The 144,179-nt window shown below is 35.1% G+C and overlaps 1 protein-coding gene across 1 annotated transcript; it reads right to left on the bottom strand.

Annotated features, from left to right (window-relative positions):
- Positions 1-34,914: 34,914 nt before the first annotated feature.
- LOC141673518 (uncharacterized) lies at positions 34,915-35,805 on the bottom strand. Its single transcript, XM_074480268.1, has one exon. It carries the CDS (start codon positions 35,803-35,805, stop codon positions 34,915-34,917), a length of 891 nt encoding a protein of 296 aa, XP_074336369.1.
- Positions 35,806-144,179: the final 108,374 nt, after the last annotated feature.

Raw genomic sequence — 144,179 nt, 5'->3', positions numbered from 1 at the left:
AAAGCATACCTCAAGTGTTCAGGTAATGGTTTGAGCTCCAAGGTAGGTGCTTCCTCTATTGATGGTTTGAGTTTCCCTTCAGCATTCTTAAGGTCAGAAGTACCAAGAGATTCAAATGGTATGTCGAGCTTTCGCTTCCATGGAGAAGCGTTCAGATATTGTAATTGCTCGTTGCTATCTTCATCATCGCTGTCAAAATCCCCCACTAAGGCCTTTTCCAATGTATCAGACATTAGCATGTGATCGAGTTCCGAAGTAACCGCAGAATCAATCACATCTACTTTTAAGCACTCCTCATCTTCTGTAGGGAATTTCATTGCCTTGAATACGTTGAAGGTCACATCCTGATCTTGGACCCGCATAGTAAGTTCCCCTTTTTGCACATCTATCAAGGTACGGCCAGTAGCCAAGAAAGGCCTCCCCAAGATTATGGGAATCTTCTTATCTTCCTCAAAATCCAGAATAACAAAATCTGCAGGAAAGAATAGCTTATCCACCTTGACGAGCACATCCTCAACTATGCCCCTTGGGTAAGTAATGGAACGGTCCGCCAATTGTAGCGACATGTATGTGGGTTTTGGATCAGGCAGATCCAGCTTTTTAAAGATCGACAACGGCATCAGATTAATGCTTGCTCCCAAATCACAAAGGCACTTGTCAAAAGTTAGATTGCCAATGGTACAAGGAATGGTGAAGCTTCCTGGATCTTTCAGTTTTGGTGGTAACTTTTGTTGCAGAACCGCGCTGCATTCTTCCGTGAGAGCAACGGTTTCAAGGTCATCCATTTTCACCTTCCTTGAAAGAATAGTCTTCATAAACTTCGCATAACTAGGCATTTGTTCCAGCGCCTCAGCGAAAGGTATATTGATGTGAAGTTTCTTGAACACCTCCAGAAACTTCCCGAACTGTCTATCCAGCTTTTGTTGCTGCAATCTCTTAGGAAAAGGTGGTGGAGGATAGAGCTGTTTCTCCCCTGTATTAGCCTCAGGCAGAGTGTGTTCAACAGTAGTCTTCTTTGGTTCCGCCGCTTTCTCTTTTTGCTTAGATTCTTCATCTCTAACTTCAGCTTCGACTTCTTTTGCCTTTTCAGCATCAGCTACTTTTCCAGACCTTAAGGTAATAGCCTTGACTTGCTCTTTAGCTTCCTTCCTGCCTGGTACTTCCGTGTCACTGGGAAGAGTGCCAGGTTGACGATTGAGCACTGCATTGGCTAATTGACCGATTTGATTTTCCAAGGTCTTGATAGAAACCGCCTGACTCTTGCACAACAGCTTAAGTTCCTCAAAATCAGCACTAGTAGGTGCAGCTGCACTTCCCTGTTGAGGATATGATTGCCTTGTAGCATACTGCTGTGGTTGCTGGAATCCAGGTGGGTTAAACTGTTTACTTACTCCTTGCTGATATGCTGGCTGAATAGCATTCTGATTATTCCCCCAGCTGAAATTTGGATGATTTCTGTTGTTAGGATGATAGGTCGCTGGCACAGGCTGCTGTTGTCGCTGATAATTATTCACATACTGAACAGATTCGTTGACAAGAGAACACTGATCCGTAGCATGAGAACCTGCACAAAGCTCACAAACCATAGCTATTTGATTAACTCCATACGTAGCCAAAGAATCAACCTTCATTGATAGCGCTTGGAGCTGGGCTGCAATAGCGGTGGCTGCATCAACTTCCAGAATACCTGCTACCTTGCCTGACATCATCCTCTGAGTTGGGTTTTGATGCTCATTTGCAGCCATCGTCTCGATAAGATTATACGCCTCAGTATAGCTTTTAGCCCATAAGGCGCCTCCAGCTGCTGCATCGAGCATGGGCCGAGATTGGGCCCCCAAACCATTATAAAAACCAGTGATTACCATCCAATGCGGCATTCCATGATGTGGACATTTTCTCAACATTTCCTTGTAGCGTTCCCAAGCCTCGCACATAGATTCTGTAGGTTGCTGCGCAACTGAGTAAGAGCACTCCTCATAGCAGCAGTCTTTGCCATTGGATAAAACTTCACCAGAAACTTTTGCGCAAGATCTTGCCACGTAGTGATGGACCCAGCTGGTTCAGAATGTAACCAGTCTTTAGCCTTATCCCTCAGTGAGAATGGGAAAAGCCTCAACTTGATAGCCTCATCAGTCACGCCATTATACTTAAAAGTGCTGCAGATCTCGACAAAATTCTTTATGTGCATGTTGGGGTCTTCAGTTGCCGCTCCTCCAAAAGAAACAGAATTCTGCACCATCTGAATAGTGCCCGGCTTGATTTCAAAGGTGTTAGCTTGAATAGCCGGATGAAGGATGCTTGACTGAATGTCATCAATTTTAGGCCGAGAAAAATCCATAAGAGCTGGATCAGCTTGAACAATACGATCTCCCATGTTTACTAGTTCTTTCTGCTCAGTTCCTGAATCCGAATCCTCAAAATCTAACTTCTCCGGAGTATCAAGAACTTCGTCTTTCTCCTCAGCTGTATCTAAGGTCCTCTTGCGAGCACGAGAACGAGTTTGCATAAACGCTTGCTAAAGTACCTGAAACACAACCGAAAAGAGTAATTAACTACTACGTCCTAATCACTGAGTCCTAATGACCAATGATGGTAAGTACATAAACTAAACAAATACGCCGAGTCCCCGGCAGCGGCGCCAAAAACTTATTAGAGTGAAAACATGCACTAATATTTACGCAAGTATACGCGTTCGCAAGTAATATAGAATACTTTCTAGTTCGTTCCCTCAGAGACTCAGACTAAGTTATTGTCTAATTAAACTCACTCACCAATGTATGATTACTTCTCAATGTTAAGATAACACTTAAAATTGTTGATTAAATATTAACTATAATTAACTACTTAACTAACCACTTAACTAACACTTCAATTTATCAATAATAAAACACTCATGAGATCACAACTTCATTATTACTTCCTTCTATAGCCATTGTTATTACCTTTAGCATGTGACAATGATGATATTAATCGAATAACACGAAACTGATAAAAGCCAACTTTTATTGTACTAATACCATTCTACCAAGCATCCACAATTAAGATAGAAGTTGAATAGTCATCAATTATGTTGAGTTCCTATATGTCTACAGAAATTGACAACACAACGATTTAAGCACAAGTTATCCCTTTTGATTACATAGGGCAAATAAAACTGTTAGAATTACCCACTAATCATGCACAACGTACATGAACCTATGCTAGCATGGCAAGTTCTAAATCTCAAGATCCACCGTCGCTTCACAAGAGATTAACACTCTATCTTATATGTTCGCGACGCACATAAGACGAATACGCACAACCAATACTAGATATCATGCAATCATCACACACTAAATTATTAAACAATTAACTAAAGAATTCCATAATAAATCCGTTGCAACCCCATGATCACGATTAGCCCATAATAGAACTTATCGCCATCATGGGTTCATATGAAATCATGATAAACAACACAAGAAAATAATAACTAAACTAATTATATTAAAACAGAGTACGTCACAAGAGTAAATAAGTCAAAGCAAGAAAACTAGCATCCAACGTTACAACGAAACAAGAATCACAAGAATATATGCTTCCTCATCGCTGCAGTGTGCTAAATCGGTCTTCTTCCTTATCTCCTTCGCTTCTTGCGCAAAACACAATCTAAAACATAATCTCCTTCATATTCTCTATGAAAACGTCTCAAATCTACTTATATAATAGTCCCATAAAACTCAGATTACATAGAAGTTGGAAGCCAAACAGAAGTAGAAGTCTAAAATAATTCAGCTTTTTCCCCGACCCTGCGCGGCCGCTCAGCATTTCTGCACGGGCGCGCAAGGCTGCTGCGCGGCCGCTCAGCATTGCTGCGCGGGCGCGCAGGACCCTTCTGGAAAAATTCCAGGTTTGCTCCGTTTCTTCGCCGTAATCTGCCCGTTATTTTCCTCTCGCAATGGTGAACACATGCCAAGGCTTATTCTTGATGATTCCTCCTCCGAAATGCAACTAATACCCTGAAATACCTAAACACTAGAAAAACGCATCAAATACATAAAATACTTGATTTCAAGACACCAATTTAAGCCATTTTAAGACGTTCTAAGTGGTATAAAATGCCACTTATCAGAGCTTCTAATGTCATTCCTAAATTTTGTCAGATGAAGCTTTACGGTAGAAACCATTGACTTCACCTTTCCTGAGATTTCAGTCTAGCCACGAGGATATCCTTTCCTTACTCTTAATCAGAGCAAGCTTCTCAACCTTCCTGCTTTAGATGGGACACTAATCCTTCTTTGAATTGACATTTTGTCCTTTGATGCAGAACTATCTGATAAGAGGATTTGTGCCTTGATTCTTCAGCAAGAAGTTGCTTCAAATTGTTATCAATGACTCCAATGATTAATTGTTATCAGTGATAGCAATTGTTGAATCCATAATGACATCCCTTTTCTGTATAGCATGTCCCGTAATGAAAGCCTTTGTTGTCATCTCCAAAGATTATTGACGGAATAGCTTTTGTCAATCACATTTGATTGTGAGGCTCTTTCTTTGATCATATGCCTTGAGTATGAATTACCAAGAATACATATGAATCAATTAACCTGTTATGTCCTGCACTCACAAATGGATTAACAGTTTTTGGTACCCAACTTATTAGTTTGGGTCCAGATGGATTAGAGATATTATTATAAATAGAGATAAAAATAGCTGCAACCTTATCATGCTAATTCTTGTCTTTGACTGGCCATTTTCTCCATTTTAATACCCTTGACAGATTTGTCTTAGGTTAGGGGATAAATGGTTTCCACCTTACATAAGGAGGACTAGCAGTTTTTGCCCTACTGTAATCCTAAACATGTTTTACTATTATTAAGCAAGCAATGTATCAAGAATACATTGCATTCATTCAGAAATATTACGCATAAGAATTAAGCAAGACAGGCATAAAATGGAACAAACAGAATTAACAAATAAATCACTAATTCTATCTAGTCCAATCATGTTGAAGAATCTCATCTAGCTATCTTAATCTAATTCTAAACTAATACATCTTAACAAATAATTCAGGTCAAATGAATAATTGACAATGTAATAGGATACAGGAGATAAGCATAAGCAAAGGTCTTAAGTGCTGGAAAACATATATCTCACTAAAGCAATTAATCATGTTCCACAAATATTCAAACAATTATTTAAGATCATCTAATGTAACATGCACAAGTTAAACATCAATCCTAGTTACCAGAAAATAATCTAGTGAACTAGTTCAACATTATCTATGTGTGATGCTATCATGCTTGTGCAAGTGTTAAACATTTAAACACTATGATCTTATCATGCTTAATTGTTGAAAACAAAATATTGCAGTGGTTCAATAATTTGAAACCTGAGATATGTGAGTTGGACCATCTTCAGAGGTTGCTATGAAAGCTAGATATTCATTATTCTCGTCATCTGATCTATCCCAACTCTTTCCCGTGCACTATAAGTTTTGACTGGCTGCTTCCCTAAGAAAATATTCCACCTTTGTCTCAACTCTTCAACTGAATCCCTACTCATCCTTGTTTGTCAAACTTCTTGTTCTGCTGTAGCAAAACCCCTGATAGTTACTTGACACATTTGTCTTGTCATAACTGTAGCTATCAAATCTTGTATCTGTCCCATTCTCAGTCTTGTAATCACCCCTTGAACTGAATCTGTAAGAATTTCTGCTTCGGAATAGATAGGCTTGATCCTTGGATGTAGCTTATGTATTCCTTATGAATCTGATACGACTAAACTTTCCTGACAAGTGAAACACTCCCTTGACATCCAATCTCTCAAGTACTTCTACCTGAGTTTCCTCTGATTCAGCTATCAGTAACTCTTATATTTTTCCCCGAGGTTCCAACCTTAATGCATGTAACTGAGATATTTATCTGTTCTCACTATTCTCTTTGCCATCCACAATACCTGCCTGTATGATCTCATTGATTCCCAGATAAATATAGTATTGGTACAAACCACTGTGTGACTGTATAATCTGGAATCATAGAGTTGTCTTAAAATCTTCGAGAAAAATTGTACCCGTAGAAATTTTATTCAATTCCTGCATCTGAAAAACTAGTGGTATCCTATGGAGTAAGCCTTTGAGGAAGATCCACAATTTTCGTCTGTAGGTCTTGAAATCGGTTCCATTGGAGTAAGAAAACCATTAACTTCAATTTCCGTATTCGAGAATTTTCCGTCTGCATAGCACATGGTCTTCGTTTTCTTCGAAAGATTAAAATCCACTTTAAAAGCCCGGAGGAATCCTGAGTCTACCAATACCTTGAGTACCCTTAATTTAATATTTAAGAAAAATTTAATATCCAGTATTTTTAATTTTCTTAGAAAATAAATTATTCAAAAATAAATATTTACATAAAATTTAATTTTCAAGAATTTGGAATTTTCTTAAAAATTAAATAAAATGTAAATTATTTTTTAAGAAAATTTAAATTTAAGAATTTTAAATTTTATGGAAAATTAAATACATCAAAAATAATAAATTAATGGGGTTACAAAAGAAATTTAAGTGACCCAGTTTTCTACAGGGGAGTACAGATCGCAATAAAATTTATGTGGCGATCAATACAAAAGCAATACACATCGCCTTAGACCCATGTTATGGCGATTAGGAAATCTCTGTTGCGATCAACCAATAAAACAGGTCGCAACTCGTAAACAAAACTGCCATTTTTATGCCGTCTTTACCTGTATGGCGACTACTGACTTCAAGTGCGCCGTTTTTCTTTTTATTCTCTGTGGCGATCGATAATTGTACGGCGACTACATTTTCTCGCATGTAATTGGTTTTTCTGTGGCGACCTCTGTTATCCCGCGCATGCACTAGAAGAAACAGTAAACCCATCCGTGTAGCAGGCGCGTGTAATACAGATCTCCCGCGAAACGCACTCCAGCTGCGCGTGTAGCAAGGCGTGGCGACCTTTTTGTGTTAGCGTGAATTTTGTTTTAGCCTGAAGCTGCCAAAACTTGCCAGATAATTACCAATTGTATATCTTGTTTGCGGAGGTGCCATACTACACTAGATTAACAAAATGGCAGGTGGTACCAAATTGAACTCCAGGAAATTGCACCTAAATTACTGAGAAAATGGCAGCTGCAAAAGCAAGAATGGGGAGAAATAAATTTAAATTAAAAATTTATATTTACTAAAATGTAAGTAAAAAATAATTTAATCAAATTTATAAAAAAAATATTTAAATTAAATTCATACAATAAATTATTTAAATTAAATTTATAAAATAAATTTGCTAAACCAATTTTACAAAATAAATTTATGTAAATGCAAATTAATAAAATAAATTCATTTTAAGGATCCTGATTTGTATATCGATCAGTCAGCTCTGATACCAATTGTTAGGTCCCGAATTATCGTAGAAGGGGGGTTGAATACGATAATCACTAAATTAAAAATTCTTTTGAATCTTTAGCGGATATAATATTTAGTGCTCGGTTAGTGGTTTCGTGTTCTTGAGAGGAATAGTGTTTGGAACGATAAAAACAAGGAACACAAGATATTCGGGGAAATATATATCCGTATATAAATCCTCAAGGGTGTTGTTACACTCCGATAAATAAATTAACCGGTTACAATCTAAAAACAATAAAGTTCCTAGCTACTACAAAGATTTACAAATCAAATCATATACAATGATCTAGCTTTTGTTTGTCTAAGGATTTAATTATCGGGTAACGATTATAATGCCCCTATGAATATACAAGAGTTAAATCGGGCATTATAACATTACTCCGGTGAGAAGTTAAACGGATAAATAAGAAGCTTGAACTTCTCTGTAAATCATTGCTGCCATTTTCACTACTCTCTTGGGAGAGAAGATGAACAGAAAAATTAATCCCAAAATGAATGGCTCTCTTTCTTCTGCTGCAAAGTGTAGACTTTTATCCAATAAAATATGTGGCTGAGGAGAGGCACTTCTGTGGCGACCAACTATAACTATTCTGTGGTGACTTTAAGCTCTATGGCGACATGAAGCTCTGTGACGACAGGGGGACGAGGAAAACCTGTGTGGCGACTAGTTATTCACTAGTAGATGAATGTACTTAAACTAAACTTTAACAATAACATAAACTAACTACACACTCCTGTGATGACTAGAAATGTCACCCCTTTTAGCCTTTTCTTTTCCCTTTTTTTTATTTTCTTTTTTTGTTTTGTTTTCTATTTTCTTTTTCTTTTGTTTTGTTTTCTTTTTCTATTTCTTTTCTTTTTTTTCCTTTTATATTTTCTTTTTCTTTTTAAGTTTAAATTGTAACTAAATTAATTTATAAAATAAACTTAAATATAACTTATATAAATATACTAATTTAGATTTATAAAATAAACTTGTTTAAAGTTTATAAGATAAATCATTTTAAATTTATCAAATAAATTATATTAAAGTCCACTAAATAAATTTATTTAATTTAACAATTAAACTTTGAGCTTCGCCAGTCCCTTGAGTTGTTTAGCTGTATACCCCGCGCACCTATTCTCGTACTTTAACATATAAATGTTCAATCCAAGTACGTTCCTCAACTTAACAATTCTTCTATAAATAATACCCAGATTCCTTTCACGAGTTGTTGACGCCTAGTGCAACTGGTCTGGTTCACATACGACTAACCCCGATTCAGGGCTTCGTATTATAGCCTTGATTAAATTGTTAAGCTTGCCTCAACTTTATTGCTTCGTACACTGACTGTCAATAAACAATTGTACTTTCACTGGAATTCTTTCTGGTACTCTAGACAACGTCTTCATTAACCTCTGTCTATACCCTGTCTTCAATTCTTCAGATTCCTATGCTTCGAACACTGTCTATCTTCAATCAATGCCAATACACTGAAATCTTCTGGTAGCACTTGTATACTGAATCTTCAACATTTCTGAAACCCTGAAAGTCTTTAACCTTTGTTCTTCACTGAGGCATGATCATATTAATGAACTTCTTTCAGTGACCTGTAGACAGATTTCAGGACTTCTTCTAATCTTCTGATTCTTTGTATTTGCCTTGTCTTCATTCTTCCTGATTTCTTGTGTAGACGTAGTATTATTAACCTGTCATGTTCTAGTGTTGTTATCGTGTTACATCAACTTCATTTTCATCAAGACATTCCAAGCCTGGACACTTGTCATCATCAAAAGTCACAAATGTGTTTTCCATGATCTTTTTTTGATCAATCACATAGACCTTGTAGGCAGTTCTCTCCAATGAATATCCCACAAAAATTGCTTCAAAAACTTTTGAGTCAATTTTTTCCACATATTCAGAGTTGTCTTTCAAGATGTAACACTTGCTTCTAAACACATGAAGATGCTTTACAGTAGGCTTTCTCCTAGATATGATTGAGTAAGGTGATTTGCCATGAGCCTTGTTGATGAGATATCTGTTTTGAGTATAGCATGCAGTGTTAACAGCCTCTTCCCAAAAACTTGTTGGCAACTTGGCATCTTATAACATTGTTCTAGCAGTTTCAACTAATGTTCTGTTATTTCTTTCAACTACTCCATTTCGTTGATGTGTTCTAGCAGCTGAGAATTATTGAACAATGCCTTTGCTTTTGCAGAATTCACTCAATATTGCATTCCTGAATTCTGTTCCATCATCACTTCTCAATCTTTTTACACAATTATGATCTTCAGCCTGTTTCTCTATCTTCTTGATGTGCTCAATTATGATGTATGGAGTCTCATCTTTAGAGTGGATAAATTCTACCCATTTGTATTTTGAGAAATCGTCCACCATCACAAGTGCATATTTGTTTCTTGATGACATTTACTGGTCCAAACAAATCCATGTGAATTAGTTGCAATGGTGCACTTATAGAATTCACAGTTTTTGACTTGTGACTTGATCTTTTCATTTTTCCTTTCTATCAAGCTTCACAAACTTCAACTTCAGCAAACTCCAGATTATGCATGTCTCTTACTAACTCCTTTTTGACCAAAGTGTTAATTGCCTTGAAATTCAAGTGAGACAACTTTTTATGTCATAACTTGCTTTGTTCTTCTAATGCCTTGGTGTAGAAGCAACAAATACCATCCTTATTTCTTAAGTCCAAGTCTACAACAAATAAGCTTCCTTTTCTTGCTCCTTTTAGAGCAACTTCACCAGTTTTCTTGCTGATAAAAGAGCATTCTTCTTTGTTGAATAAAACTTCAAAACCTTTGTCTGTAAATTCACTAACACTGAGAAGATTCACTTCAAGACCAGCTACCAGTGCTACGTCATCAATGACAATATTTCCAGAAATAATCTTGCCATATCCCATTATGAATCCTTTGTTGTTGTCTCCAAAGGTCACCAAAGGGTCAGCCTTCTCCTCAAACTGTGATAGCATGGCCTTATCACCTATCATATGTCTGGAACACTCATTGTCTATGATTCATATGACCTTCTTCATTTTGTCATGCACACAATGAGTTTTAATTGTGTATAGCAACCCAAGCAGTGTTGGGTACTTTCTTCTTATTAACTGATTTAGCAAAAGTAGGATGAGTAGTTTCAGATAAAATAGAATTCATTGAATGTTGTGCATTTTTCCTATTTGATGTAGACCCAATTTTTGTTTTTTTAAGGTATACTCTCAGTTTGTGGCAAATTTTCATCACCTTTAAGTTGCAAGGGATGGAATCAAACTTGTCACGAAATGAGTAGGGATCTTTTGCATATGCTTCATTATATTTGCAGGCTCCTTCAATTGGCTTGATAACAACATTTTTATAAAGGTGAATTAGATGATTCACAGATCCACATTTTTCACATTTCTTTCTTGGAGGATCTGCAATATAAACTAAAGGGTTTTTAGCACATAAACACAGCGAAAACGTAAATTTAAATCTTAAAAAAACCGAAACCCTCCGCAGGATCCATGCGAAAAATAATATTTAATTCGTAGTTCAGTATGTTTACCTTAAGAAGTTTTACGTTAATGGAAAGATGGAGGTCTTTAATGGTGATCCAAAAACGATGGACGGAGATCCTTAGCAGCTACTCCTCAAGTGTGAAGCACTCCACCGGTATCCACCAAGAAAACGATGTAATGAAGGAGGAGGAGATGGAGAGAATTAGGGTTTTGTAAATCTTTTTGGTTGAGGCAAAAATAGGGTTTATAATAGTATATTTATAGGCAAAATTTTCAGCCGAAAATTTTCCCATAAAATATTATTATTATTAACCCTTTATTATTCTCACTAATAAATAAAACACCTTTTAATTATTAATCCTTTTTCTAAACTCTTTAGAAATAATTCTCTCACTTGATTTAATTTCCAAAAATAAATTCTTAATTAATAATATTAAGAACCTTTTCTTAATTAATTTATAATCAATTAAATCTCATTTAATCAATTATTAAATTTTCCAATTAATTATTTATTTCATAAATAAATAATTATCAGCCATTATTAATTAATTCCTCCACCATTAAATCATTCTCTTTTATGGTCTGACCCAGTAGGTTCAATATTAAGCCGGTAGTAGAAATAAATAATAATAAAACTATTTTATCATTATTTATATAAATTCTCTAATTCATTAAATATGATTAATTAATTAATCATATTTATTCTACATCGTGAGGGATACTTCTCAGCATATCGCGACTATCCGGATAATACGAATTCACTGCTTAGAATACCAAGAACCTATTCAGTGAGTAGTTACCGTACAATTAATTCCTTCTACCCTGCAATGTCATGATTAAATATAAGGCATGGAACTTGTGTCAAACCTATCTTATTTAATCAATTGCTTTCCCATTCACTATGCTTAGTTCTATTTAATGTAAATTAGAAACTCCTTTTTAATTTCATTCACTCTGGCCAGAGATTCCTGAACTAGCATAAGTGGATCAACATTGAACATTCTCTTCCTTCACTGGAAGGGGTAGATCCTTTATTGATCATACACTATCTTCTTGTACAAATTCCTATACCCAGTAGAGCCCTTATAATTGTCCCTTGAGACTAAGAACTAAACCAAAGCATAGTTCAGTGTACACAAGATGACTATGATGACCTCAAGTCTAAGGATACTTGTACAACTATCACTATGTGAACAACTGCTGACACATGAGTGAACTCCATCAGTTGTTCAGCTCTATGAGTCATGTTCAGTGAACTTATTCTATAATAAGCACCTACATACTAGCTATAGTGTCACCACACAAATGTCTATGAGAACAGACATCCTTCATAATGAAGCAAGCATAGTATGTACCGATCTTTGCGGATTATTAATTACCAGTTAGTAATCCTACGACCAGGAACTATTTAAGTTTAGAGTTATCATCTTTTAGGTCTCATTATTATGATCTCATCACAATCCATAAAAAGCTTTACTCTAAACTGTGGTATATCTTATTTAAACATTTAAATAGATAGAGCCCGCAATAAAAACAAAACAAGTCTTTTATTAATATCAATGAAATCAAAACAGATTACATAGAAGTTATTCCTAAATCCTCATACATGATTGGACTTAGGACATATCTCTTTCAATCTCCCACTTGTACTAAAGCCAATCACTCTGGTATCTAATACCCATCTTGTCTTTATGACGATCAAAGTGACTCTGAGAAAGTGGCTTTGTGAGTGTGTCAACTCTCTCGACATTGACATCTCCTCTTTCAACAATCTGAATTGCACCACCATTCAGAGTAAACACGTACCCTGACATGGATTTGCTATCACTTTCTGATTGAAAACTAGAGTCAGTATAACCCTCTATTTTCAACTCAGATTCACCACCAAAAACAAGAAAAATGTCCTGAGTCATTCGCAAGTACTTAAGGATGTTTTTCACTGCTTTTCAGTGGTCTTCACCTGGATTGGACTGATATCTGCTCGTCACACTAATTAAATAAGCAACATCAGGCCTTGTACACAACATCGCGTACATGATAGATCTTATTGCTGAAGCATAAGGAATCTTACTCATACGCTCTCTTTCCTCAGGTGTCTTAGGAGACATTTTTTCAGAAAGGAACACTCCATGGCTCATCGGTATGAGACCTCTTTTGGAGTTTTCCATGCTAAACCTTTTAAGAACTTTCTGGATGTATGTATCCTGGGTAAGACCTATCATTCTTCTAGATCTATCTCTATAGATCTTCATACCGAGAATGTAGGATGCTTCTCCCAAGTCCTTCATGGTGAAGTTCTTTGATAGCCATACTTTGACTGATTGTAGCATCGGTATATCATTTCCTATGAGAAGTATGTCATCCACATACAATAAAAGAAATATTACCGCGCTCCCACTAACCTTCTTGTAGACACATGATTCATCTATATTTTTGATAAAACCAAACTTTTTGGTTGTCTCATCAAAACGGATGTTCCATCTACGAGAAGCTTGCCTTAAACCATATATGGTTCGCAGCAGCTTACACACTAGGTGTTCATTTCCCTTGGAAAGTAAACCCTCTGGCTGTGTCATATACACTTTCTCCTCAAGTTCCCCATTGAGAAAGGCCGTTTTCACGTCCATTTGCCAGATCTCATAGTCGTAGTAAGCAACAATCGCAAGCAAAATCCGAATTGATTTTAACAGGGCTACAGGCAAAAAAGTTTCATCAAAGTCAATCCCTTGCCTTTGTTTGAATCCTTTTGCCACAAGCCTGGCCTTATAGGTCTCCACCTGGCCATCTGCTCCAATCTTTCTTTTGTATACCCACTTGCACCCAATAGGCTTAACACCTTCAGGCGCCTCAACCAGAGTCCATACTTGGTTGGTATACATAGATTCCATTTCGGATTTCATGGCATTATACCATTTCTCTGAGTCAACACTACTCATAGCCTCATTATAGGTCACAGGGTCGTCATCATCAATGATTGACAACTCATTGTCATTCTCAATGAAAAGGCCATAATACCTCTCAGGTTGGCGAGACACTCTCCCTGTCCTACGAATGGAATATTCCACAGAAGGTTGTTCAGTCTGAACAGGTGTTTCCACTTGATCCGTAGTAGTTTGTGCTTCTTGAACTTCATCAAGTTCAATTTTGCTCCCACTGTTTCCTTCAAGGATAAACTCCTTTTCCAAGAAGGTAGCATGTCTGGAGACAAACACCCGATGATCGGTGTAAAAGTAATACCCCAAAGTCTCTTTAGGATATCCCACAAAATTACATTTTACGGATCGAGATTCCAGCTTATCTGGGTCAATTTTCTTGACATAAGCTGGACATCCCCAAATCTTAACGTGTTTAAGACTCGGTTTCCTTTCTTTCCATATCTCATATGGTATTTGAGGAACAGATTTGGAAGGCACCTTATTCTATAAATATGCTGAGGTTTCCGATGCATAACCCCATTGGAATACTGGAAGATTCACATAGCTCATCATGGACCGAACCATGTCTAACAAAGTTCAATTTCTCCTTTCAGATACCCCATTTAACTGTGGAGTATATGGAGGAGTCCACTGGGAGACTATACCATTTTCTTTGAGATAATCTAGAAACTCTCCATTCAAGTATTCACCACCTCGATCTGATCGAAGAGTTATAATACTGTGTTTGGTTTGTTTCTCCACTTCATGTTTATATTCTTTGAACTTTTCAAAGGCTCCAGACTTGTGTTTAATCAAATACACATATCCGAATCTAAATCTATCATCTATGAAAGTAATGAAGTACGAAAATTCACCCATGGCTTGCGTAGACATTGGTCCACATACATCTGTGTGTACCAATCCTAGCAAATCTGCAGCCCTCTCTCCATGTCCATTAAATGGAGATTTGGTCATTTTACCCAATAGACAAGACTCGCATGTAGGATATGATTCAAAATCAAAGGGGTCAAGTAACCCTTCCTTATGCAATGTCCGCAGTCTATTTTCACTAATATGACCTAGCCTACAGTGCCATAAATAGGTCAGATTTTCATCATCTCATTTTCTTTTATTAGTTTGTTCAATCTGAAGTAAATCATGCTCTACGTCACATACATACAGACCATTATTTAAAATGTCACATCCAAAAAGAACATTATCTCTAAGAATAGAACATTCATTATTCTTAATAATAAATGAAAAACCATCCACATCCAACATAGGAATAGAAATAATATTCCTCACAATAGAGGGAACGTAATAACAATTATTCAAAATAATAGTCTTGCTCGTAGGTATATGTAAACTAAATGATCCTACAGATATGGCCGCAACCCTTGCTCCATTGCCCATACGTAGAATCACCTCATCTTTTTCAAGAGTCCTACTTCCCTTTAGTCCTTGCAACGAATTGCAAATATGAGAACCACAGGCGGTATCTAATACCCAAGTAGAAATTTGACCTAGTGACATATTAACTTCGATCATGAACATGCCTGAATCAGAAACGGTAGTCTCACTACCCTTCTTCTTCAATTCTGCAAGGTAAACCTTGCAGTTCCTCTTCCAGTGCCCCAACTTGTTACAGTGAAAACAAACAGCTAAATTAGGACCAGTCAACTTGTGAGCATCTAGTATGCTCCGGAGTGATAGTGCAGAAGACATGACGAATATAGTAAATCTGTAAATGATAACACATAACAACACTTAGCAAATATTCAATTTCATTTCAAAACACTATATGAATCGGGTCTTTATTCATAAGTGTCTCCCCCTAGTTTATCTAATTTTTTCAACCCCCTAAGTGAAAATTAAGCATTCATAATGCTAGTGGGAATAGGGATCCTATATTCCATCACACAACCTTGGCTGTGGCACGAAACGTCATGTGATGTTCAATAGGCAGACAACTCTTGTCAATTACATCTTATGTTATTCCCTAATATAAGTTTAGCCTCTTGAATAATTGAGTCACGGCTGTGGCACGACAAACTCAATATTCTAAGTCAAGTCTAACCCAACATTTCGTACAATTGAATCAGTCTCCAACGACCCACGGCTGTAGCACGTACCGACCTTTAGATTCTAATTCAATGTACACATCTCTATGTAATAGACAAGTATTTCTTATTTCGAAATCAAAGCCCTCGGATGTAGCACGAAACGACAATGATTTAAAAATAAGAACCATTTTCTACCATGTTGGAAGGCTATGATCGACACAAGCCCGTTGTGTCATTGGCCAATTACTACTTGATATTATTTAATTTTAGAGGGATTATATTACGTTACAATCATAATCATATTTAAGAGATTCTTCCTTTTAAATTAAATATTTCAAATCAATAATCGATAATCAGATGATTCCCAGATCGGGTGGAGCATTGTCAAGAGGCGTCACTTAATAACCTTTCTTACAGATAGAAATCTGTTGTTGACAGAATCATCCTTTCTCTCAATATTGAAAATTCATATTCAATTACGTGTTTCATAAACACAAGAATCTCATGATCGTATTCATAATATTTATTGTTAAGGCAAGAAACGATTCCTATTCTAGATTTTCTAGAGCACGCCTTATATTGATTTAAGTTCACCTAAATCTATCATTGCATGGTAAACATAGGCATATATCTCATAAAATTAAATAAACAAGTAAATGTAAAGTGCAATAAAGTAAATGTGTTTGGTTATGGCCCCATCCTATGTGATCTTTATCAAGCTCATGATAAAGATCAAGGTCAATCTAATATGGTGATGGAAATAAATACAACTACTTATTACATAAGTCTTCTTCTTTGTTTAGACTTCTTATATGCCTCGTCTTCTTCTTTGTATCACCTCCATTGGATAGCCTTCTTGAGTCTTCAATTACATTACATGATTGAAAGTAAAACTAATCTAATGAACTTACAAGAATAACTCGAGTTACATTCGAGATTTATGATTACAAAGATTGACGACATGTAAGTCGTATTTAAAACCAAAACCAAAACCATTACACTAAGGTCGAAAGGCCATAACCATCCACCATGCTCATACAACACATAAAAGCATGTTAAAACACATAATCTGATCTTAACATATCATATTATCCATGATCTAATCATAAAAAGAAAATATGACAAAAATCAGAATCAAATCAAAAAAACAAGAATCACTGTTTACGGGCAGTAAACGACGTTAAACGCCTTATAGATGAGTCGTTGATAGCTTTAGCTATCCGTTTTGTTCAGACGCTCGTTTACCTATAGAATAGGGTATTCGTTTGCGTAAATCGGACACCAGACCCAGATTTCAGCAAATCTGCAGCAGCCAATTCAGAATCTGTATCTAATATGATTCTCATAATTAGAACAAACATAAATCATGTATATATCAGTATATATACAGATTACATAATCATCTTATGATTATACAACTCACATGAATATCATATATTCAAAACCATACATATATAAGCATATTATATCAACATCAAATCATGGCGAATCACATACATGCTCATATATCGAAAACAGTTAAACACATAAACGAATTAAAAACTTTTCGCAAGTAGCTCTGATGCCATTGAAGGGTTTTTAGCACACAAACGCAGCGAAAACGTAAATTTAAATCATAAAAAAAAAACCGAAACCCTCCGCAGGATCCATGCGAAAATAATATTTAATTCGTAGTTCAGTATGTTTACCTTAAGAAGCTTTACGTTAATGGAAAGATGGAGGTCTTTAATGGTGATCCAAAAATGATGAACGGAGATCCTTAGCAGCTGCTCCTCAAGTGTGAAGCACTCCACCGGTATCCACCAAGAAAACGATGTAATGAAGGAGGAGGAGATTGAGAGAATTAGAGTTTTGTAAATCTTTTTGGTTGAGGCAAAAATAGGGTTTATAATAGTATATTTATAGGAAAAAATTTCAGCTGAAATTTTTCCCATAAAATATTATTATTAACCCTTTATTATTCTCACTAATAATTAAAACACCTTTTAATTATTAATCCTTTTTCTAAACTCTTTAGAAATAATTCTCTCACTTGATTTAATTTCCAAAAATTAAATTCTTAATTAATAATATTAAGAACCTTTTCTTAATTAATTAATAATCAATTAAATCTCATTTAATCAATTATTAAATTTTCTAATTAATTATTTATTTCATAAATAAATAATTATCAGTCATTATTAATTAATTCCTCCACCATTAAATCATTCTCTTTTATGGTGTGACCCTGTAGGTTCAATATTAAGCCGGTAGTAGAAATAAATAATAATAAAACTATTTTATCATTATTTATATAAATTCTCTAATTCATTAAATATGATTAATTAATTAATCATATTTATTCTACATCGTGAGGGATACTTCTCAGCATATCGCGACTATCCGGATAATACAAATTCACTGCTTAGAATACCAAGAACCTATTCAGTGAGTAGTTACCGTACAATTAATTCCTTCTACCCTGCAATATCATGATTAAATACAAGGCATGGAACTTGTGTCAAGCCTATCTTATTTAATCATTTGCTTTCCCATTCACTATGCTAAGTTCTATTTAATGTAAACTAGAAATTCCTTTCTAATTCCATTCACTCTGGCCAGAGATTCCTGAACTAGCATAAGTGGATCAACATTGAGCATTCTCTTCCTTCACTGGAAGGGGTAGATCCTTTATAGATCATACACTATCTTTGTGTACAAATTCTTATACCCAGTAGAGCCCTTATAATTGTCCTTTGAGACTAAGAACTAAACCAAAGCATAGTTCAGTGTACACAAGATGACTATGATGACCTCAAGTCTAAGGATACTTGTACAACTATCACTATGTGAACAACTGCTGACACGTGAGTGAACTCCATCAGTTGTTCAGCTGTGTGAGTCATGTTCAGTGAACTTATTCTATAATAAGCACCTACATACTAGCTATAGTATCATCACACAAATGTCTATGAGAACAGACATCCTTCATAATGAAGCAAGTATAGTATGTACCGATCTTTGCGGATTATTAATTACCAGTTAGTAATCCTACGACCAGGAACTATTTAAGTTTAGAGTTATCATCTTTTAGGTCTCATTATTATGATCTCATCACAATCCATAAAAAGCTTTACTCTAAACTGTGGTATATCTTATTTAAACATTTAAATAGATAGAGCCCGCAATAAAAACAAAACAAGTCTTTTATTAATATCAATGAAATCAAAACAGATTACATAAAAGTTATTCCTAAATCCTCATACATGATTGGACTTAGGACATATCTCTTTCATAAACAAAGTTGTTGCTTTTGTTTATCCCAATTTTCCCATTTCTATTTTTCTTCTTCTTTCTTGCATCTTCAGTTTGGGTTTGTTTGACAAGTATCTTGGAACCTTGGCTGTCTATGAGCTTTTCTTCAGTTTTGAAAGATTGAATTGGTTCTACATTTTTCTTCTCATTATCTTCATCAGCAATTTCTTGCTTAATAATCAACCCTTCTTCACTGAAGTTAACTTTACATGCCTTGAACATAGGTGAATCAACCTTTTTCGGGATTGTTAGAACATTTTCATTTTCTATTGCTTTACCTTTGTCACCTGTATTTTTCTTCTTGATGTTCAAGCCATCATAATCAAGACCAATAGCAATATTTGCACATGGCTTGTTTTTCTCATGATATTGTCCAACTAACTCAGATGCATTCTTGAAGGACATGAATTTAACTTCATTATTTTCTAGCTTTTCCCTTAGCACTTCTTCAATTTCACTTGCACACTTGAGCTTGTTCTTCAGATATGCATTTTCTTGTCTTATAGCTTTAAGCTCTACCAACAACAATTCAGCTTCTTATTTTTCACTTTCAAGCTTCTCATTTAGCTTTGTTAGTCTGCTAACTTCATCATTAGCAGCAACCATACTTGTATGAATGTGAAACATTTATGTGCTCATCTTCTCTACAGTTTCCTTATATTGACTCATATTTAAATCAATGGTGTTGAGAGTTGGTACCTGTGATTTTGATGAGGATGATTCTCTTTGCTCCAAGGCCATTAGTGCATAATTTCTAACTTTCTCAACTTCGTCATTATCAGAATCATCCTAACTTTTTCCCTATGCAATATAAGCTTTGCTTTGTTGTTTCTTCAGAAGAGTTTCATACTTTGCTTCTAGTTCAAGATAAGCTTTATCTTTCTTTGTTTTCTTGGGTTTCCTGCATTCTGTAGTAAAATGACCTAATTCATCACACTTAAAGCACCTTATCTTTGATATGTCAACCAATCCAGTTTTGTAGTCATTTTTGCTATCAGATGTGTACTTCCCTTTTTCTTTTCAGATGCTGTCTTTGTTGAATGATTGTCCTTTACCCTTGAAGAATCTAGGCTTCTTTACTCTAATGTTAGAGAACTTTCTTTCCAGATAGGCCATTGACTGATCAAGCTCATCAAGTTCATCTAGGGTGTAGAACTCATCTTTTTCCAATTCCAGAATGACTTGTTCTTGTAAATCATTATTTCTTTGCTCACTTATTGAGGCAACTGGAATCTGAGATCTTGGCTCATCATTAGAGGTTTGGCTTTTATTGACAATTAAATCACTTGAACCACCTACAACATGTCCTTGACCAGTTCTCAATGATTTCCTTTGAATCATTTCCAGTTCATATATTTTGTGAATTCCATATAGAACTTCCAGTGTTATTCTGCTCAAGTCTCTCCCTTATCTGATTGCTGAATTTTTTTTGTTCCAAATGGCCAGGGAGTGTAAGCAAAAACTTCAAGTTCACTTCTTCAGCTTCATAATATTTGTCATGGAGCTGCAAGTCATTTATCAGCTTATTAAACCTTTCAAACACATCAGTGATACTTTCTTTTGGCTTAGCCATGAAACCCTCATACTGTGAAATCATTATCCTTCTTTAATTAGATCTAACTTCCTTAGTTCCCTCACATAATATTTCAATCTTTTCCAGATCTGCTTAGCAGTGTCACAGTTGACAATATTGTTGTACATTACATTGTCAAGTGACTCAATCAAAATCAGCTGCAAGCCACTATCCAGGGAAACTTTTTCTTTCTCAGGCTCAGAGTACTCAGAAGGGTCTTTTGGAGCATAATGAGCTGGAATAACCATATCACCATATGTAGATTCCTCAACTCTAACCATAGGAGTGAAGGGCCCATTTTTTGAGAATCTGAATATAGAGTGAATTGGCCATCTTGATAAACAGCAACATTTTCTTTTTCCAAAGAGTGTAGTTAGATTTGTCAAAGGTAGGAATTTTAATGCTACTGATTTTCTGTGTATTTATTCTTCCAAGATCTTGAATCTGTTTACTTTCAGATTTTGCTCTGATGCCACTTGTTAGGTAATGAATTACACATAGAGGGGGGTGAATGTGTTTTAGTGTTTTTATGCTCTTCTTGAACTATTTTGGTTTTGAACAAAGTAAATCAAATCTTGTAGTAAGATGTGTTATAACAAAAATTAAACATGCAGCTATGAATAACATAAATCTTTCAAAACTAACTTAATTTTATATTTAAAATTAAGTATGTTTTACTACAAAATTTCTAGGCTCTTTGTTGATAAAAAGCTTAGCTTCTACTTGAGAGAAAATATAAGAATTCCTTATCTAATTGTTACTTCTAACAAATGACTAGTGTTAACTTTATATTTTAATTAACTGTTGGTTTATACAGTGTACAATAAGAGATGTTATTCACTTTAGTAACTGTCACTAATCATTTCCATTTTAGGAAAAATATATCTTCCATGTTTGGCTTAGCATATCTTTGCATACTGTGTTAATCTTGATCTTCCTTTATCGGTTAATCTTCACCCTTGATCTTGCACACTCTTCAAGCTGCTTTTTGTAGACTTGTCAATCCAACTGGTTGGATTGTTTGTTGATTGTTAATCTTGGATATTGAACTGGTCTGCAAATTGTACTTTGAGATTTTACCTCGAGATCTCCAGTTAGGCATATAGAGGTCTTGACATCTCGATAAGTATAATGACTTATCGAGATATCTAATACTCCATAGATGATTTAACTTGTAGAGGTCTCTGAGGTCTCTATAAGAGAATTTGACTTATCGAGATCTCTAATCTTCATATCTTCACTTTGACTTATCGATATCTCTAAGTTTTCTAGTGACTTATTGACTTGTCGATAACTCTGAGTTCTCTAGTCAATTTGACTTGTCGATAAGTCTGAGTTCTCTAGTGAAATTTGACTTATAGATATCTCAGAGTTCTCTAATGAATTTTGACTAGTCGATAACTCTTAGTTATCTAGTGAAGAAATGACTTGTCGATATCTCCAATCTTCATGTCTTCAATTTGGCTTGTCGATATCTATGAATTCTCTAGTAGCTTTTCTGAGTTCTCTATAAGTCATTTGGAGTTCTCGAGTGACTTCTCTATAACACTAAATATGTGACTTGTAGAGATCTTGACTTACAATATTTTTCTTAAAACAAATTTATTCAATTCCAAAATTCTTCATAATTCTTTTGAGGCATGATCTTCTTGATCTTCTTCCAGATAGAATTCTTAGGTTGACACTGTTTACAGAAAAAGACTTCAGTATGCTCTTTTGATATTTTTACAGACTTTAAATATTACAAGTACAAAATACAAATTAAGATTACAATACAACTTACTTAGGGTTCTGAATTTGACTTAATCTTGTTGAAGTACAGGCATGTCTTGCACAACAAAATATTAATATCAAATATTAAATTGTTACTTGTAAATAAATGTATAATAAATACATACTATTAAATTATTTAATTAAAATAAAGTGAATAGTTATGAAGTATAGTTCTAGTTCTGCACCTAATTGTTTTAATAGTTCTAGAAATATAACATGTTAGTTTTGTTAGTAATATGAGTTTTGTGAAACCAACTGTATAATTATCTTACAAACCAAACATCTTTGTTATTTTATATAATTTAATATTACTCAAGGGCTATCTTATAAATATCTTTTTTCATATAGTTTATTTAATGAGTGAAGGCCCTAAATAACGATATATTAATAAAAATGACCCAACATACCTAGCAGCATTTTTGTTGGCCGAAACTACCCATCAGATACTTCATTTCGAGTGACGTATTAATTCGATACTCCACTCACAGATGGGTATTCAACCAGACACTGCCCTTTTTCAGTAAAAATAAGAATGATACTCCTTTATCAGTGGAGTATGAGAACTGATACTTGTTTGTTAGAGGAGTATCTAGTGGGATACCCATTTGTTACTGGAATATTATCAAAAAATTAAAATTATTAAATTAATATCCACACTTTAACTAGGGTTCTGGTTTTATAGTTTAGTGCCTCCCTAAAATCTAAATCGAAATATATTATATTATTTTTAAAAAATATTTCTAAAACCCTGATAGGGAATTATTGAACCCTAAACAATTAAAACTTGTAAAATATGGTACATACTTAAAATTTAAAATTATTAATTAAATATTAAATATTTCAAAAAATTTAAAAATTAACTAAGGCACAACTTACATTGGAGTATCAAGGGCATGATACTACACTGGGCATGATACTCCACTGGAAAAGGAGTATCATGCTTAATACTCTACTAACAAAGAAGTATCACCTTGATATTTCAGCGAGAATGACGTATTATCTCTTTACATTAGTGAAAATGGAGTATGTGTTGTATATTTTGGGCCACATATTTTGGAATGTGTATTTCGGAGTATGGACCTTTAAAATGAGGTATTTTGATCATTTTCTCTTATTTAATATTATTAAATTATTGATAAAAAAAATTTCAAATTAAAAGTAAAAAGATGTTACTTTACATAATTTAATATTAATTAATAAAATTTAAATACAACTCATAAATTCATTTACGTTCAAAATATATTTTTAAAATAAAATTATACAGACAATTTGATTAACAAATACAATTGTTAAATTAATGATTTTCGATTTTAAAGTAAATAAATATCAATAAAATTATTTACTATTAATTAATTATTGTTAAAAAAAAGGTCTTCCAATTTGAAGGTAAATCAACACTTGGATGAAGATTAACCGATAGAAAACAAAGTTTATAGAGAGTAGAAGTTATTTCGTGAAACAAAGTCTACACAGAGTAAAAATCAATTTTTGTTAGCAGTTATGATTTAATAATATAATTTTTTTTTTTAAAGTTATATAGTATTTTGGGAGTTTGATACTTTTGTACCTCAATAAAATATGTTTTTACTTTAATAAATTTTATTAATAAACAAAACCCCTTTTTAAATGGTACTATTAATTTTGGTTTCACCAATTTTTGGTTTCACTTTGATTCGTGTATATCTTATAATTCTACTTTTGTATGTCTTTTAATTATAATAACTTTTGATGAAATCTTTTTATTATTGTTATATTTCTACATATATTATGATTCTATTAAATTTGGTTTTATTTTTGGTATCTTATACTTCTACATACTTCTCCATGTATTATGATTCTATTAAATTTTATTTTATTTTTGTTATCTTATACTTCTACATTTCATATTATTCTATTAAGTTTAGTTTTATTTTTGTTTCCTTATATTTCTACCTATTAAGTTTGATTTTATTATTGTTTCACCCTTTTAACTTTAACCTTTTTTATTCTTAATTCTCTTATGTATTGTTAATTCAACATATTATACGTGTTTGGTTTCATCAACTTTTGATTTCACCCGTTTTGAATTTCATTATAACTTTTTATGTATAATTTTTATAATTAATTTTGATTTCACCAATTTTTGGAACCACCAAATTTTGGTTTCACTTATTCATTCATGTATATCTTATAATTCTATTTTTATATGTACATGCTATACTTCTACATTTTTTATAATTCTATTAAGTTTTGTTTTATTTTTATTATCTTATACTTCTACATGTCTTATGTTTCTATTAATTTTATTTTTATTTGTATTTTCTTATACTTCTACATGTGTTATGATTCTATTAAGTTTGGTTTTATTTTTGTTTCACTCTTTTGGCTTTGACATGACTTTTGTGTTCCTAATTCCCTTATGTATTGCTAATTCAATATTACATGATTTCATCAACTTTTGGTTTCACCCTTTTTTGAATTTCACTATAACTCTAAATGTATAATTTTTATTTTTCTTTTACATCTATGTGACTTATAATATTATATATATTATTTTACCCATTTTTTAATTGCAATTCTTATATTAATTTCATAATGTTATTTTCCATATGACTAAATAGTATATTTCAATGAAATAATATTTTTTTTGAAATCGTTTAATAATTATAATTTTTTTATTATAATCATAATAAAAATATCGTACTCAACAGTTTGGGTTGAGTTTTCTCGATAAAAATTAGAAATTTTGACATGCCTCTTATATTATTATGATTTTTAAAAATTATTTAAATAAATTAATTCGGTCCGTGTTTCGCACGGGTTATTAACTAGTATTAATAAAGAGTACATATGACATTCTATTGCTTCATTTATATTCTCTTCGTCTCATTCAATTTTTTACATTTTTCTTTTTTAGATGTCCATCTAAATTATCTATATAAATTTTTCTATGGTGTGCTTAACTGCACACACTAAACACTAAATTTTATAAGTTTAACATAATTTGGTTGAGTCACTCCTTAATAATGGTGAACTCCTTGCATACACAAAATCTTCATCAATCAAAATGAGCCAACTTTATAATTTTCAGTACTTAGCATGTGCCCACGAACACACGCTAAAAAACCGGTAACCATGAGCACACCTTATAAAAATCCATTTTTATAATATAAAAGTCAATTACATTCAATGTGTTTCATTCACTATTTTTATTTTATACATTAAATATTAATTTATTCCATATTTTTCTACTTACATCATTAATTCATATGTTTTCTTAATTTCCCTACCCAAATTAAATATAAAGAATTAGTTAAGATAGGGAGTAATATGTTAATATTTTACCGGGATATGCATAGATTTATAAGGAGACTAACATACATGGAGAGAGATGGCTGAGGAACGTACAATATAATTTGTTTATATGTTTTTTTCCTAGATCATTTATAAAAATTTCAGATACAAAACGTTTGTTTGACGGGGGTGTTGTTAATTGCAGGGAAGTGACTTCATAATAGCCACCTCCTGTAATTGTTGTTGACGAACTACGTTAATGTACAAAATAAACATATATATACTCCCTCCATTCCTACACATTATTTATATTATTTATATTAGGATGGGGGCGTTCTATAAAGTATATAACTATAACTTATTTTAATTTTTTTCAAAACAAAAATATAATATTTAAATTTATATTAAAAAAAGGAAAAAATTAAAAATTGATTATAAGACTAGTCAAGACTTCAAAGTATTATGATTATAAGTAGACCTGAGAAAATGAGTCTGGATTCGAAAAACCGAAACGAAAAACGAAATCTATGGATTCAAAATACGAATTATATAATCCGATAATTATCCGAAAATCAAATTAAACCGATCCAAAAATTACCCGAACCGAAAATGATCCGAAATACTAGATCCGATTATAAATTGAAACCGAACAAAACCGATTCGTATAATATTCGAACCGAATATGATCCAAAATAAGCAAATTTCATACTTAAATGCATCTTATATTGGTGATAATTTAATTATTTAATTATAAATTAATGTAAAATTATATTATATTATATAAAAAGTACTATATTTAATAAAAAGATATTTTTTTAAGCCTTATAAGTTATGATCCGAAATATTCAAACATAATTTAATCCGAACCGAATTTTGTCCAATTTTTATCCGAATTTCATCCGTTTTTTATCCGAATTAGACCCGAACTGAATCACATCCGATCCGATCCGAATGACTTCCAGTTATATCATAATCCGAAAATGGGACCGATCCGAAATAAATCTGATCCGAAACCAATCCGATTATCCGATTTGTCAGGTCAAATTATAAGTACCACTGCATTAAAATAGTTTATTACTGGTCAGTTTTGGATCAGAACAGATACAGCCGTGCTTACGACAAAATTGTGACGATTTGAAGGAACGAGACCACCGTGGATACAAAAATGTGTACATATAGTGTGGGGACGTCAACATGTGACGTTTTACGCTTAGTTAATGATTCTATACTATATTATAATAGCAGAAATATAGCAGGAATATTGCAGGAATGGGGTATAATTTGTAATTTAATTAACCCCTCATTTTGGTTATCCCTTTCCATCACGACCGTTGGATCTTCTTCATCAAATAATCAGAGCCGTTAGATCCAAATACTAAAAAAATACACTCCACAAGTTCTCAGGTTCGAATCTCGTCAACAACAAATATTTATATTATTATTTATAAAGATAAATATAATTTCTCATGTTGGAATCCTGTTAACACCAAATATTTATATTATTTATAAAGATATATATAAGTTTTCAGATTCGAATCTCACGCACTAACAACAAACATTTACATTATTATTTATGAATAAGATCTCATCAATCATATACTATTTATACTATTTGAACCTAACTTGAAATTATAATTATATAATCATTGTTTAGTATTTAATTAATTATATAGAATTTTAATAAAATTATATGAAATATAATTAAAAATATATAATTATTAACTAAGACCCGTGCATCGCACGGGCTGTAAGCTAGTAATCATGAAAAGAAAAGAACACTTGAGGTCATTGTCTTCAGATATTTTTTCACTTATATTAAATCACTCGAATTGAATGGTCCTATTAGATACCGAGTCCCTCGCATTCATTGTTAGAAATTTTCGTAAAAAATGTTTATTTAATTTTAAATATTTAGAATTTATGAAAATGAAAATTTTTTGTAATGTAAAAAATAACCACACCTAAGTTATGGGTCTTTCTGAAGATACTATTTGAATTTTTTTAAACATGGTAAAATTGCCTATATCATACCATATCCTTCCGGGATTCCGCAATAAGTGGGATATAGGGAAGATATTTGATTTAGTTTGATTTTAGCTGCATCTACTTATAATCACTATTTTGCTTTATCTATTTTTTCAATTTTTTCCCTTAAATTACATTTTTTTGTAATTTTGGTGACCAAACCAAACAAACAGCTAAAAATGTGAATAGGAAAGTGGAGAGATGCTGTCCTCATTATAAGAAATAATTATATTATTAGATACGTGCGTGGTCAAGAACAAGGACAAACTTTACGCGGCTTTCCCAAATTCATGTAATAAGTACTCCCTCCGTCCCATTAAACGTTTCCTTTTTTGACTTTTGGTACTGTTCGCGGTAAGTGATTGACTAGATCAAATATAGTCATAAGTAATCTTGTTAGATTCATATTTATGAGTATTTTAATACAGTAAAGTTTTTATATTTAATAATAATACGAAATTAAAGATATTAACAATCAAAAGTGTGCATTGTCAAACGTGTCCAACACAAATATGAAACATTTTTAGGGACGGAGGGAGTATAGTACATATTTGGTTTAAAAAAAAGTACGGTACATATTTTATTTTCTTAATAAGATTTTATATAGTATGTGTCCATAAATACATGCTAACAAAAGATAATTAATAAGTTGTAAAATTTTTATTGGCGGAGAGTTTAAAAGTCTTTATTCATCGACACACATTAAAAAAATCATCTTAATATACACATCCCGAATAATCCCGTAAAATGTCAAAAAGATTGTCAAGGCTTTTGTTTGGTTCTCGTTAAATTGACAGGAGTGTCAATCAAAAACAAAAAGGGAATCTTTGACATCATTGGAGTCCCGACACCTCCCAATATCGAAAAAACACATACATCGTCACTAAAAACTTCTACACTCTATTAAAATAGAATACGCTGATATCATACTTGCTAATGTGTCAACCTCTCATTAAATCGATGACATCATCAAATTTTATGTGTCAAACTCACATTAATTTGATGATGTCATCTTTCACTGACATTTTCTTTAATTAATTTTATTTTCAATCCCCTCTTTCATTAATCCTCCACTCATTCTCTCTCTTATCCATTTTTCTTTTCATTTCCTTTCCTACTTTTAATGGCCTTCAGTTACTCTGAATCAACACGTGAATTGAACGAATCCTGTCGAGATGTGCTTGAACTGGTAGAAGGTAATTCGTAACCGGAACTGAGCTCGTGTGCGTGCCAGGCGGGCCACGGGTTGGCGTGTTAAAGTGCACGCGGGCCACGGGTTGGCGTGTTATAGTGCAGGCGGGCCGGATTGTTTTGCTCGGCTCCTGTTATTTGTTTTGTTATTTGTTTCAAGCCTATTCAACACGCATTCAAATAAAATAATTTAGTAATTACTTCCTGTCACATCACATATCAATATCACCCACTCAACTGAACACTCAACAGATTAAATAGTTTTGATATGTAAATTAATATTTTTGTTATGCTTAAAATTGTAACACTCAGCCTGTTCCATTTTTTTAGCTTCTATTTCTGTTCGTCTATTTCTGTTTGTGATTTATCTTGCTTTGTCTTCGAATTTCGGAGAAATTGCTTTGTCCCTGATTTGCAGAATTGCGAGTGCCAAATTAACAGCAAAATAAAGAGTGTAGAAATTGAGTTTGAGAGAAATTGGAGAAGGAAGTCGGAGAAATTGAGAAGGAAGTCGGAGAAATTGAGATTGAGAGAGACAAAGATTTAGAGTGTAGAGATTGAGAGAGTGTAAAGATTAAAGGTGTGAATTATAGTGTTGTTGTATGTATATATTATAAGGAAAATTACATTGTCGTTGGAGGAGTGTAACGTTAACTTGGAGGTTAACGTTGCAAGCACAGAGCACCATACCAGTAGCAGAAGCCAGAAAGTAGGGCGAGCAGGTTTCCGTTGGCACGTGACGCACACCCGCGGGCTCGTGCGGGTTGCATGGTTCGTGCAGCTCGTGCGGGCTAGGTTCGTGCGGGCTCGTGCGGGCTCGTGTGGTCCTGGGATCTTAAAATGGAATTCGTACTCGGTTCAGCTAATTTAGCGAGTTGGGCGGGTGTGAACCGGCCCGGTTCGGTCCGAATTTTTTACGGTTTTCGTACGAGCCGGTCCGGAATGAACGAATCAAACCCTCACATGTGGCCGGCTCTACCGGGAACTAATCTAGTAACTTCCTATACAATGATGATGTATGGGAATATTTTGACAACCTTGTTACCATGGGTAATGAAGAGGGTGAAACCGCTCACATTTTTCATTATTTCCTCCCCTCCCTTGCTAACATCCAAAACTAAAGTTCAAACTCCATTTTGAGAGGAGATGCTTCATTTTTTATTCAATGTATTCTGTTTATAATTTATGAACTCAGTTTTTTTTAAATTATCTCTCCGACTTCTATTATTACTTATTAATTTTATTAATTCCATCTCTTTTTATTCTATTCTCCCCCTCCTACCTCCACCCGACAAACACATCATTAGGTTAAAACTTACGAATAAAACGTAGATTGATTTGAAAAGCCAAATCAAAGAACATAATAACCGAGTAATACCAATTTATAGCAAACGAGAATAATATTATTACAAGCTAAAATTACAAGTTCTCAGGCCGTTCCATTTTATTTGCTGAATAGTATTATTTTCACTTAGATTACCAGTATATTCCTCCAAACTTCAGCTATGACTATGAGCCATATGTGCATATAATATATACTTAGCCAACCTGAAAGATACAATCACACACAGAAGTATGAGCAAAAGATAAATCTCATTTCAATTCCTTTCTCTGTAGATTAATCTCGAGTAAAGGTGATTGTGTTATGAACCACAGTTTCCGTATAAAGTGTCATAATATGGATAAAAAGGCTCTCCAAACCAATATTGAGCACGTGGTAAATATGGTTCTCTCCAAAAGCTTATGTGAGGATCAATGCTCGTTCCAAAAGCAGGAGGGACGTTAATGTTTGAGCTTGAGGAATCTCCAATGTTGTTTAACGTGTAGGATGGGATCAGGTAGTCTTCAAATACTTCTTCTAATTTAGGAATTTCAGTAACAACAACGTGATTTGGAAATAGTATCCATTGTGGATTCTATTTCCTCAATTTTTGGCTCCATGATTTCGTCCACCACATTGTTGGCTATTCGTTTCTTGAGGTGGGAATGCCAACGATTTTTGATTTCATTATCAGTGCGTCCAGGAAGCATTGCTGCTATTGCAGACTGTTACAATTCAAGAAACTAAAAAGTGCTGATCTACTTTTCATTAGAAGAATGTGGAAACTAAATTACAATCTTTCATTACATCTATTTTCTCAATAATATCTATGAAGAGCTGAAGATAACTAGAGAAAAATATTGAGAGAGATCGGAGAGAGAAAGTGAGATCAGAGAGAGAGAGAGATCATGATTCTCTGAGTACATTTTTCTTACTTACTCACTAATCTATCTAAGAGAGACTATATACAGAGTTTTATCTAACAGAGAGGATGTGGTCCTGGCACCAGCTGTCATGTGTATGTAACTAACTCTTCTAGAGTTATTGGTATGTTTACTGGTGTAGTGTGACTGCATTTGTTATTTTGGCATTCCGTGATGTCACACCTTCATCATCCTTTTCTTCATTATATAATAGCCCCCGCAAACTGGAATGGCAATTTGTCATGCTAAGTTTGGAAATCAATGTCTGAAACTGTCCTGAAGGAAGGACCTTAGTAAAGATATCAACAAGCTGAGCATTTGTAGGTACATAGTTGAGTTGAAGCAAGCCTTCTAGTACTTTATCCTTGGTAAAGTGCACATCAATCTCAATGTGCTTTGTACGTTCATGATGAATGGGGTTCTTTGCAATATGAATTGCACTCTAATTGTCACAGTGTAATATGATGGGTTTCAGATTTGTCACACCTAATTCAGCAAGTACTCTTACCATCCATGTAATTTCTGAGGCTACAGAAGACATTGATTTGTACTCCGCTTATGAAGAACTTCTGGAGACAATACTTTATTTCTAAGATTTCCAACTTACTGGAGACTTTCCTAATAGCAAGATGTAACCTGATATGGATCTTTTAGTATCAAGGCATGCTCCCCAATTAGAGTCAGAATAGGTCTGCAAGGTTAATTGCTCCCCTCCAGTCAGCAAGATTCTTTGGCCAGATGTAGATGCCACATAATGAAGGACATGTAAAAGAGCCCTATAATGAGGGACTCTAGGACTATGTAAATACTGACTCAAATGTTGTACATTATATGATAAGTCTGGTCTTGTATGTGTGAGAAAATTTAATTTTCCTACCAGACACCTATAATTGCTAGGATCTACATAAAGGTCTCCATCATCAGCACTTAGTTTCAAATTCAATGGAAGTAGTGTAACTTTAGATGAACAATTTGTAATTCCAACTTCCTTGAGTAACTCCAATGTGAACTTCTTTTGAGTTAGTGTGATACCTGAACTAACATATCACACGTCTATGCCTAAGAAAAAACTTAATTTTCCCAGATCCTTGATGCTAAAGGTGACATTTAAATGAGCTTTAAGATCGCTAATACCTTTATGATCATTGCCGGTAAGAATAATGTCATCAACATAAACTGCTGCAATAATGATCTGCTCACTAGCATTTCTGATAAAAAGGGAGTAATCATTTTTAAACTGGACAAAACCGTTCTTGAGAAGCTCTCCAACAAGTTTTGCAAACCACTGTTTGGATGTCTACCGTAAGCCATACAATGATTTAAGCAACCGACAAACCTTATTGTATGGATTAGAAAGACCCTTTGGTACTAACATGTACACTTCCTCAACCAAATCTCCATGTAAGAAAGCATTATTAACATCCAATTGATGTAATGTCAAATTCTTGATAGCTGCAACTACAATGATGCATCTAACAGTAGTCATTTTAACGACTGAAGAAAATGTTTCTTCAAAATCGATGCCCCATTTCTGATTGTATCCCTTGGCTACATGTCTTGCTTTGAACCTTTCCACACTACCATCTGCCGTTAATTTGATCTTATAAACCCATTTGTTGCCTATAGGTTTCCTCCCAGCAGGAAGATCTACGAAAGTCCAGGTGTTGTTCACATGTAAAGCATGTAGTTCCTTGTTCATAGCACCTACCCACCTGTGATCTTTACAGGCCTGCGCATATATAGTTGGTTCTACATCAATGACAGTTTGAGAAACTAAGGCTTTGAAAGATGCTGTAAAGTGAGAATATAGAACAAGATTATACCAATGTGATGAAAGTATATCAGTCTGAGCATTACCACAAACGAAATCTTGAAGTGCAGATGGTTTCTTAATGCTTCTAGTACTTCTTCTTAAACTTGTCTCTTCTTGTTCAGCAGAAGTAGAAGTACCAGAATTATCCAAAAATGTATCATTAGAGTATTGATCTGTAGACTCTGTTTGTGGAATCATAGGATGTGAAGCTTCATATTGAAAAACATCAGGTAAATCAATATTGAGAAATGAATTTTCTGGAGTAAATGTGGGCAAGAAAAAGGGAGAAAGGGAAACATTATTTTTCTTAAGATGAAAAGGGAAGTGTTGTTTATGAAACACCACATCTCTGGATATCACAATTTGTTTTGTTTGCATATCAAGAACCTTGTACCCTTTGTGGCCTGCAGGATAACCAATGAACGTGCACTGATTTGCTCTAGAATCAAAATTCCCTCTATTAACAGAAGATGTTCTAACAAAGCACAGACAACCAAACACCTTTATATATAAACAATTATGGTGGCTCATCATGTAATTTCTCATATGGACTCAAAAACTCCAATGCTTGTGAAGGCATTCTGTTAATTAAATGAACTGATGATAGAACACACTCTCCTCAATACTCAACAGGTAGACCAGATTGGAAGAATAAAATCAAGTGGTTTCCAAAATATGTCTGTGTTTTCTCTCCATTGTTCCATTCTGTTGTGGAGAATTGACATAGCTTCTCTGATGTAGTATGTCTCTTGTTCTATAAAACTCTTTCATTTGTCCTTCGCAAAACTCAGGTGCATTATCACTCCTGATGATCTTGATATCCTTATGAAACTGGTTATGTACATGATTGGCAAAAGTTTCTAGTAACCTTACAGCTTCTGATTTTTGCTTCATCAAAAAAACCCAAGTCATCCTTGTATAATCATCAACCACAGTAAGAAAGAACCTAAATCCATTATAAGTAGACACTTTGTACGGTCCCCAAGTGTCTATGTGAACCAACTCAAAAGCTTGTGTTGTCTTTGTCACACTATGTTGAAATGAGTTTCTAGTTTGTTTTGCCCGAGGACATATTTGACAAATGCAATCAAGTGTACAAAGAACACCACATCCCTGTGTTTTAATATGTTTCAACAGATGAACATGCATATGACCCATCCTTAGATGCCATAGTTTTGTATTTACAGTATGTACAGAAGAAAAAACAGCATTATTTATAGAAGCTTCAGATGTAACCTGTACACTTGGGGATTCTTTATTGTCCAAGTAGTACAGACCATCTCTTAGTTCACCAAGAGCAAGTGAATTCATTGAAGTGCTCTGAAGAAAATAACCATTATTTGTAAACACCACTGAACAATTAGCATCCTTGCAAATCTTTGGTATAGACACTAAGTTGAACTTAAAATCAGGTACATAAAGTACATCATGAAGAACTATGTCTTCAATCATCTTAAATGTACCAATGTGTGTAACCTGAGACAATTTTCCATTAGGAATAGTGATTAAATTGTTGCTTCCTTTTAATTCATTAATATGAATAAAGAATGATAAATCTGAGCACATATGATCTGTAGCTCCACTATCAACAATCCAATGAGTGCCATTTACAAAGGTGAGACAAAATTTATATGCAACATGTGCAGACTTGGAGCCCTGTAGATTATCACCATGAACTTCATTCTCAGTAAGTTTTTCTTTCCCAAGTAATTCCAATAACTGCTGATATTGATCTGCAGTAAACATAGTATTCTTGTCTGATGATTGCAGTTCAGCCTAATTTCCAGAATTTTCTTCATATTGCACAGTAGCTGCTCTTTTATCATTTCTGAAATTAGAAGGGTAACCACGGATCTTCTAACATCTTTGGACATTGTGTCCTGGAATTTTGCAATGTTCACAATAAAATGAACTGGTTCTCTTTCTTGGATCAGAACCTTGAGATTTTCTAGAGAATTGCTGTTTGAACCTATCCTGTGTGAACCTTCTGTTTGCAGCAAATGCCATGGGCTGATCAGGATTCCCCTGTGATCCTTGATATATCTTTTTATGATTTTCCTCTTGCACAATCAATCTGTAAACATGTGATATGCTTGGTAAAGGACTCATGATCAGTATACTTCCTCTCAACATCTCATAACCTTCATTCAGCTTCATCAAAAAATCAATTACTCTTCCATCTTCCTTAGATTTCATCAGCTTAGTAGTCAAACCACAATTACAGTTTGTACAGTTACAAACTGGTACACTATCTACTGAATCGAATTGATCCCACAACATCTTTATCTTTGTGTAAAACCCAGAGATGTTATCATTTGCTTGCTTAATTTCATTCAAAGATTGCTTGATCTCATAAAGTGTAGTTCCAGAAGCCTGACCAAATCTCTCTTCTAAATTCACCCAAATGTCTCTAGTAGTGGTATAATACAATACACTCCTGGCGATATCCTGATCCAGAACTTTTAATATCCAATAATTCATCATACTGTTATATTGATCACAGGTTTTGTATGTAGCATCATTTAGAGGTGACTTAATAATGAAACCATCTACAAATCCAATTTTATTCTTTGCTATTAAGTTCAATAATAACGACCTTTTACAATCAGCATAACTATTTCCATCAAATTTTAACGATACAAGCTTCATTCCAGGATTATCTGACGGATGTACATAATATGGAGAAGTTGGATCTTGTGATGGATCAATAATTGGAATGACATTGTTATTGTTACTAGTGTAAGCCATTTTAGAGAAGTAAAATCAAAGAAATATCAATTGAATTGATAAGATGACTGAAATAGACTTGAATCGAGGAAAAATCAATGATCAGCAAATATGACCGAAATAAAATGAGCAAATTAATGAGCAGATTCGATGAGTGAAACAGAGACTGATGCTCAATGAAATGAGTGATATGAAGAGTATCAATTTTGAAGACGATTTCCATCATTAACTGTGAATCAAGAAACTGTAAATCGAAACAACGATTGTTGCTCAAGACTAATAAATATCAAATTAAGCAAGTAGAACTTGAATTTTACCTCAAAAACCATAAAGAACACGAAGAACTGATCGATGATTATAATGAAGCTTCAATCAAAAATTCAGAAAATCAGAATCGTGCTTGGTTGCTCTGATACCATGTTACAATTCAAGAAACTAAAAAGAGCCGATCTACTTTTCATTAGAAGAATGCGGAAACTGAATTGCAATCTTTCATTACATCTACTTTCTCAATAATATCTATGAATAGCTGAATATAACTAGAGAAAAATATTGAGAGAGATCAGAGAGAGAAAGTGAGATCAGAGAGAGAGAGATTATGATTCTCTGAGTACATTTTTCTTACTTACTCACTAATCTATCTAAGAGAGACTATATACAAAGTTTTGTCTGACAGAGAGGATGTGGTCCTGGCACCAGCTGTCATGTGTATGTAACTAACTCTGCTAGAGCTACTGGTATGGTTACTGGTATGGTGTGACTGCATTTGCTGTTTTGGCATTCCGTGATGTCACACCTTCATCATTCTTTTCTTCATTATATGTAACACATACCAACTGAATAACATGACAACATTCATTTACTAGTCAAAAATCATATATATTTGATAATTAGATTCTAGAAATTTATCTGACAACTAAACTAATTAATTATTTGGGCCAGAATACAAATTATGACTTAATTAATTTCAAATATCGATGTAAAGAATTTGAAGTTCTTACATGGTGAATTTAGCAGAACTGAAAGAAACTCTACATATATAAAAATTCTAAATGCAAAGAAACTCAAACTAATTAGCTGAACCTTAATCATGACGTGTAAGAGTAGACACTTTGGCAAATAAAGAATTAGACCATACATAAGATTTGTGCTAGGTTTTCTCTCAGCTATGTCTATGTTCATAACTTCTTCTTTTTTTGCCACAGTCTTTATTCATCATAACTTATAAATGAAGGCTGGCTTGAATAATATAAACAAAGCTAAATTGAAATCTGAATTACATCTTAATTCAAAAGAAAATATCAGCTACATAAAGCAAGGTGCAACCTTCAAAAAATAAATCTCAAAACCAAAATCAATGGCAGAATAACACCATGGATTATGCATTAGCTAGCAAGCAAATTATCGGCAAGTATAGGAACAACTCATATAATTGGATAACAAAGCAAACTTTATTGATTCAACTAAATCCTAAATCTATGAAGTGCATATAAATATAGACTAATTGACCAAATATACCCAATTCCCCCAAGACGCATGTTGATTATGATTTCATCTTCATCTTGAGTGTAGTTACCATGTCTAACTTCTGGATTCAAGTAGTTCATCCACCTCAATCTGCAACTCTTCCCACTCCTTGACAAGCCTAATAAAATCATACAGCCATTCCACTTTATATGAGTACACATAGCATACATTTTTCACTTGTCAAATAACAGCTGAAATCCCAGCCAATATTCATCAAATAGGTAAAGAGCAACACATGTAAAAGGTATTAATCATAAAATGTTATAGTTAGCATATATTAAAACAAATTGGAAGAGTTGATATATAAATTATATTTACCATTACTAATAATATATATTGAGTTGGAATCCATATATATAGATTAAAAGTAATGAGGGATTCATTTTGTGCAATCAGTATAAGCATCAATGATTTTTCTTTACAAACTAGCCTGTGGTTGACTTTCCTTATGTGACACCATTTGCAGCTGGAGTTAGGAGGACTACATGTAAACATAATGAAATGATATGATTTGTTGGTATCTTTACAAATTTTCAGAGAGAGAGATAAGTGTTGAATAGGAAAGCTTAAGCAATAGATCTGATGATAGGTAGTTGATTATGATTTAGGTATTCCTATGGGAGCTTAAATCTAAAGATTAAAAGAAATTGATCCAGAGGAAGATTGAAAACCCTACAAATTGATTTATCGATCTACAATTAACTCATGGCTTGAATGATTTCAAATTAGGACAAAAAGAAATGAGATTTAGGAGACTACCATCATGTTTAGGCATCTGGCTCCAATTCCAAATGCCATATGTTCTAATATAAGTCACCAACTGCATGTCTTCTTGAGGATCCAAGGACATTTCTTGAATGCTTCCATTCTCTCTCTTCTATTTACTTTTTGATTACTATTAGTACAAGAGTGCATCTATATAAGGAGGTTTAACTTTAACTTTAATGTTCCTTCACTGGATTTGCATATTACTATTTTTATAAAGATTTTTCTGCTGTGTGTCCATGAACACACACTTAACACAAACTTTTATAATTTTAGGCCAAAACTTCTTAATAATAGTAGACCTCTCTGCATTTACAATAAATACACCAATCAAAACATTCTAAATTTTATAAGTTTTAGTGCTTAGCATGTGCCGCACACTAAACAAACTTTTTTTATAATGCCCTTGCTCAACAAACTACATCAACATTTTCAACTCACCTGTACCTGTAGGCTTTCCTAGGCCCGTCCAGTAATATTCTAAATTTATTCAAACAAGAGCATGGGTTAGGGACCCACTCTCTAGTTGCTCTGCGCTTGTCTACATATATATTTTACATAATTATATTTATTTTATTTCCTCACAATGGAATATTTCTCTATAATGAACATTACTTATTTGCTGAGAATATATGAGAGGGTGGTTGATTTATCCTATTTCTACTTGCTCATTTTTATGTATGTATATTATTGATTCAATCTCGTTTATAGGCTTAAAACTAATTTATCTATCGTAAGATAGAGAAATAATTTATAAACTAATTTTGTTTAACTTAATATCTATATATACTATTATATTAAAAACTAACATTAAAAAATTTGTTCGCACTCATCCGGTTACCTGTATTTTGACAACTCTAAATTCATAATTTTATTTAATATACAACACTCTCATTAATAGACTAATATTCACAATATATTATTAAGTAAAAGTATGATTATAATCTATACAAAATATTTGTCTGAACTTAAACAAAATTATGTTATTCATCGGTGCTAAACTAAAAAATAAAAATAAATAAATATAGTTAATTATATTAAAAAGTAAACATTTCTAACATAAAAAATATTAAAAATTTTGTTGGTAGCGTGGCCTGATCACCTATTTCTTGGTCACACTCTAAATTTAAATATAAAATTTTATTTAACATAAACACTCTTATTGATATATTACTATTTATTATATATTTATATAAATATAAATAAATTTTTATAATGGCCATGATCCAAAATAAAATAATATAGACTATTCACTCTGGTCTGAAAAAATTATACTATTAATGTTACGTATTGATTCTCAATGATTAGAAGAAGCTCAGGATCTGGCTGTTCGGGTGTCATCAGTATTTGATGTGCCGTCAGGATTTGACACACCATTAGTATTTGGATGTCATCAGTATCTGGAGGCAGTCAGCTTAGTAGATTTGTTCTGTTCCTTATATTATGGAGTATATATCTTTTACGTCTGGGTTATAGGACTTTATCTATTCAGTTGAAGATATGTATCAGTTTCGATTAGGTTTTGATAATGCATATCTTAGATTATTTAGTTGTAGCTGTGTAGTATATAAACACAGTTTAGGTCATCACATAGTGTATCGATCTCGAGCGTCATACGACTTAGCAGCTCTCAAGAACATCAGTATTTCTTGAGAGAGTTTTGTAACAGTTTTTATCAGAAATATAAAAAGCTGTTATATTTTATTACTTGTTCGAAATATTGTTACAATTGTATCCAACCCCCCTTAAACAATTGTATCTTTACTGGACAACAATTGGTATCAGAGCAAACTGATAAACTTACAATCATAAGCGATCTAAACATGTCTCTGAACAAGTATGAAAGTATTAAAATCCCTATCCTGAAAAAGACTGAATATCCTACATGGAAGGTGAAGATGCTCATGCACCTGGAAGCTACAGATCCAGATTATCTCAACGTAATTAATGATGGATCCTATATGCCAACAAAACTGGTGCCTACAACTCCTACAGGTTGCTGAACATTATCAGTTGAAGGAGAAGAGTGAGTGGACACCAGAAGAGAAAGTAGCTGTGTTGAAAGATGCAAAGATAAGAAACATTTTGCATAACAGTCTTGATTCTGTGATGTCAAACAGGGTTATAGCCTACAAGACTGCCAACGAGATCTGGGATGCTCTTGAAACTCAATGTGAAGGAACCATGGCCATCAAGAAGAACATAAGGGTTGTTCTGATTCAAGAATATGAACACTTTGAGGCTAAGCCTGATGAAAGTCTCACTGACATTTATGACAGAAATCTGACCCTGCTCAACAATCTGTCTTTGGTGGGAAAGGTGTATGATCGAGAGGATTCAAATACCAAGTTTCCGGGAGCCTTGAATGAAGAATGGGAGACTCGGACTTCAATCATACGACATCAGTATGATTTGGAAATAATTACTCTGGATGAAGTCTATAGCATGCTGAGAACTCTTGACTTGGAAGTCTAGCAAAGGAAAGAGAGTAAAAGCAGTAAAGGAAAATCAGTTGCTTTGAAAGTGAATAATAAAGTTTCAAAAGAAAGGTTTGTTGAAGTTGTAAGGAAGAAGTACAATCTTCCAGAATCAGATACTGATGATTCATCATCAAATCATGATGATGATACTGATTCTGAAATCGATGAGAACATGACAGATTCTGATGTCATGCAAATGGCTGCATTGCTGGTTAAGGGCTTCAAGATGATGCAATTCAGGAAGTCTAAGAAGAATAGAAGCTTTAGGAAGAAGTTCACTGGAGGTGAAAGGAAGTCAACTGGAAGAAGAGATGGAAATGACTCTAAAGATGGAAAGGTAGACAGGACAAAAATCAAGTGTTACAACTGTGATGAACCTGGTCACTATTCTACAGAGTGCAAGAAGATAAAACATGACAAAGGGAAGAACAAAGCCCTGATTACATCAAGTAAGAATTGGATGGACTCCTCTGATTCTGAAAATGAAGACACATGCTTTGCATTGATCGCTAGCTTTGATGATCCTGCTTCCTTCGGGTCTAAGGTATTAACTCCTTTCTTCTCTTTTGATACTGAAGATATATCTGAACTGAAATATATTCTTAAATATCTGCATGGTAATTTTAAGAATAAGACTTTAGAAAATGATAGACTTATAACTGAAATTGAGATCTTAAAGTCTAGGAATGTATAGTTAGAGTATGACTTAATAAATCAGATTGATTTGAAGAAAGAATGTGAGAGAGCTACACATACAGTAAGGATCCTTGAGGCTAGATACAGTATGTTAGAAAAAGATTTAGAAAATGAGAGAAAACCCCTTAAAGCCTGGACTGATTCAGGCAAAAAGGTTCATGAGATGATCTCAAAGAAAAGCTGGAAAGAATGCCTTGGCTATAAAGATGGAATTAAAGATGTGGACACATAATAAAATTTCCCTTAAGACTCATGTTAAGTTTATCTCTTCAGAAGCTGATGAACCTAAATCTATCTTTGAAAAGGGTTCAACATCAGGATCACAAGAAAAATTAGTAAGTAATAAATCTCAAAGAAAGGAAAGCAAGAAAACCATTAAAACTGTTAAGAAAGAAAAGAACATAGGACTTTTATCTACAAGACAATTAAAAAAGAAATTATCTGAGGTTACTGACAAACCTCAAGTAAAAAGTCCTAAAAGAAACAGGATTAGTAAGCAAGGTATTTCTAAAGATTCTAATTATAAGGTAGTTCCCAGTGCTCCTAGAAAAAGTTGTTTTAACTGTGGAAATACTAATCATCTTTCTATTTGATTGCAGGAGGAGTAAGAAAATGAAAACCGCTATTCCTGAGTCTGATGTTAGGGGTAGATCAGTATTTTATAAACCACAAAATCCTTGTTTTCATTGTGGTAGTAGTTGACATTCGATTTATACTTGTAGTTCCTATCATAAGCTGTATCACAACTATTATGAACCTTTGCCTAAATTTAATAAAGTTGTTTGTGTGTTTAATTCTTTTGGTTCTACTAAATATGCTTCTGACAAAACAAATCCTGACAAAGGAAAAACTGTCAGAAGTACTCCTGACACACAAAGGCTTAAATTGTCCAAAAAGAGGGCCCAAAAAGTGTGGGTCCTTAAAAATCCTTCTAATTAATTATTCTTCTGATTGCAGGGTAACAAGAAAAATACACTTGTCTTGAATAGTGGATGTTCAGGACACATGACAGGAAATAAATCCCTGCTGTCAAAATTTGAGAGGAAGGCTGGCCCAGATGTATCTTATGGAGATGGAAATGTAGGACACACTCTGGATATGGAAACTTGATAATTGGAAAGGTAGAAATAGAGAATGTAGCTCTGGTGGAAGGACTGAAGCATAATCTTCTAAGCATCAGTCAAATCGCTGATAGAGGTTATCATGTGGTATTCTATGACTCACACTGTGAAGTTGTTCATAACAAGTCAAAGAAAATTGTCTTGATATGATACAGACATGGTAACATATATATGAAGCAAGGCTACATACAAGTCTTGAGAAGGAAGCTACTTGCCTTATCTCTAAGACATCAGTAGATGGGAGATGGAACTGGCACAAGAAGCTCTCATATCTCAACTTCAATTCAATCAATGAACTTTCCAAGAGGGAGCTGGTGAGAGGATTACCAAATATGCTATACTCATCTGATGGTCTTTGTGATGCTTGCCAAAAGTCCAAACAAAGAAGAGTATCTTTCAAAAGCAAAACAAAATTCTCTATTTCTGAGCCATATCACTTGCTACACTTGGACCTATTTGGACCAGTGAACATAATGTCCATCAATAAGAAAAGGTACACACTCGTAATTGTTGATGATTTCACTAGATATACTTAGGTTTATTTTCTACACAGGAAGGATAAAACTCCAGAAATTCTTCTAGATCACATAAGGCAAATTGAAACTGGATCCACTCATAAAGTGAAAATTCTGAGAAGTGATAATGGCACTGAGTTAAAGAATTCAAAAATGGTGGAATTCTGCAAGTATAAAGGCATACAACAATAATTCTCAGCTCCTGGAACACCTCAACAAAATGGTGTTGTTGAGAGGAAGAACATAACTTTGATTGAAGCTGGAAGAACTCTGTTAGAAGAAGTAAAACTACCCACTTACTTTTGGGTTGAAGCTGTAAAAGCAGCATATTATACTCAGAATATCACTCTGATGAACATACATGGTGTTACTCCTTATCAGATGCTGAAAGAATAGAAGCCCAGTCTCAAACATCTTCATGTATTTGGATGTAAGTGCTTTGTTTTGAGAACTTATACTGATCGGCTAGGAAAGTTTGAATCAAAAGCTGATGAAGGAATCTTTGTTGGATACTCACCATCAAGAGCATACAGAGTTTTCAATCTGAAAATAAATAATGTAGTTATCTCCATAAATGTATCTTTTGATGATAAGAAGATTCATGGCTTTGAAGAAGACACTCGTGAAAATCTGATCTTTGCAAATGAAAATGCATTATTGGAATCTGGATCAAACTCTAATGAACTGTCAAATCCTGATGATCCAAATCCTGATACTCCTTCAGATTCTGAAGATAATCAAGGGTCAGCTGACGATACTAACACTGAAGAATCATCTCAAGGTTCTTCTCAATCTAATATCTCAGAATCCAATGCTGACTTAACATCAGATGAATATGAGTCAAGTCCCAATATTTCATCAGAAGATAACACAACAGATTCAGGGGGAGCCTCAAATGCATTTGATGAGGCATACAATTCAGGGGGAGCATCTAGCTCCAGAAGGACACTTCCCAGTGCCAGAAAATGGACTAAAGATTATACTCCTATTCTGATCATTGGAAATCCTAATGATGGTGTAAAGACAAGGAGTGCAACTCAAAATGAATGTTTATATCACAATCTACTTTCAAAAGAAGAACCAAAAAAAGTAGAATATGCACTCAAGGATGCAGATTGGGTCATGGATATACAATAATAATTGAATGAGTTTGAAAGAAATGAAGTATGGAAGCTGGTGCCTAGACCTAAGAACTAGTCAATCATAGGCATAAAGTGGGTCTTCAGAAATAAGACTGATTCTGATGGAACAATCATCAGAAACAAGGCAAGATTGGTGGATAAAGGTTATTCCCAATAGGAAGGTATTGACTATGATGAAACATTTGCTCCTATTGCTAGGCTGGAAGCAATCAGAATCTTCTTCGCATATGCTGTTCACAAGAAGTTTAAAGTCTTCTAGATGGATGTTAAGAGTGCATTTCTCAATGGAGAACTTGAAAAGGAAGTCTATGTTGAACAACCACCAGGCTTTGTGGATCCTAAACATCCTGACTATGTTTACAGACTTGATAAAGCACTCTATAGACTGAAGCAAGCACCTAGAGCATGGTATGAAACCCTTGCTCAGTTTCTACTTGAAAGTGAAATCAAAAGAGGTACAATAGATAAAACCTTATTTTATCTGAATAAAGGTAAAGATTTGTTTTTAGTTCAAATTTATGTACATGATATCATTTTTGGATCAACTAATCAAACACTGTATGATAAGTTTTCAAAGCTGATGCAATCAAGATATCAAATGAGTATGATGGGAGAGATGAGCTATTTTATAGGTTTGCAAATTAAATAGACTGATAATGGAATCTACATTAATTAGTCCATGTACACAAGGAATCTACTGAAGAGGTTTAATATGCAACAAAGTGTAACTGCAAGTACTCCTATGGCAACTGCTACAAAACTTGATCCTCATGAAAGTACAATAGTTGTCACAACCTAAGAGGTATGATTGGTTCTTTGTTATACCTAACTACTAGTAGGCCAGACATTATGTTTGTCACTTATTTCTGTGCAAGATTTCAGGAAAATCCAAGGGAGTCACATCTAATTGCAGTAAAGAGAATTTTCAGATACCTCAAGGGTACTATTCCACTTGGTCTCTGATATGTAAGGGAAGCTGATTTTGCATTATATGGTTATTCAGATGCTGATTTTGCTGGATGCAAAATAGACAGGAAGAGTACATCAGGGAGCTATCAGTTTTTGGGAGGCAAATTAGTCTCATGGTTCAGCAAGAAGCAAAAATCTATTTCTACTTCGACTGATGAGGCTGAATATATTGCAGCTGGGAGTTGCTGTGCTGAGTTGTTATGGATGAGAAATCAGCTCATGGACTATAGATTATCATTTTCAAAAATTCCTGTTTATTGTGATAATCAAAGTGCTATTGCTATGACAGGAAATCTGATGCAACACTCTCTTACTAAACATATTAGCATCAGATATCACTTTAAAATAGAGCATGTTATGGAAGGAACAATTGAGCTTTATTTCATTTTTACTGATCAGCAGCTGGCTGATATCTTCACAAAGCCATTACCTGAAGCAACATTTATAAAGCTTGTCAATGAACTTGGTATGGTTAGTTGGGACAAATAATTTTTTTTCAACTTATATTTGATCAAATCCTGATATATCCTAAATGTTGTTCTAGATATTAAGCCAAGAATATTTGATGTATTTTATTATATGCATGATGAATTGAGTGAATTTATTTGCTAATTGTACATGTATGAATAAACATATCATTGTCATCATTACAAATCAGTATAGGGAGATGCACCTTAACAAGACATCTTTTGGTTAAATCATCAAGTTAACTCTACACTTAATAATTGATCAGTACCCTAGTCCTTTGATAGTTGAAAGGCATATGTCATAGCCTACTCGTTTATTCGAGTATTTAACTCAACTCAAATAAGAATGTAATAAGTAAATAGTGGATCAAGCATCAGAGAGATCTCACAAAGTAACATCTGTCAAAGAATAAAGGAACATTGTTCATCTGCAGACTTGAAGATTCACTGGAAGAAGTTCAAGAATTTGATCATGCCTCAGTGATATAAATCAAGATCGTGGATTTAATCAAGTGACAGAGATCTCGTCAAGGTATCATTTATTACAAGGATTCAATCATAACAACAAAGTCAAGACATGAAGAAACGTCACGAAAGTTAGTCACTCATGAACCAGACAGTACATCGAGTGTCAGCATTAAAGTGACGGAATTGATTCATAAGTCTCAGAGACTTTCAGAAGATTGTCAGAAGAATGGATGCTGCTCAGGGATAGTATTAATTCTCTATTAATTAATTAAGTCATATAATTTAATTAAGAGAATAAATTATATCTGCAAGGATTAATTTATTGATTAATTGAATTAAATTGATTAATTAATTTAGAATTAATAAATGAGGATTTTCAGAATGTTAATTGATTAAAATCTGTGATAATTCTAAAAAAGACAACTGATTGTACTAGTATGACAATCGGTATGACAATTGATAGTCATACCGAATGTCATGCTAATTCAGTTGATTGTATTGATAGAATTATTATTTAGATTAAAATCAATTATTAATTCAGTAAAACAATTTCATTTGAACTAATATGACAATCGGTATGACAATCAATAGTCATACCGAAAGTCTTGCTAGTTCATTTTAATTGTCTTGCTAGCTCTAATAGATTGTCTCACCGAAAGTCTTTCAAGCTAAAAAGGATTGTCATTCCAGTTCTTTTTCTCTCGGTTGGATTGTTAAATAGAAGAAGAAGCAGCAATTCAAAATATCAATCAATCAAACAGAACACAACATACAGAAGAACAAAAGAGAAAAAGAAGCAGAAAAATATTACATCTATTCTGCAACTTCAAGATCAATTTTCTAGATTGTAAAGTTAAATCCAATCAACTAGAAATACTTATCTTGTTCTTGTGTATCTATCTAGCGGATTAAAATCCCTAGAACTTAATCTCAAATCGCTTTTAGCATTTGATCTTTTAATTACAAAAATAGAAAAAGTTCATGTCGAATTTATTCTAAATTTGTAATAATTGATTTGAGATTAATCCCTTGTAACCGATACCGTAGTTGTAACACCTTTCAAGTTTAATAAAAGTTTTATTTAACTTGAATTTTGTTTCACAATTTTATTCCGCATTTTATTCGACGAAACGGTATTGTTTGCATTCAACCCCCCCTTCTACAAACAAATTGGGACCTAACAATTGGTATCAGAGCCTTCTGATTAACGTACAAATCAAGATCCTAGACTTTTGTGTTTCTTTCACTTCTTGAATTTTTATTCACTCAAAAATTCATAATGACTACACAAAAAGTTGGAACCGTTAAAATTCCACTTTTCGATAAAGAAAATTATGTGATGTGGAAGAAGAAGATGCTACTGTTTTTACAGGTTGCTAATCCCAAATATTTGCAAGTGTTGAAGAAGGGTCCAAAAATTCCTATGGTTATTGAACCAGAGGTAATAGAGAATGATGTGGTGATCACCAAAGCGAGAACTTATGTGAAGGATCCTGAGGACTTCTCTCCTGCTGAAATAGAAGAAGCTTCCCTGGATGCTAGTCTTCAATTAATCTTAGTAGATTCCCTTAATCCCCTAATGAACAGACATGTGATGAATTGTAAAGATTCTAAACATATCTGGGAAACTATTGAGATTATTAATGAAGGCACAGAGGAAGTTAGGGAGAACAAACTAGAAATCCTAACCTCTGAGTATGAATACTTTAAATCCAATCCAGGAGAAGGAATCACTGAAGTGTTTGAGAGGTACAATGCATTGATCAACAACCTGAACATTAATGGTAAATACTATTCCATCAGGGAGGTCAATAAAAAGTTCCTTTTAACACTGCCAACTCATCTCGAACATAGAATCACTGCCATAAGAGAAGCAAGAGATCTGAGTGAGATTTCTTTGGAAAGGCTATATGGTGTGTTAAAGACTTATGAGTTGGAGCAGATTCAGCAGAAGGAAGTTTACGGGAAAGGAAGAGTGGTCAGCACGTCTACTGCTCTGGTAGCTGATGAACAACAACAACAACCACTATATCAACAACAATCTCAACAGTCAGATAGAATGGTACAGTCTTCCAAGGTTGAAGATAATGTGATAGTAGCAGAATTTGATTCTCCTACTACAAATCAATCAGGAGATGATTATTATTCCTTGGAAGAACTGGAGCAATTGGAGGATGAGTCAATGGCCCTGATTGTCAAGAGATTCTCAAATGTCAGATTCAAAAGGAATCCCAAGTTCAAGTACAAGTCCAACTACAACAGATTCCAGAAAGGTGGATCTTCATCCTCTAACACCAGCAGTGGTGGGTATAAAACAGGGATGGTTGATCGAAGCACCATTCGATGCTTCAACTGTAATGAGTTGGGACACTTTGCCACAGAATGCAGGAAGCCAAAACAAGCAAGGAAGAACTCTTACGATTCTAATCAGAAGAGTAAATCTGAAAGGGCGTACCTGGCAAAGGGAAGAAGCTGGGATGATACTGACAGTGAAGATGAAGAAGTTGGGAATCTTGCTCTCATGGCTAGTGATGCAAGCACCTCATCGTCAAGAAAAGAGGTAAAACTTTCTGATGCTGAAATGGTTTATCATCTAAGAGGTAACTTAGATTGTGCTCGTCGTGATAATGAATTGTTAAATCAACAAATCAAAGACCTTGAGAAAGAGGTCAATGAATTAAGACTTGTGCACATTAATCAAGATAAACTTAAAGACCAAGTATCTTTTCTAGAGAATAGAGTTGACTGTTATAGACAACTCGAAACTATTCTCAAAGACAAGATCACCGGTCTTGAGGCTAAGGTTAAAGCTTACTTTAATTCTTGTTCGAAGTCCAAAGAGTTTTACAATAAGCAAGCTGTTAATCAAACACATGGAATAGGTTATGATTACAATGCTGCTATTGGAAAATTAGGCATAAACTCCCCTCCTCATGTATGTGCTAAAGGCAGGGAAGTACCACATGTGCTTAAGGGTGTTGATGAACCCCTCTATAAGGAATCAATTGTTGAACCATTTGATGAGACCTCTTTTATTATTCAAGAAGAAATCCGTGCTGAAGATAATGCTAATGGGAAAGCTGTCTCCAAGTCAAGTGTGTCAAAAGTTCCAGTCAAGGTTGTGAAAGCAACTGAGACTAACTCAGACACACATGAGTGGGATAACACAAATGCCATGTCTACCATGCATAAGTTGCCTATTGTTAATCCTTCTCATAAAGCATGTGGTGTTCCTGATTGTATGTCTTGTGCTTTTAATCTGTTGTTTGCTTATTTTAATGGTAAGCATGCTTCTAATGATAAGACTACTCCTCGTCAGCATGTGAATAATAGAAAGCATGATAGGTCTAAGACTGCTAGTCCTCCTAAAGCTAGAAAGGAGACATTTGTGCCTAAGCCTAAACATAAATCTGATAAGGCTGTTTTAAAGGTCAAATGTTCAGTCATTGAGAATGTTGAGAATAGTGAAATTAAGAATGTTGTTTTGCCTGATAAAGGCCAATTTTACAAGTATGCCGGACCCAGCCAAGCTTGGGTTCCGAAGAAGTTCTAATCCATTTGTATTGCAGGGCATTAAACAGGTACAACCGGTAGTGTGGATTCTTGACAGTGGATCGTCAAGACATATGACCGGAGATAGAGCCCTGCTATCAAATGTGGTTGAGAAAGCTGGCCCAGTGGTTACCTTTGGAGATAACAACAAAGGTTTAACGGAGGGATATGGCTGTTTGCAAGCTGGAAATGTTATCATTGAAAATGTATATCTTGTGCAAGGACTTGAACACAATCTGCTTAGCATTAGTCAGTTCTGTGACAATGGCTACAATGTTTTATTCGACAAGCTGAAGTGTCAGATTCTGCACAAGAAAAGTGAAAAACCCTCCTTAATGGGAATACGGAAAGGAAATCTGTTCGTAGCTGACATGAACTCTGGAAGCAATCTTGAAGTCAATTGTTTCTATGCAAAAGCATCGTCAAATGAGAGTTGGCTATGGCACAAGAGACTTTCCCATCTCAATTTCAAGACAATGAATTCTCTTGTCAAAAGAGAATTGGTAAGAGGTCTGCCTCAGCTGGAATTCTCTCCAGAAGGACTATGTGAGGCTTGCCAGAAAGGAAAGTCAAAGAAAGCAAGTCACAAAGGCACTGACACATCTTCCATAACTGGTGTTCTGCAATTATTGCACATGGATTTATTTGGTCCAGTTAATATCCTTTCTATGTCAAAGAAGTGTTACTGTCTTGTGATAGTTGATGACTATTCCAAGTATACGTGGGTTTTATTTCTTCACTCTAAGGATGAAACACCACAAGTTGTGATTGATCATATCAAGATGATTGAGTTAGATTCTAACGTCCCTGTTAGAGCAATAAGGTCAGATAATGGAACAGAATTCAAGAATGCACTTCTAAATGGATTCTGTACAGACAAAGGGATTACCAGACAATTTTCAGCTCCTAGAACCCCTCAGCAAAATGGAGTGGTAGAAAGGAAGAATCGTACATTGATTGAAGCTGCAAGAACGATGTTAAATGAATCAGGTCTTCCAATGTACTTTTGGGCTGAAGCTGTCAATACTGCATGTTATACTCAGAATCGAACTCTAATCAATAAAGACTTCATGAAAACTCCTTATGAGATTTTGAATGAACAGAAACCTTCTATCAAATACTTTCATGTATTTGGTGCCAGATGCTTCGTGCTCAAGGATGGAGATGATCGTCGTGGTAAGTTCGAGGCAAAGGCATATGAGGGTATTTTTGTTGGATATGGAAGAAGATCATATAGAGTGTATATCATTGATCAACACAAAGTAACTGAAAGTGTCAATGTTACATTTGATGACACTAAACTCCCTAGTATCCAAACTGAAGATCCTTCTGAGAAACTGAAGTTTGATGATACGTCAGATTCAGAGTCAGAACATGGTCAAGAACCTGAGGTTGTTGCTGTTGAAGAACCTGTTAATCCTGATAATACTCAAGGTAATAGTGATGGAAACTCTGGAAACAATGGAGATACCACTGCTACTGACGGAGAATCTTCAAGTCAACATGGCAACAACTCAGGGGGAGATGCTGAAGGATCATCTAGTAGGACACAACATCACAATGAATTTCAAGGCGAATCATCAAGATCAAATCTTCCAAGACAGACTGTCTGGAATAAAGCTCACCCTTTTGAGTTGATTATTGGTGATCCAGATGTTGGAGTCAGAACTAGACGTGCTACTCAAAATGAGTGTCTGTTCTCAGGATTTCTTTCTGAGATGGAACCTAAGAAAATTGAAGAAGCACTGCTTGATCCAGATTGGGTGATTGCTATACAAGATGAACTCAATCAGTTTGAAAGTCAACAAGTCTGGAAACTGGTACCTAGGCCTGTACACAAGAAAGCTGTTGGTATAAGGTGGGTATTCAGGAATAAACTAGATGAAGATGGTGTGGTTACAAGAAACAAGGCAAGACTGGTAGCTAAAGGGTATTCTCAAGCTGAAGGTATTGATTATGATGAAACCTATGCTCCAGTGGCTAGACTTGAGGCCATCAGGATATTTCTGGCATTCGCAGCATTTTCAAACTTTAAAGTTTATCAAATGGATGTCAAGAGCGCCTTTCTGAATGGAAAGCTGGATGAAGAGGTATATGTAGAGCAACCTCCTGGTTTTGAAGATCCAGATCATATGGATTTTGTCTTCTTTCTTTTCAAGGCTATCTATGGGCTAAAACAGTCACCAAGAAAATGGTATGACACTCTCTCTGAATTTCTTATTGAAAATAGCTTTATTAGAGGTGTCATAGACAAAACTCTCTTTTCTAAAAAACATAAGAATGATACTATATTAGTCCAAGTCTATGTGGATGATATAATATTTGGGTCTACTAATGATAATCTCTGTAATAGATTTGCTAAGTTAATGCACAGCAAGTTTGAAATGAGCATGATGGGAGAGCTGAAGTTCTTTCTTGGATTACAAGTAAATCAAAGGTTAGATGGAACATTTATTTGTCAATCCAAGTATCTCAAGGAACTCCTCAAAAAATACAATCTAGAGGATTCTGCATCAGCAAGGACTCCATCAACTACAGCTGTCAAGCTTGGACCATGTGAAAACTCCATTAAGGTAGATGTCACAAGCTACAGAGGTATGATTGGCTCGTTACTCTATCTTACTGCAAGTAGACCAGATATTATGTATGCTACATGTTTATGTGCAAGGTTCCAAGCGGATCCTAGAGATATTCATCTCGTTGCTGTTAAACGAATCTTAAGATATCTTAAGGGAACACCAAATCTAGGTATTTGGTACCCTAAAGAGTCTGGTTTTAACCTTGTCGGATATACAGATTCAGATTATGCAGGAAGTGTTGTTGATAGGAAAAGCACCTCAGGAAGTTGTCAATTCTTAGGAAGCAGGCTAGTCTCATGGTACAGCAAGAAACAGCAAACAGTTTCCAACTCAACGACCGAGGCTGAATATATTGCTGCTGGAAGCTGCTGTGCTCAGATCTTGTGGATTAGGAACCAACTACGAGACTATGGCTCTGTATTGAACAAGATTCCTATTTTATGTGACAATACAAGTGCAATAGCCATCACCAACAACCCTGTGCAGCACTCGAGGACAAAGCACATTGACATCAGGTATCATTTTATTAGAGAGCACGTCATGAATGGTACTGTTGAACTATTTTTTGTTCCAACAGAAGAACAAATAGCAGATATTTTCACTAAACCACTTGACGAATCCACATTTACCAGATTAGTTGGTAAATTGGGCATGTTAAATAGTTTTAGTGATTAATTTAATTAATATCTGGAATCTGTTCTTGAATGAATTTACAAATGAATTTTTCATAAATGAAAAATTCATTTGCAAATTTATTTTATCATTTTATCATATTTCTTGCTTATTTCTATGTAATATATATTATCTTATCTATGTTATTTACTCTACTTGTTAATTTAAAATATCTCAGAATATTTTATTTCCTCTAAAGATATTTTTCTATGAATTTTATTTGCTAAAATTCAACAGAAATCTATTTTTGGAATAAAAATAATTAATTCTGAAATATTGTCTTTGTCTCTGTGAAAATTTTAAGTGTTTATTTCAGTTGTACTATTTTGAAATATAGCTTCAGTACATAATTAGAGGTCTGTACATATTTATTTTGTTTTTCTACTGCAAAGACAATCGGCAAGACAATTAAAATTGTCTTGCTGAAAATCATTTCAGTACACATGTAAATATAAATCTGTTAATGCTTATTTTATCTTATTCTAGAAAGACAATCGGCAAGACAATTGAAATTGTCTTGCTGAAAGTCATTTTAGTAATAATGATTGCTTATTTTAAAAATCAGATTAATTTTATAACTGGCAAGACAATCGGTATGACTATTGATTGTCATGCCAGTAATAAAATTAATATCAGAATTATATTGTTTTATTTTGTACTGGTATGACAATCGGTATGACTATCAGATTGTCATACCAGTTATTTATTTTTATTTGTTTCTTTTCCTTCTTTTGCCTGGTATGACAATCGGTATGACAATCCCGGATTGTCATACCAGCTGTTATATAAAGGCTGTTGCTGTTTTGTTTTAAACCATTTCAACATAGCAGTTCATTTCAAAAATTTTGAACAGTTTTTCACTCCCATTTTCTCTCTTCTCTCTCCTCGAACAAACAAAAAAAACAGTCACCATATTTCCTTGCTCGAGTTTTCACTCAGCAAACTTAATCATCACTTTAGTGATATATACTTACAAGTATATATATAAAGAGATGCTGTTGAATTTTTCTTAAATAAAAATTATTATAAAAAAAAAAAAAAAACGCAAAAACAAATTAAAATCAGTTTGCCCCTTCAAATTCCATTTGTGTTATTGAATTTGAACTTTTAATTTTAATTTTAATTTCTTATTTGTGTCTTTTGGTTTGTCAAAACTGTGTTAGTGATTTAAGAAATTTTAACGAGATACATTTCTGTCTAAATTTTTCGATTATAATTAATTTAATTCGAATTATTAAATTAATTTAATTAATTCGAATTTTCTTAAAATTATTCTTAAAATTCTGAAAAGCTTGTGTCTTATTATTATTTTTTTAAAAAAAATGGCTCTCAATTTCCAAATTGTCGCGCATAATCAGGTTGGTTATTTTAATCCGGAAAAATGTGATGTTGAAAAATTTAAGCCTTGGATTAGATTTTTAAATGATCATTCGATTGTTAGCTCTGCTATTAAATCAAATGTGATTTTAAACGTCGATCTACTTAGACTGATTTGCACAACTTCTACTGTGGCCGATGATTCAAAATCTTTTTCATTCACCATCGCAAACACACAGTATGTAGTTGATGAAACAGTCGTCAATCGTGCGTTAAATTTTCCACTAGACAATTTCTGTAATTTACCCTCTGAAAATGATATCACAAATTTTTTCAATGCCATTCACTATCAGGGGGTGATCAATTTAACCAAACTTTCTAAATCAAATTTGGTGTCTGAATGGGATATATTCTTCGATACACTTTCCAAAGTGTTTGCCAACTGCACAAAATCTAATTTTCATAACATTACTTCCACCCTGCAGTATATTGGTCTTGCGGTTGTTTTCAATCAAAGGATCAATTTTGGCAAACTACTTTTTCCCATTCTCTTGAGACGTCTAACTTCTGCTTTACGTGATCATTCTACAAATCGTAGGGTATCATGTTACTATGCTCGTTTTCTTATGCTTATAGCAGATCATCTACTCACCCCTGAACACAAAGCACTTTTTGCTAACTCTGCTGTAACCGAACCCCCACCAGTTAGCAAAAAGATTTACACTCGTCAAGACACAACCTTCAAATTTATGCAAGTACCAGTACTTGTATCTGCTTTCATGGCCAATTATATTCCCTTACCTATTTTTAATCTACCCGGCCATGAACAGCAACCTCAACCTCCAGTGGTTCAAGCCACCCAGGCTCTTCCATTACAGGTAGTAACTCCTCACTCTCACTCTCTTCCTACTTCTGTTAACAGACCCTCAGTGGTTGATAGGGCTGACCATGAAGTTGTAGAACCACAGCTTCAATCCCAGGTCATAGAGCCAAACACAGAGTCTCATTCTATCTCAACCTTTCCCCCACTGTCTAAAATGTTACCCAGAAGATTACTAGGAAGTAGTACAATGTCAAATACGAGTGAACCCTCAGCTCTGCCTCCTCCTAAGAAAAGAAAAACCTATTCTGAGGCATCTGAAAGCCCATCCTTGTCCTCCCAACAGGACATGGACTTTGAAATGGCCAATGAACAGTTACTAGAGGCATTCTCTCAACAGGATGCATCTATTGAAATTCGCCATAGGGCCATGGCATCTTGTACTGAGTCAAGCACAATTCCATTACTCACAATGGAACCATACACTTCCCCAGATAATACTCAGGACACACAGCGAGGAGTGCACGTAGAGTCGGTTACAGTGCCTGCCATAGTTACGGCAGAAGAGCAGTCACATGCTTCAGAGGGAAAATCTGACTCTCCGCCATCTTTAATAGAGTCATTTTCTCCCCTCCCAGATCCAACAACTCTGGCTCCCTTATGGGATTCTCCACTCGCAGATTTATCTGGAGAAAGTGGAGGGCAACTCGGTCAATCTATCCCTGAAGCAATTCAGACATCTATTCCAAAAGATTTGATAGCATTGACTGAGGATCGGGACTCGCGAATTCCCATTGCACCACCACTGACCTCTCTTGAAGAGGCTAGGGTGATTTTTAATGCAGGTACACAAGAACAGCAATTGGAAGACTCCTCACGAGCAATCATATTGAGAGAAACACATGCACGTGAGATGAGTGAACCAAACACGAGTGAACTTCAGGTGAGAGCACACACAGACACTGATACTGTCAACCTGTTAGCTCAGATTGCTGCCCTGAAAGAAGAACTTGCTAAAAGTCAAGCTGAAGCTCAAGCATTCAAAGCACAAGTGGTTGAACGGTCTTCTTCTTCCACCTCTGTCGACAATCAGCTTGCAATCATAAGGAATGACATCTCAGATTTAAAGACTACTGTAATACCAAAGCTTAATTCTATTCAGGACACTCCAAATTTATCAGCTGATGACATATCCAACTTCTGCTCCCTACATACAAGAATGACTTCTCTTGAAGACCTCGTTGAGATGAATCATTCACTGGACAACTCAAGATTTCTAAAGATAGAGACGGGCATGGAACATCTAAATGAAGGCATGAAGCACTTATATTACATGATCAAGAATTCTCATTGCCCTAATGAAGAACAAAGAGCTTATTTTGAAGGACCGTCTGGTGGAGGATCAGGCTCTGGAAGTGGTGGAGGTTTCAAAGGAAAGTCAGCAGAGGATCCCTCAACTAAGGGGGAGAAGAAAGGGAGTAGTTCCAAAGGGAAAGAAAAAGATACTTCTGCTGGAGATAAAGGAAAGGCTGATGATGCCTACTACAGTGGAGAACAGGATGACTTCGATATTTTTGACATTCCCACTGAACCAGTTCAGGAAGATAAAGATGGGTTATTTGAAGCTGAAGAAGAAAGTGATTTTGAAGATTGGGAAGAAGAAGATACAGTGGATCCTAGGTTTGAGAAAGAATTTCAGAAAGAGCAGTCAGAGATGCAAAGAAAAGAAGCTGAACTCAAGAAGGTCTCACAGATCATTGATAGGAGAAAAGACATACAAAGAACAGAAACTCTTCAAAAGCAACGTCTTCATGACATTAAAGCTCAAGAAAGGAGAAGAGATGTCAGACTAAAGATTGGTGGAAAGTGGGATGAAGCTAGGAGAGTACTCGATATGCCTCAGCTATGCACTAACAATGATAGGCAGTTCTTACATCTTCTTGACAAGATGGAAATCTCAAATCCTAACAATGACATGTACATGAATGCTATCAAGACTGAAGTCTCAAGGATCACAGCTGCTTTTGATAGATCCCTAAATGAGATGAGCATTTTTGTATATTGTCAGAGTGAAGGATCATTCAAGGTGTCACTTCATCTATTTGAGAATCGTTCGTTGTCAGAGATTTGGGTTCTTTTAAACAAAGTGAAAAGAAGCTCAGAGTTGAATGAAGTTCTTCGGGAAAGGCTTAAAGAGTTTGCCAGCAGGGCTAGTCCTCAAGTGGTCAACAATCCTCATCAAGTGAGATTCTTTAAGTCTGATTGTCTTCAAATCTGTCAGCTAGATGTACAATCTCTTAAAGACTACTCAGCTAAGCATCTGGTCTGGATGGAACATCATTTGAGAACTGCTGGATATTCATCCATGTTGAAAACTCAAGCTGCTGACTTGATTCAAGCTTATTGTGAGAAGAATGTTAAAAGGTACAATCAACTCAAGAATAAGTTGAAGACAGTTGGAGTTCAACCAGTTAGACCTGCAAGCTTCACTTCAGAAAAAGATCGTATCTTTGACAAGGAATTGCTTCAAGATTTAGAAGAAGGTGAAGTCAGAAGAGAAGACAACTAAAGTCAATTAGCTCAAAACTCAATGTAATATGATTAGAGCGTTATGAATCAAGATAGACTAATGTAGTTATATGTTCAGGCTAGAGGAACATCTATCTTGTATTCACTTGTAAATTTCATTTGGAATCTGGAAAATGTTAAATATAATCCAGAACTTTTCTGCTATTTACTTTACATTACTGTTTATATCTTTTTCTTATTTGTTAGTTGAGTTATCCTCTAGGTATTTGCTGTTATTGTCTAACAAGCAAATAGGGGGAGATTGAAAGGCATATGTCATAGCCTACTCGTTTATTCGAGTATTTAACTCAACTCAAATAAGAATGTAATAAGTAAATAGTGGATCAAGCATCAGAGAGATCTCACAAAGTAACATCTGTCAAAGAATAAAGGAACATTGTTCATCTGCAGACTTGAAGATTCACTGGAAGAAGTTCAAGAATTTGATCATGCCTCAGTGATATAAATCAAGATCGTGGATTTAATCAAGTGACAGAGATCTCGTCAAGGTATCATTTATTACAAGGATTCAATCATAACAACAAAGTCAAGACATGAAGAAACGTCACGAAAGTTAGTCACTCATGAACCAGACAGTACATCGAGTGTCAGCATTAAAGTGACGGAATTGATTCATAAGTCTCAGAGACTTTCAGAAGATTGTCAGAAGAATGGATGCTGCTCAGGGATAGTATTAATTCTCTATTAATTAATTAAGTCATATAATTTAATTAAGAGAATAAATTATATCTGCAAGGATTAATTTATTGATTAATTGAATTAAATTGATTAATTAATTTAGAATTAATAAATGAGGATTTTCAGAATGTTAATTGATTAAAATCTGTGATAATTCTAAAAAAGACAACTGATTGTACTAGTATGACAATCGGTATGACAATTGATAGTCATACCGAATGTCATGCTAATTCAGTTGATTGTATTGATAGAATTATTATTTAGATTAAAATCAATTATTAATTCAGTAAAACAATTTCATTTGAACTAATATGACAATCGGTATGACAATCAATAGTCATACCGAAAGTCTTGCTAGTTCATTTTAATTGTCTTGCTAGCTCTAATAGATTGTCTCACCGAAAGTCTTTCAAGCTAAAAAGGATTGTCATTCCAGTTCTTTTTCTCTCGGTTGGATTGTTAAATAGAAGAAGAAGCAGCAATTCAAAATATCAATCAATCAAACAGAACACAACATACAGAAGAACAAAAGAGAAAAAGAAGCAGAAAAATATTACATCTATTCTGCAACTTCAAGATCAATTTTCTAGATTGTAAAGTTAAATCCAATCAACTAGAAATACTTATCTTGTTCTTGTGTATCTATCTAGCGGATTAAAATCCCTAGAACTTAATCTCAAATCGCTTTTAGCATTTGATCTTTTAATTACAAAAATAGAAAAAGTTCATGTCGAATTTATTCTAAATTTGTAATAATTGATTTGAGATTAATCCCTTGTAACCGATACCGTAGTTGTAACACCTTTCAAGTTTAATAAAAGTTTTATTTAACTTGAATTTTGTTTCACAATTTTATTCCGCATTTTATTCGACGAAACGGTATTGTTTGCATTCAACCCCCCATTCTACAAACAAATTGGGACCTAACAATAGTCCTTTGGTTAATTTAAACCGTCATTTATGTTCAGTTCAATCATCTCCACTCAAACACAAAACTCTCTCCTCACCATTGTTACTCAAATCTCTTTCTTATCAAACATGGCGCATTTCACCTGGTATTACAACCATTTCTCCAATATTATGACTATCTTTAATGATGGAATGCAAACTCGGTATCACATCAATGCCATCTCAAATGACATCTGGATTCAACTTCTAGAAGCCATCAAAAATGATCTTCTGGGATTTCAAAAATATCTTCATCTCCACACTCTTCAACAATAAGAAAGAGTCATTCGTCTTGCTGTTCTCTTTGATGAAAGTAGGAAGAAGCACTAAACATCCTCCAACCGTTTCTTTTCACCATCAGCTTTGTCAGGATTCTTAGAACAATGATGTTGATGTTCATCTTCTTAGACTAAGACTATCTTGTAATTTCTTTTGCATGTAATCCATAAATTTCATGAAATGTACTCATCTGATATATTAATGAAATTTCTTTTGATTTCAAGTTTTAGTCTATGCTTATTTCGCTATGTATGCATGTGAATGTTCTTATTTGAAGCCTGTTAATCTTTACATCATCCACTTAAAATGTATACTTTGATGATTTTCTTGATTAAAATTGTGGTTTGCTAATAATTTATGATGCTTTGACAAACAACTGTTGAATTTGAATCGATATATCCTGATTCTGTCAAATCCTGACAGAAAAGAGGTCTCAAACACTGATGACAGGTCAACACATTCTAATTCATATTATTAGTCTTAATTAATTTCTGAGTAGTTTTATTGCTACAATTAAGTGTCTCACTTAATTAATGGTTAATGATGGATTATTTGATAAACAAATTTCTACAGTTGTGTCTTGACAAATCTGTATGTATTTTGTCTTTCATTCCACAATTTAGTCCACCGTCAAATACTATTACTCAGTAATTGTTACCTGTCCAAAGTCAAATTCACTAAATTACCTTCTTCATATGAATGTGTTCTACATACTCCAGAGTAGCAAAGCTATAAAACCACAAGAACTTCTATGACACAATTCATCATACACATAGCTTCATTGTTCACATCTCACTTATACTCTCTCTCACAAGCTATACACATTATGACATCGTCTGAAGTTTCACCACTCTTCAGCCAAACCACAATCATTCATGGAAATATATTTGGCACTAACAATTACTTGGCTCTGCTTACACATCAGCAACTACCATCATTTTTTCATGATATTTAGGATTTTATACTCCAATGTCCAATTAGGTATGCTCTTACAAATCCTATCAAGGTGTTATACAGGTCTGTAATGCAGGTGTGGAATACAGCTTTGGTTAATGCAACAAATACTGGATTTTCTTTTAAGTATAAGGCCACATGTATGAGGTTGATGCTGATGTTCTGCTTCAAGCTTTGAGATTGCCTGCACTTGATGATGCTCCTGATACTCATACCACTGAGCAGCTATTTGATATGCTAAGGACTTTAGTCTATCAAGGAGAAATCACAACAATTGGAAAAATGGCAAGGACTAAACTGAAAAGAGAATGGAACTTTTTCTTTGATTGCATCAGTAGGTGTTTCTTGAACAAAACAACAAATTTTGATGCTCTTCCATCTACTTCTCTGAAAATTGGGTACTCTCTTCTTTAGTCTTGTAATTTTGATTATGATAATACTATACTACAATTCATAATTGCTAGGAGAGCAGATGCATCAGGAGTGATAGGGTATACTAGATTTCTACAACTGATTTTCAATTTTCTATGCCCTAATGCTGTTTTTGATGATGATGAATTACTTCCTGTTTTTCAAATTTCTGAAAAAGCAATCACTGATCATATTAAAAGGGATGAAAATAATAAATTTTAGGACCTCCCTATCTGCCTAGAGAGGTCAGGAAATTTTTGTTGAGAAATAGACCTACTACTACACAAGTGCCTGCAAATCCTGATGCTGGCACCTCTATCATAGTTTCTGATGCTGAGAATTAAGAAACCATCCATCTTGTTTCTAACCCAAGAATTTTTTCTTCCAAACATCAAACACACCCAGCCTCTAAATTACCCTCCTCTGATGTCTCTCAAAAGACATCAGTTGTAACAAAGAAAAGGCTGGTTAAAAAATCTGTCACATTTGGACAGAAAGCTAAACCAGCCTCACTGAGTGAGAGTGGGAAGAAAGAAGACTATTTTCCAGTCAGGAAAAGAACACTGATCCTACGAGATGATTCTAACTCCGACGATCAGATGCCAATAGGGTCTTTGTCGAAAACCAAGAAATCCACTGTTAAACATCCTGATGACTCTGTTGACATTACTGGAACCAAGGAGCCAACTACTGATGCTAGTGCTCTGCTCAACAACCTTCCAGTGATTGAAGCAACTGCTGAGCTGAAGACGACTGCAAAGAGCAAGTTGAAAAGAAAAAGTGAAGAAGTAGTTGGGTATATCAGGAAGAAGAAAAAGACTCATCCTCTTGCCAAGGATGTCAGTACACAATAACCTAAGTCTAAAAGGGATTTATCAATTGAAACACATTAAGTCACACAAGAACCATCTTCTCAAAGGGAAGATGTAGATAACGAGGCTACACAAATCATTATTAATATTGCTCAGAGTGATCTTCTTGTTGTTTATGTTCAATTACTACAAAAGCAAGCTCGTCAGGAGGTACTGTCAAAGGTGGATACAATCATCAATGATCCTATTTTTGAGAAGAGCATACAAGAACTTTCAGCAAGCATTGTTGAAGCAGCTCACATTTCTCAGACTCCACAAGAACCATCAGTTCAAAGTACTGATGTTGGTCTCTCACCGTCTCTTGACAGGTCAAATCCTGATGTTACAACAGCTTCTACTGAGATTCAACCATCAACTGTACTAGTTACTATTGATGATCCTCTACTGATTGCTAGTTTGCAAAAGCATCCTGATGTGCTGTTTGTTCCTCCACTATCATCACTTCCACTTGAGGACTCACCTTTAGGTATTGTTATATTTCTCATATATTCTCATGTTTGTATGATTATAAATAGTCTCTTCTCTGAGGTTACCTCTATTTATATTACAAGCATACTACTCTTCTCAGCCATCTCTTATTTCTTTGCTAAATATATGATTGAGCCTTTTCGTGAGACTGTGTGAAAATATCATGTGATAAAATTAAAATGTTGAGTGGCAGTCTCCTGTACTGGCAAAAGGAGAGGTAGCTTGAGACAAGGATTTTATAAGTTTTTTTCTTACTTATAAAGTTTCTTCAGTGAGAACCATGTTACTCTTAATAGTAATATATTGTGTGAGAAGTGATGAGATCACTTGAAAAGAACAGAGAGATTTAGGTGTTACCATGTTTCTGTTTCAGGATCTCATCAGCCACAAGCACCTATTGCAAAGGATTTCTGTAAAGGCAAGGCAATTCTGCCTAATTCTGTAAATTCTTTTGAGGGTTTGTCTGATTCTGATGATAGTGATAAGGATGATTCTGACACAGCTCAGCTTGAGACTGCAATTGATGCATCTAAGAAGTCCAATGTTGGTTCTTCTTCACACTTCAATGAAAATCTATCTTATTACAGTGCTGATGCTGAGCATTTTTGATAGATATAATGGGATTATAAATGGCAACTTACAAATACTTCTATCTCATCTGTTGTTGGCCTGCAACATATTCATTGCGCCTATGATGAAATTCAAACTCCTGATCTGAAGTTGCATCTTAAGGCCTCTACTATTTCTGTTAAAGGAATTCACTCTGACCTTGATGAAATGAAGAACTCTCATGCTACTTCCAAGGATAAAATTGATGGATTTATGCTTCACACACCTACCTCAGCTGAAATCAAGAGTGTGAAAAATACAATCACAGATGTTGTTAAATCTCAACAAAGCATGACCTCTAGACTTTCCTCAAAAGATAAAGTCTCTTCTATAGCTGACAAACTGGATGCTCTTTTCTCTTCTTTCAAATACTGATGCCAAAAAGGGGGAGAAGATAGTTGCTACAAAATGTACACCAAATTCTATTCAGACAAAGGATAAAGATATTGATGATGATGGTGATAAGAATCCAGTTACAGACGTTCAAATTGCTTCTACTGCTCAACAACCTCAATATTCTAAGAAGACTGGCTCTTCAGGACAAAGGAAGTCTACTGGTGCTCATAAAGCTAAGCACAAGACTACTACTGATGCTCCTGAGGATGATGATGTTACAATATCTAATTTAACAGATGCTAAAGGATTATTCTTTCCTTACAGATATTAGGAAACAGGTGAAGAGATTATCTTGTACTACAAAGATAAGAGGTTTGAGCAAAAGAATGCTAGGAGTGCTCTTGGGTCTATAACTGAAGAATTTTCTGATTTAACAGCTAAAGAAGCAGTTATGCAACAAAAGCAGTTAATGGCTCAAATTGAAGCTGAAGCTAACACTTCTAAAGGAAGAGGAAAAAGATGTGGAAGATTTACAAGAGATATATGAAGATGAATGAGTTCTAAACCAAGTCAAGTGACAGCATTTAATTATGCATTTCTGAATGTTCTACCAAGAGAAGGTTATGTTCCTGTACAAGGACATGAATAAACTGAAGAAGTTCAGAATCCAGAAGAGTTGATTATTCAAAGGAGGAAAAGATCAGCCACTAACATTGATCAGCTGATACAACAAATCAAAATGTAACTCCTGAAGCATACACAAATCCTGAGGTAAAAGCAGATCCTGATGCTGTGAACCTGATAACTGATTTTGACTCTGATGAAAAAATGATCGAAGAATTAAATGAGTCAGCCCTTACTACAGTAGTCACTTCTCATATTTCAGAGGTTGATGAAAAAGAAAAGGTTGACAGAAGGAAAGCTGATCAAGCATGCAAAGATTATGTGTAGAAAGTTTTAAAATCAAAGAGAGAGCTATGACATAAAGCAAAAAGAAAGATTCATGATTTTTCTACAAGATATGCTCCTCTCAGCAAGAAGGATAAAAGATGGAAAGACATTTATATATTTGATTATCCTAAAGGGTTCAAGCATATTGAATTTGTGTCAGCAGGGTTAAGAGATTATATTTCAGAACATGAAGATGTTGATAAGTCCATCAAGAAACCTTCTTAGGTGAAATATAATGAAAAACTGAAAGTTGTCAAATCTCGAACCAGAGGAGGAGTTGGTCATTCTGATATGGAGATTCTGAGATCTGATCTGCTGGATACAAATATCCTGACTGAGAATCTTGGTGAAAGAGTTTCTCCTTCACATCTTGAGAAAGTTGAAGTTGTAAAGATTGTTTATAGAAAGATAAATGATAATGATGTCAGAGAAGAGATTCTGTACTTTTTGAGGGATGGTAAAGTAAAGAGCTTTACATTACAACAACTCTTAAGAAAGACTGTGACAGAATTGAAATACATTCACTATCTCCTTAGAGTTGAGAACAGTGTCACCAGGAATTGGTCTTCTATGATACTTCAAGTCATCAGAAGAAGAGTCATGACAAAAGATGATAAATACAATAGTGATTATGTTCCTGTGTACAGAACTTATACTGGTCAAGAAATGAAGATGGAAAAGGGAGCTGTAGTTCTAAAGGTTTTTCTCAACAGTCCTTAGTTATCTTTCAGTCCTGATCATGAAGATGTCAGTTTAAACTTCATGTTGATTGGTGATCTTGAGATAAACAAAAGCTCAATTTCTAAATTAAGATCAGCCATCTATCATCTTGGAGAAGACACTGAAGAGAAGAAAGATTTGAAGAAAAAGCTTGTTAAAGTCCTAAAGGACAAGGAGGAAGAAAGACTGAAAAACTTTCAGGAAACAACTATCAGTTATCTGAAGATACTGAAGTAAGCTTTACTCCTTGTGCATTTTATAGTTGATTTTGGCATTATTGAGAATGGAATTTGTGCTTCATTACATTAAGCATAAATTGGGAGAGATTGTTACGTATTAATTCTCAATGATCAGAAGAAGCTCATGATCTGGCTGTTCGGGTGTCATCAGTATTTGATGTGTCATCAGGATTTGACACACCATCAATATTTGGATGTCATTAGTATCTGGAGGCAGTCAACTTAGAAGATTTGTTTTATTCCTTGTATTGTGGATTAAATATCTTTTACGTCTGAGTTATATGACTTTATCTATTCAGTTGAAGATATGTATCAGTTTCGGTTAGCTTTTGATAATGCATATCTTAGATTGTTTAGTTGTAGCTGTGTAGTATATAAACACAGTTTAGGTCATCACATAGTGTATCGATCTCGATTATCATACGACTTAGCAGCTCTCAAGAACATCAGTATTTCTTGAGAGAGTTTTGAAACAGTTTTTATCAGAAATATAAAAAGCTGTTATATTTTATTACTTGTTCGAAATATTTATACAATTGTATCCAACCCCCTTAAACAATTATATCTTTACTGGGCAACAATTAAACTTGAATAAAATAAAATTAAATCAAAAAATAATTTGTTGGTAAATATAATGTCCTTCAAATAAAAAGAAAATAACATATACTATTAATCCGGGTTTAAAAAAAATTACACTGTTGATCCAAGTTTCAATATATAATAAAAAACTAGATATCGTAAGTTATATAATAAAAAACAAGATAATGTAAGTTGAATTTGTTGGATGTGCTACATTAGGCGAAAAAATAATAAATACTACTTACACGGTTAATTAATATTATACTATTCTAAAATAAAATTAAAATAACTGATAATTCATCGATTAATATAATTTATATGGGTTGAAAATAAACCCTAAAGAAATAATAAATGTCGCATTAATTACACTTGAAATTCATAATTACACTTAAAATTCATATCAAAATTAACAGATTGGTCAATGCCTGTCACAGACTGAAAAATGCCCAGGTCCTCAACATCCACGGACGAAGGCCATTCGCGAGCAAGGTCCAATACGGCTAAAAGACTATTGACGTGACAATCAACGTGGATAGTAACTCATACAAGTAAGGATCTAGAATCTGCTGCCTTACAGGAGTTCAAATTTCCTTCTAAGTTGGAGCCTTGTTCACCAAGTCTCCCAACCTTAATCTAACCCTAGACTCATCATCTACATAAAGAGCTCAACCCCTCAACTTAAAACTATATTTTTGGCTTGATTCACTACAACACAAGCATATTGGAAGGACAGTTAGTCCTGAATGCGAGAACAACCATTAAAACTCGAAACTCACAAACCATATAATTAAATGCTAACAAAACCCTACTTTTTATTTCAAAATATTTGGCACTGTCTGTGGGAAGCTAAAACAACAATGGTAAGCACACAGAGCAAAAACAACAATGAGACTGACGATTGAATCCCATCTCATACACTTTCATCCACGGTAGAGATCCCTCCATACTCAACTTACTTCTCGCAAGGAGGAGGATTTCTTTTAGCCACGACTTACGCCCAAACATAAGCGATGAAACCCCCAATTCAAGTTCAAATTTTAGGGATAAATCCTCCATTTTAACAGCCACAAGCACCGCTGAATTCTCGACCGCTAGGCATGAGTTTTCTACATAGTGATCACACCAACCACCAATCCTCCATATGGGATGCCTTATAGCCTGAAGTTGGAGGAACTGGACTCACACGTCTCGGAGAAAGACAAGGTCGGACGCCCCAGTTTATTCATGGCTTGACCGCTATCCCCGAAGATCGAGACTTCTCTAGACCTTACTGTGACAGAGATTTCGATTCATCGGAGGATGAGTCCGCTCCAAGGAAGATGTGTTCCGGAAAGGAACATGTTCCAAGAATCTATCAGCAGCCTCGTGACACTCAAGGAACAATTCCTCAAGATATCCAGGAGAGAATTAAGGCTCATGAAGCCGATATTTAAATGTTGAAGCATGATATGGAGATGCATAGGCCGCCAAGGCCTCCTCCCCTAACAATTTTAAGAGATTCTCCCCTGTCATAGATCTAAAAGGTCCTAACCAAGGCGGGGGGTTGTCACTCCAAGGGCCGATCTAGATGACTTAATGTCCCTAGGAGATCTCGATAATCCTAAACCCCCATTTACTGACGAGATTATGAATGCCCGCATCTCAAAAAAGTTCAAGATGCCCACTATCACGGCATATGATGGTACTGGTGACCTAGAGAATCATGTGAGGTCATTCTCCAATGCCCTATTGCTTCAGTCTGTGATGTACACTATCAGGTGTCGGGCCTTCCCTTAAATCATGTCGGGTATGGCTCAAAGATGGAATAGCTGTCTACCCTCCAACTCGATCAGATCCTTCAAAGATCTAAGCCATGGCTTCATCAAGCAATTTATCAGTGGTAGAGTGCACGAGAAGAGATCAGCTTCTCTCATGAGCCTTTAAGAGGAGTAAAGAAGTTCTCTAGAGACTACCTGAACCGGTTCACAAAGGAGGCCTTGAAGGTCCTGGATCTTGATGATAAAGTGACCATGATATTCGTATAGCAAGGGGCCAGGGATTAATTCTTCAAGATGTTCCTAGCCAAACGCCCCCCCAAAAGTATGTGTCAGCTCGATGATAAGGCTAGAAAGTATATCAAGGTGGAGGAAGAAGGATGTGGTAAACAATCAATCCACATACAATAAGAAACGGAAGACGGTTCAAGAGTACAATGCCAAAGATAAATATCCTCGAACTAGTAAGAAATTTAACTCCACTTTAAAGAAGAACCAACCACAAAGATTCACTGAGTATGCAAGGTTGAACGCTCAAAGAAGCCAAATCCTTTTGGAAATTGAGAAGGATAAAGAATTTAGATGATCGAAACCACTAAGGGGAGACCCCGAGAAAAGAGACAAGGGCCAATTATAACGACCCGTATATTTTTATTATTATTTAAATATGTAATTATGGAATAAAGAATTAAATAATATTTGTGTGGGTTCAGTCATTGGGTTATTACTCTGTCACTATGTGTATGTGATCACTAGTATATGGAATTGAGTTGCGTGGTTAATTAATAAATTGTATGATTTTGTATCGTTGCTAAAGATGGTGTTATTGTAGTTTAATTTTCATAAATATCTGGAATGTCTCTAAAATTATTTTTATGGTTTTATAATTATAGTAATCATTTATGGGATTTTATAAAATTTAGAAATCAATATTTCATTAATTATTTATCCTTGAGTGATTGTCTGATTGTATTTATTAGTAAAATTAATATTGAATTCAGAAATTCTTCAAAAATTATGAAACTCATATTTATATAAGTTGGAAATATTCCGAGAATTTTAAAATTATTTTGGGAATTTTTGGGATTAATTTTACCCGCGCGTTATTTCGTTAATTGTTAAAAAGCGGGTATAAGTGGTATTTTAGAAATTGTTTAAAATTTTCAAAATTTATGTTTGTATAAACTTCGGGATATTTCTAATATTTTAAGATTATTCCCGTAATTTTCTGAATTCGTTTTAAGTGCGACCTGGTTCGTTAGAAGCAAACTTCGGGTTAAGTCGGGCCTTAAAATCCTCATAATTATCTAAAAAAGGGCAAGTGTTTAATTTTTATCAATCAGTCAGGGGTGTTGCATAGTATTATAGGCTATTCATTCTGTTTGTTTTACATCTCCTCCATGTTGCTTTTTGAACAGCAATCTCTTTTCCTTTCTTGTCTCGATCTCTCTACATCTCTCCTCTCCAGATCAATTCTCGGGAATCTCTCTTTTTCTTGTGAGTTTCTTCCTCTCGATGACTCGCCTGCTTCTTCCCTGTCTTCCCTAATTCCCCTCGTTACTGCGTTCCTGAACTCCGGTTACTTTTCCGGTAATTGCCGCATGTTGCTTGGTGATTCCAATTTATACATGTGCATATGTATGTATGTGCTTGTGAATAGGTATCAGTTGTTTTGGGGATTTGCAGTGTTGCTCTATTACGTTCATGTGCAGTTTCCGATTGTTATTTTTCTCTTCGGCCATCCGCGCGTTTGTGCGCGTGGTGTTGCTCTGAGAATGTCTAATCTTTTTGTTCCTTTTGTAATCGAATTAGATGATTGCCTGTATGATTTCTTGAATTTTAATTCTTAAATTCGAATTATTTCGGTGAATATAATCGGTGAAGTTCGTATGGAAACCCGAAATATTCGGGCACCGATTTATTTTACCGCCGTCCGCGATGAATTTCGACGAGCGGACGGTGGACCGTGATGATTATATTCTGAGTCCTAATTTAATAAATAAATATAACATGCGAATAAAAATTGTAAAATACGGTTAACAACGAATAATAAGTGTATTTAATTGGTATTTGTACGATGGTGAATTAACGTTGTTGACTGAAACCGGTGGTTGGGAATTTGATTGCAGTCGGGTTGGATTTGATTATGTTGTTGATTTGACATCGAGTTGGTCGACGGGTAGGCCGATAAACAGAGGAGGTGCTGCCCGAATTTTTGGAAATTAACTTCGGAAATTCGGGACATACCCTGTGATTATCGAAACGTCGAACAAGTATAAACAAGTATATACATATACCTTGTGCGAAACCTGATTGTATGTTGTGGTGAATGTTTTGTCAAAATCCAGTAACCCTATTTTCGTAAAATGACGAGTATATGTATTTTCTGGAAACAAACACCAACCCGATTTCTAAGAACGTGAACCCTGATTATTGTGTATGTTATTATAATGTGATTAAGTACGAGTCGGGAATCGTTATCGTTGGGTAGATGTGTTATTGAGGATATGTCGAGCATACCTAGATGTCTAACATAGGGTATTTCGGCTCTGTAGGTTCTGGTCGAAGGACTCAGGAATTGATATCGAATTAAGGTGATCTAGTGAATAGTTGGAAAATGCCTCGAGGTTCCCAAGCAAAGAACCCTGAGAGTGCTGGATACTATCTTGAGATAGATTGTTGCGAAGCAGGGATGTCTTCTAGTGAGACAGTCATTTTTCCATGAGAGCCTGAATGTTCAAGTCTATCAAAATCAGTTAGTCATAGTCGTAAAGCTCTGCAAGGCAAGTACCCCTGAACTAATCTTGTACAGTTCAGTATATATGAATAGTTATTGATTTAAATTACGTACTGGAACAGAACATTTTAAGTTACGTATTCCCCGTATTTAAATATGTTTTACTGAACGAGGTTTTGGGGAAAAAGTAACTTCTGAAAATGCCTATCTCTAGATTGTGATAAAAAAATTAAAAATGGATTTTTAGAATGTGTGCTGTAATCGTTTAAACAGAGATAGGTGTAAATGATTTTGGAAACTAGATAAAAATAAATCAGATATTGGATGGTCAGTTGGCGTAAGAGGTCCGTTATTAGGTAACGGCCCAGTATGGTTGCGTAAGAGGCTAAGTCGGATGCGCGCACTGGTAGGCCGCTTAGTCCAGCATGACAGAGACCAAGCTAGTCTCTGAGTTCCGGAACGAAATTTGTGGTGGGATAGACTGATCAGCTGTCCCTAGAATTCATCCTCTTTTATATATCTGATAAAGGTTTAATGGTTCCCAACACGGAACAAATGGTTTATAGTCCCCGTAACGGGATAGGTGATTTATGGGTCCAGCAATGGACAGTGGTTTTGGAAAGGAAATAGCATGCTAAAATTGAACTCTGGTATTTTTATACAGCACACTACAAATGATGTTATTTTGTAAAGCATGCTAGTTTTGATATCCAGTTTATACCTGTTTTACATGTTTCTGGCAAGTTATGAATTCTGTTCCTATAACTGCTTTACTTTAAACTGTTTTACTCGTTATTCATATAGTGGTGCTGCTGAGCAAGCAATTGCTCACCCTTGCAGAATATTTTGTATGTATTGCAGATGCCTAGCAGATTCTTCTGTGATCGTCGGGCAGAGTTCCAGTTCCTTTCGTGTCGGACTCCTCTGAGATGGTTGTGTTGGACCAAGGGTGGTCTGTTGAGTTGCTGTGTTAGGTTAGCTGTGTCAGGCGATTGCAGTAAGTTGGTTCGTGTTAGTTGTAACCTAAATCATACTTAAACCTGAAAAAGGTCTTGGAAAAGGGGTCATAGTTATGTATTATCAATATTTTGGATTAATTTATAATTGTTATTATTGTTGTTGGTGACGTCAACTCCTGACCCCGGGGTTGAGGCCATCGCACCAATACTGTAGGTTCCACAGGAATGTTGGTCATGGAACTCCGATGATTGTAGACAGCTCAAGGATGAGATCGAGTATTTGATCCAAAAAGGAATGTTTGGGAATTTCACCAAGGGTGAGAGGTCGTAGGCCTGGAAAAGAGATAATGATCGAAGAGATAATGATAAAAGAGGAAAACACTGAGATCGTAACTCATAGCCCCGAGGGCCGGTAATCGACATGATCTCAGAAGGGTCGATAGCCGCCGGGACAACAAGGAACTCTCGAAAGGCCTATGCAAGAGAGGTTATGAGTATAGTCGAAGACGCACCCAAGCGTTCTAAGACTGAGATGACACTTGAATTCGGCAACTCCAACCTTGATGGTTTGAAATTTCTTAAGGATGATTCTTTAGTTATCACACCGATAATTGAGAATTATTCTGTCAAGAGAGTCCTAGTCAATAAAGGAGCCTCCATGGATATTCTGTACCATGACACATTTCTGAGGATGGGGTAGAATACTCCCAACTAAACCCTCCTGATACACACATCCGGGTTTAACAGAGTGGAGTACCAAGTCGAAGGAGCGATACAACTTTCCATGATTATTGGGAAAGAGCCGAGAGAGGCAACGCAAATGTTAAACTTTCAAGTAGTGCAGGCAACCTCTACCTACAACGATATCCTTGGAAGAACATAAATTCACGCATTCAAGGTCGTGCCATCAACCTACCATATGGTGCTTAAGTTCCCAACCAAAAATAGTGTCGGAGAAGAAGAAGTTGATCAGAACATGGCCTAAAATTGTGATGTCATCACATTAAGGTCTGATGGAACCGGGGGGCAGGTTCTTCCCATAAAAGATATGGATGTCTGCGAGAATGAATAACTTCGAGGGAAGCCAGCTGAGGACTTGGTCTCAATCCCCTTACACTCCCTCGACCTAGAAATGGTCACATACATTGAAGCGTCTTTAGATAAGCCCTTGAAGGGCCGACTGGCTACGTTCTTGTAAGAGAACAATGATGTATTTTCGTGGATAGTAGCTGACATGCCTGGGGCCTAGGATTAACCCTGATCTAATAACAAGCAGAAGAAAAAATATGTATGCCCCTGATAGGTTGTAAGTAGGGCTGCACGTGGGCTGGGTTGGGTCGGTTTTGCCATTTTAACGACCCAGCCCATTTAAAACGGGTTACAAAAATATCAACCCATTAAACTTAAAAAAATTATAAAACCCAACCCTATTAATTTTGTGATGGGTTGGGTCGGGTTGGGTTAATCGGATCGGCATACATATAAAAAACACCAGCCTACCTAATTTAATGAAATTATCATGTATTTGCAGTGGTAAAATGATAAGGTGTTGTTATTTAATTGTTCTCATAAATAAAACTATAAAAAAGAAACTGGAAGAAGGGACTAGTATTATTTAAAAATCCTGCTTATTACAAATGATCATCAATTATCTTTTAAATGAATGATTTTAGGTTAAATACGAATTATCTTAATTACAAAAAGGAAAAACGAGAATCCCCAAATATATCAAAAGAACGAATAAGAACTGCGTGTTTATAATGTATTTAAGCGTTCTTTATTTATTATAATCTGGGTCTGTAGAGTAAATAACACAAACAGGTAGCTGGACTACAAGTAAAATAAGTACTAAAATGGGTTGGGCCAATATAGTAAAACCGGGTTGGGTTGGGTTAAGGTTTTATTTATCAAAACTTTGACCCAACCCATAATAAACGGCCCAACTAAAAAACAACCCAATTAACCCACGATCCCGAATGGGTTGGTTTGGTCGGCCAAATTAAGGGTTGGTTCGATTCGGTTTGGGAGGGTTGCATAACCCATGAGCAGCCCTAGCTGTAAGCCGTTAACAGGAGGTTGAGAAACTCCTAGAAGCTGGATTTATTGAGGAAGTGCAATTTCCTGAGTAGTTAGCTAACACTGTGATGCTCAAGAAAGCCAATGGGAAGTGGAGAATTTGCATATACTTCATTGATCTAAACGATACATGTCCTAAGGACTGTTACCCCTACCAAGGATTGACACCCTAATCAAAGCCACTGATAGGCACATGATGATGAGCTTTATGAATGGCTTCAGTGGTTATAATTATATTAAAATGCACAAAGAAGACACTCGCAAGGTATCTTTCATTACCGACTTTGATGTATTTTTCTATCTTGTTATGGCTTTTGGACTTAAGAATGCGGGAGCCACTTATCAAAGATTATAAATAAGATATTCGCCCTATTAATTGGAAAGACCATGGAGGTCTATATTGATGACATGTTAGTCAAATTCCTAGTCAGGGCCGACCATATTTACCACCTCAAAGAAGCATTTGAAGTGTTGAGACACCACAAGATGATGTTAAACCCTACTAAGCGCACCTTCGGCGGTGGGTTTGGAAATTTTTTAAGACCCATGGTCTCGATAAAGGAATCGTAAACAACCTTAAAAAGAATAAAGTTATTTCAGATATGGAGTCATCACGCTGCATAAAGGACATTCAAAAGTTGACTAAGAGAATTGTAGGTTTGGGGAGGTTCATCTCCAAGTCAGGAGACAAATGTCTACCCATTTTCAAAACCCTGTATGAAGGTGAAATTTTTTGAGTGGATAGCTGAGAGCCAAGAGGCCTTTGAACAACTAAAAATATACATGACCGAAAGTCCATTTTTGGCCAAACCAAGTCCGGAGAACAGCTTTACTTGTATCTCACAGTTTCTGAGCAAGTGGTGAGTTTCGTATTAGTAAAAGAAGAATAAATGTTACTAAAACCTATCTATTATGTGAATAAGGTGCTCGACGGAGCTGAGCTGAACTACTCCCCCACTAAGAAGTTTTCACTTGCCCTGATAACAACTTCTAGAAAGTTGCGACCTTACATCCAAACCCATAAGATCGAAGTCATGACAGACCAACCTTTGAGGAACATACTTCACATCCTGAAGGCCATTGGAAGGCTCATCAAGTGGGAAATTGAGTTAGAAGAAATTGACATCAAGTACAAGCCTCGAACATCCTTCAAGGTTCATGCATTAACAGACTTTATGGTCGAATTCACCATTAACGAACAAGAAGTCGGGGGGAACGATATAGTAACCCCAGAAGGAGAGGAATAAGAGAAATATGAAGATTTGACTTTGAAGGAATACTGGGTTCTCCATTTTGATAGAGCGTCCAAAACAAAATCCAGTGGTATATGCCTACTCTTGAAAAGACCTGAAGGGTTCCTGATCAAGTATGCTTTGAAGTTTGACTTCCCAACTACGAATAACGAAGCATAATATGAAGTTTTGATAGCCGACATAGGCTTGGATAGAGCCGTGAAGGCCAAGAACCTTAAAATATATGGAGACTCAAGGATTGTTGTTGCACAGGTTAATGGAGAGTTTGAAGGCAAAGATGATACAATGCCCAAGTACCTAAGGGTCGTTAAAATAATGTTGACTTAGTTATGAATAGTATGCAGAGCATGCCCGGGGAGAGGAGAACACTAAGACCGATGCCTTGACTAGGTCTGCCTCGCCTATAATCGAGAACTACCCGAGAAATATCTACTTCCAAGTCTTGAGGACCCCTACCATATATGTTACAAACTTGATAGCACCAATCGGTGTTGTGAGTTGTTGGATTGATCCAATCAAGACTCACCTTGAGATATGATGGTTCCCAGATGATGTCCAAGAGATAGGCAAGTTGTCGGTAAGCGCATTGAGATATTCTTTGATTGAACGTCTTATGTATAAAAGATCTTTCGTCATTCCATACTTGAAGTGCTTCAGACCTCTTGAAGTCCTGATAAGGACAATTTACAGTCTAACACAATTTGATTAGCTTGTGCAAAGGCCCAAAGTCAGAGCTGGAAATTTGGTAACACAATAAAATGACACAAGAACGACACAATATAAATGGATATGTGTTCAGCTTTTTAGTACACGAACACGAAAGTACACAGTTAATCCCAAACAATGCAACAAAAATTACAGAAGGGGGGGTTGAATGTAATTCTGGCTACTTTTTCTGATTTTAAGAATGTTCTTACTTAACATATAACTGTGTTTGATTTTTCAAGAAGTGCGGAATGAGAATAAAATAGAAATCAAAACACAAAGCAATAAAACAAAAAGCTTTAAAACTTTCTGGGGGATTTGACCTTATCCACCAGAGATATATATAGAGTTGAGAACTCTGTGATGCCTGAATCGCACACAGCTACTTACAAGAGAACTTACAGAATTATAAAGAGATTCTTAACAAATACATCTTTTTCTATCTCTCTGAAAATTATGCTTACTCAGTTTTTTTGTTCTACTTGCTACACTTGGTTTATATATCACCAAGTTACATGATAGTAAGACAAGATAATAAGACAAACTAAATCTAGTCTAACTCAACATCTTTGAATATCTTCATAATTGCATGGAAATGGTAATGCTTATTTGTTCTCTATATCCTGCAATTAGGCTGCCACATTCTATTTGCAAACATCCGACGCATGTGACTGTGTTGTCACTGTCAACTGCTATTTCGAATATTATCATCTGTCGGGACTATGTTGATCATCCGTCGGGAGCCTTGTTGATTATCTGTCGGGAGTCTTTGTAGATCATCCATCGGGAGTATTTCTGTCACTTGATTCTATTTCACTTATGCAGAATTACAAGACATCTTATATTTACAATTAGCCAACCTATTCTGCATATCAATCTAGTAGAAAACATGACTAAAAAAATCTTACAGTATCTACTCAACTAAAACATTGTTGTTTGCAGAAATGTGTTACAATACTTATTGTTACATAAGCTACACTCTCGATGGATGTTAAATAGTCATCCGTCGGGACTATAAACTTCATCCCTCGGGACTATATTAGAACATCCGCCGAGAGCTACAAAAATACTAAGTTAAATCTACTAAGGTGTTTTATTCAACTTATCATCAAGTTCACAAAATATTTCCTAACAATCTTCCCTAATTTATGTCTACTGGAATTGTAGCCATAAATTAAGAGAAACTTGATGATAACAAAACACCCTAAATGAACAGATTGATAAAGGTAGATAAAACTAGTAAGTGTTATAGTTTATTTGAAAATTGAACAAAGTAAAGTGTACAAAGAGTTCTCACAATCATTATCAAGGTGCTCCTTTAATCTGAACATGTGTTTTCTATTTCCTTGATTGTCTTGATTTCTTCCCAAGCTTCAAGTTGTTTTCTTCTATTTGATTTTAGAGTTGCCTGTGGAATTCAAATTCTTCAGCTTTGATAGATCCAACTTTGCTTGCATTTCCAAAAGAGTCTCATTGCTTGAGATGCTTAATTGATCATGCAATCTGAAGAATCTTCTAACACCTTTATCATCCATGAATTCCATTAGCCAGTAAGGCCTCAAGTGCATTGTATTTTCTGTGAAGGGAATGAATAGAGTTTTTGGAAGTGCATTTGAGGCTTTTCTGCTCCTGAGTTCTTCTATCTTCTTTAGAACCAATTTCTTGGCTGTCATATTGAATCCAAAATTTTTCTTGAAGGATGAGAAGATCTTTATCAAAACAGAATAACTTTCTTGAAGAATTTTGTGAAGTGGCCATATGATCTCTTTCCCACCCTTGTATTTGAACACTAGTCTTTCAGGGAGATTTCTGTGAGCATCAATTCCCCTCACTTCTTCTAATTCATCCATATAGAGATTGATATCTGAAAATTCCTTGATATCACAGATGTATAGAAGATCTCCTTTGTTGACAGTTGGTTGAGCTTTGGTTAAGGTTTTGGTTCTGAGTTTCACAGGCTTGACCTTCTTGATTGCTCTTGTCTTTGTCTTCTTTAGCTTGTTGAAGATTGGTAAGTTAAGTTCAGGAAGAGGCAAATTATCCCAGTTTATAGGTTCATCCTTGAGAACTATTGGCTCATCATGAAAGTTCTTTGTAGGATCCACCTTAAATTCATCCTGTATTTCAGAAGGCTTGGATGTTTGAGTTAAAGTTGTAGACTGTTTGGAAATGTAATCTTCCATTTCCTCATCACTGAAGTCCAATTTTCTCTTTATTCTTTGTTTGTATCTTAGCTTCTTTGTCTGTTGAGGTTCCTTGAGCATTTTATGATCTTGATCTTTAGCTACTACAGGTTGTTTCTCAGAAATGTCAGTTACAGTTTTCACAGCTTGAAGCTTGGCTACTATAGCAGCTTGCTTCTTCTTCTGTTTGAGCTTTTTAACATCTAAAGCAGCCTGCTTCTTTTCTTGCTTGATTCTCTCTTTTTCTTCCTTCTTTGGTTTCGTAAACTGAGGGTGTCCAGCCACCACACAGATTTATTTCCCATTCCTGTAGGTCTTAGCAATTCTTCTTTTTAGCACTAAGTCAGTTGGATCTTTGAAAAAATGCAATGGACCTAGCTAATAGCTTCCTTTCATCTCGCCTTGCAGTCTTAAACATAAGATCCAAGGGATTTTTGTCAGATGACTTTAGATAATTCCTTTTGGGCTTCAAAACTAAGTTGGCTTTTGGAGACTTTATGCATAGAGGTTGGCCCTTTTCCAGATTACCTAGACTCATATCATTCACAAAAATTTGCTTGACTTGAGAGAAGTAATGAAAGGTTTTGTTTGGTTTCTCAATTGGGACAAATTTCTTTATGATTTCTTCATTAATCTTTCTCCATTTGTCATCCAATTTCTTCTCAACTGCTGCAACATCAAGCTTTTTGAAATTTATCTTTGAATCCAACTTAGCAGCTGCTATCTGGATCAGATGAATGTTGTCCAAAACTGGTGGCTTAGGATAAGTAATTTCTGGAACAATTACTTGACTAACTTGTATGTTTAACACATTCTCCCCCTCACTGATTGGCTCTCCTTGACTAACTGGAATAAGTGAATCATTCTCCCCCTTTTTGTTAGCATCAAGTTAAGTGGAGGTAGAGGTTTGTGCAGCCACTAACTTTTGAATCAACTGAGTTTTCTGGGCTTGATATAAATAAATTGCAGTGAGAGAAGCTTCCGGTGCTTTTAGTCTTGTATCCAGGGAGTCTACCTTCATGGTTAGATCACTATTTTTCCTGAGTTGTCTCTGTATGTCAAGCATGGTTGTGTTTGGAAACTTGGAATCCAATCTGTCAGAAATAACCTGCTTAACTTGATCTATTTCAGTTTTAATGGCAGTGACATCCTGATTATGTTAAAGAGACTGGATTTTGTACAGTTGGAGAGAGTTGAGATGTGCTTGTAGAAGTTTCTTGGTGTTGGAATTGGTGGTGGCTTGAAGAGCTCTCTGTGTTTGTTGAATGATAAGGAAGAGGGTAGACTTGAAGTGCTGCTCATCACATTCCTTGGAAAACCCAAGATGGAGTGTTTGAACTGGAGCTAGGGCCTTATTATCCCCTATGTCCATAAACTCCTCTTCATCACCATCTTCATCCCAAAAAGATCTTCAGAACCACTAGTTCCATAGTCAACATCATCACTAGCTGGGGCTGGCATGGCTGTGATGGCATCTTTAGCCTTCTGTATTGAAGCTGTAGTATGCACCAAGTTTAGTAGCTTCTTAGCCTCCTCATTGCCCTTTACAGACAAAATTTGATATGCTTTAACAGGATGAGTAAATATCTCAGCATCCAAAGAGATAGAATCAATTACAGCTTGATATTCTTGCTGAAATAGTTTCTCTTTTTCTGCATCACTAACATTCATTGACTCATTAGCAATGGATTCCATCCTTATCTCTCATGTACCTGCTTTTATCTCATTTTCTCTCTCTCTTTTTGCATCAAGGGCTCCCCTTGGCTCACCACCCTCACACCCTCACCTTTACCTACTAAGGTGGAACTCCCCTCACTCACTTTTGCCAGGATGGAAGAAATAGCCTGCAGAATTTCTCTCTTTTCCTCTCCTTTTGCCTGAGAGCAACTCAGCCTCTCACTATGTTCACCCCTTTCCCTCAATCATAGGAGTTATTGCACAACTACTAACTTATCTAAACTTGTAACAATCGTTGAAAATTCAGTTTGTGTAGTGAGTACCGACGGATGAGGAACATCCATCAGGGTAGTAGCTAGGCTAGCCGATCGATGACTGCTGTGAGGCACATCCGTCGGGATATAATCACTAACCGACGGATGAACAATATCCACCGGAATAGAGGAAACGATAGAGTTTAGAGTGAAAAATATTGTAGACTCTGTGCAGATTGATGATAATTTAGGCACAGAAGTCTCAACAGTTCCTAAAAGAATTGGCAAGTGAGCCAACAAATCATCTAAAAGATGATGCTCACTTGCACTGAATTTTGGCTTCTCCAACAAAGTTAAGGAAGGAGAATCAGGAATTGATGTGTGAATCATATCCACATCCAGAGAATTGGTGGGAGAGTTTTGTGTGTTTGGTGCTTCTATTGTTAGAGATTTTGGCCGTGACTCCACATTTATTGGAGCCACATCAAACTGAATCTGAGAAGGTGCAGTGACTGAGTCTTTAGCTGCAGTTTGCACTGTGTGTGATCCCTGTGCATCACCAAGTTATCTAGATTTCTTCTTTCTTGTATAAGTTTGGGGTGAATCTGTATCCCTAACCCTTTTGGTCTGTGCTCCTGGTTGGGAGATTGTTTCAATAGTAGCATCCTTTTGGGAGGATGAAACTAGAGATGTGTTAATTTCCTTATTAAGCACCACAGTTTGTTGGGAAACTGTGGTGTGGCTAAGTTTGGGTACACTCACCTCTCCATCCTTATTCTTAAGGTTTCTTTTATGTTCACCCTGGCCCTCACCAACCTCACCACCCTTCACACTCCCCTATTTGGTTTTGATAGATTTTGAAGTTGGCATCTTTTGAGAGACACCGGAGTGTGGTTTCTTTGATTTGGATTTGGAAACTTTAGATTTTATGGTTTGGGTAGGTATCTGTTGGGTCATTGACACAGATGCCATAGTCACAGTCAATGGCAAAGAAATCTGAGAGGTAGGAGGAGTAGAGATAGAAGTATTTACCTCACTTACCTGAGGGTCATCCATGATAGGAAGATAAACAAGGGGTACTTCCTTATGATGATCAGCCCTATTTAAATCTGCAATTACTCTTCTTTCTTAAACCCAAAAATTCAGTTTGTTGGTTGGGTTCTCAATTACAAGATTCTCACAAATATGGTTAGCAATAATCATGAAGAATCTAGCATAATAAACATTTTAAGATCTCTTTTTGATCTCTCCTAACTTGTAACCTAACTCAAACATGATAAAAACACTAAAATTATAGTAATTATCAGTAAGTAGCATGTATAGCATGTTGACCATGGTAGTGTTGATTGAATCAAAATTGCTTATCTTACCAGAAAATACCTTGGTAACTACATCACACAGATAACTCCACTCTTTTGTAGACCTAGCCTCCTAATCTCACTTAACTTAGTGGTGGGAAGTGCATAGCCAATAATATTGAGCAAGTTAACTAAATCAGCATATGTGTGTGGTTTAGTAGTAGTGTTATCTGGAATTTTAAAGCATGCTTGGAAAGTATCACTATTAATAAAAAATTCCTTACCTTTAATGGTGAGAGTTATTATTTTGTCAGTTGCTTGATACATAGCAGTAGTCCACATCTCCTCCATAACTTCACACTAGATTGTGGGTGATTCCACCATGTCATAACTAAGCTTGCATCCCTTCACAAAATCCATCATTTTGTGATAATCCTCAGAGGCTGGAATGTCTTTGTTCACAAGAGCTACGGAATTGTTCTTCTCATAAATAAATCCAGACTGAGACATGATCTTGACTACTGGTGCCATTTTTAAAGCAAGGAAATTTGCAGAGAGAAAGAGAATTTTGTTTTAAGAAAAAAAAGAGCAGTTAATTGCAATAGAGAAAGATAAAAGCTAAAATAAACTTGAAGTAAGGCTTTTATGTATTCTCAGATAAAATGGGATAAAAATTAAAGGTAAAAAATTAAAGACCCAATGAGAATTGCCCAAAATAGCCGTTTAAAAATAAAATAAACTGTCAAAATTCTGTCAATTATCCGTCTTGATATACTTACAAACTGTAAGTATATCCGATGGATAATGTCCAGAACTTTAACGGCTAAGATGTAGACAATTCGACGGATGAGAATAAAACAATTATCCGTCGGGTATAAAATAATCCAGAAAAGTAATTGATTTTTACCAAGCTCTCCTATTTCGACGGATGATCAAACACGATGGATAATGAACATCCTTCGAGATGTAAATTTTGAATTAACCAAAATTTCATCTAAAACATAAAAATCAATTAAGTTTCTGGTTGCATTACAACTTGCAAAATTATCAGAAATATTTTAAGAATAATTAAGCATACCTAAATCACTTACCAACCTAGTAAAGGTGGATTCATCAAGTGGCTTGGTAAAGATATCTGCGAGCTGCTTCTCACTTGGAACAAAATGCAGTTCCACAGTACCATTCATCACATGTTCCCTAATGAAGTGATAATTTATGTCTATGTGCTTTGTTCTTGAGTGTTGTACTGGATTTTCAGTAATGGAAATTACACTTGTGTTATCACAGAAAATAAGAATTCTATCCACTTGCAGACCATAGTCCAACAATTGGTTTTTCATCCATAGAATATGTGCACAGCAACAGCCAGCAACAATATATTCAGCTTCAGCTGTAGAAGTAGAAACTGAATTTTTTTTTACTGAACCAGGATACTAGTTTGTTTTCTAAAAATTGACAAGTTCCTGTAGTGCTTTTTCTATCAATATTGCTCCCTGCATAGTCTGCATCTGAATAACCAGTTAGATCAAAACCAGAATCTCTAGGATACCAAATGCCAAGTTTTGGTGTTCCCTTGAGATATCTGAAAATTCTCTTTATAGCTATTAAATGAGATTGTCTAGGATTAGCCTGAAATCTAGCATAGAGACAAGTAGCAAATATTATATCTGGCCTACTAGCTGTTACGTAAAAAAGTGAGCCAACCACGCCTCTATAGCTTGAAATATCCACAGACTTTTCAGTAGTGTTTAATTCAAGTTTAGTTGTAGTGGCCATGTGAGTTTTTGCAGATGGGCAATCCATTATATCAAACTTCTTTAAAAGATCATAAATATATTTGGTTTGATAAATAAATATTCCATCACTAACTTGCTTAACTTATAAACAAAGAAAGTAAGTTAGTTCTCCCATCATGCTCATTTCATACTTTGCATCAATTTGCCAAACTTTTTGCAAAGTTTTTCATCTGTAGAGCAAAATATAATATCATCTACATAAATTTGAATAAGTATACTAGAGCCATTAAAATTTTTAAAGAATAAAGTTTAGTCAACTATACCTCTTGTGAAGTGATTTTCTAAGAGAAAGTTTGACAAAGTATCATACCAGGCTCTAGGTGCTTGCTTCAGTCCATAAAGTGCTTTCAAAAGATAGTAGACATACTCTGAAAAATTTGGATCTTCAAAACCAGGAGGCTGACTGACATATACTTCCTCCTTCAAATCTCCATTCGGAAAGGCACTTTTGACATCCATTTGATAGACTTTGAAATTGGCATGGGCTGCATAGGCTAAGAAAATTATGATGGCTTCAAGTCTTGCAACATGAGCAAAATTTTCATCAAAATCTATTCCTTCTTATTGACAGTAGCCCTAGCAACCAATCTAGCTTTCATACCTTGTTCCTTTCAAATTGGTTTAGCTCCTCCTGCATAGCTAGAACCTAATCAGGATCCAATAGAGCTTCTTCTACCTTCTTTGGTTCTTCCTTTGAGAGAAAGCTGCTATACAGATATTCTTCTTGAGTTGATTTTCTTGTTTGAACTCTGGAAGATGCATCACCAATTATGAGCTCAAAAGGATGATCTTTAGTCTACTTTCTCTATTGTGGTATATTGGCTCTAGATGAGGAGGCCTCATTATTGTCTTGATGATTAGTAGAGTTTTGATGATCAGAAACTACCCCTGAGTTTATGGATCTTTTACTTGAAGATGGGGTTCTTCTGACTGTGATCTTACTTGTCTTCCAATTCCTGAGGGATCAATGGATGATGTTCTTTTTCTGTAGACGGATGATGCATATTGTCTTTCGATGGATAAAGCACTCGGTCTTTCGACGGATGTTGAATTATGTGCTTCATTAGTTGTAGACTTTTCTGCATGGTCCTTGGATATTGGTTCTTGATCACTGTCATCAACACCGTCTTCACAAATTATCTCCATATTGTCAAATTTGAGGCTATCATGGAAATCTCCATCTTGCAGTCCTTCAATCATTTTATCATCAAACACAACATGTACAGATTCCATAACAATGTTGGTTCTTAGATTGTAGACTTTATATGCTTTTCCAATAGCATATCCAACAAAAATTCATTCATCTACTTTGGCATCAAACTTTCCATGTTGATCAGTTTGATTCCTTAAGATATAGTACTTACAGCCAAAGACATGTAGAAAGTTTAATGTTGGCTTCCTATTCTTGAACAATTGGTAGGGTGTCATGCATTTTGCTTGATTGACCAAAGAAATATTCTGAGTGTAGCATGTTGTATTCACAGCTTTAGCCCAAAAATATGTCGGTAACTTCGATTCTTCTAGTATTGTTCTTGCAGCTTCAATAAGAGATCTGTTTTTCCTTTCCACCACTCCATTTTGTTGTGGAGTTCTAGCTACAGAAAACTCATACAAAATCCCATTCTCTTCACAAAATATTCTCATCATAGAATTCTTGAACTCAGTTCCATTGTTACTCCTGATTCTTCTTACTTTGAAGTCAGGATGATTGTTGAGTTGCCTTATATGATTGATGATGATTTCACTAGCTTCATCTTTGGATTTTAGAAAATGTGTCCAAGAGAACTTTGAGAAGTCATCTACAATTACTAGGAAATATATTTTCCTAGAAATGGGCAACACATTGACTGGTCCAAAAAAATCCATGTACAACAGTTACAAAGGTTCTTCAATTGTTGAATTAAGCTTCTTCTTGAATGATGCTTTAATCTGCTTTCCTTTCTGGCAGGCATCACATAATCCATCTTTTGTAAACTCCACTTGAGGAATACCTCTAACTAATTATTTCTTGACTAGCTCATTCATTGTCTTAAATTTTAGATGGGACAGCTTCTTATGCCATAGCCAACTTTCATCTTGACTTGCTTTACTGAGAAGACAAGTTACAGATTCTGCATTTGTTGAGTTGAAGTCAGCTAGATACACATTTCCTTTTCTCACTCCATTGAGAACCACTTTGTTGCTCTTCTTGTCATTCACAACACAGGCTTCTAAATTAAAAGTGACTGAGTTGCCCTTATCACAAAGCTGACTGATACTCAACAGATTATGCTTGAGTCCATCCACTAGGGCAACCTCTTTAATGATGAAATTATCCTTTGAAATCAAGTCATATCCCACATTATAACCTTTGTTGTCATCTCCAAAAGTGATACTTGGGCCAGCTCTTTCCGTGAACTCAGTGAGCAGGGTAGAATCTTCAGTCATGTGCCTTGAGCACCCACTATCCAAATACCAAAGATTCTTTCTGTTTCCCTGCACATATCAAAATCGAATCAAGTTGATTTTGGTACCCAAGTTTCCTTGGGTCCTGCCTTGTTAGCCTTTTTCTTTGGTTTTTTAGGTTTGATCTCATTTGAATTGGGTATATCAGATTCATCCTTTGTCATTTGAGTTGGACCTTTGAAACCATTTATTGAATCAGAATTATCATGCACATTTTGATTAACATGAAAATGCATGCTTTGTGCAAACATGTTATTCCAGTAAGGCATGCTAAATGGCATTTGAGGCATACTAAATGTTGCATAATAACGATTAGGTGCAAATGACATGTTAGCATATTGTGCATTCAAATTTTGTGCAGGCATAACATTAACAGGCATTGTAAGAATGCTGGGGAATGAAGGGGGTGTAAACATAGGAGTAGGCTTAACAAGTTTACAATTAACAGACAAATGATTAACACTACCACACTTAACACAGATTTTTCTTGGAGCATATTTATCAGGTGTGTAGTTGTTATGTTTGTTAATTCCTACCTTCCTATTTCTGTTATTTTTCCTTTTTGATTCTGCTTTAACCTCAATCTTATATAATCTGTCATTCAATTGCTTGATAGACAAATGACCAAGATTAACTCTCTTTTCTTTTCTCATTTGACTTGATTCTCCTGGAACAAAGTTTTTAGAAATAGATCCATATTTATCATTCAACTTAGCTAGCTTAGCTTTGCTAAATGGCTTACTTACATTCGACGGATATGGCTCATTGTCTTTCGACGGATAATCCTTTTGATTATTCGATGGATAATTTTCATCATCCGTTGAATCCACATCCGTTGAAAGTCCTTCAACCAGATTGGAATCAAGCTTCTCCTTGTTCTTTTTCTAGTCTGCATCACAAAAGACTCTATACCTTGAACTTTAGTAATTTGAGCATGGACATCTCTAGATGATTTCCATGCCTTAATTACTTCCTGTTCTCGTTCAAGTTGCTTTCTTAAAATCTCTTCTTTCTTTAAAGATTCAGTTAATTCATCCTTGGCAGTTTTACATTCAATTCTCAATTTTTCAAACTCAATGAATTGAGACTCTAGCACATTATTCCTCTCACTTAAAAAACAAATTATTTTCTTTAATTTTAGTATTTTCCTTAGTGAGAGACTTAAGAGTTACACGCAAATGATACAGCTCAGTAGACATGTCATTGCTGGCATCATTGCACTCAGACTTAGTTAAATGTGCTAGGTTAATGGTGATTACCTGATTACTGGATGAACTAACTTCTGTTTCATCTGATTTGGCCATTAGGGCTAGGTTGACATAGTTTGTTTCTTCATCTTCATCCTATCCATCTGCAGCCTAGTCATTTTCTTGTGTAATGAAAGCCCTTTCCTTTTGCTTGAGCAACTCAAAGTATTTTTGCTTGTAATCAACAAACTCAAACTTCTTTTTACCAGAATCAGGCTTCCTGCATTCACTTGCAAAATGACCTGCCAAGCCACACTTGAAACACTTGAATTTAGACTTATCAACCATGTTTCTGTTTGACTTAACTGCTCCAAAATTCTTCTTGAATTTGAGATTGGAAAATCTTCTGGATAGAAAAGCAAGATGCTCATCTATATCATCCATGTCATCTTGGCTCAACTGTTCTTCATTTTCAGCTACCAGCCCTTTACCCTTGCTTTCATAGACTCTTGAGTTTGATGTAGATTCAACAGTTTCAACCTTCATCTTCTTTTCCTTTTTTTGTTCAGCAACCAGTGCAATGGATCCTCCTTTCTTCCTTCCTTTCTCCATCTTTTCATATTGCTCTATTTCAAGCTCATAGGTTTTTAAAATTCCATACAATCTTTCCAAGGTGAATTCCTTGTAATCTTGAGAGTTTCTTAAAGAGACTGTCATGGGCTTCCATTCCTTTGGTAGAGATCTAAGGAATTTAAGATTTGAGTCTTTTGTTTGATAGACTCTTCCATGCAACTGGAGAGCATTCACTAGCTTTTGAAATCTACTAAATATATCAGTGAGTGACTCCCTTTCTTCACAGTGAAAATGCTCATATTGCTTAATCAAGAGCTGCATTTTGTTCTCTCTTACTTGCTCAGTACCATCACAGATAATTTGAATTTTATCCCAAACCTCTTTTGTTGTTTTGCAGTTAATAATGTTGTCAAACATATCACCATCAACACCATTAAACAGTATGTTCATGGCCTTTTTATCTTTTCTGACTTGTTCAATGTCTGGATCAGACCATTCATGTCTGGGCTTTGGAAATGATGGCTCATTTCCTGTAGCAGCTCTCATAGGAACATGAGGACCTCTCTCAATGCAGTCCACATAGGCTTCATCTTGAGAAAGAAGATATATGTGCATCTTCACCTTCCAGTGGTGATAGTTTGTCTTTGTCCAGAAATGGAATTTTCACTCCAACATCCTTTCTGATCATCTTGCTGATTGTGGTGATCTTTACACTCTTTGTACTTCAAGAGCTTGCTGTGATACCAATTGTTAATCCCAAACAATGCAACAAGAATTACAGAAGGGGGGTTGAATGTAATTCTGCCTACTTTTTCTGATTTTAAGAATGTTCTTACTTAATATATAACTGTGTTTGATTTTGCAAGAAGTGCGGAATGAGAATAAAATAGAAATCAAAACACAAAGCAATAAAACACAAAGTTTTAAAACTTTCTGGTGGATTTGAACTTATCCACGAGAGATATATATAAAGTTGAGAACTCTGTGATGTCTGAATATCACACAGCTGCTAGGCTCTTTTAACATATACTCTAGGCTCTTTTAACCAATAAAATATACAAAATGTCAAAAATACACATAATTAAATAGCAAATATTACATAGTTCATCTCATTTTTTATTAGTTATTAATAAGTAACAACTAACAATCTTTTGGTTCAACTTCAATGGAGTCTTAAACTATTCTTTGAAATAGGTATTTCAAAAATGACTGTCATTTAAAATATTATTTTGTAGATGAACATAAATATATTCAGTAGAGTTCAAATATTTTATTATTTAATAATTATATAATGATTATTGTTGGATTTGGTTCACAAAATATTATCATAAATGATCTGTACCAATTTTTTTATAATACTTATAAGAAATAAATTACTTTTCAACCTTTAAAACAATTAAATTATAATAAGTATGTTTATATTATAATAAAATTAAATTTTAGTGGAAATATAAATAATAACATTTTTAAAAAAATTATGTTTATGAAACGGGCTAGGCAGTTCTGGTTGGGTTTGGTAACGTTCGAACCACGCCAGGCCGGTACACGAGTTTTGAAAATTTGAACAGTAATTAGAACATAACTTAATACAAGTTGGGTTGAGTTACTCGCGATTTAGACGGGCCAAATAATTATCAAATAGAATACCGGTCTGGGCCAAACAAGTTGAGTAAATTTACCTATTTATCCACCTCTGGTAGGGGCCATCTTAGGAAATTAAGTAGTAGTCATCAACTTTCAAATATAAGTATTTTCGTCAGTTGTAATTACATAAGTATGCAATATTGGATTAAATTTTTTTAAAAATAAATAAAAAATTTATTTGATAGAAATTAAATAAATATGAACCAACGTCAAACTGCGTTAATCATTTTTGAAAGTTAAACATACCCACGTCATAACTTACGAATTTTGGAGTAATATTAGTAGCATCTCTATAGAATTTTAATTTAAAAAATCCAACTAAACCGTTACAACGTTAATCTGCAGTCATTGTTTTAAAATTAAACAACCCCACGTTCAAACTTTGGAATTTGGGAATCACATTTAATTGAAAATATCCACCAATTAAACAGTTACCGAAAATCTTATATAATCTCTAAGATATCAATGAGATATTATCCAAAGAAACTGTAAATTATGATATTGTGCCTAATTTTTTATTTTTACTTAATTATATATGATGTCATATTTTTATATTTATTAAAAGTTTAATGAGTATGCATGATGTAAGATCAAATTATCTAAAACTATAGATTGCTTCTTTGTATTTTACTTTTGACAAATATATTTTTATTATTAACATTTGATAAATAAAAAAAATCTTTTTCCCTTAATTTTAACATTATCTTTATATAGATGAAACATAATTATATAAAATAATTTTAAAATTTTCCATTTGTATTAGAAAAATAAATTTTGTTTGGGTTTCTCCTCAACTCATATAAGAAATTTATTTATATATATTGTATGAATTTAAAATATAAAAGTAACAAATAAGCGAGATGGGAAAAGTAATAAATTAATAATTGTATTTCTAGTGAGCATATTGGAATTTTAAAAAATCATATAAATATAAAATGGAGTAGTTTTAAAAAAATTGATTGGCATAGAGTTTTTTTATAATTTTTTTTATTTGTAAAAGGAAAATATATTGAAATTTTAAACAAAAAATATAAAATTTGATAATCGTTTTTGTATATACCACTTGTTACACGTCACCTAAGACGTCACATACTATGTCATTCAAAATAAAAACTACTAATAACGACTTAATCATTGCATATGTCAAGCTGATGTTTGACTGCGGTAAGACAATTAAGATTTCACGTACTGCTCAACTTTGATTCCCCTTTGATGGATCAAACTTCATATCTACGGTCACGATCACTCTAACCAAGTACACTTTAATTTGTCAATCACTATAAATATATGTGTGATCCACCATTTTGTTCAATTCAAAAAACACAATCATATAACTATCACTCCCCCTTCTCATTGTTTTTACTATTTGCACATCACATTGCTTCTACCTTCACAAAAAATGGTGCTTGAATCAAACAATTTTAGTCAGACTCTTGATTTTGAATCAAATCCCTTTATGTATGGAAATTATGCAGTGAATCCACTTCAAAACAATATTTTCTCAAATCAACAAGTTGCTTATAACTCACTAGAAAAGAATCCTATGAGTATCAAATTTCCAAATTCCTCGCATCAATCATTTACTCTTGGAGGATCATCTTTGAATTTGTCTGTTCAAAATTTTTATTCAGACCCATATCTGCTTGCTTCATCATATTCTGCACCGGGCATCAATCATGTTGGTTACTCAAAAAATAATGGATTAATGGCTACTTCATCCTCAAAAAATGTTGGTTTGTATAAACAGAATCCAAGTTTGATTCATCAAAACACGTCACAGCAGTTCAGGCCTCCAATGCAGGTCCAAGCCCAAGCTACCAGTCCTCATGTCAACATCAAAGAATTTGGTTCATCGGGTTTAGTAAATCCATGCATGAATGTAGACAAGATAGTGGATGATGGAAGGGACAAGATAAATAATGAGAAAAGATATAAGAATGGCTTTAAAGGGCGTTGGATCCAGGAAGAGGACAGGTAAATCCGATTTTAATTAGTAATAAATTTTATGATTATTGTGTGAGTAATGAATTAATTAAATCATTTAAAATTAGTGCATAAAATCTTTTGCAATAAAATTTTATTGAATTTTTGAATAGAATGTTGCTGAGTTTGGTGCACAAGTACGGAAATAAGAAGTGGAGCTACATTGCTAGGATGATGCCTGGGAGGCTTGGGAAGCAGTTAAGGGAACGATACAATAATCATCTCAAGCCTGGACTCAAGGTTTTGTTTTTTCTACTTCACCAATTAAATAAACTCCATTTAAAATTTTCAAAAAATTTAAACCATTTAATCAAAAACAACGAAACATCAGTTCTATTTTAATCATAAATTTTACAAATACGTTAACTTTCATTATTGATCAATTGTCCTTCTTATTATATTAATAAGAAAAGCTTTGATATCGGAAAAAATAAGATTATTCTGATAAAAAATATAGAAATTATATAACAACCTGAGAATTTTAATAGAGTCTTTGCAGTATTTAGGAACATCATTAATGTGTAATTTAGATTCCCATTCCATGATGTCATTATTAATTCAGCACACATGTTTGTACTTTAATTTTTGACAATATATTTTACAAAGTAATCGTGACACATATACATATCATCATATTAGATTTTATTGTTTTGAATATAACTAGATGTCATTTTAAAGATGAAACATCTCAACATTCATTACATTTTTATTTATCTATGTGTATCTATAGGAGATTTCATTATCTTTTGTAATTAAATTCCTTTACATTATTAAATATATACGGTGATTGTTTTTCAGTTTCCAGGAAGTTTTATTGTGTATCACCTCTTTGTATATCTTTTTTATTGTGATGATATAAAAGTCTTGCATTGTGACGTTTGATTTAACATTCTACACCATATATTATATTTTATTTTGCTGTTTAATTTCTCGAGAAATTAAATTATTTCTTTTCTAAATTTGTATTAAAGAAAGAGGCTTGGACTGAGGAGGAGGATATGCAGTTGATTCGGGCCCATGAAAAGCTGGGCAACAAGTGGTCTGAGATTTCAAAGCTACTCCCGGGGCGTAGCGAAAGCGATATCAAGAATCGCTGGAATGCCACCAAGAGGAAGTGCATGAATGCTATACAGAAGAGTAGGAACACCCCAAAGCCCAGCTCCCTATTTGAGAACTATGTGAAGACTATGTTTAACAATGTGTGCCAAAGAGAAAGCCCAACATCAGCTGAATCAAGTGTAATGGATGGGGCTTGCTATAGGGGAAACAACAGTAATCAAGTTGGGACTGATGGATCAATTACTGTGGAAGACTACGGGGTATCTACTTTTGAGACAAATGTGTTGGGTACAAATAGTGGACCAATATTTGAGTCTATGAGTTATCTTGATATGCTCCTCCAGCAGTAGGGACCTGAGCGCATAATTTTTATTTTCTTGCTTGATAGGGGAATACATCTGGTTTTAATTTTTAAGTTCAATTTTATATTTGGCATAAACATGGTTTTTTTTCTTTTTATTTATAAACACAATGATATCGTTTCTCGTTTCTCCGTAAAACAAATATTGCTTTAACAGATGAAAATGTATCACTCTTAGGCTTTTATGAATAATAATTAATAAAAAAAATAATATTTAATTTTGATTTCTTTCCTGAATTTCTTAGTAATTATTTTCATATTCATATTATTTTTGATAAAATGTGAACCCGATACAAAGTGATGTCATGCTTATATTTAAAAAATCTTCCGGGGATTGATGAACTATTATAAAGACTCGTATATTTTTATTATTTAAATGTGCAATTATTGAATAAGTAAATAAATCAAATATGTGTATGGGTTCAGTTAGCTGGATATTATTTTGTTACTAATTATGTGTGATTATTGGTGTTCGAGGGTTATTTGTTTAATTAGTTGTGAAGCTGTGTTGTTTTGTTTTTTTTTTGTATTTAAAGGTGATTCTACTCAAGATTTATTTTCATAAATACGTGGATTATCTCTAAAATCATTTTTATGGCTTCATAATTTTATTAATTATTTTTAGGAGTTTTTAAAATTGAGAAATCAATATTTTATTTACTATTTACCCTTAAATGATTTTCTGATTATATTTATTTTTAAAATCCGTATTAAATCCAGAAAAGTTTCAAAAATTATGAAACTCATATTTATTTAAGTTTGGAATATTTTGAGGGTTTTAAAATTATTTCGGAAATTTTTGGGATTTAATTCACCTGCGTGTCGGTTCGCTTAATCATTAAATGCAGATACTTGTGCATTTCAAAAATGCTTTACATAATTACAAAATTCCATATATTATTGGTGTTGATTATTTTAGCAATTTTGAGATTTATGCGCGATTATATTATTTTGTTTCGACCGTAAAGAGTATCGTTAAAAAACAATTATAAAAAAACGGAAAAGGCAGCACCATAATTGCTGGGTTATTTAATAAAACAAAAGGAGGGGGCTGTTTTCATTCGTCTGTGCTCTGTTTCTTCTTTTTCCCTTATTTCCAGTCATCCCCTTGTTCACCCTTTCCGGTTTACCTCCGGTGAGTAGCTTCGGTATATACATATATATACATACATAATCTATGTATGTCTATGTTGCCTGTGTTTTTGGTTGTCGCCTCTTGAATTTCCGAGAGGTGTGGTGGCTTAGTAGCAGCGCATAGGCGCGTATAATCTGCTGCCTATAATTTGTGATGTTGTTGTTCGGTGTTCTCCGGCCTGTGGTCGGTCATGTCCTGCGTTGTTCTCGGTTGTGGCTCTGTTACTTAATTTTCCCGGTCTCCGGGGTTCTTCCTGGCCGCGCGTGGCGAGGGGAGGGTTTTGCTGTTAATTGTTTATTTTATTTTATTTACTAATTGCGCTTTTAATTATACAGATTAAATGATTTAAAGTTTCATGATTTTTTTAAAAAAAGATTGTTTTGCAGAATTATATGACTTAATCGGTGAAATCGGTATTGGAAACCCGACTTTATTAGGTACCCGCGATTTCGCCGCCGTCGGCGATGAGCCTCGGCGAGCCAGCGGTGGACTATGATGATACAATCTGAGTCCTACAATTTAAAAGATAAAATACGATTTAAAATATAAAAAAATATGACTAATAATTAATAATTGTATTTACGTGGTATTTGTGAATTTGCGAATTGTCGTTGTTGACTGAAATCGGTGGTTGGAATTTGGATTGGGTTGGATTGTGGCTGTGATTGATTTGACGTCGGGAGGTTCGACGGGTTAGCCGATAATCAAAAGAGGTGCTGCCATATTTTCGGGAAATTAAATTACGGAAATACGAGGCCGTACCCAATGACTATCGGAACGTCGATCGGTTACATGTAACTATTTTGTACGAAACCTGATTATGTGTTGTGATGTAATGTTTTGCGGAAACCGATAACCCTAATTTTGAAAAAGGACAGATATACATATTTTATGAAAATGAACACCGAACCGACTTTCGAAGATGTGAACCCTAATTGATACGTTTTTTAAAATATTGAATATGTTACGAGTCGGGTTTTGTTAACGTTCGGGTAGATTGTTAGCGAGGATATGTCAAACATAATAGAATGTGTAAGTTAGGGTGTTTCGACCTTGTAGGTTCTAGTCGGAAGGCCCAAGAGTTGGCGTTGGTCTAAAGATAGCCTAGTGGACAGTCGATGAGCTCAGTAAGGTTCACATCGAAGGACCTGAGTGTTGGAGTCGAATCCAGGGTAATCTAGTAGTTAGGCGATAAAGCCTGAGCGTCCTTGTCGGCTCAAGGTCAATCGATATTATTTGTAAAGCTCTGCAAGGCAAGTACCCCTGACCATTCTTTTATGGTTCAGTATATATGAATAGATAATGTTTTATTCTCGTAGTGGAACAGAACGTTTTAAATTACGTATTCCCTGTGTTCAATAGCTTTGTTAACTTGTGTTTTGGGGAAAAAGTAACTTCTGAAAATACCTATCTCTAAATTTTGAATAATATGAAAATGTTTTGGAAAGTATGCTGTGATATAATTGTTTTGACAAGAGATAGGTAAGTGATTTGAAAAACTGGATAAAAATGATCAAATAATTGGATGAGCGTGCGCAGGAGGCCCGTAACGGCCTGGAAGATAGCGTAAGAGGCGAAGTGGTTGCGCACCCTATTATAACCACCAGCCCAGCGTGACAGGGACCTAGCTAGTGTCTGAGTTCCGGAACAAGTTTTCAAAGGATAGCCAAGATAGAGTTATCCTATGGAGATAGCCTGATCAGCTGTCTCACCAGGGATCATCCAATACTTTTATATCTGAGCAAGTGATTTTGAGGTTCCCGGAGAGGAACAAATTTTATAGGTCCTATGATGGGACACATTTTATAGGTCCTGTGATGGGATAAGTTTTATTGTTCCCGTAACGGAACAAATGATTTTGGGTCCCCGTAACGGGACAAATGGTTTTATGGGTCCTGCGATGGGACGGAAGATTTGAAAATGAAAGTAGCATGCTAAAATTGAACTCTGGTATTTATGCACAGCCAACAACTGTTGATTTGGTTTTACAGAGCATGTTAGTTTTGATATCCAGTTCATACATGTTTTACTTATTTTTTAGCAAGTTATGAATTCTGTTCCTATAATTGTTTATCATAAACTGTTTTTGATTATTATTCATATAGTGGTACTGCTGAGCAATTGATTGCTCGCCCTTGCAAAATGTTTTATATATGTATTGCAGATGCCTAGGAGATTCTTCAGTGGTAGTCGGGGCAGAGTTCCAGTTCCTTCCGTGTCAGGCTCCTCTAAGGTAGTTGTATTTGGACCAAAGATGGTCTGTTGAGTTGCTGCATTAAATTAGTGTTAAAGTAATTGTAACCTAAGTCATACTTAAATCTGGAAAAGGTCTTGGTAAAGGGGTCAAGATTATGTACAATTAATGATTTAGGTTATATTATGTTTATTATTATTGTTGTTGGTAACGTCAACTCCTGACCCCGGGGTTGAGGCCGTTATAGTTGGTATCAGAGCTACAGGTTTGAGTCCCTGATTTAGGTTAGGAATAGAGTTAGAAGAGTGCAAGAAGGTTTATTCTAGATAGATATGAGTCAGCAACTCAACCAGAGGAGCGTTTCTGTGAGTTTAGTCAAGGGTTCGAAGGCGTAACCCTGATGTTGAGGACTGGCTGGAACTGCCCTAGATTTTAGTAAGTCTCCCTTATATATAGGTATCATTGGAAATGTCTAGTTGAGGTTTTTAGTTTTCCTTCTTGAGAAAGCGAGTCTAACCGTGAGAGTTCAGGTGAAATGGTAATAGTCAGCAGCTGCTATGACAGCCGATTCTCATAGGGAATGTGGATCAGTACTGTAGTTTATATCTTGAACCCTTATTTTTCTTCCCACAGAGGTTCTATCGGTTGATTGGGACAAACAATACATATGATTTGACCATTTGTCTGTGTGCCAAAGGGTCTGGTGGGACACCACCGAAATATGTGTTGTAAACTGTATGGTACTAAGACTGGCCATCTTACGTACTTGTATGGTTGCTCCCGGTCATATCCGCATCTTCTTTACTTTTCTTTTAGAATGGATTATCTTGATTTCGAAATTTTATTTGGTATTCTATGACAATGAATCACTTCAGTAACTTTTGTAGTTAGATCGTCCTAGTATGGAAAGTAAACGAAGAGTTGACCGTAAGGAGAAATAAAAAGTTCTGTATCTGGTTGCTATTTTAGAATAGCGAAAGCAGAAAGGATTGGCAATCCATTGGAAAAGGTTTTTGTCTTAGAAAAGTTAGTTCAGTAGTACACGAGTTTATGGCAAATGATAGGGAACCGTCCTTAGAAGAATGGTTGGTTGAAATTGGACTAGTATGTCCAGCAGGATTCAGAGTTCCTTAAGTCTGACCTGGTTTGCGAGGCTGCTTTTTGGTAGTTGTGGCTGAAATAGTCAACCCCATTTGTTTTGTTGTGTTGATTGGTGATACATATCGTTATTAGTATGAAGTGTGTCACAGTGTTGTAAATTATGGAGTTGAGTGATGGTAGTTGATTAGTATACTCGTTGGTGGTTTGGTTGATGGTTTGGTTGATGGTGATGGATTGATATGGTTGTTGGTTGATTATTGGTGTCGGCTTGAGTCCGACTGGTAGTCAATAATACAGAGAAAATGCTGCCCAATTTTTTTTAAAACAAATACCCTACTTTTAAGGATACAACATATACTTTCGTGTGTTATTGGTATTTCTGTTGATACTCCAGTTGGTCAATTAAAAGGAAGAGTTGGTTAATTTTACCAGCTAATGGTCAGTTAGATAGAAGTCCGTTCCAATTAGAGTAAGTCGATTTCGGATGTGATTTTCAGACCTGGAAACAAAGGACGTTTAATGTGTCACATGTGGTCATAAGGGTCATTATGTGTCGGAGTGCAATCCAGAAAATCCAGGAGTTACTTGTTACAAATGTGAGAAGGTTGGGCGTATTACAAGGAGTTGTGGAACGGTTACTCAAGGTACTACATCCCAAGGGTCAACATCCAGCATAGTTAGAGGCAGAACTTCCAGAGTGACCAAAAGATCGAGCATTTAGAATTCAGACGTAGTGTAGTTGGTCTGACACCCTTTGAGCTAGAGGAGTTTGACATGTTTTTAGTAACGAATTGGTTGTCCTTTCATAAGGCAAAGATTAATTCAGGAGAAGCGAATAGTAAAGTGTATGGAAGCCAGTAGTAGGGTGGTTTGCTAAAGGAAGGAGCAAGATAAGAAGCTCTTCCAATCGTGCGAAGAAATGAGTTAATAAGCTAAGGAGATAAAGTAGATCCACCTTGTGTAAAGATACGAAGAAGAAAACACTTAAGCTGGAGGAAGTTGAGTAATATATAATTGCCTTGGAATTTCTTTGAAGGCCAGTGGGGCGAAATAATTAGTTCGATAAATATAAAAGATATTAGTAAGGAAAATGAGCATACCAGATATAGTCCCTTGGTTTACACCAGAGATGTTGCTGAAAAGAAGGATGAAATGATGAGAGTATGTAACGATTATCGGGAGTTTAACAAAATGACGAATAGGAATAAGTAACTGTAACACCCCCAAATCCGGGGTCGGGGATCCGGGTTGTCACGAGTTCCATTTCCCTTAATAACACCCAATCTTAATAAACAATCAACTACTCCGTACTGTGACCCCACAATAAACACACACACCACAAGTTATAGTCTCAGAGATGAATACCAAAAATAACACAAGTCATTTTATTCCTGAATTATAAACCATTACACCTCAAAAGGGTTTCTGAATAATTTACATATTCTTTGCCATTATTATAATTCATAAATATACATAAGTCTGGCACAACAAAAGTTGAAAGCCTAGCCTACTGGTAGCTCCTACCTCAGCTACAACGGCATCAACGCCTACAGGAAACTGCGGAACGTTTCCTATCCGCTCACGAATTGGGAGCTTGGTCCTGTTCATCTTGTCTATCTGTTGTTGTGTGATGAAAGAAGAAAGCAAGGGTGAGAAACAAGCCCACCGAAATAATATGTATAATAGTTGATAATATATGAGTATTTTCATAGTATTCATGAAAGTCTTGGTCAAAAGAAATGAACTAAGTTTGATCTCTTAACGCGACCAAGTCGCAAAATATTCAGTATATATGTACATATACTTTTCAAAATCTTGGAAGTCCTCTTCCATGCATAATAAACACAGAGTTCCAGTTTATAACTGTATAAAAATATCGTTACAAGGTGATCTCATATATCTAACCTTGTCTCAACGATTTTGTGAAAATCTTTGTCATGCATAAGATAATCATTAACCAAATATAAGTTGAGAAGGTGAAGTTACAAGATACTCCAATATACTTATATCTTTTCCGAATACTACTTGAACTACCACCGTTCAAGGTATAATCAGTTTCAAAAGTTCATCACATAGATGAGATTACAAGGAAAGACTGGAATAGATTCAATCTTTGAAATATTATTGAATGAAATAAAGTTACGAGATACTTTATTTAGTCCCGATATAGATATCCACATATATATCTCTTAAACATTTCCTAGAACCTCTGTTATGTAAAGTGTTAGATATATTTGATAATGTCATGGCTAATATAATTTATGTTTAGATTTCAGATCTTACTTAACAGGACAGATCAGTACTTAACCGTTGATCAGTACTTATACTGGAAGTCAGGACTTAAGGATATCAGTACTTATATTATCAGGAGATAATCATCAGAAGTTAGATATCAGAACTTAAGTGCTGAAGGACGATCAGATAAGGACAGTAGCTGATTAAAGGAAAGAAGATCAAGATAAACATAAGAAGAGATATGCATGAAGAAGGAGTTCCGTGAAGAATGGAATACTTGGAAGAAAAGATATCTGATTGATATATTTTAGGAAGCAGAATTATATTCCATATCAATTAGCGATTATCTTGTAACTGTGTAGTATATAAACACAGACATAGGGTTTACACTATAAGTGTTATCATATTCGAGAAGATTATTTATTGTAACCCTAGCAGCTCTCGTGATATTTGTTCATCACTGAGAGGTAATAGTTCCATACTGTAACAGAGTTTATTGTTTCAATAAAGTTTGTTTTCTGTTACTTAAGATTTTAAAGTTCGATTTGATTGTATTATACACTGTATTCACCCCCTCTACAGTGTGTGTGACCTAACAAGTGGTATCAGAGCCTATCTGTTAACACACATACAGTTAAAGATCCAAACACAATCATGTCTGACACAGAAACTACAACTAAGCCTACCAAAACTGAGGAACCACCAAAGACACAAATTCAGAGTCGGTATGAGACCATCAGAGTTCCCATACTGAGACCATCTGAATATCCCATATGGAAGGTGAGAATGACCATGTTCCTGGAAGCAACAGATCCAGAATACCTTGATAGAATCAAGGAAGGGCCTCACAAACCAACCAAGCTTGCTGTTGCAGTTGCAGGTGAAGCAGCAAAGACTGTACCAAAGGAAAAGAGTGATTATACTGCTGAAGATATAGCATCAATTGCTAAGGATGCTAAGGTACGACACTTACTGCATAGTGCCATTGATAATGTAATGTCAAATAGGGTAATCAACTGCAAGACTGCTAAGGAGATATGGGATGCCCTGGAAACAAGATGTCAGGGAACTGACACAATTAAGAAGAACAGGAAGACAATACTCACTCAAGAGTATGAACACTTTGACTCAAAGACTAATGAGTCATTGAATGATCTATATGATAGATTTGTCAAACTTTTGAATGATTTGTCATTGGTTGATAAAGAGTATGATCTTGAAGATTCAAACCTTAAATTCCTGTTAGCTCTTCCTGAATGCTGGGATTTGAAGGCAACAACAATAAGAGACAACTACAATCTTGATGAAACAACTCTTGATGAAATCTATGGAATGCTCAAGACTCATGAACATGAGATGGAACAAAGAAGCAAGAGGAAAGGAGGAAAGTCAAGGACATTTGCTCTTAAGGCTGGAGAAGAATCCCCCAAAGCAGCTTCCTCAAGGAAAGACAAGGGTAAAGCTCTTTTCATAAAGTCTGATATTGAGTCATCAAGTTCTGAAAGTGATGATGACTCAGATTCTGAAAGCTTGCCTGAGACTGATGCTGATGAGGAGATGATGAAGCTGTGTGCTCTTATGGTGAAAGGAATCACAAAGATTGCATACAGGAAGTTCAGGAAGGGAAAGAAGTTTTCCAGGAAAGGCATAAATTCTGATAAGAAGAATTTCAGAAGATCTAAAGGCAGAGGAGGAAAGTCTGACAGAGGAGATTATACCAATGTTAAATGCTATAACTGTGGTGAGAAAGGCCACATATCTCCTGATTGCAAGAAGGTAAAGGGTGACAAAGGCAAGGCTCTTGTCACAAAGCAGAAAAGCTGCACAGACACCTCAGACTCTGAAAGTGAGGAGAACTATGCATTGATGGCAAATGCAGATAAAGAAAGTGCTGAGAGCAGTTCTGAAGCTGCTGAAACAAAGGTACCTCAGACTACTTATGCTTTTCATATTGATGATATTAATGAGTTGAGAAGATATCTTAAAACCATGTTTGTTAGTTATAGAGATCAAACTTGAACATGTGAAAGATTAACTTCTGTAAATCTTGCTTTTAAGTAAAGAAATAATTTCTTAGAAAAAGAGTTAGTCATGTTTCATCAAACTCAGAAGGACAAAGATGATGCTTTCTATTTTAGGGATGAAGTGCTAAAAATGAATGAATCTCTAAAAACTGAGTTAGAAAAGGAAAGAGAGATTATCAGGACTTGGACTAATTCTGGCAAAACAACTCAAAATTTGCTAAGTAGTGGAAACCGGAAAGAGGGCTTAGGTTATGGAGAGGATAAGAATGATAAAGGAACTGAAGAAATTAAGCCTGTTGTTAAGCAAAAGCCAAAGTTAAAACCTGTTAAGTTTGTAACTGTAAAGTCTGAAAATGAGAAATCCGAAGTTAAAGAGGAATTAACTTCTGACAAACTAAAATAGGAAAAGACAGCTGAAGTAAACATAGGCTTAATGACAAAGAAGCAACTTAAGCATAAGCTCAAAGATGTTAAGAATACAAACAAGGTAAAATCACCTAGGAAAAATAGGAATGGAAAGGAAGGTATGAATAAGAGCAATGATTATAAACCTGTTCCTGATGCTCCTAGGAAAACATGTCATAACTGTGGAAGTTCTAATCATCTGGCTTCTTTTTGCAGGAAGAATAAGAATATTAACTCCTTACCTTCAAAATCAGGAGTTAAGAGTCAGTCTGTTAGATACAAACCACAAAATCCTTGTTTTCATTGTGGTAGTTTATGGCATTCCATTTATACTTGTAAGGAATATCATAGTTTGTACTATGATTATTATCAAATAAAACCTTCTTTGAAGGAAGTTTCCATTGTTCCTTCTAGTGTAAATTCTGATTCAAAGTCTGATAATGTAAGTTCTGACAAGAAAAATGTTAACATAAACTCTGATGCTAAATCCGTTGCAAATGTTAACAAACTTAATAAAACCAAAGGATCCAAGCAAGTCTGGGTCCTTAAAACTAATAATTAGTGGTCTTTGTGATTGCAGGGCAACAGGAAAAATATTCTAGTTCTGGACAGTGGATGTTCAGGACATATGACTGGAAATAAGGCCCTGCTATCAGACTTTGTGGAGAAAGCTGGCCCAAGTTTTTCTATAGAGATGGCAACATTGGAAAAACATTGGGATATGGCAATACCAATCTTGGGAATGTCATAATTAAATATATAGCTCTGGTCTCATGACTTAAACACAATCTGCTGAGTATAAGTCAAATCTGTGACAGAGGTTATCATGTTGATTTCTTTGAAAAACACAGTGAAATTGTGAGTAAATCTAAAGGCAAAGTTGTTCTGAAAGGATACAGGCGTGGTAACATTTATGAAGCTAAGCTTTCAACAAGTACTGATGGTTCTGCAATTTGTCTGATGAGTAGAGCATCAATTGAAGAAAGCTGGAATTGGCACAAGAAACTCTTTCATTTAAATTTCAACAATATAAATGAACTGGTCAAGAAAGATCTTGTGAGAGGATTGCCAAAGTCAGTATTTGCTCCTAATGGCCTTTGTGATTCCTGTCAGAAGGCCAAACAAAGAAAATCTTCATTCAAGAGCAAGACTGAATCATCAATTCTTGAGCCTTATCATCTACTACATGTTGATCTATTTGGTCCAGTGAATGTCATGTCTATTGCAAAGAAGAAATATGCGTTGGTCATAGTGGATGAGTTTACCAGATACACATGGGTGTATTTCTTGCACACAAAAAGTGAAACTGCATCTATCTTGATTGATCATGTCAAACATCTGGATAAATTGGTCAAAGATTCTGTGAAAATCTTAAGGAGTGATAATGGCACTGAGTTCAAGAATTTGATGATGGAAGAGTTCTGCAAAAACCATGGAATAAAGCAGGAATTTTCTGCTCCTGGAACTCCACAGCAAAATGGAGTTGTTGAAAGGAAGAATAGAACTCTCATTGAAGCTGCACATACAATGCTTGAAGAAGCAAAGCTTCCAACCTATTTCTGGGCTGAAGCTGTGCTGACTGCTTGTTTTACTCAAAATGCAACACTCATTAACAAGCATGGAAAAATACCATATGAGATGGTGAAGAAAAAGAAGCCAAATCTGAAGTACTTTCATGTATTTGGATGCAAGTGTTTTGTTCTCAAGACTCATCCTGAACAGCTATTCAAGTTTGATCTAAAAGCTGATGAAGGAATCTTTATTGGATATCCACTTTCCACAAAAGCCTTCAGAGTCTATAATTTGAGAACAAAAGTGGTCATGGAATCTATCAATGTCTCTTTTGATGACAAGAAGATTACTGGTCTTGAAGATTTCATTGATCATGATCAGCTGAGATTTGAAAATGAAGACTCAAATTCTGATACTGAAAAACCTGACAGTCTAAGTCCTGATACTGTAAACTCTGATGGATTAAACTCTGATGTTATTGAAACTGTGATGACTACGTCAAAGGAAGATGCACCAATGCAGGGGGAGCATACTCAAGATCCTACCACATCTCAAGAAACATCAGAACATACATCTGGCTCTTCAAGTTCTGATTCGTCAAGTTCTGATAAGCCAAGTTCTGATAGTGCTGAAAATCTAAATTCTGAAGAATCCAACTCAGAGAGCATAGTTTCAGGGGGAGCATCAGAAAATGAAAATGAAGACAGCATGGATCATGGGGGAGCATCCAGTTCTAGAGAAAACCTTCCATTTGCAAGGAAGTGGACAAAGTCACATACACCTGATTTGATAATTGGAAATCCTGATGCAGGTGTCAGAACTAGAACAGGTACTTCAAATGAATGTCTTTACAATTCTTTTCTCTCTCAGATTGAGCCAAATAAAGTGGAAGAAGCTCTTCAAGATGCTGATTGGGTGCAAGCAATGCAGGAAGAGTTAAATGAATTTGAAAAAAACAAAGTCTGGACCCTAGTGCCAAGACCAAAGAATAGATCTGTTGTTGGTACAAAGTGGGTATTCAGAAACAAAACTGACAGTGATGGCATAATTACAAGGAATAAGGCAAGGCTGGTTGCAAAAGGATATTCTCAACAGGAGGGAATTGACTATGATGAAACATTTGCACCAGTTGCTAGGTTAGAAGCCATTAGGATATTTTTGGCTTATTCTGCTCACAAAAAATTTACTGTCTTTCAAATGGATGTGAAAAGTGCTTTTCTCAATGGAGAATTGGAGGAGGAAGTATATGTTGAACAACCTCCAGGCTTTGTAGATTCCAAACATCCAGATTATGTCTACAGGCTTGATAAAGCACTTTATGGACTTAAGCAAGCTCCTAGAGCATGGTATAAGACTTTAGCTCAGTTTCTTCTGGAAAGTGGATTCAATAGAGGAACAATAGACAAAACACTGTTCTACCTCAACCATGGAAAGGACTTACTTCTCGTCCAGATTTATGTTTATGATATCATTTTTGGGTCTACAAATGACAGACTTTGCAAGAAGTTTGCCAAACTGATGCAGTCAAGATATCAGATGAGTATGATGGGGGAACTTAGCTATTTTCTGGGCCTTCAAGTCAAGCAGAATGAAGAAGGCACTTTTATTTGTCAAACTAAGTACATCAGAAACTTGCTAAAGAAATTCGGAATGCAAGATTGTTCAAGTGCATCCACTCCCATGGCCACTGCAACAAAACTGGATAAGGATACTGGTAAATCAGTAGATATTACTGATTACAGAGGTATGATTGGCTCTCTACTCTATCTAACTGCTAGTAGACCTGATATCATGTATGCTACCTATCTTTGTGCAAGATTTCAAGCAGATCCAAGAGAACCTCACTTAACAGCTATGAAAAGAATTTTTAAGTATCTTAAAGGAACAGCTGATCTGGGATTGTGGTATCCTAGAGAATCAGATTTTAAACTATTAGGTTACTCAGATGCAGATTTTGCAGGTTGCAAAATTGACAGGAAAAGCACAAGTGGAAGCTACCAATTTCTTGGAGGCAGATTGGTTTCTTGGTTCAGCAAGAAACAAAAGTCAATTTCCACATCAACTGCAGAAGCAGAGTATATTGCTGCAGGAAGCTGTTGTGCACAGATTTTTTGGATGAAGAATCAGTTACTGGATTATGGGTTAACATATTTCAAAATCCCTATTTACTGTGATAATCAAAGTGCTATTGCTATGACAGGTAATCCAGTTCAACACTCTATGACAAAGCACATCAGCATCAGGTACCACTTCATAAGGGAACATGTGGATGAATGTACAGTGAAATTGCACTTTGTTCCAACAGATCAACAACTAGCAGATATCTTCACAAAACCACTGTGTGAAGCCACTTTTACAAGATTGGTAAATGAACTTGGAATGGTTTCAGGTTCTTTTTCTAAATCTGTCTAGTTTTGTTCTGTTTCATTAGAATTTATGATCAGTATTTACAGAATGTAATCTCTTTGTGTATTCTGTGATTAATTGAAATATGCGTTCAAGTACTGATTGTTGTCTGATATATGTTTCTAAACTCTGATAAGTGATATGTCTGTTTCAATAACTATTCAATCCTATGAGGATAACTGTGCTAGATACTGACTTAGTAGTCTTCAATAAACAAATGATCCCATGTAAGAAGTAATTATTTCTGTGGAAATCTTATGACACAAGCAAATTCTGATAATTGAGCTTAGTTGAGTTTACTTTGTTTATCTTATTACTAAGTCACAAATTAAAATAATGCTACTCATCTGTTAAGTTCTGATACTAGTAAATCTGCTGAATGTACTAAGTGCTGATAAACCTCAATTATCAAGAGAAAAAGCAAAAAGATCAAAGAATAAAATCAGGTACTCCTTTGAGATCTAGAGTAAACATGTGGAAGGGACGACCCAAGTGCATTGCTGGTATTAAGTAAATATGCATTAGAAAAGCAAAATATTTTCTTGGTGACTTTTCACACTCTATGATTACTAGAGAAATACTCTGATAATAGCATAAATTCTGATAAGCAGTCGTGACTCACTTACACTAAGAAGCCACTGTAAAATAGAATTTAAAAAGATGCATAAAATTAGCACAAAACAGTTGAGGTGGACTCAAGCATGAACTCATTCATCAGTAGGTTTCAGGATAATGACAGCTCTTTAGCAAAATTTTAGTTATGCCTTATTTCTAAGATGTACTGAAGTGAATCAGACTTTACTCCTTGTCTGAAATTTAGCTTAATGCACACACTAATCACTCCATCTGAATGATGAAAATTACTGTGGTGGTCTATGTTGTTTTAGATAAACAGTCATTGTGTCATTTTGCACTAACTCTGAGGACAAGTTCTGGTTGCATATTCTGACGATTAAGTTCTGAAGAGTACAACTCAGAACTTGTATATGGATTTACTCAGATAGGCATTCCTTTTTCGAGTTAAGAAATTATGTTCTGATGACTGTTAAGTTCTGATATAAGTCTAAGTTCTGATATTATAGTCTAATTCTTTACTTGACTTATCTGTGGATAAAATTTGATAACAGTCTTGGTTTAAACTAGAATATGTTGAAGTGGAAGATTAATAGTCACTATGGTTAGGGTTAATGGTATTCGTACTTGAACAGTCCACTTTTACTTGTTTCTTGTGCGCATTCAACCATGTTTTCTCCTTCCAATGAATGTTATTCTTTTTCCAAGTCTGGGGAGACGAGGTAGAATTAATTCTACCTGTCAGCATTAAATACTTTTACGTCTCCTGGCATTCTCTTGCCTATATAAGCAGCCACTTCACATCAGCCTTCCCATCAAATTCTTTCTCACAAACTTACCGTCATACTTTTTCTTTCAAAAACACAATGGTCAGATACAACATGTTTTTGAACTACCAAAACTTCAATATGGAGCTAAGCTGTGCCGACTGGCAGCAGGAATGGCACGTCACGACCATTCCTGAGGAGATATGGGACTCTGTCCCACAGGAGGTACTGACCCACCTTCTGTTCTTCTATATGGATTACCATCGCCATCTGGAGCGATTGGAGGAGGAAAGGCTGGAAGCTCTCCGCCAGCAAGAGCGAATCATCCGACTCACCATTCTATTTGTCGAGAGTAGGAAGAAGAAATGATTTAATCTCATCTTCTTCCTATTTTTCTTCATCATCAGCCTTGCCCTGCTTCTTGAGCTAGGACTAAGGCTGTTGATGTTAGGTTTAGTGGCTTAGGGAAATCTTGTATAAGTACTGATGTAATTTCAATTTCATGAATGTATTCTCTTGATATATTAATGAAATTTGTATTTGTTTCAAGATTTTGTCTCTAAGTTATTTTGTAATGCATTGATAAATCCTGATAATTATTCATATTCTGAAGACCATATAAATTCTGTTTTAATTTAAGTTCTGATTTTCCTTTATCAGTACTTACTCATATAATTTATCTTGGTCACTTTAACTTGATTTCTTTTCAGAATATTAATGTTGCAGTGAAAATTAATTATATCAGTGGGAACGGTTTCAATTTTGAATTACAACTGTTTCACCTTGATTAATGGAATATTTGGGTAAGTGGAACGGTTTTTCCTTGAAAACAGGCAAGTGGGCAAGTAATGATTACTGTTTTCTCGTGCCCAGTAACTATCCGTTATTACTGCATGTCTGACAGGTGTCCCAACGGTTACTTTTTGTGTATAAGTAACAGAGAGAAAAGATTGTCAAATCTTTTATTTACTTTTCTCTTTTATCTCTCTCTCTTTACTTTCATCCTTTCTCATCTACTGACAATTTTTCATACAGACATTTTATCAAACACAATACAGGCAACCATATTTATCTCAATTTTTCACATGGCGCCTAAGGATTTAATCATTGATGGAGCTAAGTTTGTTCCAAACAACTATGCTGCAATTCTTGATCATGGTGAAGCTCCATCTGAATTGCATTTTGTGCAAGATCTTCTTGCACACAGTGAGATTGGGCATGCATTAACTCAACCTTCAGTCTTTTCGAGCCAACAAGTTCTGACGTTTTGGCGGACTGGGCACTTTGATGATGGTGGTAGACATGGCACTCCTAGTATTGTTTTCGAAGTGGGTGATTCTTCTTATGTAGTTACTCCTGGTACAATACGCAAGGCTCTACATCTCCCAGAAGGTTGCACCTTTTCAATTCCAGAAGAATCAGCTCTTCAGGAGTTAATGGCAAATTTGGGGTATGAAAAGAGTTTGGCAAAACTTGGGCAGTTGAAACGGGCTCATATCAGAAGAGAATGGAGCTTCTTCTTCGACTGCATCACTAAAGCTTTTGGGAACAAATGTTCGAATTTTGATGCTATCCCAATTCTGAGTCAGCACATCGGGTATGCTATTATACATCAAACTCATTTTGATTTTGCAACTGGTATAATTGGTTTTATTGGGGATAGGATGATAGAGGATAGGAATGTTGTCTATTTTGCTAGACTCTGTCAACTTATTTATACTTTTTGTACTGATGAACCTCAATTAGTCAGTTCCTCAACCCCACCTTTTAAAGTTGCAAAATGCTACTTTAATGATCTGGTAAATGCTGACACTAAGAAATCAGTGGTTAGACCATTACAGATTCCTCAGTCTGTAAAACAGATCCTAGTAAATGCTGATCCTGATACTTATAGATCTGTTTACTCTGATGTCCAACCAACAACAAACACTCAAAAACCATCATCCTCAGCACCTACCACTCATTCTACTCAACCTACCCTCAGGAAATATCTCAAATCCTATCTCTCCACTTCACAGACTGATCAACCCTCATCCTCAGCACCTACTGTGAAGCCTTCATCCTCCATGCCAAAGAGGACAAAAACTGTTCCTCAAACACCCAAGGAATCTGATACTGAGGACCAGGTTCCTTCTTCAGAACATGTTGTAGGTGAAGCTGAGAAAGAGACTTCTCAGAACGATTCTGGAATTGGGGGATCTAGGCTTCTCAAAAGTCTTAGAAGAATGACAGTTCCTGAAACTCCCAAGGAATCGAAATCAACAACGAGATACAAGAAATAGAGGGCAAAAAGGCCAGTTTCAGATGATGAAGAGGAAGCAGCTAAGGAAGGGGATCAGGAATCTCTGATCTCACAAGACAAGGAATTTGCTCCAGTCACTTCTTCTCCATCAACTCCATCTAAGAAAGCTGTTTCTGAAAAGGCTAACACACCTTCTGTGTCTCCTGTTCATCCAGGCACAAGTGCTGATATTGATGTTCAAAACTTGGTCGTGCCTGAAGTAATTCTTTTAGAAGCTCCAGCATTAACTAATCCTTCCACAACACCTGTTACTGATGCTGTTCAAACTCCAGAGTTATCTACAACACCTTCTCTGCATCAAGATGCTGCTGATCAGACTTTAGGTGAGCATCAGGATATGGCTGTTGATCAGAACTTAGAACCAGATCAGCAATTAGAGGATGCTGAAGCCTCCATTGCTACTCACACTGTTATTTTATCAGAGGATACTGATTCTGTAAGTTCTGATGCTGCAAATGCTGGAGATACTGGTGATGCTGCTCCAACTGCGGATGCTGATGCAGCAGGTCCTTCAGGACATGTTCCTCAACAAACTATTCTTAAGTCTGAACTTATTAAGAAGTTTGTTACCAGAGAAGCACCAGTACCTTGGAGTGAAACTCCTGCAGGACAGGAGTGGACTAAGGAATGGAATTCAGTTTCATGTGTTCCAACTGAAAAGCATCTTGCTGAGCACTTGACTAAAGCTGATGAAATGTTAAATTCTGATGATTTCAAAACCTATCTTAGAGTCACTGCATTGAGTACTAAACATCTACAAGGTCTTCATTCAACTACTCATGCAGAGCTACACAAGATTTAGGAATAATTTATCAAACAGGATCAAGTTTGGAAAATTGATAAGAAAAAGTTCTTCCAACCTACCTTTGACAGGATTGCTTATATTGAGAAGACTCAAGATCATCAACAAGCTCAGATTGATGATATTCTGAAAAATCAAGCTTCTCAGAAATCACAACTGACTGAAATCCAATCCTCAGTGGAATTGCTTATCTCTCTTCTACTACCTGCTGATGCCAAAAAGGGGGAGAAAGTAATTAAGTCCAAATGCAAGACTGACAAGACACTGACAGGGAAGGATGATGAAAAAGATGATCAAGGAAACCCTGGAATGGGTAGAGGTCATAGTCAAGGTAGAAGATTCACATCAAGAAAAACTGAAATCACAAGTCACAGGATAAGTTCTGATACTGGGAAAAGAATAAGTTCTGCTGCTGGTAAAAGGATAAGTTCTGATGAACTTTTAGATCTTGATGAGGAAATGTCAAGACAGTTATTTCTTCAGGAAAATCCAGGAATGGACTTAGAAAGTTTAATGGAAGAAGAAGCCGGGCTTAAATCAGAGAAAGTCACATCTAAATCTGAAGCTTCTGGTAAAAAGCCACTTCCAAAACTCAAAGGCATTGTGATCAAAGAAAGGAGACATACTGAAGCAACATTGGCTAGATCACAACCGCAGATAGATCCAAGATCCAAGGGTAAAGAAAAGGTTGGTGAACCTATCAAGGTTTATGTGCCTCCTGAGGATGAAGAAATTACTGATGAAAAGGATAATCTTGCTCTGACTTCAAGAAAAGTTCTTAAAACAACCTCTGACATGGCTCAAGTTGTTCAGAGTCAAGAAATTGTAAGTTCTGATATTCAGAAGAAGCAAGTAACCTCTGACATAGCTCAAGTTAACTTGATATCAGAAGATAGACCAAAGACACTCTTACCAGGATTCACTAAAGCAAAACAGACTCAACCTTTGAAGACTACTGCAAGTGGTTTTGAAGCAAGAGTAGTTACTGGAAAGGAAGCAAGAGATAAAAGTGGATTGGGAAGTGCTGATGAAAGAAGAATACATAACACTACCAATGATCCAACTTTCTTGAGTGAACCAGGTATTGGAGCAACTCCTGAGAGATTGAATCAACTGGAATCTGTACAGATGGTTTACCACACCTACTTGAAAGAATACATCTTGTTGTATTTCATGACAGATGGTAGGGTTTATCATATAAGACAAAATGCCATTCCATTGAAGTATTTTAAAGAATTGGAGCATGTACTATTCTTACTTTAAGTGGATGACAGAATAACAGGAACTGGTGCAAACTATTTGAAAGAACAGATTCAGAGACAGAAAAGGCTTTATTCTGTTAAGTCTGACAGCACGTACATTCCAAAGTACAGAGATCACAATGGTGATATAGTTGAAATGAAGCCCAACACTGCTAAGATTATAACTACCTTTCTGGGGTACAGGGCTGTTGAATTCAATCTTGAGTCTGATAAAGCTTATTTGATCAGACTGGATCAGGATATAAGAAAAGCAAAGATCAATGATCTCAGAGCTGCAATCTTTCAAATTGGTGAAGATACTGCAGAGCTTAAAGATGCCAAAAGGAGAATGATTGATGAACTTAGATATGCTGAGAGATGTTTGTTGAAGAATTATCTCAGAACAACTCCTGACATCAGAGAGATCAGATGATGAAGCCAAGTCGAAGATCTACAACTGCTTAAATTCTAATATTTGTACAGACTGAAGTTGTTATCAGAAGTTGAATATTAGTAAAGCTTTAAGGACTGTAAGTTGTAGTTATCTAGTCTAATTCTCATGCATTTGTACTTAATGTTTTTGACATCATCAAATATCTGTTAAACTTGTATATTATGCTAATTTACAAGTTGAGGGAGATTGTTAGATATATTTGATAATGTCATGGCTAATATAATTTATGTTTAGATTTCAGATCTTACTTAACAGGACAAATCAGTACTTAACCGTTGATCAGTACTTATACTGGAAGTCATGACTTAAGGATATCAGTACTTATATTATCATGAGATAATCATCAGAAGTTAGATATCAGAACTTAAGTGCTGAAGGACGATCAGATAAGGACAGTAGCTGATTAAAGGAAAGAAGATCAAGATAAACATAAGAAGAGATATGCATAAAGAAGGAGTTCCGTGAAGAATGGAATACTTGGAAGAAAAGATATCTGATTGATATATTTTAGGAAGCAGAATTATATTCCATATCAATTAGCGATTATCTTGTAACTGTGTAGTATATAAACACAGACATGGGGTTTACACTATAAGTGTTATCATATTCGAGAAGATTATTTATTGTAACCCTAGCAGCTCTCGTGATATTTGTTCATCACTGAGAGGTAATAGTTCCATACTGTAACAGAGTTTATTATTTCAATAAAGTTTGTTTTCTGTTACTTAAGATTTTAAAGTTCAATTTGATTGTATTATACACTGTATTCACCCCCTCTACAGTGTGTGTGACCTAACATAAAGTATGAACAGAGTTTGTAACATCCAATGAATTTTGGAAAGGAAAAGAATTTTGGCATAAACCCGATATCTTGCTGATCAGGAAAAGATACCAATAAGTAACCTTTTCTACTAGTAGATGGATGAATCCCCCACCGGTCATCACCCTGGCCACATAAGGACCTTGTGCTGGACCGCCACCCGGCCTCTTACGCGTTGATGGACTGCCACCCAGCCACTTACACTTTGATAGACCGTACCCCGGCCTGTCGCTTATGCCGACTCAATTAGATGGACTTACTTCCCGAACATTGGGCAAGTAATCAAATTGTTTTCTCAAAACAGCAACCACGTTGCGAATGTAAAATACACCACAGAGCCGGATCCCCCAGGTTTTGAGCGAGTATTTAAATCCCCTTCGAAAGAAGGATCTTAAATATAAAAGAATGAGTTTTGGGATCCGCCCTAACTTTTAGAAATCATTTTGAAGACTCGAAAACATTTTTAAGAATGTTTGGAGTACTGCTGAATTAATAAAATAAATCAGTCCCGATATATTAGAAATATCTGAATATTATTATTTAAATAATATTCTCATAAAGATAATCCTTATAAAAATAATCGAAGTAGAAGTTTTAAAACTCATACTTGAAATGGATATTAAATAACCAAAGATATACTTATATGAAAGTACTATCTTTATTTGAATAATCGAAAATAAGTCTGATTATCGAAACATTATTCTTTAATAAAATAAAGGATATTATTAAATAATAAGCGGAGTCTTAATACCTCAATTGAATATTATAAATAATATTCATTAAATAAAATAAACGGAGTCATACATCCTCAAATGAATATTCAAATAATAATCATTAAATAGAATAAACAGAGTCATAAGTCCTAGAATGAATATTCAAATAATATTTATTAAATAAAATAAAGTTATCGAATAAACCTTATTCGATCAATAGTTTTGAAAACTATATCCATATATATATATATATAATATACTCGGGAACATCGACTCCCGGTTTAGAAATATGTTCACCTTGGGGTCCCCTTTACTAAGGGTATATGCAAATTATCGCTTATCTCTAGCATGGATATTATCAACTGAATCAACAGATATATGTATCAAGATTACAAACCAAGCATGCATATATACCATATCACATGCTACAATATATCGCAAGACTTTGCTAATAACAAATATGCATTTATCACAAGACAATGCATATACATATATACATCACAACAACAGTATAGCGGGTAGAAAACTTGCCTGAGCGACTGGGGGTTACAAATGGCTTGGGACGAGTCTGGTAACCTATAAACAACATATAATTTGGAATTAAACCAAAGTCACTTATAAATCTATACTTTAACCAATTTAGACTCTAACGCTCGCTTTGCGCTTAACGATTCACTTAAGTCGCTCAAGTACCCTCGGCTCCACCATTTTTAATAAATTAACCATTACAAGTTTTAAGGCGATTCTTTCGCGAGTGTCTTACCAACTGCCTATTACACTTTACATAAATGTTTCATACCCCAATTAGTCCTTTAAGGTCTTTAATCTATGTTTCAAAGTAAGGCGAGGGGTAATGGTTCGTTCGCGAAACGTCGTTACTTAAAACGGCCGTTTCTCCTAAACCGTACATCGGAATCAAACGAACCACATATCAAAATGAAGCTCGTAACATGAACTATCTAATCATGGCAATGGTCAAAACCTAGCAGGGAGTTCTCGGGTCCTAATGTTAAGAACAAAACAGCCTAAAGTAAATCGGACATTACGACGGCTATGTTTACGCGATTTCCCAAATTTAAAACACTCCAATTCAACCCACAATCAATCCACAATCACAACCCAATCAAAACTCCATCCATACTACATCATAACAGCCCCAACAACTCAACATTAACAATTTATACTTATTCTTAAACTTGAATTTAACTACACTTAAGTTCATTAATCAACAATCCAAGAACTACCATTCCAAAAACTTCACAAAATCAACTAATCTCTACAATTACAACTAGCAAACCTCTCATGAATTATAATAACAAAACTAAACTTAATTACTCAAATAAAGTTAGGGTTTGGAGGGGTTATACCTTCCTTGGAGAGTGGAAAATTAAGAGAATGACTTGGAATCACCCTTAAAGTCCTTATCCAAGCTTAATCTAAACAAAACTTCAAGAACACAAAATTTAGTTCTTGAAAAGCACTATTCACCATCTTCTTCCATGATTTTTAGGAAGAGATTGTGAATGATTTGGGAGCTCAAACTTATAGGATATCCATAACTATGCATAAGGAGTCTTGGATAATTACCTTGTGATTTAACAAAGCTTGGAACTAGGATTTTGATTTTTCTTTCTTTGGAAAAGAAGAAAAGCCGAGAGCAAGATGAAGAAAATGAAATGATCTTTGTGTTTTGGGTGAAATGATTGTTGGTTGGTTGTTTTTAGCTTGATTTTGGTTAATTACCTTTTTAGCCATGAACTTTGTGTGGTTTTAAATCAACCACACCTCCTTCCCCCTTATGTCATGCTTATGTCACCTTGTTATGTCATCATCCCTTACTTGCCCTCTTCTTATTGGTTTGATGACCTCATCATCCCTGACCTCCTTGATTAACTCCTAATTGTTTACCTAATGACCGCTGATTTGTTATACGGTTTGCTTATCTTTCGTTCTCGTTTCTCGTTTGAGGGATCATACCCGGGATCTTATTACTTAGGTTCCCTTAACCTTTCTCAATACATTATATTCCTTTTTATGATCCTCTATTAAAATCCTTGAATTTAAATCCTTTTTATCCTGTTACCTTATACTCAATTCTTTCGGTACCTGGTGGATTTTCGGGAAAAATCAAAGTGTTGGAATTTGGATTCTGACGATCTTTACATACACTTATTTACTTTATGGAATAATAATACAATCTTAAAATTTCCATAACAGTACTCCTATATAGCGTGGTCTGATAATTTTCCTTAATTAGCATCATCAGCAAAAGTTACTATTCATCCGTGTTTCAAAAATTCCAAAAATTGGGGTTATTACAGTAACCCTATTAAGAATTGATTATTTAGGTGACTTAATTCAAGGAGTGTGTTATCTCTCGGGGAATGACTTAAGATCCAGCCTGAGAACGTATCGAAGACTACAATTAAAATGAAATATTGGCATCACAATTTTTGGTAATGTCATTTGGATTAACAAGTGTATCAGTCAGGGAACATAGTGTATAAGGAGTGCTTGGATAAGCATGATTGTATTTATTGATAACATCCTCAGCTATTCAAAGACTAAGGACGTCCCTGTGAAACGCCGAGGATTTCTCTACGAAGATTAGAAGGAAAGCAACTATATAATAAGTTTCAAGTATGAATTTTTGGCTGAGAATAACAAATGATTCCGATTATTCCATTAACGACCATTTAAGCAAAGCCGGTGTAGTGACAGATGCCCTGTGCAGAAGGAAAGAACTGAATATGATTAAAATCACTGACGAGTTAATAAAAGAATTGGGAAAAGTGGAATGTAAACTTCAAAAATCTGAAGATAAGAAAAATGAAAATATGAAATTACTTTCCAGTTTTAAATGATAGAAAGGAGTAGGAGGTGTCGAATGTTTGGAAACTAAGCTGAAATGAGCACCGCCTATCATCAGTAGACGAAAGGTCAAGTGAAAAGACGGTTCAAACAATATAAGATATGTTGAGAGTATATATTTTGAATCTAAAAGGAAACTGAGGTGACCACTTACCGTTGACTGAGTTTTCTTATAATAACAGTTATCAGGCTAGTAAGGGAATGCTACCTTGCGAAGCTTCGTATGGACATAAATGTGAGTCCTCACTCTATTGAGAGAAAGTGGGAGTAAAAATGTTGTTAGGTTCTGAGTCAATGCAGCGCACCAGGGACGTAGTGGTGTTGATTCGAAAAAGAATTGAAGCAGCTTGGGATGGACAAAGAAAGAAGACGGATTTGCATCGAAAGAGTATGGATATAGAAATAGGATCATTGTTATTGATAAAAGTTTCACCTTGGAACATATTGGTTAGGTTTGATGAGAAAGGACGAGTTGAGCCCTATATATATGGAACCATTTGAGGCATTGAGACAGATAGATGAAATTGCTCATAAGTTAGTATTATCGCCGCAGTTGCAGCAAATTTATTGTAATATCTGGGATATATCGTGTAATTATTTTTGCTAATAAATAAATATTATGCATGTTCAATATTTATTCTGTGAATTAACTGTTAAGTGGTATATGTATTTGGATGTTTAAAAATAATATCAATTGAGTATTTTAACTTTTACATGTCCAAAATAAAATATAGATAGTTGTCATATCTTCCTATTTATTTTTAGGTTGATTCATGATTTATAGAAAATTTATGGATTTTATAAAATCTTTTCCGAGTATCTATAAACTATTTTATATAATCGGGAACCAACCGATGTCACCCGTTTTTACGTTTTTATAACCCGAAACTTCTTCGAGAACTCCTACCTAACCTAATTGCAATATTCCGAGCATTTTCCATGTTTCGACTTTTTCAATCCGGCGTACGGTTTGTCCCGTGCGGGTCCCGGCGTAATATTTTCGATACATTATTCGTTTCGGTAAATCAATAAAACTCGTATTTTTGATAAACGGGATCTTTTTATTAAAATATTATAATTATCACCTCGTAATATGTGTAACCAGGCGCTGAGACCAAGACCGCAGTATAAATTGTACTGATTTGGATAATTATCTCGAAAACCGGTACCGTTTGGATTAGTTTTTATAAATAAACGTACCATTTTGTATCTGGAATGATCCAACGGGATACTAATTTTCCGTAATTATAAATAGCCTTTACCGTATTTTATTTTGTACCATAAATCATTTGCAAACAGTATTTACAGAGTTTTTATAGAGAAAATACTATAATTATATTTCGTTCTTCGTAATCAAACACAAATTCGGAGGCGTTATCGATATCCGATTGTGGCGTACATATACTCAAAACGAAGCTACTGAAATCTAGAATCCAAATCTTTCATCCATTTCACTGCAGATTTCAAAGGTATTTTCTGATTTAATTATTTATATTCGAATTTCTTGATAATTAAATTATGAATTTTTGTTCGAGAGACTGTTTATATGATTTGATGATTGTATGTTGTAGAGCTTTTTTTCCAGATCATTTTGGTATATTATACTCTTGATTTGGAGTTCAATAACATGTTTAATTTTGGTTTTGATTCTCGGAATTAGAAATTAGGGTTTATAGTTCGTTTGAATATTCTTGATTGAATTTGGGGGTTTCTTAATCGGGATTGTTAGATGTTCTAGAGGGGTGGGTTGTGTTCCTTATGGAATTTGCAATCGGTTCGTATAAGTCTTGCAAATCGATGAGGCCTGTAGAGAAGGGAGTTGTGATTTGAAGTTTTCGCCGGTTTTTAATCGAGCTCGCCGGAGTTCATATCGATTTTGGCCGGAGTTTGTCCCAGAGCTGTTGTTTGTAGTTGATTTGTGTATGTCTGTGTTCCTATACCGATTTAGAATCGTTTTACATTAAAATCCCTGAAAAATGCAATCGCTTTGAACCCCAATCGAGGTCACCGGAATCCGGGAGGTGTCACCGGATTCTGGGTTCGTCCGGCGGTTCATCCTGACCCGGCGACCCAGTTCCCTAACCCGTTTTTTTTATTATTAAAAACCCGGTTTTGATCCAAATTAATCCTAAACCAAAGTTGTTTTTAGCATTTTTACCAATTAGTACCTGAAAGTTTCCACAACTTTCAGGAATTTGATTTATGTTTAAAATCTTTTAAAAATTGGATTTCTTTTATAAAATCATTTTAAAAATTGTTTTTAATTTCCAAAAATTCTGAAAATGATTATTTTAATTCTAAAATTTATTTTTAATTCAAAAATAAATCCAAATTATTTATTTAATTAATATTAATTAATAATTAATTAACTGATTGGTTAATTAATTTAAATATTAATTGATTAATTAGTTTAATTATTTATTAATTGATTTTAATTAATTATTTAATTTGATTTAATTATTTAAAAATGATTTAAAAATTCTGAAAAATAGTTTCGAGGTTTAAAATATTATTTTAAATTATTTTCAAGGCTCTATAATTATTAGAAAATTATTTTGAAGCCAGATGTGGCCAACCGAACCCTGTTTATTGCTTTAAAATTGATCCAACGACCCGTTTTAATTTCGAAAAAAGTTTTAAAAATCATATTAAATACTCGAATGCTTGTTTATGACCCAAGACTCCTTTATAAATGATATATCATTGATTGTTTGATGTGTTATGTGTTATATGTGACTTGTTGCTTGACTGACGGTGTATATGTTCGGTGTTTACTTGTTTATAGCATAACTTTCAATCCGTTAATCGGATTTGGGTAAAATGAAGGGTAGATAGAAGTGTATATCAAATAGAATCATATGAGTTGCGTATTGATAGATGTTTATGATATGTGAGAAGAAAAGACAAGGCGTAGGGAAGGGAAACAGATAGTCGAGGAGTAGGAGATTGTGATTAGAAGTTAGAGAAGTATAGCAAGCTAATATCAGGCAAGTGTTCTGAACTTTCTCGAGATATATCGTAGTTGATTAATAGTCCAGTTTCATATTACAAGTGCTTTGAAGCACTGAACCCTAAACCTTGATTCCATTTGTTGATCTTTGAGCCATAAACCTTATTCTTTTTGAACCATTGCTTGCTGTATACCGGAATACGAATCACAGATATACGATACTACTCCACAAATACATACAAACTAAATGCCAAACACTGAATCAAATTGCTTACATATTCAAACCATTATACCTTATGCTTTGAAAGACCAAATCCTTGTAACCTTGAAACGTTGATTCCTTTGTTATCCAATTCTTTCATTACCTAACAGCAATTATTTAAAATTGATATATTGATCCTTTGTGAAGATTGAAACCATTTCATTGTTGAATATCCAATGTTGATTATGATTTTGTTTATTGCTTTACATTGTTTATTCTGTTATTATGTTAGAATTGGATTGTTTTATAAAATTGTGGACCGGATTCGTGGTCAGACCAGATTGGTGGTCAAGTTAGGCCAATGTATGCCTTGGATCCAGTAATTAGAGCAGAGTTGTTAGCCTTGCTCGGGGTTAGTGCGTGACTAATCAGCAGCCTAACCTTGGTTTTATAAATAAAAATATAATATCCAATTCTAAATCATTAATCATTGTTCACTTGACACCTTAATCCTTTTCACTTGATGATTATTATTCTCAGTCCTGTCATTGTGACTTGCTGAGCTAGTTAGCTCATTTGTGCGATGTTGTTTATATTCTTTTCCAGTTAAGAAGGAAGCAGTTGGTAGCGAGGATCCCCAATCCAGTGCAAGAGCTAGGGGTCCAGGTTGATCGAGTTAAACTAGCTGGAAGCTTTTGAGATAGTTTAAGTTTGTAAAAGTTTGTATTAATGTTTAGTATTCAGATTTGAGTTTGAATAGTTAGGATTTGTACGTTTGTAATATGAGTCTGTGTGTGTGGCTTGTGTACATACTTTAACCTGTTGCGATCCGTGGTAGTTGGTAAGTAGGGTCACAACTTATTATTATTATCTTTAATATTGTTATAAGCAGGTTATAAATAAGATGTGTGTGTGTGGATCCCAAACTTCTGACCCGGGTTTGGAGGGCGCCACAGGTTTGGTATCAGAGCCACTTGTTATAAGTCAGTGACACAAGCCTAGGTTGACGGGAATGGGTAGAGGGTTAGGAATAGAAGTAAGAAATAGAAAGATAGAGTGTCGAGAAGTTGAGTGCGACGTTGTAACATGTATTAGTATAATTCGTGTCGTGGTTCGAGATTCTTATATTGTGATATGATTTCAGATAGCAGCGATGACCGACTCTTTCATCCCCATATCAGCTGATCACTCAGAGCCCTCAGTTGGAGTACCATCTTCAGATCCACGTCCTGTTGTTCCACCAGTGTTGGCTATTTTACCTCCACCTATATTGTAGCCCGTACCACTGCAGGCTATTCCACCCCCGGGCATGAGGCCACCTATCAGAGGACCCCCACCTGCTGATTCAGGTCTTACTGGTCACTCAGTTACATGTGTACCTTTTCAGTTCTCTTCCTATCCTGTCCCATATCATCAGTTCGAGGCTTGCCTTATAGAGCAGCGATTCCTAGAGGATCAGATTCAGGAGTTATTACATATCATGCGTACCAGAGAGGTTGGGAGTGGTGAGAGGCAACTCAGAGAGAGGCTACAGGTTTTTCAGAGAGCAGCTGATGTGAGGATTGCTGAGGCTACTCATGAGGATATCACCCCTGATTTTCTTGTGGAGTGGGCTCAGTGGGTTCTGGAGGAGCTTCGAGAGGAGATCCATGTGACACGCAGGATTCTTGAGGCTAGGCTACATGGAGCTACATTACCTGGTCAAGGCCCTGATGCACTTATGAGATGGGCTAGTGAGGTGAAGGAAGACTTTGAGAGGATGGGAGGACCAGAGTTTCCTTGGAGTTAGATCCAGAGATGGAGATGCTGATCGGTGCTGTTGTGGTTGTGTAGTATGTACAGTAGTGTGTAGTATGTATCAGTAGACTTTTGGGTTGTATTTATAGACTAGATCTGCTGACTAGTGAGTTGGTTGTTGTACCCTTTTGCTTTTACTTCCGAAGCATCTTTATGTTTGTACTACCTAAAACTTTTGATCTATATATATTAGTACATTTTCCTTTCCAGCATTGTCATTTACTTTACTGCACCTGTTTTACTTTATCTTATTTATTGCACCAGTTATACCCCTGTGATACAATGTACCCTGTTCCCTTAACTGTTTATATTCTGTAAATAAGCATGCAATTTACTTAGTTCAACTGTTACAACTGTTTCCAAAAAGAGATATTTTTGTTTTACAAAACTTTTCTTTTATGCAAATGATTTGATTTAAAAGCTAAATAAGTTGTTTGATTCTTTACAGAAAATGCCTCCCAGAAGAAATACCCGCACCAACACCCATAATGAAGAAACCAACAACAAAAATAACAACCAAGATGATATTAACCAGAATGCAAACCCAGGACCCATAGACCCAGTAATAGCCCAGATTCTTCAAATCTTGGCCCAACAAACAGTTCACCTGACACAACAACAACAAAGACAGACCAATCCCCAGGTAACTTTCAAAACTTTTCAGGCGGTAAACCCACCAGAATTCAAGGGTTCCCTAGATCCGATTGAAGCAAATGTTTGGATAAAGGAAATAGAGAAGTCGTTTGCTTTAGTTAAAGTGAAGGAAGAACAGAAGGTTGAATTTGTAAGTTATTATTTAAAGAATGAGGCCACCTATTGGTGGGAGACTGTGAAAACATTGGAAGGTACATATGTTATTACTTGGGAGAGGTTTAAGGAATTATTTTTAGAAAAATATTTTCCCCTGTTTGTTCAGGATCAAATGGAGCTGAAGTTTCTAGAATTAAAACAAGGAAATATGTCGGTAGCTGATTATGAGAGTAAGTTTGAGGAATTGTCAAGCTATGTGCCGTCATATGTAGATACTGACAGGAAGAAGGCTAAGAGATTCCAGCAACGTCTGAAGCCATGGATCAGAGGGAAGGTAGCCATCTTTGAATTGGATACCTATGCAGGAGCTGTACAAAAGGCCAGGATTGCAGAGACAGAGAGCGAGATATCACAGAAGGAAAAGGAAAGTAAGAAAAGAAAGTTTGAAGGGAATGAAGGTCAGTCACAACCAGGAAAGTTTCCAAATTTTAAGAAGGGCAAATTTCAGCCGGGGAGAAATTTTAATGTCAACAAACAAAATGTAGGCGATAGAGGTCAAGGCAACCGTCTAGTCAACGTGAATCAGCCGAATCAGTTGAAGCTAACTTTTCCAGATTGTCAGGTATGTGGGAAGAAACATGGAGGAGTCTGTAACAAGTTGAATGTGGCTTGTTTCAAGTGTAATCAGATAGGGCACTATTCAAGGGAGTGCCGCAATCAGCCAGCGAGAGAGCCAACAAACAAGGATCAGCCTAACCGGAATCCAGCAGTTAAAGTTCCAGCTATTGGATTTATGTGCTTTAAATGTGAAAAGCCAGGACATATAGCCAGGGATTGCAAGACACAAGCCCCAGTCAGTAATGCATTAAGAATTATGGGATCTACCTCAGCGGTGAATGAGACTCCAAGAGCTAGAGTTTTCGATATGTCTGTGAAGGACGCTATCCAGGATACCGATGTCGTGGCAGGTACGCTTAATGTGAATTCTTTATGTGCCAAAGCGTTGATAGATTCGGGAGAAACTCGATCGTTTATTTCTCAAGATTTTGTTAGTAAATTAAATTATCCAGTTGAGTATTTAAATGAAATAATGACTGTGGAATTAGAAAATCAAGAACGTGTATTTGTTAATCAAGTTTGTGGGAATTGTGAGATTGAGATTTCTGGTAATAAGTTTTGTATAGATTTGATACCATTTAAGCTAGGAGAGTTTGACGTTATTTTAGGAGTGGATTGGTTATCTATGCACGATGACTAGATAGATTGTCGAAATTAGAAGGTAATGGTAAAGACGCCAGACGAAAGGATAGTCACATTTAAGGGCGAGAAGCAAGTAAAGAAATTCTTAACGATGATTCAAGCCAAGAAGTTACTACGACAAGGATGCGAGCATTTCGTTGCTTATGTGATTGATAAAAGGCAGGAGCCAGCAAAATTGAAGATATTCCAGTAGTTAATGAATTTCTATACGTATTTCCCGATGAGTTACCAGGACTTCCTCTGGATAGAGAAATTGAGTTTGCGATCGACTTAGCACCTGGAACGGAACCAGTATCCAAGGCCCCGTACAGAATGGCGCCCATTGAGATGAAAGAACTAGTAAAGCAATTGCAAGAGTTGTCAGAGAAAGGAGTAATCAGACCCAGTATATCTCCATGGGGTGCACCGGTACTATTTGTCAAGAAAATGGATGGAAGTATGAGACTGTGCATCGACTATCGGGAGCTCAACAAGCTTATAATCAAGAACAAGTATCCGTTACCCAGAATTGATGATTTATTTGACCAGTTAAAAGGAGCCAAGTACTTCTCCAAGATCGATTTAAGATCGGGGTATCATCAACTAAAGATTAAGCCAGAGGATATACCAAAGACAGCTTTCATAACAAGGTATGGACATTATGAATTTTTAGTGATGTCTTTTGGATTGACCAATGCCCCAACAGCATTCATGGACCTGATGAACATAATTTTCAAGGAATATTTTGATAAGTTTGTTATTGTGTTTATAGACGATATTTGATTTATTCAAAGACAGAAGAGGACCATGCAGAACATTTAAGAACAGCTTTGGAGATTTTAAGGAAAAAGAAGTTATATGCTAAATTCTCTAAGTGTGAGTTTTGGCTACAAGAAGTTCAATTCTTAGGACACATAGTCAGTAATGAAGGGATCAAAGTGGACCCAGCGAAGATTAAGGCAATTATAAATTCGGAAAGACCAAGAACACCAACAGAGGTAAGAAGTTTCTTGGGGTTAGCGGGATATTATCGCTGATTTGTTCAAAATTTCTCAAGGATTGCAACACCATTGACGAAGCTTACACGGAAGAATGAAAAGTTCGTATGGAATGATAAATGTGAAGAAAGTTTTCAGGAATTGAAGCGAAGATTAATTACGGCACCTGTTTTGTCACTTCCAGATGATCAAGGAAATTTTGTAATCTATAACTATGTTTCTCATAAAGGACTCGGATGTGTTCTAAAGCAGCACGATAAGGTTATTGCGTATGCGTCAAGGCAGTTGAAACCACACGAGCAAAAGTATCCTACTCATGACTTGGAATTAGCAGCTATAGTATTCACTTTGAAGATTTGGAGACATTATCTATATGGAGAAAAGTGCGAGATTTATACGGATCACAAAATCTTGAAGTACATATTCACACAGAAGGAGCTTAACATGAGACAAAGAAGATGGTTAGAGTTGATGAAGGATTACAACTGCACGATTAACTATCATCCCGGTAAAGCAAATGTTATGGCGGACGCGTTGAGCCGGAAGGAAAAATTAAATATGTTACCAATACCTGAGGAGATATATAAGGAATTTCAGAAATTGGAATTGGAAATTAGAGTTTGCAAGCCTGATGAAGCAAAAGTGTATAGTATGACTTTCCATCCAAAGTTGTTAGAAAAGATATGAAAGTGTCAAACAGAGATAATGAATGAGGACATTAATCGTTTGGTAGGTGAAGAATTGTGCACACAAAAGGACGATCAAGGTATTCTTAGGTTTTCTTCTAGAATTTGGATTCCACCAGTGACGGAGTTGAAGGATGATATTTTACAGGAAGCTCGTAATTCAAGGTATTCAATCCATCCAGAAAGTATCAAGATGTACAGAGATTTGAAGGAAAATTATTGGCGGCCAGATATGAAGAGGGAAATTACAGAATGGGTTAGCAGATGTTACACATGTCAAAGAGTTAAAGCAGAGCATCAGAGACCAAGTGGATTGTTGCAACCATTGGAGATTCCAGAGTGGAAGTGGGAGTATATTTCCAGGGATTTCATAGTTAGATTACCAAGGATGAAATCTAATCATGATGCCATTTGGATTATAGTGGATAGACTTACCAAGTCAACTCATTTTCTACCTATAAATGAAAGATTTTCACGAGACAAGTTAATCCATATATACCTGAAAGAGATCGTAGTGCGTCACGGAGTCCCTGTGTCTATCGTATCTGATCGAGATCCGAGATTTAATTCGAGATTTTGGAAAAGTTTTTAAGAATGTTTGGGAACGAGACTGAATATGAGTACGGCTTACCATCCACAGACGGACGGCCAGAGTGAAAGAACGATCCAGACAATCGAAGACATGCTACGTGTTTGTGCTATTGATTTCAAAGGAAGTTGGGACGAGCATTTACCCTTGGTAGAATTTGCTTACAACAACAGTTATCACGCCAGTATTGGGATGCCACCCTATGAAGCTCTTTATGAACGCAAATGTCGATCCCCAGTATATTGGGATGAAGTAGGAGAATGCAAAATACTTGGACCTGAATTGGTGCAGCAGACGAAGGAAGTTGTTGAAGTTATCCAGAAGAGATTGATAGCAGCACAAGATCGTCAAAGGAAGTATGCAGATCAATCAAGGAAAGATATGGAATTCGAAGAAGGAAATTTGGTATTATTGAAAGTATCACCGTGGAAGGGATTGACGAGATTTGGGAAGAAAGGAAAACTGAACCCAAGATACGTTGGACCTTTTGAGATTTTAAAATGCGTTGGCAAAGTAGCTTACGAGTTGGCGTTACCTTCGCACATGGAGCACATTCACAATGTTTTTCACGTATCGATGCTTAAGAAGTATAATCCAGACTCCAGGCATGTAATCGAATATGAGCCAATAGAATTTCAAGCAGATTTGTCATATGTAGAAAGTCCGATAGAGATTCTAGAAGAAAGAGAGAAAGTGTTAAGGAATAAAGTGATAAAGTTAGTAAGAGTATTGTGGAGAAACCCAAAGGTTGAAGAGTCAACCTGGGAGTTAGAAAGTGATATGAGAGAAAAGTACCTTATTTTCCTAGGAGATTATGTGGACAGAATCCTTTTAAGGGGGAAAGGATGTAATATCTGAGATATATCGTGTAATTATTTTTGCTAATAAATAAATATTATGCTTGTTCAATATTTATTCTGTGAATTAACTGTTAAGTGGTATATGTATTTGGATGTTTAAAAATAATATCAATTGAGTATTTTAATTTTTATATGTCCAAAATAAAATATAGATAATTGTCATATCTTCCTATTTATTTTTATGGTGATTTATGATTTTATAGGAAATTTATGGATTTTATAAAATCTTTTTCCGAGTATCTATAAACAATTTTAAATAATCGGAACCAACCGACGTCACCCGTTTTTATATTTTTATAACCCGAATTTTTGGAAATTTTTGAAACCCTTATGAATAGTGTTTTTGCTGAATGAGAAAACTTTTCATGCCACACTATGTAGGGGTTCTGTTATGGATATTCTGAGATTTTATTAGTACTCTATATGGTATATAAGTGTATGTAAAGATCGTCAGAATCCAATTCCGAACACTTTGATTTTCCCGGAAATCCACTAGATACGGAAAGAATTGAGTATAAGGTAACATGATTAAAAGGATTTAAATTCAAGGATTATAAGAGAGGATCATAAAAGGAATATAATGTATGGAGAAAGGTCAAGGGAACCCAAGTAATAAGATCCCGGGTATGATCCCTCAAACGATAAACGAGAACGAAAGTTAAGCGAACCGTATAACAGATCAACGGTCATTAGGCAAACAATTAGGAAGTTAATCAAAGAGATTAGAGGGGATGATGTCATCCAACCAATAGAAAGAGGACAAAGGAGGGGTGATGACATCACAAAGTGATGCAAGCATGACATAAGAGGGAAGGAAATGTGGTGGAATATTAACCACACAAAATCAAGGGTAAATGGGTAATTGACCTAAAACAAAACAAAAACAACCAACCAAAAAATCAAATCAAAGCAAAAACACAAAAATCTCTCTTTCTTCTTCTTCATGATCTCGGCTTTTTGAAGAAAAACAAGGAGGAGTTTTTCAAAAACTCAAGCTATACACCTTCAAAAATTATAAGGTTTGTTTCTTTAGCTTTCATAATTCATAACTTAGTTATTCTATAAGTTTGGATCCAAGAATCCAAGATTTACCTAGTTAATCAATTCCTAAAAGTTTAGGGTGAATAGTAACTTTCAAGAACAAATTTTTGATTCTTGATTTTATTTGTAAGGACAAGGTAGCTTAAGCATAGATCAAGGCGTCCATGGGCATTCCAAGGATCTTTCATTGATTAAAAGCTTCAGGAAGGTATAAGACTTCAAACCCTAGCTTTACTTTTGAGTATTAGGAATGGTTTTGATTGTTATAGTTCATGAGGGGCATGATCCTTGTATACTTAGAGTGTGGTTGGATTTGTAATACGTTTGAAGTTGTAAATCTTGATTATTGGTTAATGAACTTAAGTATAGCTTTTAGTTCATGTTTGAGGGTAGTATAAAGTTGATAATATTGGGTTTTGGGGCTGTTAGGATGTGATATGGATGGACTTTGATGGTATGAATGGATTGGGGTTGTTTGGTGATGGAATTGAATGGTATAAAATTTGGGAAATCGCGTAAACATAGCCGTCGTAATGTCCGATTTACTTTAGACTGCTTTTGTTCATAACATTTGGACCCGAGAACTCCCTGCTAGATTATGACCATTGCCATGTTTAGATAGTTCATGTTACGAGCTTCGTTTTGATATGTAGTTCATTTGATTCCGATGTACGGTTTAGGAGAAAAGACCGTTTTAAGTAACGGCGTTTCGCGAACGAAACTTTTCCCCTCGCCTTACTTTGAAACAATGGTTAAGGACCCTAAAGGACTAATTGGAGTATGAATCATTTATTTAAAGTGTATTAGGCAAATGGTAAGGCACTCGCGAAAGAATTGCTTTAAAACTCGTAATGGGTAATTTATTAAAAATGGTGGAGCCGAGGGTACTCGAGCGACTTAAGTAAATCGTTAAGCGCAAAACGAGCGTTAGAGTCTGAGTTGGTTAGAGTATAGATTTACAAGTGACTTTAGTTTAATTCCAACTTACTTGTTGCTTATAGGTTACCAGACTCGTCCCGAGCCATTCGTAACCCCCAGTCGCTCAGGCAAGTTTTCAACCCGTTATACTGTTGTTGTGATGTATATTTGTATATGCATTATCTTGCGATAGATGCACGTTGGTTAATTAGCAAATGTTGCGATATATTGAAGCATGCTGATATGGTATATATATGCATGCCTGTTTCGTATTCTTGCCATATATATTTGTTGGTTCAGTTGATAATACCTATTCTAGAGGATAGCGGTAATTTGCATATACCCTTAGTATAGGGACCCAAAGGTGAAAACATTTTCTAAAACCGGGAGTCGAGGATCTCGAGTAGATTTTATATATTTATATATTTATATATATATGGTTATAGTTTTCACAACTATTAATCGAATAAAGTTTATTCGATAAATTTATATTATTTAATGAATATTACTTGAATATTCATCCGAGGACTTATGACTCCTTTTATTTTATTAATTGAAGATTATTTCGAATATTCATTCGAGGGCTTATGACTCAGTTATATTATTTAATAAATATTATTTGAATATTCATTTGAGGATGTATGACTCCTTTGTTTTATTTGATGAATATTATTTATAATATTCATTCGAGGACTTATGACTCCGTTTATTATTTAATAATATTCTTTATTTTATTAAAGAATAATATTTCGATAATCAAACTTATTTTTGATTATTCAAATAAGATATTACTTTCGTATAAGTATATCTTTGATTATTTGCTATTCATTCAAGTATAAGTTTTCCAACTTCTACCTCAATTATTCTTATGGGAATATTATTTAAATAATAATATTCAGATATTTCTTTCATATCGGGACTGATTTATTTTAATAAATCAGTATTACTCCAAACATTCTTAAAAATGTTTTCGAGTCTTCAAAATGAATTTAAAAGGTAGAGCGGATCCCAAAACTTGTTTTCTAATTCAAGATCTTCCATTTTAAGGGGACTTGAATACTCGCTCAAAAATCTAAGGGATCCGGCTCTGTGGTGTATTTTATATTCGCAACAAGGTTGCTGTTTTGATGAATGAATTGATTACTTGCCCAATGTTTGGGAAGTAAGCCCATCTAATTGAGTCGGCATAAGCGACAGGCCGGGGTACGGTCTATCAAAGTGTAAGTGGCTGGGTGGCAGTCCATCAACGCGTAAGAGGTCGGGTGGCGGTCCAGCACAAGGTCCTTATGTGGCCAGGGTGATGACCGGTGGGGGATTCATCCATCTACTAGTAGAAAAGGTTACTTATTGGTATCTTTGTCTGATCAGCAAGATATCGGGTGTATGCCAAAATTTTTTTCCTTTCCAAAATTCATTGGATGTTTCAAACTCTGTTCATACTTTACATGACAGAGGTTTTCAGGAAATGTATGGGAGATATATATGAATATATATATATATATATATATATATATATATATATATATATATATATATCGGGACTTAATGAAGTATCTCGTAACTTCATTATTTATAAAGATATTCAAAGATTGAATCTATTCAAATCTTGTCTCGTAGTCTCATCTATGGGATGACCCCTTTTGAAACTAATTATAACTTGAACGGTGGTAGTTCAAGTAGTATTTGGAAAAGATATAAGTATATTGGAGTATCTTGTAACTTCATCTTTTAAACTTATATCTAGTAAATGATTATCTTATGCATGACAAAGATTTTCAGAAAAACGTTGAGACAAGGTTAGATATATGAGATCACCTTGCAACGATATTTTTATATATGATGGTTGAATATTGTTGTATTGGTGGTTGTGAGTGAATTGATGATAATTTAGAGTGTTAATTAAATTGGTAATCGCGTAAACATAAATGTCATGATGCCCGATTTTCCTTAACTGTTCCGTTCTTAACATCAGGACCCGTAAACTCACTGTTAGGTTTTGACCATTACCATGATTAGATAGTTTATGTTACGAGCTTCGTTTTGATATGTGGTTCGCTTGAATCCGATGTACGGTTTAGGAGAAACGACCATTTTAAGTAACGGCGTTTCGCGACCGAACCATTACCCCTCGCCTTACTTTGAAACCTTGGTTAAGGTCCTTAAATGACTAATTGGAGTATGAATTAATTATGTAAAGTGGATTAGGCAGTTGGTAGGGTACTTGCAAAAGAATCACCTTAAAATTCTTAATGATTAATTTATTTAAAATGGTGGAGCCAAGGGTACTCGAACGACTTATGTGATTCGTTAAGCGTAGAAGTGACCATAAGCGAACGTTAAGGTTCAATTGGTTAAAGTCTAGTTTCTTAAGCGACCGGGGTTTAATTCCGACTTATGTTGTTGTTCATAGGTTATCAGACCCACTCTAAGCTTAAGTCTATCCGGGAACACTCAGGCAAGTTTTCTACCCGTTATACTGTTGTTGTGATGTATACATATCTATATGCATTATCTTGTGATAGATGCATGATGGTTAATTAGCAAATCTTGCGATATATTGGAGCATGTGATATGGTATATATGCATGTCTGTTTCATAATCTTGATATATATGTGTTGATTCAAATGTTTATAAGTTGCATAATACCTATGCTAGAGATAAGCAGTAGTTACGTATACCCTTAGTACAGGGGACCCAAAGGTGAACATTTCCTAAAACCGGGAGTCGATGTTCCCGAGTATATTATATATAATTATATATATATATATATAGATATAGTTTTCAAAACTATTAATCAAATAAGGTTTATTCGATAACTTTATTTTTATTAATGAATATTACTTTGAATATTCATTCGAGGACTTATGAGTCGGTTTATTTTATTTAATGAATATTAATTTGAATATTCATTCGAGGACTTATGACTCGCTTTATTTTATTTAATGAATATTATTTTGAATATTCATTTGAGGACTTATGACTCCGCTTATTTATTAAATAATATTCTTTATTTTATTAAAGAATAATGTTTCGATAATCAAACTTATTTTCGATTATTCAAATAAAGATCATACTTTCGTATAAGTATATCTTTGGTTATTTAATATCCATTTCAAGTATGAGTTTTAAAACTTTTACTTCAATTATTTTTATAAGGATTATCCTTATGGGAATATTATTTAAATAATAATATTCAGATATTTTCTAATATATCGGGACTGATTTATTTCATTAAATCAGCATTACTCCAAACATTCTTAAAAATGTTTTCGAGTCTTCAAAATGGTTTTAAAAGTTAGAACGGATCCCAAAAACTCGTTTTCAGATTTAAGATCTTCCTTTCGAAGGAGACTTGAATATTCGCTCAAAAATCTTAGGGATCCGGCTATGTGGTGTATTTTATATTCGCAACGAGGTTGCTGTTTTGAGAAAACAATTTGATTACTTGCCCAATGTTCGGGAAGTAAGTCCATCTAATTGAGTCGGCATAAGCGACAGGCCGGGGTACGGTCGATGAAGGTGTAAGAGGTTGGGTGACAGTCCATCCACGCGTGAGTGGCCGGGTAACGGTCTAGCGCGAGGTCCTAATGCGGCCAGGGTGATGATCGGTGAGGAATTCATCCATCTACAGTAGAAAAGGTTACTTATTGGTATCTTTGCCTGATCAGCAAGATATAGGGTTTATGCCAAAATTCTTTTCCTTTTCAAAATTCATTGGATGTTACAAACTCTGTTCATACTTTACATGACAGAGGTTTTCAGGAAATGTATGAGAGATATATATGGATATATATATCGTAACTTAATGAAGTATCTCGTAACTTCATTTCTTTTGAATGATATTATAAAGATTGAATCTATTCAAATCTTGTCTTGTAGTCTCATCTATGTGATGAACTTTTGAAACTAATTATAACTTGAACGGTGGTAGTTCAAGTAGTGTTCGGAAAAGATATAAGTATATTGGAGTATCTTTTAACTTCATCTTTTAAACTTATATCTAGTAAATGATTATCTTATGCATGTCAAAGATTTTCAGAAAAACGTTGAGACAAGGTTAGATATATGGGATCACCTTGCAACGATATTTTTATACAGTTATAAACTGGAACTCTGTGTTTATTATGCATGGAAGAGGACTTCCAAGATTTTGAAAAGTATATGTACATATATACTGAAAATTTTGCGACTTGGTCGAGTTAAGAGATCAAACTTGGTTCATTTCTTCTTGACCAAGACTTTCATGAGTACTATGAGAATACTCATATATTGTTAATTATTATACATATTATTTCGGTGGGCGTGTTGGTCACCCTTTCTTTCTTCTTTCATCACACAACAACAGATATACAAGATGAACAGGATCAAGCTCCCAATTCGCGAGCGAATAGGAAACGTTCCGCAGTTTCCTGTAGGCATTGATGCTGTTGTAGCTGAGGTAGGATCTACCAATAGGCTAGGCTTTCAACTTTTGATTTACCAGACTTATGTATATTTATGAATTGTAATAATGGCAAGAAAAATGTAAATTTATTCAGAAACCCTTTTAAGTTGTAATAGCAAATAATTGTGGAATAAAATGACTCGTGTTATTTTTGGATATTCATCTCTGAGACTATAACTTGTGGTGTGTGTGTTTATTGTGGGGTCACAGTACGGAGTAGTTGATTGTTTATTAAGATTGGGTGTTGTTAAGGGAAATGGAACTCGTGACAACCCAGATCCCCGACCCCGGATTTGGGGGTGTTACACCCCAATTCTCTGAAATTAGGGTTTGGAGTTCTTGGAATCAAATCCGATTTTGAAGGTTTTTCTATTCATCAAATCGAACATGTAAGTAACCGTTTTAAAGCTTATTGAATTCTCTATTCGATTCTGTAATCGATTTCGTTGTGCGATTACTCGATTTTTATTTTATATTTTCGGGTTTAATTGATGAATTCAGGTTGCTTGATTGGTTGTTTGTTAGATGATTACGATGATATAGATGAATAGATCGTCGAGTTCTGAGTTGTTTCGCATCAGATTTGCGTGATTTGGTGTTCGTTTTAGCGTCGCCGGAGACGGCGCCGCCACCGCAATGTTTTTGAGTTCCCGACGTCGGGGACGGCGAGGAAGAGAGGAGGACGGCTGGGGATCGTTCACGAAGGGATTACAGTGCTGTTCTTGATTGAATACAATGAGAAACGAGACCAAAGCAGGAAGTTTTGGCTGCGTTTTTGTTCACCGGAAAATTCCCCGTCGGCGTCGGTTTCTGGCAGCCATGGCGGTGTGTTCTTCATCGACCCGAGTCGACCCAGTTTCGACCCGGGAAACGACCCGGGTTTGATCCCCCAGAACCCAAATTCAATTCCCTGTTTATGATTCTGATATATTAATTAATTATTTATATTTTATTAAATCAAAATCAGTTTTAATAATTCTAAAAATCTATTAAAAATTAGTTTTAAAATTTGTAAATTATTATAATTAATTTCTAAATTATTTATAAATTTAGATATTCGAAATTGATTATTTATTTAATTATTTAATTATATATTTATTTATAATATAATAATTAAGTAAATAATTAATAAATAAGATTAAAAATATATCGAATAATATGATTAATAATTCGATAATTATCCGAATAATTCGAGTAACTCGTATTTATACGAGTAGTTGATCGATGAGTTGGATTATTATTCGAGCGATAGTTTATTTATTCGAAGAGTGTTATAATAATTATTCACATTGAATAATTATTCGTAAATAGCCGGTTTAGTCTTATAGTTGGTAATAATTTGTGATTAATTTTAATAATTTGTAATTAATTCTAATAATTAAGGATTAATTATTTTAAAATATAATAAATATTAAATAATTATTAAAAAATATAAGTAAGGTTTATTTAATTATGATTAATTATTTATAATTGACTTATAATTAATTAAATCTTGATTATTGCGTAGTAATTAAACCGTTAGTCCGATTTGAGTGAAACGAAGACCCTTAGACTTAGAAAAATGACCCGATTTTATTAAAAATAATTATAAATTATAATTGCTTCCGAAAGCGAGTCGTCTTGTGATAGTTAATTATTTGTAGGCCCTATGAGGGGTATAATCGAGCTTAATAAATTCTGAAAAATTAGGAATCGAACCAGATAGGGTTGGTTAATGAAGGTATAAGCCTAATATCAATTCTAATAATAATTACGAGTCTAAAATAAATCAAGTGCCTTATGTGCTATGTGATTTACATGATTATGTGAACCTTATGTGGTATATAATTATATATGCGAGTCTGATAAGATCGTATGGGTAGGCGATTAGGGCTACGTGGTATCAATTCGAGATACACATATGAAGTAAGTTATCTAAATGAATATCTTTCCATGATAGATTCAGTACCAACAAGGCGAATCAAGCCAGAGATAGAAAACAGTTAAGCATACGAGGTGAAGTGCACACCAGGCAAGTTGTTCCCCTATTCTAAGTTCAGAATAATGAAATATACCCCACCTTTCCATATTAATTACGCCTTGATAATTCTTGTTCATATACATTGATACACAATTATTGATTCTTATTTCTATTTCATTTCGATTCTTGATTTCTCCCAATTTATTGAATCCTCTATTCATATTCCAATGCTGATACCCTTACTTATATATACTCTGATATATCCTGATGTAGGGATACATCACAAGCATACCGATTGTTCCGGATGCTAAGCTATAGACTGGATGGTTACGATATGGGTCAGGTATGAGCCGAACCCTTGATTTATGAGGCCATAGTTGCCTGGGTACCCCTTATGTTGGTTGGGTATATGCAGTTGGGTATAGATCCGCACTATATCCTGACTGATCAGCAGGTTACAGTGCATATGATGGTTTTTGTTTCCAGTCTTGTTCATTTGGCACTCGCCAGTAATGGCAAATTATTATTCTTTACAGAAATAGATGGTTGTTCAAACCAGCAGATTATCGGTTCATTTATTCTTCTCTCTTTACACTATATATACATTGTTGCAGGCTTGTTGAGCAATTTTGGCTTACCCCCTTTTATTATTCTTCACATTGTTTTTCAATTAAGGTAGAGAATGAAACCCATCAGAACCCGAGTTGTCAAGAAGCGAGTCAAGCAGCGGGACCCTCTTATACCAAGGGTGTTTGTCCTTATCCCAGAAGAGAGCTTTGAATTATCAGATCAGGTGTAGCATGATAAGTGATAGTGATAGTTGGAATAAAAGTTGTTTAGTTTAAAATGTGAATAGAATAAAGTTTTGTAACAAAGAGAGTTCTTGAGATAGTTGATTCAGTTTGGTTTGTATTAGAGTTGATTTGTGGTTCTTGTTTTCAATCCTTAACCTTGAAAAGATCCTGAGTAGTAGTAGTTCGGGGTAATTATTTTATTTATATTATGCTTGTACATGTTTAGTGAGTAGTTAGTGTTAATAATGCCCCAAATCTAACTACAAACTCAGTCCCCAACTCCAAATTTTACCAATTTATCCAACCAATCAAAGACCCAATATTCAAAACCAATACAAATCCACCAAAACTACTTATAATCAAAGATCAAGCCTTAATACTAACAATGCTTCAATAAAACTTAATGGAATCATAAAATCAAAGCCAGGGTTTGAAGTTGATACCTTCCTTGGTATGTTTTAAGTTTCTAGGAAGCCTTAGGGAGCCTTAATCTAACCTCCTACAAGCTTCATCTTTCCAAAGAAATCAAGAACACAAAGTTAGGTTTTGAAGTTTCTAAAAGTCAGATTGAAAGAACTGTCAAAACGAGGGTCTTACCATGCTTATTTGGACGAGACTTGTGAACAAGAGTTGTAGGCCATCTCAATACCTTTCCCAAGAGCTATAGAACATACAATTTGAGTGAGTATTGAAGGAGATATGGTAGTTTGAAGTTGCTGCTCTGGTTTTGGCCGAGAGCTTTTATTCTTGGAAAGCAAAAGTCAACTTCTAATTTGTGTTTTGTGATTTGTTTTGCCTTGGATTGGTTGTTTTGTTTTTGTTTTGATTAATTAACCTTTTAACCATGGTAAATTTTGTGTGGTTTATAATCAACCAACACTTCCTTCCCTTTTTGGTCATGCTTATGTCATCTGCTTATGTCATCTTGTTACACTTGTCTTCCTCTTGTTGGTGTGATGACATCATCATCCATTAACCTCTTTGATTAACCCCTAATTACTTGGCTAATGACCGCTGATCTGTTATACGGTTCGCTTAACTTTCGTTCTCATTTATTGTTTGAGGAATCATACCCGGGATCTTATTACTTGGGTTCCCCTAAACCTTTCTCAATATTTTATATTACTTTCATGATCCTCTCTTATAATCCTTGAATTAAATCCTTTTAATCATGTTACCTTATACTCAATTCTTTCGGTATCTGGTGGATTTTCGGGAAAAATCAAAGTGTTCAAATTTGGATTCTGACGATCTTTACATACACTTATTTACTTTATGGAATACTAATACGATCTTAGAATTTCCATAACAGTACTCCTATATAGCGTGGTCTGATAATTTTCCTTAATCAGCATCATCAGCAAAAGTTACTATTCATCCGTGTTTCAAAAATTTCAAAAATTGGGGTTATTACATGGGGATTTTCTTAAATTTTCTGATTTTTTTATGATTAATTAATGAATAATTAACAATTAACCAGCTATTTATATTTACTAAAATAATACCCCCAAATAAAATTGAGGGGCTAATAACACATCTAATAAAAATATTTGGCCCCAATTTTTATAGTTATTAGGTATCAATTATAAATTTTTAATTATCCAATAAATACAAAATAAATGCCAAAAATTCCCAAAAATTATGAATATTACAAAAATGCAAAGAAAAATGATGTTTGATAATTTCATGATCATATAAAAAGAAAAAATGTGATTTTTTGTGGGGTTTTTGGCTCCCGAAGGGGTCCGGAAAAGTCGTTTTTCGCGAAAAATGTAAACTTGTAAAACGTCAAGGGGTCCGGAATAACGATATGGTATAGGCTGTTCTTGGAAAAATAGGGCCAATAATTTTGTTTAAAATACGGGCTTTTAAAACATTGTTTGAGCTGTATGGGTTTTGATATAAAACTGAAAATTTTATAATAAAAGACTCGATAAATACCTGAAACACATTCTGATCAAAATAGACAACACGTAGCAGATAGCAGTTAGGGTTTTACGACTCAACACACTTAATCACATAATAATACACATAATTATCTTTATTAGAGTATAATACAAGCGTAATTTTCTCGGTCGTTATAGAAGAAAGGAGGATCCATAGCACTGGTTGCTGAGTTGGAGAAAGAGAAAGAGGTGAAGGTAGAAGCTGTTGAGTCTACTTCAAAGGTCTGTGAAAACAAAGGCAAGGGGCTGGTAGCTGAAAATAAAGATTCTTTGAGCCAAGATGATATGGATGATATTGATTAACATCTTGCATTCCTTTCCAGAAGATTTTCCAAGCTCAAGTTCAAGAAGAACTTTGGAGCAGCTAAGCCAAATAGAAACATGGTGGATAAATCAAAATTTAAATGTCTCAAATGTGGCTTGGCAGGGCATTTTGCCAATGACTGTAGAAAGTCATATTCCAACAAAAAGAAGTTTGAGCCTGTGGATTATAAACAGAAGTATTTTGAATTGCTCAAACAAAAGGAAAGGGATTTTATTACACAAGAAAACGACTGGGCAGCAGATGGCTTGGATGAGGATGAAGATGTCAGCTATGTAAATCTAGCCCTTATGGCTAAATCTGATAAAACAGAAACAAGTTCTTCAAGCAATCAGGTAATGACCACTAACCTAGCTCATTTATCTAAAGCTGAGTGTAATGATGCAATTAATGACAGGTCTACAGAACTATATCATTTGCGTGTTACACTTAAGTCTCTCACTAAAGAAAATGCTAAAATCACAGAAAATAATCTATTTTTAAGTGAGAGGAATAATGTGCTAGAGTCTTAGTTTATTGAATTTGAGAAATTGAGAATAAAATGTAAGATTTTTAAGGAGGAATTAATTGAGTCCTTGAAGAAAGAAGAGATTTTGAAGAAGCAACTTGAACGAGAACAACAATCAATGGAATGTTTGCTTTTAGATCTCTTCAAGGAGGTGATTAAAGCATGGAAATCATCTAGAGATGTTCATGCTCAAATCACCAAAGTTCAATGTATTGAGTCCTTTTGTGTTGCATCCTGGAAAAAGAGTAAGGAGAAGCTAGAATCCAATTTGGTTGAAGGATAGCTAACAGATGTGGACTCGACGGATGATGAGAGTCATCCGTCAGATAATCAAAAGGATTATCCGTCGAGTGACACAAATCGTCATCCGTCGGCTGTGAGTAAAGCCAAACTTTCCAAGTTAAATGAAAGTATGGATCAGTTTCCAAAAACTTTATTTCAGGAGAATCAAGTCAAGTGAAGAAGGCTAAGAAAGTGAATGTTGGTCATTTTTCTATCAAGCAATTGAATGACAGATTAGAAAAGATTGAGGTTAAAACAGAAACTAAAAAGAAAAACAATAGAAATGGGAAAGTAGGGATTAACAAACATAACAACTACACACCTGATAAATATGCTCCAAGAAAACTCTGTGTTAAGTATGGTAGTGTTAATTATGTGTCTGTTAATTACAAAATTGTTATGCCTACTCCTATATCTGTACCATCTTCTTTTCCCAACATAAATGCCATGCCTTCTATGCCTATGAATTCTATGTTTGCACAGAATATGAATGCACAATTTGCTAATATGGCTTTTGTACCTAATCATTATTACGCTGCATTTAATATGCCTCAAATGCCATTTAGCATGCCTTACTAGAATAACATGTTTGCAAACAACATGCCTTTTCCCGTTAATCAAAATGTGCATGATAATTCTGTTTTAATGACTGATTTCAAAGGTCCAACTCAGATGACTAAGGATGAATCTGATATCCCTAAGTTAAATGAGATCAAACCTAAGAAATAAAAGAAGAAAGCTAACAAGGCAGGACCCAAGGAAACTTGGGTACCAAAATCAACTTGATTTGGTTTTGATGCGTGCAGGGAAACAGAATGAATCTTTGGTACCTGGATAATGGTTGTTCAAGACACATGACTGAAGATTCTACCCTGCTCACAGAGTTCAAGAAGAGAGATGGCCCAAGTATTACTCTTGGAGATGACAGTAAGGGTTATATTGTGGGATATGGCTTGATTTCAAAAGACAATGTCATCATTGAGGAAGTGGCCCTAGTGGATGGTCTCAAGCATAATTTGCCGAGTATCAGCCAGCTTTGTGATAAGGGCAATTCAGTAACCTTCAATTCAGAAGCCTGTGTTATGACAAACAAAAGGAGAAACAAAGTGGTTCTCACTGGAATGAGAAAAGGAAATATACCTAGCTGACTTCAACTCATCAAATGCAGAATCTATCACTTGTCTTCTCAATAAAGCAAGTCAAGATGAAAGTTGGCTGTGGCATAAGAAGTTGTCCCATCTAAACTTCAAGACTTTTAGATATATTTGTGATGTCATGTCTAATCTGTTGTGTTTAGTTTCAGGACTTAATATCAGGACTTATCAGGACTTACTGGAAATCAGAACTTACTGAAGTTAGAACTTATATCAGAACTTAAGGCCGTCAGGATTTATATCAGGACTTAAGTGCAGGTACTTCAGATAAGGAATGCGGCTGATTTACAGGAGATGATCTGGACTAAAACAAAAGAAGATATGCATGAAGAGTTGGACAACTAGAAGACTTGTAGAAGATAATAACTGATTGATATATTTTAGGAGACAGAATTATATTCCATATCAATTAGAAGATATCTTATAACTGTGTACTATATAAACACAGCTTAGGGTGTGTAATAACCCCCAAAATTTTCAACTTTTTGTAACCCTTGTGAATAGTGTTTTAGCTGAATGAGAAAACTTTTCATGCCACACTATGTAGGGGTTCTATTATGGATATTCTGAGATTTTATTAGTACTCTATATGGTATATGAGTGTATGTAAAGATCGCCAGAATCCAATTCCGAACACTTTGGTTTTTCCCGGAAATACACTAGATACGAAGAGAATTGAGTATAAGGTAACAGGATAAAAAGGATTTAAATTAAAGGATTATAATAGAGGATCATAAAAAGGAATATAATGTATTGAGAAAGGTTAAGGGAACCTAAGTAATAAGATCCCGGGTATGATCCTTCAAACGATAAACGAAAATGAAAGTCAAGCGAACCGTATAACAGATCAGCGGTCATTAGGCAAACAATTAGGAAGTTAATCAAAGGGATTAGAGAGAGTGATGTCACCCAACCAATGAGAAGAGGACAAGGAGGGAAAGATGACATCACAACATGACATAGGCATGACATGGGAAGGAAGGAGATGTGGTGTAAGTGGCTCAGTGGGAGTCCATCAAATGTGTAAGTGGCTGAGTGGCAGTGCAGCATAAGGTCCTATTGCGACCAGGGTGATGACCAGTGGGGAATTCGTCCATCTACTAGTAGAAAAGGTTACTTATTGGTATCTTTGCCAGATCAGCAAGATATCAGGTTTATGCCAAAGGTTTTCTCCTTTCCAAATTTATTGGATATTGCAACTCTGTTTATAATTTTCATAACAGAGGTTTTCAAGGAGTGTATGAAATGTATATATATAGGTGTATATATATATCGGGACTTAATGAAGTATCTCGTAACTTCATTATTTATAATGATATTTCAAAGATTGAATCTATTCAAATCTTGTCTTGTAGTCTCATCTATGTGATGAACTTTTAAAACTAATTATAACTTGAACGGTGGTAGTTCAAGTAGTATTCGGAAAAGATATAAGTATATTGGAGTATCTTGTAACTTCATCTTTTAAACTTATATCTAGTAAATGATTATCTTATGCATGACAAAGATTTTCAGAAAAACGTTGAGAAAAGGTTAGATATATGAGATCACCTTGAAACGATATTTTGATACAGTTATACACTGGAACTCTGTGTGTATTATGCATGGAAGAGGACTTCCAATATTTTGAAAAGTATATATGTATATATACTGAATATTTTGCGACTTCATCGTATTAAGATATAAAACTTGGTCCATTTCTTTTGACCAAGACTTTCATGAGTACTATGAGAAGGCTCATATATTGTTAATCATTATACATATTATTTTGGTGGGCTTGCTGCTCACCCTTGCTTTCTTCTTTCATCACACAACATCAGATAGACAAGATGAACAGGACCAAGCTTCCAAATTCGCGAGCGGATAGGAAACGTTCCGCAGTTTCCTATAGGCGTTGATGTTGCTGTAGCTGAGGTAGGAACTACCAATAGGCTAGGCTTTCAACTTTTGATGTACCAGATTTATGTATATTTATCAATTGTAATAATGGCGAAGAAATGTAAATTTATTCAGAAACCCTTTTAAGGTGTATTGGCATATAATTGTGGAATAAAACGACTTGTGATTATTTTTTTGGATATTCATCTCTGAGACTATAACTTGTGGTGTGTGTGTTTATGGTGGGGTCACAGTACAGAATAGTTGATTATTTATTAAGATTGGGTGTTATTAAGGGAAATGGAACTCGTGACAACCCGGATCTCCGACCCCGGATTTGGGGGTGTTACAGTTCTCGCAGTTTGTTGTGAACTTTCACATGAATAAGCTGGATGTCAGCCTGCCTGAACTCCACAACATGTTGAAGACTGTGGAATCGAATTTTCCCCCTAAGAAGAGTTCTGTTCTTCTAATTGGTGAAGGTTCCAATCCTAAGAAAAGGAAGAAGAACCCTTCCAAGAAGAAGAAAGTAGGTGAGAAAAAGCCGGTTCCACCAAAAGCTGAAGACCCCAAGAGCAAAGCTGTTTGCTTTCACTGTAACAAGGTGGGGCACTGGAAGAGGAACTGCAAGGTTTACCTTGCAGAATTGAATAAGAAAAAGGGTAGTGAGACTACTGCTTCTGATTCAGGTATGTTCATGATCGAAGTTAATATGTCACTAATTCAAATTTCTACTTGGGTATGAGATACCGCCTGTGGTTCTCATATTTGCAATTCGTTACAGGGACTAAGGAGAAGTAGGACTCTTGAAGAAGAGGAGGTGATTCTACGGATGGGAAATAGAGCAAGAGTTGCTGCTGAAGTTGTAGGATCATTTCATTTACATATGCCTACGGGCAAGACTATTATTCTAAATAATTGTTATTTTGTTCCCTCGATTGTGAGGAATATTATTTCTATTCCATGTTAGACTTGGCTGGATTTTCGTTTGTTATTCAGAATAATAAATGTTCAATTCTTAGAGATAACGTTCTTTATGGAAGTGGTATTTTAAACAATGTTATGTATGTATGTGACGTAGAGCATAATTTACTACAAATTGAACATACTAATAAAAGAAAAAGGGAAGATGAAAATCTCACTTTCTTGTGGCACTGCAGACTTGGTCATATTAGTGAAAATAGACTGCGGACATTGCATAAGGAAGGGTTACTTGACCCCTTTGATTTTGAATCATATCCTACATGTGAGTCTTGTCTATTGGGTAAAATGACCAAATCTCCATTTAGTGGATATGGAAAGAGGGCTGCAGATTTGCTAGGATTGGTACACACGGATGTATGTGGACCAATGTCTACACAAGCCATGGGTGGATTTTCATACTTCATTACTTTCATAGATGATCGATCTAGATTCGGATATGTGTATTTGATGAAACACAAGTCTGAAGCCGTTGAAAAGTTCAAAGAATATAAGTATGAAGTGGAGAAACAAACCAAGCATAGTATTATAACTCTTCGATCAGATCGAGGTGGTGAATACTTGAATGGAGAGTTTCTAGTTTATCTCAAAGAAAATGGTATAGTCTCCCAGTGGACTCCTCCATATACTCCACAGTTGAATGGGGTATCTGAAAGGAGAAATCGAACTTTGTTAGACATGGTTCGGTCCATGATGAGCTATGCGAATCTTTCAGTATTCCTGTGGGGTTATGCATTGGAAACCTCAGCATATTTACTGAATAAGGTGCCTTCCAAATCTGTTCCCCAAACTCCATATGAGATATGGAAAGAAAGGAAACCGAGTCTTAAACACGTTAAGATTTGGGGATGTCCAGCTTATGTCAAGAAAGTTGACCCAGATAAGCTGGAATCTCGATCTATAAAATATAATTTTGTGGGATATCCTAAAGAGACTTTAGGGTATTACTTTTACACCGATCATCGAATGTTTGTCTCCAGACATGCAACCTTCTTGGAAAAGCAGTTTATCCTTGAAGGAAACAGCGGGAGCAAAATTGAACTTGATGAAGTTAAAGAAACACAAAATACTACGGATCAAGTGGAAACACCTGTTCAGAATGAACGACCTTCTGTGGAACAGCCCATTCGTAGGTCAGGGAGAGTGTCTCGCCAACCTGAGAGGTAATATGGCCTTGTCATTGAGAATGACAATGAGTTGTCGATCATTGATGATGACGACCCTGTGACCTATAATGAGGCTATGAGTAGTGTTGACTCGGAGAAATGGCATAGTGCCATGAAATCCGAAAAGGAATCTATGTATACCAACCAAGTATGGACTCTGATTGAGGCGCCTGAATGTGTTAAGCCTATTGGGTGCAAGTGGTTATACAAAAGAAAGATTGGAGCAGATGGGTAGGTGGAGACCTATAAGGCCAGGCTCATGGCAAAAGGATTTAGACAAAGGCAAGTGATTGACTTTGATGAAACTTTTTTGCCTGTAGCCCTGTTAAAATCAATTCGGATTTTGCTTGCGATTGCTGCTTACTACGACTATGAGATCTGGCAAATGGACGTGAAAACAGCCTTCCTCAATGGGAAACTTGAAGAGGAAGTGTATAAGACACAGCCAGAGGGTTTTCTTTCCAAGGGAAATGAACACCTGGTGTGTAAGATGCTGTGAACCATATATGGTTTAAAGCAAGCTTCTCATAGATGGAACATCCGTTTTGATGAGACAATCAAAGAGTTTGGTTTTATCAAAAACATAGATGAACCATGTGTCTACAAAAAGGTTAGTGGGAGCGCGGTAACATTTCTTGTATTGTATTGAAAGAGGAGACGTCAAGAGAGTTGACACACATAACAACGTAGCAGACCCACTCACAAAGCCACTTTCTCAATGTCACTTTGATCGTCATAAAGACAACATGGGTATTAGATACCAGAGTGATTGGCTTTAGTACAAGTGGGAGATTGAAAGAGATGTGTCCTAAGTCCAATCATGTATGATGATTTAGGAATAACTTTTATGTAATCTTCTTTGATTTCATTGATATTAATAAAAGACTTGTTATGGTTTTATTGCGGGATTTATCTATTTAAGTGTTTAAATAAGATATACCATAGTTTAGAGTAAAGCTTTTTATGGATTATGATGAGATCATAATAATGAGACCTAAAAGATGATAACTCTAAACTTAAATATTTCCTGGTCGTAGGATTACTAACTGGTAATTAGTAATCCGCAAAGATCGGTACATACTATGCTTGCTTCATTATGAAGGATGTCTGTTCTCATAGACATTTGTGTGGTGACACTATAGCTAGTATGTAAGTGCTTATTATAGAATAAGTTCACTGAACATGACTCACACAGCTGAACAACTGATGGAGTTCACTCACGTGTCAGCAGTTGTTCACATAGTGATAGTTGTACAAGTATCCTTAGACTTGAGGTCATCATAGTCATCTTGTGTACACTGAACTATGCTTTGGTTTAGTTCTTAGTCTCCAGGGACAATTATAAGGGCTCTACTGGGTATAGGAATTTGTACACGAAGATAGTGTATGATCAATAAAGGATCTACTTCTTCCAGTGAAGGAAGAGAATGTTCAATGCTGATCCACTTATGCTAGTTCAGGAATCTCTGGCCAGAGTGAATGAAATTAGAAAGGAGTTTCTAATTTACATTAAATAGAACTAAGCATAGTGAATGGGAAAGCAAATGATTAAATAAAATAGGCTTGACACAAGTTTCATGCTTTGTATTTAATCAAGACATTGCAGGGTAGAAGGAATTGATTGTACGGTAACTACTCACTGAATAGGTTATTGGTATTCTAAGCAGTGAATTCGTATTATCCGGATAGTCGCGATATGCTGAGAAGT

The sequence above is a fragment of the Apium graveolens genome, chromosome 7 (assembly GCF_009905375.1).
Source record: "Apium graveolens cultivar Ventura chromosome 7, ASM990537v1, whole genome shotgun sequence".
NCBI classification, from domain to species: Eukaryota; Viridiplantae; Streptophyta; class Magnoliopsida; order Apiales; family Apiaceae; genus Apium; species Apium graveolens.
The sequence above is the reverse complement of the archived record's forward strand: the minus strand, read 5'-3'. Positions and strand labels throughout refer to the sequence as shown.

What these genes read in the sequence shown, in the direction of transcription:
- LOC141673518 (XM_074480268.1), bottom strand. Translation starts at nt 35,805, where the DNA reads ATGGCTTACACTAGTAACAATAACAATGTCATTCCAATTATTGATCCA.